Source organism: Mus musculus, chromosome 5 (genome assembly GCF_000001635.26).
Source record: "Mus musculus strain C57BL/6J chromosome 5, GRCm38.p6 C57BL/6J".
NCBI classification, from domain to species: domain Eukaryota; kingdom Metazoa; phylum Chordata; class Mammalia; order Rodentia; family Muridae; genus Mus; species Mus musculus.
In genome coordinates, this window is record NC_000071.6 from 96,064,929 (window position 1) to 96,208,539 (window position 143,611).

The 143,611-nt window shown below is 38.3% G+C and overlaps 2 protein-coding genes across 11 annotated transcripts; one reads left to right on the top strand and one right to left on the bottom strand.

Annotated features, from left to right (window-relative positions):
- Nucleotides 1-5,404: 5,404 nt before the first annotated feature.
- On the bottom strand, nucleotides 5,405-99,270 carry Cnot6l (CCR4-NOT transcription complex, subunit 6-like). Of its 10 annotated transcripts, none has more exons than XM_006534870.4 (12): nucleotides 99,094-99,270; nucleotides 69,083-69,204; nucleotides 66,131-66,317; nucleotides 64,015-64,100; nucleotides 41,288-41,377; nucleotides 33,317-33,385; nucleotides 29,233-29,390; nucleotides 26,656-26,810; nucleotides 21,214-21,365; nucleotides 17,942-18,169; nucleotides 15,005-15,207; nucleotides 5,405-12,464 (listed from the first exon to the last, which is right to left on the bottom strand). In XM_006534870.4, the coding sequence occupies exons 2-12, from the start codon at nucleotides 69,192-69,194 to the stop codon at nucleotides 12,252-12,254; spliced, it is 1,653 nt and encodes a 550-aa protein (XP_006534933.1). In that variant the 5' UTR covers nucleotides 69,195-69,204; nucleotides 99,094-99,270; the 3' UTR covers nucleotides 5,405-12,251. The 10 variants fall into 10 exon arrangements, with proteins under 10 accessions (XP_006534933.1, XP_030110260.1, XP_030110258.1 ...); XM_030254400.1 differs by having other exon boundaries at nucleotides 66,131-66,313; nucleotides 99,094-99,259; XM_030254398.1 differs by lacking the exon at nucleotides 99,094-99,270 and adding an exon at nucleotides 97,009-97,612 and having other exon boundaries at nucleotides 66,131-66,313.
- Nucleotides 96,867-99,018, top strand: Gm52799 (predicted gene, 52799). The gene is made up of 2 exons (XM_030254979.1): nucleotides 96,867-96,963; nucleotides 97,211-99,018. The coding sequence occupies exons 1-2, from the start codon at nucleotides 96,867-96,869 to the stop codon at nucleotides 97,825-97,827; spliced, it is 714 nt and encodes a 237-aa protein (XP_030110839.1). The 3' UTR covers nucleotides 97,828-99,018.
- Nucleotides 99,271-143,611: the final 44,341 nt, after the last annotated feature.

Genomic DNA, 143,611 nt, shown 5'->3' on the forward strand with positions numbered 1-143,611 from the left:
CTTTAGGTTAGGGAAGTTTTCTTCTATGATTTTGTTGATGTTTTCTGGCCATTTGAGCTGGGATTCTTTACCCTCTTCTATTCCTATTATTTTTAGGTTTGATTTTTTTTCATTGTGTCTAAATTTCCTCAGTATTTTGTTAGGAGCTTTTACACTTTGTATTTTCATTGACCGATGTGTCAATGTTTTCTATGGTATCTTCTACATCTGAGATTTTCCCTTTTCTCTCTTGTATTCTGTTGGCGATGCTTGCATCTGTAGCTCCTGATTCTGATCTCTTTCCTAAGTTTTCCATCTCCTGGACTGCCCCCCTTTGTGTTTTATTGTTTCTATTTCCATTTTTAGTTTGTGGATCATTTTGTTCATTTCCTTTACCTGTTTGATTTTATTTCCCTGTATTTTCTTAAGGGGTTTGTTTCCTCTTTAAGGACTTCTGTTTAACTATTTTCCTGTTACTTCTTTAACTGAGTTATTTATATCCTCCTCAAAGTCATCTATTTTCTTCATGAAATGAGATTTTAGGTCAGCATCATGCTTTTCAGGTATGTTGGGGTATCCAGAGTTTGCTGTGGTGAGAGAGATGGGTTCTGATAGTCAACGTGTATTGGCATTTGTTGCTAATGCTCTTGTACTTGGCTCTCACCATCTGGCTATCTCTAGTGTTAGCTGGCCTTGGTGTCTCTACCTGGAGCCTGCCTAATGTGTTTCTGGGTTGCAGCACATCTCTTGGGAGATATATGGTCCTATCTGAAGCAGATCTTCTAGATTTGCAGACCTTAGGGTATTGAGAGAGGCAGATCTGCCCCAGTGGAGGTGCAGACCAGAAGGGATATAGGGTTCTCACACAGAGGGCAGAGGGTCCCATATCCACTGAGCTCTTCAGGGGTCCCAGCTGCTGCAGTTATGTGGGTGTTGTTACCCTGGCTGCTGCAAATCTCCTAGGAGACCTGTAGACTTGTGGCATTGAGGGAGGGGGCACAGGTGCAGACTAGAGTGGGGATTTTTCTTGTTCTTTAGTGCCTCAGGTATCACTTCCAATCACCTCTGGGTCTTCTCTAAGATCAACCCCCATAGAATTCTCCCTCTTGACCACAGCCTCCTCTGGGAAGGTTCTTTCATGGTTCTAGATACATGGTTCTAGGTAAACTCAACTTCTTGGATCTGATAACTCTCTCCCCAATTTCCAGTTTACTGTTTTAAAAATGGTACTATCTTCTAAATGTTACTAATCTGTTTAATGGTCTCCTTATTCACGTTGACTCCATATTAATGTTGCCTCAAAGTGAGCACAACAGTGTGGTGATTTTAATGAGAATGGCCCCCATAGACTTATGTATTTGAATGGCCCACAGTTGGTGGAACTAGTTAAGGAGAACTAGGTGTGGCATCATCAAAGGTGAGCTCTGAGGTTTTAAAAACCCACATCACCTCCCTTTCCCCCCTCTCCCTCTTTCTCCAGCATCATGCCTGCCTACTTGCACCATGCTTTCTGCCATGATGGTTATGTACTTTAACCCTCTGGAACTGTGAGCCCCCAAATTTCTTTTAAAAGTTGCCATGGTCAGTCTTATCCACTACTTGACAACTAAACACAGACTTTGTCTTACATGTCAAGCATTATGGCTTTCTACAGTATGTGTGTGTGTGTGTGTGTGTGTGCGTGTGTATTCCAATTATCAAGAACCTAGTATATGAAACTTCTTTCTCCTTGACAGATGATGAGGCCCCAGAAAACAAAATTTTGAGGTGGAAACTGACATCCAGAAAACTATTATTATAATTCTCAGAATTAAATTTGTGGAGGAAATGATACTGCCATACAAGTCTTAAATGTTTGCACATGGGAGCTTTGAAGCCTTCACAATTTCCCAGTTGATACAAGGGAGCTAAACCTTAACTCCACTTTTTGTCAGGACCTAGTTGTAAGTGACCACCCTCCTTGGTCACGATCTTGAGCAAGACAGCTCTCCCTCCTTCCATCAACTTTCTAAGCTCCCAGAGGAAAGAATAAGTGTTTTCATCTTGAAGGGAATCAAAGACAGTATACTACAGAACTGCCTCAAGCTACTCAGGTCACTTGACTTGTGTACCCTTGGGTATCAAACATAGTATAACAGCATGTCTTATATTAAAGCATTAGACCACTGCAGCTGAAGCATTAGTGCAAGTTCTGCAGAATGCATGACTCAATAATGAGGCCTCTTGACTATAGTTTGCATGTGCTTCACTGTCCTGTTTCCGTCCTTCACCTGTGCCTAAGATCAAAACCGTTTCATCTGGAAGATCATCTAGGTTATTTTGAGAATTGAATGTGAAAAGTGTCTGGTACACTCTAAGTTCTTTAAAAATAGACTGCATTCATATTCACCATTATAAAAAAGTAGGGGATAGCAATATATATACTTTTTAAAACATGGGGTTGTGCTTGATTTCATTAAGAATTTCATCATATACTATTGTAATTGAGTCCATTCCCTTGATTTGCTTCAACAGAAAATTTAAATTCCTATTCACTCAAAATTTAAAAAGTTAAAACTTTTGTATATGTAGGAGTCAACATCTTTAAAAAAAAAAAAAAGCAATCTTTGACCAATGGGGTATAGAACCCATTGTCTATCTTCCACACGATTCCTCAGAAGGGTCCAGGTAGGGTCAAATCTCAGTTGCTTAGAGGTGATTAGTTCAATAATCTGTGACTTTTTTCCTTTCTTTGTTCTGTGACAATTCCCACAGAATTGGTGTGTCAGTACCCACCCTGGTTTCTTAAGATCACAGGCCAAAGCATACTATCTGAAAAGATGATCTCTCAGGTTCTGTTATTTGTAGAGTTAAGCTACTATACTACCAAAAATAGCTTATAAATACTAAAGGCTCAAGATGGCATTCTTGACCTAGATCTCATCAGCCTATCTGGTTTAAGACTGCAGATGACCTCAGTGGTGCTGGGTTTGAAAGGAAGTGGAAAGTTTACTTGGGAAGAAGTAAACCAATAAAGGGCAGTGAAAAACAAAACAAAACAAAAGAAATAACGGGGCTGTCCAGTTTTCAAACTTAATTTCAGACACCTTCAGAAAAAAACTCCAGAGGCTCAGTAGCCAGGTATAAATCAAGGCATATTGTAAAAGTCAGAACTCATAAGAAGTATAAAAGGTATTCCTGTAGGTATTATTTCAGCACAAACATGGAAGATTAGATTCAGAAACCACACATTTAAAAACACCCACAACAAATACTGCCTTCACTTTCAAGGTACTGCAGGAAATTGTAAAATCTAGGATGGGAACATTTTGTTGTGCCAGGTGGAGAAATCTGAATGTCCTAACTGTCCCTAACTCTCAAAGCATCCTCTCTTCCTAGAGAAAAGAAACCACTGCATAGGAAACCTAAGTTCTCACTGGTAGCAGATTACTTGTAATAGTTTTGCTTTTCTTCATCCTCTCTCACCAGAGACCCACAACTATAGCAACATCAACATACAGTTCCAATAAAGGACTGTATTAATAGTATCTACCCCACAAGAAAATAGTTGACTCACCCAAGAAATTATATTTAAAATTGGGCTAAAGTTTTAGGAACCGAAGAAACATGTAGAAGCAGACTACCGTCATCAGTAGACAGTCCAAATAACTGCCTTAACAGAAATGGTGGTAGTCCTTGATGAATCAAGACCAATTGTTTTAACAGAGTATCAGAGTCCATACTGATCCATCTTCTGAGCTGGGCTAACACTGGACAATGAACCCAAACTTTTTAGGGGTAGATTCTCCTTGAATGCTCAGCCTCACACCATCATTTTATTCTTTCTGTTGCCTCAACTACACTGTTCCATTTTCAGCAATACCATCTCCACTTCCTTGTCATCACTACGTGAGACAAGTAAATATGATACTTGCATAAAAATGGGTAGAGCAATGAACACCCAGAGTTATCTTTTGTCTCATGTAGATGACACAAGTCAATTCTCTTTCCTATTTCTCATAGAGCATTTTATTCAATTCCTAAGAGTCCTAGGAAGGTTTGTTGTACTGTTGCCTAAGAGATGAGCTCAAAAATGCCCCACTGCTTTTGCTTCATTTTCCCCAATTCTCCCCAGGTCTCTATTCCTTTCTAAGAACACTTAACACACTGTAACTACTTCACTTAAAGTTTTGTCTTGGTTTGGGTTTTTTAGAGAATTAGTTCAGATGCTGGAAAGATGGCTCAGTTGTTAAAGTGCCTGCTATATAGAAACAAGGGCTGAATCCCCAGCACATTCAACCAATCCAAGAAGATTAGTGCCTCAACTTTACCAATAAGCCTGTTTTGCCAGGGTCGTAAAGTCCACAAGCATGCAGCAAATGACTTCAATGCCTTATCTTAAGAGCTGCTTCTTAATGAGGCAGACACTTTGAAACCTGGACTTCAAGACCCACTTCACAAGTGCTTTTAAAAGACTTCTTAAAGGCTGTCCAACATAATGGCTTCTGGGAAGAACCTTGTGGTCAATCACAGGCTTGTATCAAATCCTTGTATCAAATGCCAAGTAAGTAGGCACTAAGCTCTATAGCCTGGGGAATCGCTAAAGATGCCAGCAATCTGTTCCAAGATAATCTAAAGTGTTCTTTCAAATACTAAACTTGTTATTCCAATTTCTTCTCTGAATGTGAATCATACATCTCAAAAACAGTTTTCAGATTAATATATCCAGAGTTCTTTGAATTTCTAATTATTTCACTGTATGACCTCTCCTTGCCTTCTTTCCCAGATCCTAAGATTACCTTTATACTAACTAAAACATTTGAGTATTTTCTTGTGTCATATACAATATTTGAGAAATTATTTCATGGAGGATAAGGAGTTATCATCTTTAAATTCTCTGGAGCAGCTTGTTCATCAAAGACAAACACTGAATGAATTTATTCTGGGTCTTGGCAGGTCTAACCTATCAAGCTTGTTCAGTACTGTTTGGCTCAGTTTGTCTGATGGCTGTCTTGTAAGTCAGACTAATGGCACTAAGATCTGGCAGCTTCTTCATATTTGTAGCACATTCCCAAAGCTCAGCAGGAGGCTTCTGTTCACCCCTACTCCAGGCCCAAGGGTGAGAAGTTTCATTTTAGCATAAACTCCCACGATTACCAAGAAATCAAGATAAAAATCTGCAAAATGGAACATCACATACCATCTTATACATACTCAAGAGTGATACATGTCCATTAGTTTAGATTTCTTCTGACTAAGCATAACACATAACTTCAAAATGTATTCTATATGAAATTCTTAAGTAATTTTCACAAAACAAGAAAACAAAACATAAAATACTCATGTCGTTTGAATTTGTAGTTGGTTTCTGTAAAGCACCTTGGTTTTCTAGTTTATAAGAGAAGTACCAGCCCATAGCACAAATAATCAAAACCCAAGACCAGTGTGCGGTTGCAAAATGGCCATTTATTGCCTACAGGGAAAGGAAAAGTGGGAGAGAAGGGGAAGAGTACACAGGTGCAAGGAAACAAGCATATATTTAGCCCTATACATCATGTGTGAGCAGTACCCAATCTCCAAAATGGAAAAAAAGTATTTGTCATCTGACATAATAGTTAAGGTTCTTAAGCACCTCCCTTCTGAGCTGCCACAAGATTTAAAAGGCAGGACTGCTTTGTTTAGTCAATGTTCACATTAATGAAAAAGAATACCACCACCCAACTGTGTCGTTTTGCACACACATTTTCTATAGTGTCCACTATGAAAACATCTCAGCTGAGCAGTTCGGTCAAGATCCAGACCTTATCAACTGTGTAATAAATAGAAAAATAAAGCAGCTGGTGATTTTATCAGAGAGAATGAGAATAGAACCATCTTCTCCAGAGATGACAAGAAAGAGTTAAATGTTTAGAATATCACAGAACCAGTCTATCAAACATTAATTAGTAAGCTACAATTACATGGCACTTCATTAAATCACCTAAGAAAAGAAGAAAGGAAAGCTTAAGATTGTAAGTGATTATCAGAACACAAGTTGATTTAGTGCTTGGCTTTTTCTTAGGGGGAAAAATAAATACACAACCTAAAACAGTAGAATCTGCTTAGAACAGTATTAATAGAAATGATCAAGTATTCACGGAGAGAACTACTGAAACATCTTGCTTAGTCTTAGGGTCATGTGCTTTGCTTTTTGTATAGTTAGTTACAAAAACACTATATAGGCCACAGAATGACTCAAGTGTACGCAAAACAATAAATTAATCATCTTAATGCCAGGAAACAAAAATAAATAATCTCTTCCCTAATCAAATGGTTAAAAAGTCCATGGACAATTACTTGGCACTTATATAGTTGAAAACTAGATACGATTTAATCTCTGGTCAATATAATCAAACATCCTGGCCTTTTCAAAGAAAGCAAAAGGGTATATTTTATCTTTAGAAAACAAAAACACAAGGGGGGTGGAGAAAGGGCTACCCCACTTCAGATACAACAGAGTTAATCATTTGTCCTCCTTGAGATACTCAAAGTACTCCTATTGAACCCAACACACCTCAGCTTCTTTTGGATGAAAGTACTGCTTGCATTTGGACAACTAACTTTACAAATGCCCGTAGTGCACTTCTCAGTGCTGCTGGTGTTTAAGAAATCTGCCACTCACAACACTGAACAATTCCAGATCCAGTGTGTAGTAACAGCCATCCAAACCCCTCCTCTCTCAAAGGTCAGCAGAGCACCGCTCAGGAATTACACAGGTAAGGGAATTTACTTTTAGCAAGTTAAGCACAGAGAAAGGACAGTAGTTTCTGAATAAAGAGCAACCCACACACTGCAACACTTACCGCATTAAAGTTGAAACAGTAAGCAGGACACTAAGTCTGTACCATAAGAAGCAGAGCCATTGTTTGGCACACCAGTATTGAGCCTATAGTCTGAGTTCAAGTAACTACACACACAAATTAAACAACGTGGTACACAGAACAATAATAGCTAAGAAAATATGTGAGTCCTCTGAAATCGTGAGCAAGGGTCACCTTCCAGAGGGATGCTACCATGATTTTCCAAGGGACAGATAAACGGAAAACAAACAAATGCAGGGATCCCGCTGAAGAAAATAACCAGGAACACATGTCATCCTGAAAGGTGCATCATGCCACCGCTCCAGGCGTCATGGCTTCTGATGGCACACTTCTAATTTCAGTTCAGTGCTATCTGTTTTATAGGCTGCACCATAAAAGTCAACATTTAATAGGCACGCCCTTAATTCATATCCTTTGAAAATTAGCTTATCTTACTAAATAAAGAGTACTTTCAGTCTGTCCTTTGGATCCAAAAGTAAATCAAATCTAGAATAAATCAAGTTAACCAAACTTATGCCAAAATTACTGGGTTAATAAAACTTCCCCTGGAATCTGCTTCTTCCTCCAGGCCTTTTACCTGAGACGTCGACACGAATGCCTTTGGTCAGAACAAGCATACATGCTCTTCCGTATCCTCTTCCTGAGCAGGCTCCCACCCTTCTGCTTCCCTTCCTAGTTTTCTTTCTGTGGCTCTTGCTCAGAACACATAAGGGTTTTCTTTTATCGTTTTAAGCATTCAGGTGACAATTATGAAAGATGCTCTTGGCACCCTATTCTTAAACTTTGGTAAATAAGCAGGTTAAAGATGTACTATCATTTACTTGTGTTTGAATTTTAAATTTGGGGATCATGGTGCATTTACAGAAATTAAAATCTTCCAGAACAATCATAAGCATAAATGTCCTCTGTCTACAAATTCAAAACTTCAGTTTAAGTTCCTGATTTAGAAAAATAAGTCTAATGTCTCTACCTAATCTATCTACTTCTAATACGCAAAAGTCATACAAATAGGATACAAACCAAATAAAAGTCGGTAAACAAATTTTTAACACATTAGAAAGGTGTTACTTTGGGTTTTATGGGTGGAGAGAAGAAGAAAACCTTACAAACACAACAGCTCACTTTTCAGTCAAAATGTTTGTTACTTAGAACATGTAACAAAGAATTCTTGCTTGCTACAGGACCATTACTGAAATACAATTTGTTTTCTGTGACTGAAGCTACGAACCAGTTAGTATACTTTGCAAAACTATTAAAATATTTCAAAAAACACAAGAATATAAAAGATGAAATTTTAAATCGGTATTAAGCCAACATCAAATTTTACCACTGGGGAATGTAGCCTGTGTTAGAGATGGCGCTCTCTAACCCCTTCCAGGCGCATACCTGACCTACCACTCCTGTGTGCTCCCCTTCCCTTTGCTATTCGCTATTGAGTATACAGGTGGTATTTGCGAGTTTTACTAATTCTTGGAAGTACAATACAGACTTAAAATTTCACCTATTGACAAGACATACTCAGGAGACAGAATTTTTAAACAGCACAATATTGTCCATGTTCTAGGTTTAATTGCCACACCCTCAATTTTAACATAATCTGCCACAGATTCAAGTGATATGAGTCTTGGATTTTAACTTTCTCCCTTCTCAGAGATTTATGACTTTAAGACAAAAAAAGGAGGGGGAGAAGGTAAGTTTCATAATTCTACAAACCATAACACTAAAACATAGTGGCTTTTAAAGTACATTCACACAGGATGCTTATTAGTAAAATTAAATATCTGCTTATGAATACCAGAAATGCAATTTGAAAAGAAAGAGATTAGAACAAGGCAAATGGGGGGGGGGTGCGGGGGGAAGCTGGTCTCAGAGCCCATTGTGCCATACCTGACTTTAACATGTGATATTCAAATGAATGTTCACACGCCTTACATCAAATAAATCAAACAAAAATATTCAGCTATGTAGTACAAAATTTTTTTTACATAAAACATCATAAATCTTGAACAGATTTACTGTATCTGAATTCTAAAAAGTTGCCTATAGAATGGTGCTGGGATTCTGTTCTCTGCTTGCTTTTAGGCAGTGCTGTTGCTTAAAAGTTGACACCAGGCACAATATTGTAAAACAAAGTCAACAAGCAAGGAGCAGTAAGTGATTTGAGCCTTTTCCAGATGTCAGTCCTGAGAATGCTGCAATATTCCCCATCAGAGTGTGTAAAGCTATGAGGATACTGATGCCTGACAGTGGGTGACGGGACATGCACTTGTATTACTTTTATAATGGCAAACAGTGCAGTTTCCCCTTCTTCAAACAACACCATTTTAATAAACTTAACACTCCAGTTCTTAAGACAATTACCAGAAATCATATTGAACATTTAAAAAAATACATAGCACAATCTAAAAATGCCCAAATTTTCTCTTATCAGATAAAATATGCAGCAGCCCAAAGGCATAAAGCTTATTAACTTATTCTGAGAACTAGAAAGTATATGAGTATATATATTTCACTTTTATCGAATATATATCACGTCATTCACCTTGTCCTTTGGGCTTCTCACTGCCAAAGTTCCAAATGGCATGCATTTAACAAGACAATGCTGAGGACAGCAGCATTTCTGATCATCTGAACTGGCAGCTCAAAACAAGATACCACTCCTTTTACAAAGGGAACGAGGGGAAACAGTGTGTTAAATTTGGGCAAGAGGCTAAAGGGAAACCGTGCACATGAAATTTGGGATACCATGCCCTAGGTGTGTGCCACCCAAAACAAAACACAATCACCTACTTCAACAGAGCTACTACCAACATTTACGAAAACCACATTAAAATACACAGGATAATGAATGGTTTGAAAGAGTGCATTTGGAAGCAGAGAGACCCAATTACACACCTTCTTGCAACAGAGTGCCTCGATCATACACAAAATAAACTTAAGCTGTTTACAATGTTTCCCATTTTTTTATTTTCCCCCTCTACATTTAACTATTAAAAAAGATTTGTATTAATAAATGGGCTCCTCTGTGGTTCATATACAATCATAAGTGAACTTTAAATTTCATTTTATACAAACATCTCAAAAATATTGGGAGTGAAGTATGGTAGGAAATATTGCTCACATTGCTAGTTAACATGCATCTATGAAAAAAAGAAGGATGTTCTGTTAGTGCACATACCTCCAGAGAAGAAAGCCCACCCGAAACAGGAGAAAACTAAACAGACAGTAGCTGATTACAGAAAAAGGTAATGTCCACACAGTTAAGTTTTTCATGCTATTCTACTTTCCAGTACTATGCGTCAGGTAATCAATCTTCATGGCTAGATGTTGGATGCTTGAGGTATATAAGAAGGGATACCTGAACACTGAGGAAAATCTGTCATCAAGGGTTTCTTTTGTTTGTTTATTCAGGTACTTTAACATTTTTAAAAGAATATTTTATTTACATCAAACTTTGCTGAACTACAATGACATTCCAATTACAATAGATGACAACGCCTCTGTCACTAGGCACTTTTTAAAGGGAGTTTAGGCTTTACAGAGCTCTTCTGGATGCAATCCTGCGTGATATTACATCACCCCACCACCCTCATCCCACTAAAATTACCCTTCGGGAAATATTCTTTTATATAGCCTGATCAGTAAACTATGGAAGAAATTAGTATAAAATGACCACAGGAAATGTATCATTTAAGACTAATAAAACAGCCTAAGAGGTCAGGTTTGGAAGAGGAGACAATTTGTATATATTTAAAGCTAATTAAATAATTTAAATTTGACTTGTACTTTATATATTAGTGAGACACAAATATAGGTTATTTTCTTTTTAAATTTCATCACATAATGGAAAATTTCTTGTTTATTAAAAATATCACATTTTGATACTAGAAACAGTAAAGTGCATGAAAAGTTTACAATATAAATTTCAGAAAACTCTTATAGCAGCAAAAAAGCAGAATAAAGAAAAACTTAAAAACACAGACACAACCTTTTCCAATGTTACTGTGCCATAATTAACATTTTCTAATTTTGCCAACTAATTTTCTCCCCACAAATGGTGTTTATGCTCTCTGCCTCTTACGTAAGATTCTCAAGTGGCACCTCCTGGCCAACAATAAATGGTGGTGGTGGTGGTGTTTCCCAATACATATAGAGGCATCAAACTTTGGGAATAAAACAGTAGCTTAATTCAAATCTAGACAGTATGGCAACGAAGATTAAAAGCATATGATGGCCATTTGGCAGCTAGAGTCAGAAAAAAGTGATCCAAGGTTTTCAATTATGTCCCCAAATCTGTCCTTTCCTCTAAATCATCTCTACTGTTACCTTAAAATGAAACAAAAAAAACCAAAACAACAAACAAACAGCCATTTTACTTACTTTGGAAAACACGTATAATATTATCTGGCTTGCCCTTTCTGAAACTGACCAGGGGCTTTTCATTCAGCAATTTTCCTTAAGTGTTAAACTGTAGTGGTAAAGATATAGATCATATTTTTCCAGTACAACCGGACAGAAAATAAAAGTTTGGGCACGAAAATGAAAAATACCAGACACTAATTTTGTGGGCATCCTAAAAATACCAAATTTTACTTTCAAGATATATGGCAGTATTATCTGCTATTTCCTTATAAATGAACTTGAGAGATGGGCTTAAAGTTAATACTTCTAAAGAGATTAGGACTAACAGGCAGACAAGAAAAGAAAAAAGAGAAAAGAGAAAGGGAAAAGGAAAAGGAAAAAAGAAGAGAAGAGAAAAGATTCCTCAAACAAAACAACCAGCATTTGGCCAACAAACTGTCACATACTATGCTTGATTTTAAAGCATGTTATGCAATTGTCTTTCATTTCCCGAATTGTCTTGTTATAGCTAGTGGCTATATCAAATTTAATGTACAAATCAAGCAAATTTAAGTGCTTTGATAATGTGCAAATGACTTGAGAGCCAAAAATCAGCTTGTTATGAAAGAAAACAGAAACTCAAAGTTTTTCCTATAAGGCATACCATCATTCAATTGAAAATCTTGTATTTGGAGTTTTTTTTTTTTTTTTAAATCACCTTTTACAAAAATGATTGGCTTATTTGAAAACATTCAAAAGAATGTATTTGTTTTTAGAGAACAACAATGGTGTGGGGTCTCAAATTAGTGATTTATCAATCGTGAATGTTGGTTCCTAATATAATAGGAAAATAAATCCAATTTTAAAGTGTATTAAACTTTTGGATAGAGACAGACAGCAATACTTTGGTTCCAGCCCTAGTGCCAAATGATATCAGTATGCACAAAAATATACAGTCTTATAGCAAACACATAGTGAAAGGAACCTGAAGAAGCAGCGTTAAAGATGGCCATACTTCACTCCTACATACTTTGATTTACAACTGTACAGGTCCATAGCGACAGATCCCCGTCTCTGCGGGGCTGTACTCCACTACCTCCGATTAGGCAAGTGAACACCATTGACAAGAGGCAGGAGTGGAGGGTGGAGTTCAAGTTGTGTTAACAGTGAGAAGTGGTCTGAAGGGATGTGAGGGTGTGGACACCCAGTGATGTTGTTCTCAACCAGCCATTGAGGATCTAAAGGCCCCAGGACACCAAGCACGTTCATATGAGTCTTGGAATAGAAAATGTAGTCAATCACACCCTGGAAAGAGATTAGGGAGAACACAAGGGGAAAGGAAAATATGTTTAAAAAGAGAAAAACTCCATGAAAAGAACAATTTTTTCTTTGGAAAAATCTAAATAAGAAAACCTGTAATTCCCGATACCTGTTACTCTGACTGTAGATTCAACAAGGCTCTAATGTTTGATGGGTTATTATATGAATAAACGTGGCTCAATAAAGAAACACAGCATCTTACTGCATCAAAAAGTTTTACATTTGTACATAAATTATAAAACAAAAATGCTAAACACACAAATGTATGTCTAGGCACCTCTAAAAGACTTTCTTGGTTTAGTAAAGTCTAACATACTATACAGTTAACTGTCTAAATTTATTTACTTCAAAATATTCATTTCTACAAGTTCTGGACTGAAGCAAAATATCCATTAGCAGGAAGAGACATGCACATGCAGACACATACTTGTATTATAACATTTATTCTATTTCCCAGAGCTAGATGATTTAATTTATGGGATTAGTAAATAGCAAAACTAATGTGCCTTCACTAATCCAAGCTGCATAGACTTCACTTAACCTAGTATTTAACTATAGCAAAGAGCCCATACTCAAGCAGAAAGAAGTATTTCTACATGTGAAATTTATTCATTTATTCATTTAATGTAACAAGGCCTTGCTATGTAATCCAGCTAGGCTTGACTTCAAGACCCTCACCCTATCACATGCTGAGATTACAGGTATGTGCTATAACACCTGATGCATTGAAGATATGTTAAAGAAATAGTGATTTTAGACCAGCTCAGAAAATCAAGGCTTAAACTAATATGCCAATTTTTTTTCTAATAGTTTATGGACAAGTTAAAAAGTAAGAATCTAAAAAGTATGGAAAAAGTAATATTTTCTCTTAACCTACTGTATACTAAGACAATAATAACAGCTAGTTACTGAACACGTATTTTGGAGAGCTTTTATTAGTTCTTCTGGGTTATGTTTGCAATATTATATATTATAATTATAAACATAGGATTTAAACTATATATCACTAAGTTAAGTTCAGAAGTATTTCTTTCAACTTCTACAAAATACTAGAGCTGGTGATTTCTAACTTGAACAATACCTTTCGCAACAATGTGAACAAACGTATCACATCAGATCGGACAAGCACATAATCCACAGAAAACACTACCAATCAAGGCTTATTTACCCCAGAGAGCTAGTTAAATGCTTAACTGTGCATCACCATGTATGAGTGACCAAAACAATGCAAGCTATAAGCGGATAGATTTATGTACTAGTAAAACTATATTAACTTCTAAGCAGTTTTTGTCCCATTTCTATTAAAGCTGACTAATATCAAAACACAAATCTTTCTTCCTCCTGTCTTGGTTTCAAAAGAATAAAAAAATGAAAAAAGGAGGCTGGCACGGTGGTTTCAACCTTTAATCCCAGCACACAGGTGGCAAAGGGAGTTAATTTCTATGATTTTGAAGCCAGCCTGGTCTACATAGTCAGTTCCTGGTCAGCCAGGGTTACCCAGAGAAACCCAGTCTCAAAAAATAAAACAGAACAAAAAAGGAAAAAGGTTATTGAAAATGTGAATGAGCCTATTTAATATTTCCCTTTTGTATTATATTATAAATTCTCTAAGCTTTGTATACTAAACAACTTCCTCTATATATGTATTTTTTAGGATAGAACAAGATATACAACTCATTCTGAAAATGACAGAAAGTCAAATAGAGGTAAAGGCAATAGCTACAAGTAGACAAAATGATCAGGAAATAAACAAAAGGGGAGTAACCACAATGAGCCGTTGCCATCAGTTCATCAAGGAACATCTTGTTCTGAACATGAACAGCAGGACTTCCTTTTCTTTTAAAAATTGAAGTGTTCCATGGATGACATGGGAATATACTAATGCAACTACAGAGATAAGACTGACATTAAGTACAATCTCTAACTCTACTCCTACAGGAAACTTGGGAAATCATAAGATAAATAAGATATTCAAAGAAAACTTTTGACAGAATAGTGTATGTTCATTCCAGGGAAGCTTAGCTATATCAGGTGCTAAAATTCTTGCTAAGCACAGGTGGTAATAAACAGGTAAAGACTGATTGAATGTCAACAGTGATACATAGTAAAAAAGTTTTAGAACTATGAGCTATTATCACTATTATCTGAAATGTCAACAAATAAAAGTTTAAAAAAAGAATTTAAATGACATCAATTGTGATCATGAAGCCCAACAAAGTTCCTTGTTTAGTTGTATATTTAAGCCAGACACTAAACTAGTTTGTATTTGTTTGCTTGTTTTTGATTCGATGCTAATTCTTCTTTTATTTCTGTATTTTGCCTGCATGTATGTCTGTGAAACATTTGCTTGCCTGGTCTGGCAGAGGCCAGAGCCCTGCAGACTCTTTAGCCAATCCTACAGACATGTGCCGCCACCACCACCACCACCGGCAGCCCTGAAAACTCTTCATCATCAGGGTTTACTTTTCTATGTGCATGCTTTTATTTGAAATAGTTCAGATGCTAGTCCACAGACTGCTACTTACTTTGAAATCAAAGGTGTAATTGGTATAAGGCATCAAGTTATTTTCATAGGCGCTCTTAAGTTGGAAGCCATGTGTGATTCTCCCTTCTGAGCTTCCATTCTTTCCACTACAGCTGAAGTTCATAAGACACTCATTGTACCTTAGTTCCTTGAAGTCTTTATGGTTGTCAGCTACTCCACCGTTGCTTAAATATTCCACAACACCTAGCAGAATAAAGAACACTACCCTTTAATGTTTACAGCAAAGCTGTATTACTAAATCTTATTCTATAGACACACGATGGTTAGAGTTTGCTTAAATCCTATAAAATTCTTAGCTGGGCTTGGTGGTACATGTTTTTAATCCTAGCACCCAGGAAGCAGAAAGGCAGGCTGTTTTCTCTAAGGTCCAGGACAGCTTGGTCTACACAGGAAACTCCAGGCAAGCCAGGGCTCTGTAAAGAGATCCCGTCTCAAAAACAAAACAAATAAAATAATGGGTTCTTGTTGCTGGTGTTTAAATTCTTAAACACTAGCAATTTCATATAACTTAACATCACTAAAAGGCATTTGCCTACTTCAGAAAAAGTATCAGGATCACTAGGAATACTGTTAACCTTAGTAGTTCTTTAGGTTCAGATGACTTCTAGAATCTAGAGAGCATTCACCAGAAAGGTCTTGACATTAACTGCTTTGGTAATATTACTCTAAACTACTATGTCTTTAGCAGTACTCAAAATAGTCAATCAACAACATAGGAAAATATAAAAAAATAAAAAAACACTTATAATAAAAAATTATTTGCAATAAAAACAGGTTTTTCATCCTCAACAATGCAATGTCCAAGGTTAGCTTAGAAAAATCTTTATTTTCTAATTCTTATCTTACTATTTTATGTAGATGAGTGTTTTAGTTGCAAGTCTGTCTCCACAGGTTAGAAGAGGGTTATCAGGTTCCCTAGTACCTGAATTACTGATTACAGATGGTTGTGAGCCACTATGTGGGTGCTAGGAATCAAACCCCATCCCTCTAGGAAAACAGCCATGATCTTAACCATTGAGCCATCTCTCCAACCCTCATTTATTTTGAGTTAACTAAGTCTCAGTCTGACACCTATGAAAAACATTTTATACCAGAGACCAAAAATATTAGATGTGTATAAAAAGTTGATAGTGGTATCAGCTTCAAGTTTCCACCAAATTAGCAAACAAAACTCTCTCTCCCCTTTTATAATTACTTTGCAATAATGTTAAATTCATCTATTAACAATTAAGGATGACAAAATATGAAGGAAAATGAGTATCAGTGTCGTGAATAACTCAAAAGGAACCACAATTTATCTAGCATTTATGATATGCTAGGCATACAAACAATTTAATGAGACCAATAATACGTTTATCCCCTTATCCATAATGAATAACATGTATAGCTGCTAAGAAATAATCAGGGTCCAACCCTAACAGTGTGATTTGAGCCAATGAGCTATGCTATGGTAACAGTGATATTAATAGCTATCATAAATGGTTTTAGGAAATCATGTGAAATAATACAACAAAAACTTGTACTTTTAGAGAAACTTAAATGATTATTTTTTGTAGAGAATTAAGAAAGAGGGATGTGGGATGAAGAGACAACTCGGTCAGTAAAGTGACTATCATACAAGCATGAGCATGATGCTCATGTCCAAGCCTCGGAACCAGAGAAAAAAAGAGTCAATTATAGTGGAGAGCTCTTGTAATACCAGCACTGGGGGTGTACAGCAGACAATCCCTGGGGCTCATTGGCCAACTAGGTAGGCCTAGCCTACTTGGTGATCCCTAGACTGGCAGGGACCCAATCTGACAAACAAGGAATGACACCTGAGGAACACACAAGGCTGACTTCTATTGAGTGGGTGAGCATACACACATGCACATACCACAATGTATCCGTGCACATACACATGGGATTGGGAGGGGCAAACTGGCCTAGAGATCAAAACCAAGTATTTGCAAAAATCTCATCATTTACTTACTACGAACAGATATTTTCTAAATTCAGTGACTATTTACAATTTCCAAATATGGGTATTTTATATTTGTACTATTGATGGCTAGGAATGCTTGCCTAACATGCAATAAGCTTGGATTTGATTCCTGGTAAGGATTAACAGCTTATTAATAATATGTAATATTTGGAATATGTTTTGCTAATAATACAGACTTACATTCTTTTGTTTTGCATTTGAAATTCAGGATCTAAAATGGAGAACTAAGTTTTACAAAGATGATATCCAGACATAAAGTAGTCCAGTGGTGTGATATACCACCTTGCTAGAACTGTGATCATTCTTCTAAAACTAGTAGTAAGTATATAAAGATCACAGAGAACCTGCCAATATTATTAAGTGAGACAGCTATCTGTGATGAATATTCTCTAAAGAGTGTCCACCTTTGCTTAACTCTGTGCCTCGGGAGGTTAATCTCGCATTGGTGCAAATATTCCCCTACCCCCCATAGCTTCTGCCTGGACTTGATTAATGGGCAGCCCTGGCAGAAGATGGAAAGGTGAGAGCAGAGTGAGAGAGGGCATTCTCTTCCCCCAGCTCCCTTCTTATAATTTGGCAGGCACCGATTGTACCATTCAATTCCAAGCCATCACGTCAATTATTGACCCTCGTCTATAAATACAACACTTCCAAAGTCTGGGGACATCTCATACCATTTTTTCCAGTTAAGAGCAAGAGTAGTAATGGTTAAAGTACAAAAATATTCATTGTTTTGTTTCACTTAATTAAGCCTGAACCCTCCTTTGGAAGCAGTTTCCTTGTTTGTTTGTTTATCAATTAGTTACTGTCTCATCTCTCAAATTCCAACTGGTATGTTCCTTAATTTAGAAGAGCTCTGTAGGAGCTGGATGGTCTTCCAATCAAGACTAAATGTGAAACTGAAAGCAAGGGGAAAAAAGATGTGGTAAATACCTGAATCTGGCAATGAGTTAAGATCTGCACATAGCACCAGCGGGATGGAATTGGGATCTGCAGTTGGGCTGCCAGGCCTACTTGAGGCTTTCTCCAGAATGTTTTTAACCTCTGAGACAAACATCATGGTCTGAATAAGTTTCACATCAGAATACTCTGGGTCCCAATGCATGTGGGCATTTGCCACTATAAGCAGCTGTTTGTCTGCAGCATGAATAGGCTTCATACCTAAATTTAAACAGCATAAAAAAGATGCAGAATGTTATATTCATGTTTCTTTTTTCTAAAAAAGGTACTTTAAAACTTTTCTGAAAAAGATCCATAGCTACTTCATTAATCTTTTCTATATATTTATACTGATTTTCATCTCAAACTTATCTGAGAAGCTAAAGGGTAATCCTGGAAACCATGATACATTAGTTAAGTTATTCATCTCAATCATGTAAACAAATGGTAGCCTATTGAATAAAACTTAAGTCTACTATATATTTCCATTTATAGCCTTGGTAAGCTAAGTTCAGTCTTACATTTTCAAAGAGATCCTATGTGTCCACAGAGCCAAAAATATTTAGTATCTATACCGTTAGACAGTGTTGCTGATTCCTGCTGTACATGGTTAAGGTAGAAATTATTACATGAGATAATCAATATCTGGGTTATAGTACTTTTCATCTGCTGTATTGTTAGTTTAACAAAGAACATTTTTTTGTTTTTGTTGTTTTTTTTGTTTTGTTTTTTGTCTTTTTAATTTTAAGTGCTGTGTGTATGTGGTATCTGAGTATGGGGTTTGTGCATGAGTGTAGTGCCTGCAAAGGCTGAGAAGAGGGCATCTGATCTCATGGAACTTAAGTTAAATGAAAGGTGGTTGGGAGCCATCCAAAGTAGGTGCTAAGAACCAAATTCCAGCATTTCAAATTCTGGGGAAATAATGCACGCTCTTAACTGCTGAGGCATCTCTCCAACATGAAGCAAGCACTTTTAAGTGACTCTTATTTAAATAGCATAATATCTAGTGAGAGATGTTTCCAGGTGAATTAACTAATACTTAATTTCTTGCCACTGCACAACAAATAATTATTCATCTTGCATTTCACAAGCTTAGTAGTAAAGGTCAATAGCAAAAATCACTAACAGAAAATTAAATAAGGAAACAAATGTGTTACACCCAAGTAAATTCCCAAATAAAATTAATTTTATAATGGAAATTGTGGGACTCGATAATGACTCAGCGGTTAAAAGCACTTGCTGCTCTTGAAGAGGACAAGGGTTTTGTTTCCAGCACGCATATCAGACTGCTCACCACTACCTGGTAACTCTACTTCCAAGGGATCCAACACACCTTCAGACTGCCATGGGTAGCAGGCACGCGTGTGTGTGTGTGTGTTTGTGTGTGCGCGCACACATGTGCGTCCATGTAGGCATTAATCTTAAAACAAAAATTAAAAAACTGTGTGCTTCAAAACTCTGGATACTTTCATTTTAGAGTTGATTTTATTATTAATTACTTTGTGTGGACTCAGGCTAGTTTGCCACTTAGGGTTTTTGATACTTAGGTTAATTTGAAAAAGGATAACCAGCTAGATAATTTTAAATTCTTTTTTCCACTAAAACTCTGTTAAAATAAACATTAACATAATATTTTCCAAATGGTGGACATGGTAATAAATCCAATATAAAGTGTGAGAAGTAAACTTAATAAGTATTGGCAGAAAGATGACTGGGGAGGAAAAAAAACTATCTAGTCTCTTAATTTTCATTGTAAGATTAATTTTATTTGGACAGCAAATTTATTTCCTTATTTCATTTTCTTTAGGTTCAAATACTGTTACTCACTTTTGCTACAGACCTTTACTACTAAGCTTATGAAATGCAAGATGGATAAGTATTGTGCAGTAGCAAGAAACTAAGTTCAAGGAAGAAAATCCAATGCCACTTAGCATTTCTAGAATGTAATCAAAAAGTTCTCCTTTTTTAAAGTTCATGTACTTTTGGGCTGTTGAAGTATCAAGTGAACACTCAAAATTAACATTTCTATTGAAATGTACATAAAAATAGTTCAGATTTTTCCAATGAAACACATACAAACTCTAAAGAAAAAGGACCAATTTCTAAGTCTAATATTTAGGTAAAATTATGTTTCCTTCTTATCTTACCAAACTGTAACTTTTTTCCAATGTTGAGAAAATAAATTACCAAAGTAATGTGCTATGTGAAACTGAAGGAATACTTTACAACTTTTTGTATGCTGTCTCCATTTCCTAGAAGTTTAACTGTCACTTCTGTCTATAAATGCATGTTCACTATGTTAAATATTAAAAATGTGTCCCAAAAATCCATTTGCTCTTACCCATTAAATTTTCCTTTTATAAGGAAAGGAACAGGTTTTAGGAAGTAGAAGTATGTATTACATAATTTAGAATTACTCTTCTGCAAATTAAAAAGGGGTGAAACTCCAAAAAAAGATCATTGTAATAAACAGAACAAAACCCACCAGAACAATGTAATGGGAAAAGACCAAAAAAAAAAAAAAAAAAAAAAAATTGAAAAGGCTAAAACAGAAGTAAACACAAAATCTCACATTAAAGATGGACTGTTTAATGATAAACTAAAGAACTGTAAGAAAAAGGAAATCTGATACTATGTGTCATCTGAATAATTTAAACTAGTACTCCAGACAAAGTAGCACAGGAAGAGAAGTGCACCCATGTGGTCTTATCAGCTTGTTCTGCTTGAGACATTAAAACATAATAGTGTTCCAAGGCAGGCAGAAGAGAGGTCAATGAAAGACCTTGATAATGCCAAGTATACAATGAATTTCAGACTCTCTGGGAAGCTATAAATAATCTAAAAACTCTGAAAAGTATCACATAGATAAAAGATATTGTTCTCACCCTGACAAAGACTTGAGATGTAACAAAGAAATTAAAGAAAGCATGCCAACTATTTAACCTTAAAAAATAAAGGGTACACACGTGTGAAGCTCAAACTACAAGAGAGGGCTAAGTATAACTTCTAATTCAGCCTAACCAAGCCATACCCTATTTCAAAGAATTTTCTCAATGAATGGTGTGTTAAAGGGGCAGAAATTACCTGTTAAGTAAAAATGCTGACAAAAACTATAGAATAAATCAAGAATTCACAAGAAATGTGTAATACTTTACATAATTAATGCTATTTTCTTTTCCATCTCCTTAATAGTTCTCAAGATAAAGAAATAATCTTGTAATAATAAGATTGTCTTCCCTTAGGAAATCTATGTAGATGGCACTCACCTGTTCCAAAAAGCTCCTTGTGGACCTCTAACACCACAGCAACGCCAATGTTATCTTTCGTCATTACTCTGTTTAGCATTGCTTCGGATCCATCTGAATTTGCCATTGCTACCTGGTTGAATTCCACTGTATGCTTCTGCACCAATGTAAATCTAAAAGGCACATATATTCAGATAACTTGGGTAGTTATACTGTCAGGCTAACACATTGAAAGTAGAGGGGGCATGAGTATAAACACTATTGATAATCTATAGTCACATCTATAGCTACAGATGCTCACATTATATAATTCTGGCCAGTGAGAAATAAGAAATATGGTTTCTATAAACAATTTATGAAGGCCCATCTAACAAAGGTAAAATATATATCCTCTTCATCCTTTTATGTCTTTTCCCCTACTAGCTTCCTAGTAGGGGAAATTTACTATCTAAAGGACTAATACTAAATGTGAACTAAGCAGAAGGGTACAAGCCAATCTTCTGAGAATGAGGAAGCAGCTGAGCCAGTTCTCTCTAAACTGCTTCTTGTGTGTACAAAACTCATGTACTTAAGCTACTGTTCAGATTTTCCTGACATTTAAAGGTACATACAATCTTAAATGAACAGTTTAAAAGAGAAAGAATAAAGTCTACTTGCCAATTTTTAAATACCATATCAAGGTAACAGTCAAGAAAATACAGGAATATGATCTTTTTCCCAGCTAAAAATGATCACATCCTTGACTAGTTTTTACAGAAAGACTAATTAGGTATAAGTGTTCAGAGAAATAAATTATATTGTAAAAAAAAAAATGGATCTCTGTGATGATGGCAAGTTATAGTAGAATTGTAGAATATAATACAAATTCATCTAATGCTAACATTTAATAACTGTGAACTTGGTCAAGTTGCCTGTACTGGTTGTTCTGTCAGCTTGACACAAGCAAGACTTATCTGAGGAAAAAAAAAAAGCCTCTATCAGACGGCCTCTAGGCAAGTTAATATGAGAAGGCACAGTTCACTCCTGGGCAGGTGGTGCTGGTACAACCAAGTAGACTTGGTAAGCATAGATGGAAAACACCAGTAAGCAGCATTCCTCCATGGCCTCTGCTTCAGTTCCTGCCTCCAGTTTCCTGCCCTGACTTCCCTTAATGATCAAGTAAGTATTACTTCTAAAGTTTAAGATGAATTAAACCTTTCCTCCAAGTTGCTTTTGATCATGGTCTTAGAGTGTTAGAGGCCAAAAGTAAGATACTATTTAACATCAGTTACCCAATTTTATTAACTTTTTAAAATATCTAGAGAACCAAAATAGTTCTTTGGGGTAAGCCAGAGCCCCTGAACTTGAACTTGCAGCTAACTCTCTCTTCCTGCCTTTGATCCTTAGAAATGAGATTAGAACATGCTCTAACAGACATGGCTTAACATACTAATTTTCACTAGACTTTCAAAGACATGTTTTGCTTTCATAACAATCTACCTACCACTTTATAATCATTTCTAGAGCTGAAAATTAAACCACATACAACCCTTCAAAAATTATTAACTATAAAGCTTGCAATGCTGTAATATACCATGCTAGCTAAAATAATATTCTTCCTATCAGCTTCTTATTCCAATTCTGAATGTCTCAGATGTGCTCAGAATACATAAAGTGTAATGTGTCTGGTCACGTGGCCTATTTCAAACCCAGAGTTCTTTAAAAAAAAAGCAGTTTTCACCCTGTTCCCGTAAAGAGGTGGTCCTTAAGCTGAAAAAGCCATCATTGTGAAGACTGAAGTTAAGAGCATTTCAGGTAAAAGTGGGAGGAAATCCCAAAAACAGCAAATAGCTTTCTAAACAAACAAACAAACAAAACCAGATAAATGACAGAGAGAGAGAGAGAGAGAGAGAGAGAGAGAGAGAGAGAGAGAGAGAGAGAGAGAAAATGAATGAGAATATGGCAGAGTATGAAATGGTACTGGAGATAAAATAAACAGGGATTATAAGTAAAGAGCACTTGCTGCAATTTCAAATGGACAGACTTTGGTTCCCAGCATGCATAACAGGCAATGACACAACCAACTGTAACTCTAGCTCCATAGGACCTGACACTCTCCTCTGGTCTCCATGGACACCCACATATACATGACATACACATAAATAAAAATAAAGACATGTGTAGTGGCACATGTCTTTAATCTAGTTCTTGGGAGGCAGAAACAAGTAGATCTAAGTTCAAAGCTAGCCTGGTCTACACAGCCAGTTCCAGGCTAGCCAATGCCACATAGTGAAACTCAGTTTTTAAATAAATAAATAAATAAAAATATTTACATTCTACCAACACTAACTTAAGACAGTCACATCTTCTCCAACTACCATACACAAAATATGTTCCATGTGGCTTCTACTTTCTGTTGCAGAGAGAGCCATACAGGAAATTTTAAAATTCCTCTACTGTACTGGAATTTTTCTTTTACTAGCATGCATTGGTTTATAGTTACTTTCCAGTTATTAATTTTAGCTAGCAATCTTTGGTAATATGTAAAGTGTTAAGTTTGCCTTGTTTTTCAGATTCACCTGATGATTCTATTCTGATTAGTGTACTCTGCTTTGTAAGCAGCATTCCTAAAGCTATTTTATCATATTTAGTTCTGTGGTTTTTTTCTGTATGTTCACCTTTTTGAAAAATTTGAGCAGGAGCTCAAGTGAGTATATAAAGAACATAATCAAGACTGATATGACTACAAAACCAAAACTATAACAACAGCACAAAAAATCATATATTTGAGAAAGATTATGAAGAATCTCTTGTGTAGGAGAACATGTCCAAAATAAGCTTTCAAACAAAGAAGCAACAACTTCTTAACAGTGTGCAGTCTAGAATTAATTTTGGATGAATTCTAGAATGTTGCCATGTGATTGCACTTAAAGCTAGAGAGACAACACTGAGCAGCAACTGTGAATAACTAACACAATAAATCTAAAGGTTACCTCATTCGGGAAAAATGCCTTCAATTTATCATTTATTAGCAATGTTCATAGAAACTTTTCTTTGAAATAATATATTTTAAAACTATGTGATGACAGTGAGGCGTCTAAAGACACCAAGCTGTTGTCCCACCTGTGCTTTACCCTCCCCCTCTCCTCCTCTGCCCCCTCCTCTTCCGTATTCTCTTCCTCTCCTACCCTGTCTAGACAAAAATCCGTCTTTAATGCAGTTCTCTATACACACTACATATAAAAAAAAAATGCATGTATGTGTATTATGTTTACCTACTGTAGATCATATTTGACATAAAAGACAAAGCAAAACTCATTTCTGGCATTAGATCAAAATATAATTTTGCAGTACCTTTAACTAAGAACAAATGATGCTTATGATACCTAAAATAAAAGGTCCTGATGAGACTGCCACATTAAATCTTGGCAGGTTACAGTGTGGCTCAGTGGCAGAGTGCCTGCTTGAAGTCTTAAGTTCAACAATCAGTGACCCCCTCCCATCTTAAAAAGAAATCACTAGAATCTTTTACTGTACTCTAATTCTTTATATGTCTTTAATATATATCCTAGCTTTTACCCCCCCCAAATTACTCCATTCTTTCACCATATGGATAAGTGTTTTGATAAAAATTACTGTCTATACTGATTTAAGAGACTTTGAAAGTGAATATGAAATCAAAATTCCCTTCTAGCTATCATTTTTACTTTGCTACTTTTGTAAACAACATAAAATGTTGTTTCTTACAAGAATAAGCAAGTAAAGGAACTGATGTAAAAGTGCAAACAACTTACTCACGATTATACAGCTGACTAAATACTAGAGCTATGATTTCCTAGCCTTTGTACTATTACCTCTGCCATGAAGAAAGAAGAGAGTAAAAGTGGGGCCCCTGAAGCCTCACCCCAGATGAAGAACTACAGTCAACTAAGGGATTAGAGAGCAGAAGAAACAGTCTTCAAAAGTAGAGTGCTTAGACTGTTAGCAAATGGTTTAATGAAATGTGTCACACTCAAAATTCTTCATTGTTATGCAATCCATGATACTATACTATTTAGGAAAGAAACAGCTAAGAAGGGAAAGAAAAAGAATGCAACAAACTATTTCCTCTGTACTGTAATAATCCAAGAATGAATCTACAGCTATAATGGTTAAAGTGTCCTAGATTGCAGTTGTAACTGCTCTGCAAAATATTAAGCACCTCTAGTAAATTACCAAGGAATTTAAATTTCTCTTTCAAAACAGTGATCAAACAAAGTTCTAATGAGACTAGAACTTATTCGTGCTTAGCAAAGACATGTCACAAAAGAATTCAATATGCATTTAGGAAGTAAATTATTAGTTATATTTAATATTAAACAGTAATATTACTATTAATGAAATATTAATTGAAAATGAAATCACAGAAGGAAATCCATATCATATATTGCCCTTATTAATTATACTTTACATATAACTGATATTTTACTCTATGGAAATTTAAAACTGTTATCTTCAAATCCATCTCAAAATTTCACAGTAATCTGCCAATAACAATATAATAAATATCTTCATTTCTTGTATATTACCTAAGAAAAACAGTATTGCAATTTCTAGCTTTACTCTTTTAGAATCAAACTAAAGACTATTTTCAATGAAAGTCCGGGATGCCAGGAAAGCAAGAGGCTCCCAGGACCCAACGGGGAGGACATTAGCTGAAATGCCCAACAAAGGGGAGAGAGTACCTGTGGAGATCATATCCAGAGGTTAGGCATGACCACCGGTTGAGGCATGAGGCCACCCACCCATCTCAAAAATATTAATCCAGAATTGCTCCTAAGAAAAATGCAGGGCAAAGAGTGGAACAGAGACTGAAGGAAAGGACATCCAGAGACTGTCCCACCTGGAGATCCATTCCATCTGCAGACACCAAACCCAGACACTATTGCTGATGCCAACAAGTGCTTGCTGGCAGGAGCCTGGTATAGTTGTCCCCTATGAGGCTCTGCCAGAGCCTAATCAATACAGATGTGGATGCTTGCAGTGAACATGAGCACTGGGCCCTCAATGAAGGAGAAAGGCGAAGGACTGAAGGAGCTGAAGGGTTTGCAACCCCACAGGAAGAACAACAATATCAACCAACCAGACCCCCTAGAGCTCCCAAGAACTAAACCACCAACCAAAGAGTACACGTGGAGGGATCCATGGCTCCAGCTGTATATGTAGCAGAGGATGGCCTCAACAATTGGAGGGGAGGCCCTTGGTCCTGTGGAGGCTTGATGCCCCAGTGTTGGGGAATGCTAGGGCAATGAGACAGGAGTGGAAGGGTGGGTGGGTGGGGAAGCAACCTCATAAAAGCAGGGGTGGGGGTTATGGAAGGAAAACCAGGAAGGGGGCTAACATTTGAAGTATAAATAAATAAAATAACCAATAAAAATTTTTTCCAAGAAAAAGAAAGTTAAAAGTAATTAAGTGTACATTGCTGTGCTTTCTCTCTTGACTCACTTTTCTGTTTTGAAGAATATTGCACAACCATCCACATGCTTTCTTTCCTGCTCAGACATGATTTTGGCACGTGACTTTGGAGAAAAAAATCCATCATATCCACGATCCTTCAATGCTGGCAGAAAGAGAGTAAAGTATTGCTCTGTTTCCACTTCCTAAGATGAAGGAAAAATTGTTATCTACATGACAGTTCAAATAGTTAAGACATAAAAATATTCTGTAATGAGTAAGAATTGATTACAACAAAGCACTTTATGTAACATATTATCCAGCAATCTTATCACAAGCAATTGTGTTTGACATGTGCAGTATTTTAACCATGAAGGCACAAGAAAGGTAGCATGACTTTCTCATGTTCATTGTACTGGTTAACAACAGGAGTAAGATTATATCTCAGCTTTCCTGTTTCCCAAATTAGGGTTCACTCCAATATAATTAAATAAATCACATATTAAGTGATAGGAAATAGTGAATCTTTCCTGTAAAAAGAAAAGTGATTAAATTATTCTTTTAAATTGTGGTATAAAGAAATGATATCTGAAGAGTGCAAAAGATACTCTTTTAACAATAACAAAAAAATCTAAAATTTCAGATCATAAAATGGTCTCTTAAGTCTCTAGCTGCATATGTATCATTGGGAAGAGAGGCCCCTTGGTCTTGCAAACTTTATATGCCTCAGTATGGGGGAATGCCAGGGCCAAGAAGTGGGAATGGGTAGGTAGGGGAGTAAGGGGGGGGTATGGGGGACTTCTGGGATAGCATTTGAAATGTAAATGAAGAAAATAACCTAATAAAAAATTTTTAATGGTCTCTTAATTTAAATAATTAAGTTAGAAATTTTTCTTTGATCCATAGAATATTTTAAATAAACCTTTCCAAAAAAATGTAGAAGTGATGATATGTGCATATAAAGGTGCTCTCAACAGCATGATTTAAAAAAAAAAAAAAGCTCCAAGTGACTGTTCTACAATTTAAACATTGTAATTCATTTAATTGTATTCATCTGCTGATTTTAAGAGTTTGAGTAACATGAAAAAAATGTATTAAGTGGATAAAGAAAATATGCCAATATTATAATCTCTATTCATTAAAATACTTTTAACTAAATGAAAAGAACAAAAAAGTATATAAAAAATATTTCAGGCCTTTCATATATAGTTCACATTTTCCTTAGTCACACTTTATAATTTTTCAACTTTTGGAGCATACTGTATAATGTACTATGGCTTTTACAAAAGAAAAGTCTCCTTAAATTCAGATTTATCTTTCAAACTACCTTTGACTTAAAAGGCCTGAGCATGGTGCTATGAATACTGAAGAGAAAGCTGGACAGTGAGCCACAGCCAAACTGCATATGCTTCCTCCTCCCAACTCTCAATGTAAGATGCAAAAACAATAAATTACCAAGCTATTCCAGTTTTTAAAAAACTGATTTCCATGTTTCTTTTTCTTTTTTGACATGGGGCCTCAGTACATAGCCATAGCTGGATTGGGGCATACTGTGTAGCCAAAAAAAAAAAAAAAACCCAAAAAACAAAAAGCAAGTCATCAACTTTCTTCCCAGGGAATATGTGTAAGATACTACAATAATTTAAGAAATCCTTAAGAAATGGAAACTATTTGAGGTGATAGACATATGAGCAAGCCATACCACACTGTACACATATATTTAAGTATCATGCTGTATCTAATTAAATAAACATAATTGTCTATTTGAATTTTTTCAAATGAAAATATTTAAGATGCTTTGAAATCAATAAAATTACTAACCAAAAAAAAAAAAAAAAAAAAAAAACCTACTCAAAATTCTGGGCTAATTATTGCCAAATGTTGAAGAGAAATTTCAATTTCCAAAGAATATAAATTTCTTCTTCAGTTAAATTCAACACATGGTGTTTTTAAATAGAAGGGTGAAAAGTCCTCCTCTCCAATTCAATTCTAGGTAAGCAACTTCTACAACTGAGCCCATCTTCTGTGAGTGGTCTACCTCCTGAGAGATTTGAACCCTTAATAAGTATTTAAACAAACTGAAAAGGAATTTTAAAATTATTTTTGAGAAGTCAAACAGATATAAAAATTTTACCAATACAGATCTGTTTTAAAAGGAGAAACATTCAGATAGGTCTAAATTTTAGAAATAGTTCATCAAGTAAAAAAAATTTTATGAATTAACTGGGCAGGGTTTTTTTTAATGATTAAGAAACATCTTTAAGAAATTTTTCTTCTTCTGAACTCAACTCTTAAGTAAAACTTTTATTCCTGAAAGACTAATCTGCAATTTTCTCTTTCAATAATTCCAATAAAATGCTCACAAGGAACTGTTAACATGGATAGGAGGCAAGATTAATTTCAGAAAACAGTAAATGAAAATAAATACACATGTGTCCTCAGTCAGCAATACAGTTACACTATGAAAATCTCTTTCATTTTTACTAAAATTATTGCCCTTTTAAAGGAGAAAAAAATATTCTTTTTCAGTTTTGCTTTGAACATGGGCTTTTTCCCCCCAGAGGTAGCATTTTCTACTATTTTTAGTTCATCTTTAGGTTAAACACAATTTAATTTCTATAGTGTTACCTGAAGACTAATGATATCTGCGTCCCAGTTAACAATTTCTTCCATAATTCCCTTTTTCCTGTATTCCCAGTTTAATGCCCAGGACGGACAATAGCCATATAGCTGCCTGGTAGCATATTTATCACATAACACATTGTAACACATAACCGTGAATGATGCTAAGAAGGGGAGAAAAAAACAGACAAAAGGAGGAAATTAGGCAACTTTTTGTTACTCAGTATCAAGAATATGCATGCATAAGCACATAAAAACAGTTCACATAGGATTATGGCAAAATGCCAGGAGAAGCAAATTATGATAAAGTATTTACTTTTGTTTAACTTGGAATGCAGGATTTCTCAAAAATGTAGTATCTTCTATGACTTTTACATTCACATTTCAAGTTAAAGGCAATTTCACTTACAGTGCTATCTTATGATGAAGTACAATGCACTAATGTTTAACAGTCTAAATTTAACTATCCATATTGAAAATTTTGAAGGAAATTTAATAAATTCAACTTCTGAAACTCAGAGTATTATTTGCATGTGATTTATGGAGAAAGGTTTTTTAAATTTAAACAAATTCAAATTTTAGTTTAATTTAGATTAAAGTGTTCTAATTTCTTTACTTTTTATCAAAAATTTGATAGCTAACATTTTAGGGACCTATTATTATTTCTACTAATCTAAGCCAAAAAAGGGTGACCAAATTTAGCCATAAGAGAATCCTTTCTGCCAATCTAATATTCATTTCTGAAGTAAAGTTATTATTCTGTAAGATTCTGACTTATTAAAAACCACAACTACAAATATAGCAAACTAATAATCCAGATTCCCTCACTACTCTAAATTATGCTCTGAGAGTCAACAACCTTAATACTTGGAAACCCACCACTTCTGGCCCCTAAGTATCTGTGAAACAGAAATTAAAGTTTAACAAAATCCTGAATTGACTCAAATTAGATATTATGTTAAACAAAAATAAGGCCTAAATTTCCTAAAAAATTCTCCATCTTAGGTACCCATTTTAGTCACCATGTAGATGTTTTTCAAAAACTACAACAACAACAAAAAAAAACATTAAATAACAAAGAAACCCTGATATAAAGGATATCCCCATGCTAAGTCAGAGCATTGGGTTTTTGGCATACATATTTTCAAGAAGATAGCACTTAGGTTAATAAACCTGCATGGTTAAAAACCATCAATTTCATAAATTTCTAAGCAACTAAAGTTAAAGTAACTTTGTTGAAGCTGGGTTCACTTTCAATAATAGAAAAGACAGAAAAGTGTTAGATTCATGGCCATTTTGTATACTGAAGTCTACGTTTCAGTTGGAATTATTTATATCCTTTGTATTTACTTTGGAAACGACCCTGAACAATTCATAAGCCACGATTCTGTGAAACTTAGTACCCCAAGTTTAGCGTGTTCTGCCTCTCCAGATTTGAAGAGGAAAAGAAGTTATGTAGATTGTTGTGGTTATTGGTTTTGTTAATATAGAGACTTTTTGATGTAAGATTTTTCTAGAAAAGTCTAGGAGTGAAAATTTCTCCAATAAAAACTAAATTCTGCATTAATGAAATTTTTACAAGTTTTAAAGTGGAAATTAATTAAGCTGCAGATAGAATTTCCAATTTCCATTTCTATCTGGAAGATTTTTCTCTAATTGGGCCTAATTATTGCAGTTAATGATTGTAATAATTTCAGTATACAATCACTCTACACTACCTGAGTTATTACACACATGTCTCTATACAGCAAAAGAAAGGGGCATTTTTCAATATTGACATCTACTCAGTTAGTACAAAACTAAGGAAAATCTTTACTAGGTTCTTCATCACAGTTAACCCTAAGAAAACATTACTTTAGGAATCTCTGACTACGTAATATTTAGCTGTATGTACCTCTTCCTTTTCTTAATAGATATGTGGCTATGTAATAGTAGAAGCCTTATAAGTTATGCTCATTTGTGTTCAAGAAGGGATTAAAGAGCTCAAAATATATGTTCATCTTTAATGTAAAAAGCTAACCTTTACACTGGTTTTCATTTTAATTAGTGTATGTTCACTGAGATTTTTGTACCTAAGATACTTTGTTCATATTAACCCGTCACCTAACTACCCCAGCCCCTGTTGAATGCCCCCCCATCACCTAACTACCCCAGCCCCTGTTGAATGCCCCCCCCATCACCTAACTACCCCAGCCCCTGTTGAATGCCCCCCATCACCTAACTACCCCAGCCCCTGTTGAATGCCCCCCCATCACCTAACTACCCCAGCCCCTGTTGAATGCCCCCCCCATCACCTAACTACCCCAGTCCCTGTTGAATGCCTCCCCATCACCTAACTACCCCAGCCCCTGTTGAATGCCCCCCCATCACCTAACTACCCCAGCCCCTGTTGAATGCCCCCCCATAGGGTTCCCTTCTGCTCTCTTCCCAAATAGTTTCCTCCCCACCTATCTTCATGTCTTAGGTGAATTTTTTTTCATAAATCTAAATTTCAAATACAAAAGACAAAATATTTTTATTTCAGTATCTGGCTTAATTCCACTTAACAGAAGATGGAAATCTAACCAAAGAAGAGCTTTCCATTTCTAAGAAAGATGGAGGAGGGTAGAGTAGAAAGGATATAAACCACACTACAGAAAACCAATCTATCTAATTCAAGGCACTCTAAAAACATGAAGTGTTTCCTTTACTTAAATCATTCAATATGTATCATGCTAAAACAAATGTTATTTGTGGTAATTTTGAAACAATGTCTATTTAACAGGCTGATGTTTTCCTATAGTTGTGATGATATAAAATCATAAGCCTGTGAAAAACACAAAACTGTATCGTGAAGAGTTATTTCTCAGCATCATTAAAATACAAAGAGAAGCATGAAGAAGTCTTACATTCTACCCAATACTGAAATATTTTGTTCTGAATGTTCTAGAACAGTAAAAATAAAAGTAAAAATAAAGCCAAAGGCCAGGTGTGGTGGCACACACTTTCAATATCAGCACTTGGAAGCAGAAGAAGGTAGATTTCTGTGAGACCAGTCTGGTTTACACAACAAGCTCCAGGACAAGCAGACCTAAATAGAGAGACCCTGTCTTTAAAAACAAAATAAGGATGACAACAACAACAAGAACACCCTAACCAAACAAACAAACAACTCAGAAACAGAAAGGTCTATATTGTTCAAAATGTTGATAGTAACTTCTAACCCTTAAAAACCATTAAAGTAGTAGTGTTCAGTAATTGGTCTAATGTATGAAAGTTAAAAATGTTTATTTAATTTTAAAATGAAATTAAGTATCATAAAAATATTTATGGATGTCATTTAAAAGGCACTTAAACAATAATTCACAATTTTGTTAAAGATTTTATTTTATGTATATGCATGAACTCCTGCATATATGTATCTCCAAACAGCCTTATATCCTAGAGAACCAGACTCCCTGGAACTAGGTTACGGATGACTGCTGCCATGTGGGCTCTAGAAACTGAACACAGGTCTTCAAGAGCAAAAAATGCTCTTAACCACTGAGCCATCTCTCTAGCCCCTTTATAACTTATTTTAAGTAGCAGTTCCAAACCTAAAATGTCTTAACATGCAGTTAAAAGTACTACAAAAAGGTAAAACTGTTAACCATCTGCAAAAAGACATAATGGCTTAAATTTCATATATTACTGTTTCAGATATGCCAAGTTATGCCCTTAGAGTTCTGAAATACTCTGAACCATTTCTACAATTAATTCTGCTAACATTTCTACACACTATCTTAAACATTAAGTATCTTGCCAGTCTTCCTCTCAAGGAAGTACCTAGGAAACTTAAAACCTTTCAGAAGCAAGGTTACTATTGCTCATTAGAAGAACCACCTAAGAGCGCTAAAAAGCTGCATCACAAAGAATAACTTTCTAGCCCAGTGCAGCCATGTGTAAGACAAGAGGTGTTTACTTGTATAATAGTTGTTTTAGTCTTGATGTTGTTTTAGTCTATTCTATCAACACTTTTAGGCACATCTATACCCATGGTAGATAAAATGAAAGCCTGTAATCACAAGCTCAAATAAAGCTTTATTTTAAAAGTAAAAGAGAGAAAAGCTACCTGATGGCAGAATTTGGTCTCGTTCTTTTAATGTAATCCATGGCCTCGGAGGAAGCTGCTCTGGATGAACTGAAAGAAAAAAGTTAAAAACAAAATAATCCTCTATATGTATAAAATCAGTGTCATTTAGTTCCTAATACCAAATCAACCTATTTGTGATTTAAGCCCACAAGTAGGCTTAAAAATCCAATCCTGGATTTGAACATAGACTTAAAAACTAAAAGAGTTCAAAAAAAAAAAAAAAAAAGCAGGAATCAGTGGGTAAAAATTCCTGTTACTTCAGCTTGAATGAACTCGACCCACATCCTTGGAACCTATGTAAAACGCCTCATTCTGTTGCATATCCCAGCACTCTTCTAAGATGAGAGAGACGAGAAGAGGCCAGAGAATCAGCTGGAAGCTCCAAGCCAGCCAGCATGGAGTAGAGAGAGCAGTGAGAACAACAGGACACAAAGTGAAAGGAGTCTTCTGAAAGCTGTCCTCTGACCTCACACCTAGCACTTACAAACAATCAGTAAATTCACCTAATTAAATTTCTAAAAAGAGCTATGCAGAGAACATTAAAACTAGTATTAGAAAAGGACATTAAGAAACTCATTAATGCCCCGGAGCTCTTGTCTCTAGCTGCATATGTATCAAAAAATGGCCTAGTCAGCCATCACTGGAAAGAGAGGCCCATTGCACAGGCAAACTTTATATGCCCCAGTACAGGGAAATGCCAGGGCCAAAAAAATGGGAATGGGTGGGTAGGGGAGTGGGGGCGGGGGGGACTTTTGGGATAGCATTGGAAATGTAATTGAGGAAAATACCTAATAAAAAAAAATTATCTCCAGGAAAAAAAAAGAAACTCATTAATGATATTTCCACATGTATGATTTTATGAAAAGTGCCCTAAACTTAAAACATTAAGCAAAATCTTTTGTTTTAATTACATAGGTAGTCATGATTTTTCTTTGTTCCCTTCTACAAAATTAAAGCTATGTAAAAATTTAACATATCTGTAAAGCAAGTATCTTAAAACAGAAAAAGAAAATAAATGTAAATAAAATAAAGGCTTTCATTACCTGATCTTTCATTGTTTTGTGTTATTTGAGATACAATTTCTCTGTGTAGCTCTCATTGTCCTGGAACTCAGACTTAAAAGTAGACCAGGCTCACCTTAAACTCATCTATCTGCCTGCCCCTTTCTCTGCCCCTGCCCCCTGTTAAGTGTTGGGGGATTAAAGGTGTGCATCACCAACTCCCGACTTCTTTCACTGTTTTATAATGTCAACTTCACTCGAGTGGCTAGCTCATTCTCTTCAGAATTGAGGAAACAAAGAAGTTGAGGTACTTCACTGGCAACTTTCTGTAATGTCACATCCCAGAGTTTCCAAAGATCTCCAGACATTTATCCAAATCCTGTCATCACCTTGGATTCCAGGAAAATACAACCTTCCAGAAAACTCCTACCCACAAGATGAAGCAATTATCTATGATGTTGTGCTACATCTGCAGCAGGACCATTCATTCCCTCAGAAGTATCCTATGCCATAAAGTAGTGAGGACTTTTTCAAACCCACCTTGTTCAACCAGAACTGAGACCACTGAAATGATTAAAAAAATAAAAAAGTCAATGACTTTTATAATGAATGAATATATGTTAAAAATAACAATAAAAAACAAAAACAGAAAAAAGTCTTTGAAAATATAAAAATACACTGGGTAGTAGTGACACATGCCTTTAATGCCAATAGCTGGGAGGCAGAGGCACGTAGATCTGTGTGAGTTTAAGGCCAGCCTGGTCTAAAGAGCAAGTTCTAGGAGGACGGCAAGGGCTACACAAAGAAACCCTGTCTCAAAAAACTGAAAAATAAAATAAATTGAGAAATTATTTATGGAATTATAAAAATGTCTAAATTTCTATCATTAATAGTCTAGAACAAAGAATATAAAGCTGAAAAGTTTTCTAAGATATAATGGATAAAAATTTCCATTCAACTAGGAATCAAAGAAAGTAAATAAATTTAAGTCAAATAAATTTGATGAAATTCTAACTAAACTTCTGAGAACTAGAAAAATAACTTCAGAAACATCAAAGACCTAACAGATTACCTATAGGAAAACACCAATTTAAATTACATGGGAAGCCTAAGGAAACACTACATTTTTTAATGGCTACAACAAAAGAACTATCCTTTAGAAATCAAGGAGCTGGCCATGGGTGCATGCATGTAATCCTAGATATTCCAAACTACTGTGTGGCTGAAATTAGTAGAAAGGAGGATCAAGAGGAAATAAAAGTCAGAATGTCATAAAAAGCAAAAAGACTGATCATTAACAGATAGATCTACCTTTAAATAATGGCCAGTGCTAAAGGAAGCTGTCCAAACAAAAAGAAAAATATAAGAGAAGAAAATCTAAAGCATCAAAAAAAAAAAAAAAAAAGATAAAACTAGGAGCATTAACATTACCACTTCACTCCCAGTTCTTATATAGTATTTGATGGTCAAAGGAGAAAATTGTAAAAACTATTATGGTACCAGTAAGAATACCTAAACTTTAGTTAAATTAAAAGTCAAAATAAAATCTTAGTAAGGTGAATAAAAAAATTAATCAAGTATTCTACATACCTTCAATTACAACAATATAGAAAATTAGAAAATAACTTTTCAACAACCAAGAATGGCTACGTTAATATGTGGTAAAGTAGTTTCCAAAATTAAAAAATAAAATAGAACAATAACAATCGTAAACATGTATGTGCCAATCAACAGCTTAAAATAACAGAAGCAGGGGCTGCAGAGAAAGTTCAGCAGTTAAATCATTTAGTACACTAAAATCCAAACAACAGCTCATGACCTTTTCTAACTCTAGTTTCAGGGTATCAGGTGCCCTATTCTAGCCTCCTCAGTCATCAGGAATGCTCATGATACACATATATACATGAAAGCAAAGTTTCATATACACAAAATAAAAATAAATCTTGAGCTGGGCATGATGGCGCACACATTTAATCACAGCACTTGGGAGGCAGAGGCAGGCATATTTCTGAGTTCAAGGCCAGCCTGGTCTACAGAGTGAGTTCCAGGACAGCCAGGGCTACACAGAGAAAGCCTGTCTCAAAAAACCAAAAGAAATCTTGAAAAAAAAAAAAAAAAAAAAACAAAAACAAAAACAAAAAAACATGAGAAGCAAAAGTTGACAGAGAAAAAAAAAAAAAAAAAGCTTGCATAACTACAACACAATTACAACCTGTTCTACAGAGTGAGTTCCAGGACAGCCAGGGCTATATGGAGAAACCCTGTCTCAAAAAAACAAAAGAAAACATAACACACACATATTTATGTTAAAAGAGGCTAGATTTCCATTAATAAGTTAAGTTACTACCTTTAGTTACAAAAAGTAACAAAATATAAACCAAACAGAAGAAAGAAGCACTAAGTTAAAAAGATACAAAAAAAGATTAGGAAAGAATGAAATACACAAAAATGTATCCTTAGCACACATAATTAAACTTCTGAGGTAGATAATAAGAAACAAGTACATTTGCAATTCTAAACAATTAGTAAAACCAAATTATTAAATATACATTAATCACACTAGTACAGTGTCACCAACAAACGTAAACTGGTATAATAGAATGCTGCCATCAACAACTGCAGAGGTCTATTCTTCCGAAGTGCATGCTTAACACCTACAAAAACTAAGAATATGTTGGCTTATAAGGTATTAAATTTTTTAATAAAAAGACTACATTCTCTAACCACAATACAATCAAGCTGAAGAGAAGGTTGTAGGCTTCCATGTAGGTATGGAAATTAAACCTATGTAGGTATGGAAATTAAACCTCTGTCTTCTAGAAAAATCAACCAGTGCTTTAAATGGCTGCATCACTTCTCCAGTTCCTATCACAGCATTGTGAAAAGGATATCTGAAATCAATTAATAAAAAACAAACTACCCATACAGTCAAATATAATCAGATCAAGGGAGAAGTTTTACTGTCTTTAATCTCAAGACTTTTTATACTTCTATCATCAAACCACAATCCATATATATATAGGCACATTTTCCCCCTTTGGAGTCATCTACCGTTTCTGGTCCTTAAAACCTTTTTCTGCATAGATCCAAGAGTCTCAAGGGAAGAAATCTGATAAAGACATCCTTTTCAGGGCTGAGTGCTCCAAAGTCTCTCACTCAACCACATCCCTGAACAGGCCCTATACCCAGAAGTATCTGCTGGCCAACACAGAAAGGATAATTTTTTAATCTTTTTTTAAAAATATTTTATATATTTACATTTCAAATGTTATCCCCTTTCCCGGTTTCCCCTCTGGATCCGATCCCTCCTGCCCCCCTCCACTTCCCCCACCCCCTCTCCCTGCTTCTATAAGGGTGCTGTACCACCCACCCACTCTCACCTCACTGCCCTGGCCTTCCCCAACACTGGGGAATCAAGCCTTCACAGGATCAAGGGCTTCTCCTCCTATTGATGCCAGACAATGCCATCCTTTGCTACATATGCAGCTGGAGCCATGGGTCCCTCCATGTGGACTCTTTGGTTGGTGGTTTAGTCAGATGACAGCAGATGCTGGCAAGGGTGTGTAGAAAGAGGAACACTCCTCCATTGTTGGTGGGATTACAAGCTGGTACAATCACTCTGGAAATCAGTGTGGCCATTCCTCAGAAAATTGGACATAGTACTACCTGAGAACTCAGCTATGCCACTCTTGGGCATATACTCAAAAGATGCTCCAACATATAAGAAGGACATATGCTCCACTATGTTCATAGCAACCTTATTTATAATAGCCAGAAGCTGGAAAGAACCCAGATGTCCTTCAACAGACAAATGCATACAGAAAATGTGGTACTTCATGAAATTCTTAGGCAAATGGGTGGAACTAAAAGGTATCATCCTAAGTGAGGTAACCCAGTCACAAAAGAACATACACGGTATGCACTCACTGATAGGTGGATATTAGCCCAAAAGCTCAGAATACCCAAGATAGAATTCACAGGCCATCTGAAGCTCAAGAAGGAAAACCAAAATGTGGATGTTTCAGTCTTTCTTAGAAGGGGGAACAAAATAATCACAGGAGGTAGAGGGTGGGAGGAACTTGGGAGGAAGAGAGGAAGAAGAGGGAGAAAATGGGGGCCAGGATCAGGTATGAGAGGAGACAGGGATGATATACGGAGGGTCAGAAATTTGAACAGAGGTGTGTAGGTATGGGGGACAGGAACTGGGGATAGCCACAAGCAAGACCCAGATGCCAAGAAAGCAAGAGGCTCTCAGAACCCAACAGGGATGAGATTAGCTGAAATAGCCAACAAAGGGGAGGGAGAACCTGTAGAGGCTCCTGGTTGGGGGATAGGACTACCCACTCATCCCCTAAATTCTTAGCCCAGAGGACTCCTGTCTAAAGGAAATATGGGGACAAAGTGCAGAGCAGAGACTGAAGGAAAGGCCATCCAGAGACTGCCCCACCTGGGAATCCATCCCATATACAGTCACCAAATGCAGACAGTACTTTGGATGCCAACAAGTGCTTGCTGACAGGAGCCTGATATAGCTGTCTCCTGAGAGGCTCTGCCAGAGCCTGACAAATACTGAGGCAGATGCTCGCAGCCAACCATTGGACTTAGCATGGGGTCCCCAATAGAGGAGTTAGAGAAAGGACTGAAGGGTTCCTATGCAACCCTATAGAAAGAATAATATCAACCAACCAGATACCGCAGAGCTCGCAGGGACTAAACCACCAACCAAAGAGTACACATGGAAGGACCCGTGGCTTTATTTTTTTATATTATTTTTTGTTTGTTTGTTTGTTCTCATTGTTTCTGTTTTTGATAGAAAAGACATGTATGTATTTGGGTGGGAAGGATTTGGGAGGAGTTGAGTAAGAAGAAAGAATATGATCCAAATGTACTGTATGAAAATTTTTTAAATAGGAAATATTGTTTCCTTCTGTTTCCATATATTTCAGGCTAGGTTTCAAACGTAATTGAGGACCACTTTAGGCTTCTGATCATCCCCTGTCTACCTCCAAAGTGCTGAGATTTCAAGTACGTGCTGGCACCACATGCAGGTTATGTGGCACTAGAATCAACACAGAGCTCTGTGAATGCTAGGCAGCCTCTTTACTGAGTTACATCAGTTGCTCCACACTTGATTTCTCATGCAGCATTTAAAACCAGCAATGAAACAATAAAATTATCAACAAATGGTTCAGAGTAAAATTTAAAAACATACACATATAGGACTATCATATAACTTTACTCCAACCCAGCACTTAGGAGACAGGAGAAACAAGTGGATTATTTATGTGAGTTTGTGGCCAGTTTGGTCCACATAGTGTGCTCTAGGCCAGCCAAAGCTATAATAAATCTGTTAAATAAATAATTAAATAAATGGGGTTTTTAATTTTTTAAGGGGCCAGGTGTAGAGACAAAGAAGATAGCTCAGTGGGTAAAAAAAAAAGTGCATATTCTACAAGTATGAGGGCCTAAGCTCAAATTTCCAGTATCACATAAAAAGAGGTTGTACCTGCATACACTAGTATGCAGACATATCCCAAGAAGGCTGCTGGCCAGTCAACATTGCTGAAAAAAGCTAATTCTGGTTCAATAATTAACTCTGTCTCCAGGTAATCAATAAGGGGAAAGTATGATAACTCAGCATGTGTGCACATACACAGGCATTCATACCCATACATTCAAGTTCGTGGACCCCACATATACAAAACCAACACACACAACCAAAATATGTATATTTTTAGAAAGACATTACTCAAAAAATGTAAATTAGAATTAATCTCACACTTATACCCATATTTTCAATGCTTAAGTAAGACAATAAGAAGTTATAATATCAAAAAATTTTTAAGTTATTATATACAGAATAGCCTTCTTATGTAAAATAAATTTGTATACGGACTACAACCATTGTAACTCTGGTATTCTTAAAGATCGCTCACAAATGTTCCACATATGTACAATGAGTTGAACTATAGACAAACCTTGATTTATAATGGGATTGTGTTCTAATTAGACCCTCTGGACTAAATCAAGAGAGTATTTAAAACACTTAACCTGAATCATACCTTAGGGTAGCTTATCTAAAGGTCTACAGAATATTTGTTAACTTACAGTTGGAAAAATTATCTTACAGAAAGCCAAATTTATAATAAAGTACTGTTTATCTCATTTAATTTACTGAACACTATACTGAAAGTAAAAACAAAAAGAAAAAAAAACAATAATTGTAGTACAGGTAAACTTTTACATAAAATCTGTACCAAATTCAAGTAACTATTTATCTTAGTGATTAAGACAATCTTGAGTTCATAAGCCTTGGAATTACTAGCCATTTTTATCTCAATGATTATACTACAAAATGTAAAGATCCTGAGACTAGAGAGATGGTTCTATAGTTAAGAGCGCTTGCTACTCTTTCAAAAGATCTGAGTTTAGTTCCTAGCACTTTAAGACAGATTATTTCCACCTACAACTCCAGCTCTAGAGAATCTAACACCCTCTTCTGGCCTCTGACACCTCTACATGTATGGCATATATGAATCCATCTTGTATCTTTAATTCCAACATTCAGAGGAAAGTGATTATCTTGTGAGTTTGAAGCCAGCCAGGTCTACATTATAATGTCCAGAGCACTCCAGGGCTCCAGTAAGACTCTATCTCAGAAGTAGCAAAAGTAGTAGTAAGTAGTAGTAGCAGTAAGTAGTAGTAGCCATAGTTGTAGTAAATTGTAAAAATTCCTACAGGATAGTATAACTAAAACTCTCATCACATCGCTTCATAAACAGAAAGTACTCACACATGGAAAAAAAATCTCATAAATTTCATAATTACTGCCTATTTCATTAATTACTACATAAGCCAGAAATTCCTCTAAGCAGCTGTCTAAGAAGTGTGTGGTGCATCAGCTACTGATAGCATCTGTAGAGTTCAATGCTTCGTCAGTAAGCGTTACCTGCAAGATTGTCAAGCATGAAGTTCAGTAGCTTTCGGGTTCCATCTGGGTCCTGGTATAAGCTCATAATATCCTGTGATAAAGGATTGCCTTAAACAGAAAACAAGAATAAAACATGACAATTGCAATTTCAGGGCATATGTTATAGAACAACATAGTAATTTTGCTGCTTTATCTGTGACACACATCTAAAGAAATTATATGAATATAATAAGAAAATACTTTAAGACAGCCATAAATAGTAACTTCAAAAGAGTTATTTCCAGATTTCAGTGTATGATCCTAAAATCTGCACTTGTCAAAAAGAAATACATACACACATATTCATAAACACATACATAGTAATCATGGTTTATTTAGAAATTACCATATAAACTCTACATTACCCTTTAAAAATAGTTTGCTAACCAAAACATAACAATTCTATTTAAGAAAGAATGAGTGATTCGTATAAAAAGAGGTCTCTGGCCTCTCTTTATTCTCAGAACTGACTGAGAATAAAGTTGCTTGCTGCCAAACCTGATGACCTGAGGTTTATTGCCAGGAACCACATGGTAGGAGAACCAACAACTATATTTTTATCCTGTGACTAAAACGTGCCAACATGAATAGATAAACGTAAAATAAAAACAAATTGTTTTACATAGAGAAGAAGTCTTCTCGGAATATTTATATTAACATTATACACGAAGAAATGCAAATATTTCAAGAGAGAAGAAAATTTGTTGTCAAGATAACACCAAAATGTGAAAGGAAAACTTTGTTCTGACAGTGGTCAAAAATATCTTGAGTATTAAGAAAAGTTATATTAAATAACAAGATACCAATAACAATTTTTTTTGTTTGTTTTTGGGGGTTTTTTGAGACAGGGTTTCTCTGTGTAGCCCTGGATGTCCTAGAACTCATTTTGTAAACCAGGCTGGCCAATAACAAATTTTTATAGGTATATTTCTTAATGTACCTATATGAATGAAGAAAAATTGATTGATGTAACCATGCAACAATTATCTAGCATTCAGATCCAGAAAAGTAAAACTCATCAAAGATCTAGACATGGGAGTTTCCTGGTTGTTAAGAAAAACTCCAACAAATGAGGTAGGCAGGAGATTAGACATACTGAAAAGAAAACTCAGTAAACAGGAAAAACAGATTCAGGAAAATTACCCAAAAAGCATTAACAGATCTTAAAATGTTGAATACTGAATAGGAAAAGACACAAAATTTAAAATAAGAGAATTTATACATTAGAGCTCTCGAAAAAAAATGGTCCAAAATGTAGAAGAACTTCAAGTTACTACTCCTATCCTTATAACCAAAAATAGGTAATCCAAACACTGCTGATTATGTCTCCCACAAGTACTACCACTAAGAAAACTATTTTCTTCAAATCATAATTTTAGTAAGGCTTAACAGATCTAGAGGAGGAAAAGTACTCCACATAGGCCCCTCTAGTTTTTAGTAACAGATGGAAAAATATTCAACTGAGGGTCCCTTAAACCTATGTATCAACTGATAAATCTCTTTTCCCTTCATATTTATAACTACATCAATAGTATACCTTCACAATAACAGAAGATTACTGCTGAAAAAGCCTTTGGCGTCAACCATTGCTTAATGAGTCTTTAGGCAAACACAAAAACAGAAGAGACAAGAGAACGCTATTTATTTGAAGCGGTTCTAGCCTCTCATACAACAAATAAAATAATAAACAACCCTATACCAAAAGACAGGGGGTTGGCCAACCTATAAATAGAAAAAAATTATAAAGTATTGAAAACAAGTTTTAAAAAAATTGGCCTAAAAGAAGGATCACTTGAGATGAGCTGGATATAAGAGATCAGCAAAAGAGCCCAGGAAGGGCATATACCCAAAAGATGCTCCACCATCCCACAGGACACTTGCTCAACTATGTTAGTGGCAGCTTTATTCATAACAACCAGAAACTGGAAACAACCTAAATGTCCTTCAACCGAAGAATGGATTTTTTTTTTTTAATGTGGTTAAATCACACAATGGGACACTACTCAGCTGTTAAAACAAGGAAATCATGAATTTTGTAGGCAAATGGATGAACCTAGAAAATACTTCCTGGGTGAGGTAACCCAAACCCATGCATGGTATTTACTCACTTTTAAGTGGATATTAGCCATAAAATATAGGATTCCCACAGTAAACTCTATAGTCCCAAAGAAGCCAAAGAACAAGGAGGATGGTTTCTTTCTTTCTCAGAAGGAAAAATAAAATATATATCTTTTATATCAGAGGAGGATGGAGGGAGGAAACTGGGAAGGAAAGGGGATGTAGAGGGGAGTAGGGTGTGAGGGAGATCAGATATAGGGAGAGCAGGGGAGAGAAAAGGAAATTTGGCTGGGAGTAGGAGGTGGGGAATCTCTAAGACATGACAGAGACCTGGAATGGGGAAGGCCCCAGGGTGACTATGAGGGCGACTCTAGCTGAGACTCCTAGCAGTCAGAAATATAATCCTAAAGTAGCCACTTTCTGTAGCCAGGCTGGGAGGAGGGATAAGGACAACAAAACCCACCCACAAAACCTTTGACCCAAAATGTGTGCTGCCTACAAGATGTGCAGGGACAAAAACAGAACAGAGACTGAGGGAATGGCCAACCAATGACTGGCCCAAATTGAGACCCATCCCATGGGCAGGAACCAATCCCTGATACTATTAATGATACTCTGTTATGTTTGCAGACAGGAGCTTACCATAACTGTCCTCTGAGAGGCTCCACCCAGCAGCCAATGGAAAGAGATGCAGAGACCCATACACAAACATTAAATGGAGCTTGGGAGTCTCATGAAAGAGTTGGAAGAAAACTGAGGAACTCAAAGATGGCAGGAAGACCAACAGAGTCAACTAACCTGGACCCTTGGGAGCTCCCAGAGACTGAATCACCAACCAAAGAGCAAGCAGGGTCTGGACCTAGGCCCCCTGCATATCATGTAGCATATAAGCAGCTTGGTCTTCATGAGGGTTCTCCAACAACAGCAGCAAGAGCTGTCCCTGAATCCACTGCCTGCCTGCCTATGAATCCTGTTCCCTTGGTTCCACTGTCTTGTCTGGCCTCAGTGGGAGAAGATGCACCAAGTCCTGCAGGGATTTGATGTGGGGGGGGGGGGGAGGGTGTGATGGATACCTAGAGGGGGGCTTCCTCTTCTCAAAGGAGAAGGGGAGAGCAGAATGGGAGGATGATCTGCACGGGGAGTACTGGGAAGAGGGGGACTGATATTGTAATGTCAAGCAAATAAATAAATAAATCTAATGGGAGGATGATCTGCACGGGGAGTACTGGGAAGAGGGGGACTGATATTGTAATGTCAAGCAAATAAATAAATAAATCTAATGGGACGGAGGGAGGGAGGGAAGGAGGGATGGAAGGAGGGAGGGAAGGAGGGAGGGGGAGAGATTGCTTAGGGTGTATGGGGGAGGACACTGGAAGAGGAAGATTAAATAAAAACAAAGTAAAATTGTGTACATATATAGGAAAAGGCTGTAATCAAACCCTTAACTTTGTATACTAATTCAAGGAAAAAACACAATGAGTAAGCTGATACAGGTCACAATATAATCAAAGAAGTTTACAAAAGGATATCACTTAACAAAATACATTGTAGTATAAACTAGACCATGATAACAACAAACAGAAGACCTTAAATAAAAGGATCAAACACATCAAAAGATAAACAAGAATGAGGACATCTTTCAAAAGCTAAAAACAAAAACAAAATATTACCAAGATATGATATAAAATATATTGGAGATTTCAAATCTTATTCTCATTTATCAACAGAAACTATGAATACAACACCAGTCAAAACCAGAAAAACAAACTAACAAAACAAAAAACCTGGCTAAAGTAGAACTGAATAGAAAATTGCTTTAAGAAATGGATAAATTTCTTTTTTGTTTTGTTTTTTCATTTTATTTATTCACTTTACATCCTGCTCACTGCCTTTCCTCCTGGTCACCTCTCTTTCCTCCTCCCACTCTCCTCTGAGAGGGTGGGGGGCTCCTGAGTATCCCCCAACCCTGGCATATCAACTCTTTGCAGTGCTAGTCGCATCCTCTCCCACTGGGGCCAGACAAGGCAGCACAGCTAGAAGAACATATCTCACATACAGGCAATAGCTTTTGGAAAAGCCCCAGCTCCAACTGCTCTATACCCATGACCAAACCGCACATCTGCTACCTATGAGCAGGGAGGTCTAGATCCAGCCAGTATGTGATTTTTGGTTGATAGTTCAGTCTTTGAGACCCCTCATGGGTCCAGGTTAGTTGACTTTTGTAGGTCTTCCTGTGGAATCCTGCCCCCAACTCTTGTGTAAGAGTTCCCAAGCTCCATCCACCTTTGGCTGTGATCTCCGCATTCTTCTGAATCAGCTGCTGGATGCAGCCTCTCAGAGGACAACCATGTTAAACATTCATTCAAGAAAAACAAAATTTAAAAAGTAGTCAAAAGTAGCATAGGAAAGGCCCTTCAAATAAACCTGCAACTCCATAAAAGCAACAACAAAACTAATAAAAATAAAAGTGGTTCTACTATCAACTTAGATCAGTAACATGGCTAAATCTGTGTTGAAGATTCAGGAGAGTGACTGATTAAAATGTAAATGTAGAGACAGAATGTTACAAATCAACAGACACAATTATCCTAGGCTATCTTGATTGCACTTTCATAGTTATTACCAATTCCTGTACTAGACCTAACATGGCTGCAACTTTTAGGATATACTATTTTAAGTAAACTATCAGCTTCCATAAGGCCTAAAGCTAAGAATAAGGTAGCATCTAAAGTCTATGAAGAGAATTCCCACTTATCTGACATTCCTCTTCCAATGAATTGGGTAAATGCATTGATTTAATGGCTTCCTTTTGCTCTATAGCTATAGAAGTTCATCTTGATCTCCTGCACTATCGAACATGCTCGTGGCAATCTGAATGTTCATATTTGTCTCAGAATCAACTATTTCATTCTATCTGGATGCAAGAGTAAGAGCTAGTTATCTGTAAGAGATGACATATGTAATGGTAATTCCTGCCCTAAGATTAAAATGAAGCTGAAAACATTTCATTCCATGCAAATTATGGCCTTTGTAATACTGAAGCATGATGCATTATTTGAGTATTTGTTGGTGTTAAATATGGCAGTGCTCCCATTGCATAAGATTATAAAATATACTATTATGTAGGGTACATAATATGTAATGACAATAAAACTGTTACTTGTTCATGCATTATAGTATACTAGAAATATTATTCCCACAAATTTAAAAAAATTATTGTAAATTACACGCCCTGTTACATCATAGCAACTTCGCCATCTCATATTTACCATATGGATTGAATTGCATCAAGAGATGAGATAGGGTTCCTAGCTTTGCTATTTAGGCTTACATAAATATATTCTAAAATAGTCACACAAAGATAAAGTTCCAAAAAGCGTATTTCTAAGACTATGGTCCTGTCTTTAAGCAATACATTACTCTATTTGCCATCTTGAAAATTTTACCAAAAGACTGCAATACCCAGAGAGGATTCTTTTAAGGGAAAAGACAAATTTGATTAAGAGAAAAGATTTCTGAAGGTTTTACTTGTAATCCACACTATCAGAGCAGCGGAGCTAAAGCTCTTCCTGTTCCATCTGATAAAGACTAGTCACTCTCTGGTCTGCATGGGGTTTGTCTGACTTGTCCATAGCTGAAGGGTTTTTTCTCCACATGCCTGAGTAAGAGGTAACAGAGTGCAGAAAACTACTACTGGCAAGTTTTAGCTATGTGGAAGCCAGTAAGAGGCAAAACAAACAACAGACTGACCAAATGAAAAGCTTGAGAATACAATATCCATAAGGGCTTGACCATCCACATGCAAAGGGTTGAATTATATAGAGAAAAGGCTAAACCACAGCTCAAGTTTCACCTCTGACCTTGAAACTATGCCTAGGCAGGAAACAAAGATAACAGAAGTTGTAAAGTTCCTGCTTAGTAGTGAAAATATGTTCCAAACCGAACCACAAAGCAAGAGGAAAGATTTATCGTTATAGGCATTTAAAGACAATCTCATACAAATCATTAGCTGACTAATACTCTGAGTAAAGATTTTAGTGGCCACAATACAGTATTGCTTCTGAAAATTAACTAAAGCAAGAAGAAAAGTGGCAAATAACACTAACGCATATAACAAAGAACAAGGTAAAAATTTGATTTCTGAATTGTCACCTTTACTTAAAAGTACAATTCTAAGAAACAAACAAGTAAAAACCTATAAAGATTAAAAAAACAAACAAACAAACAAACACTATGAGCAAAACTAAGGGAGGAGATAATGAATTTACAAAGGAAAAAAACCAAACAAACAAAAACCTTGCCCATCAGTTACTTAAAATACCAACAGTCTGATCTTGGGTGGTTCAATTTAACAGCTCTTAAGCTTTAGAACTGTTCAAGAGCAGTATGTATTTAGAAGAAACCATACTTCAATTCTAGTATCTTATCAGGCTACAGAAAATGTAGTAAACTATCTTGTGATGATAGGCAACTATAACAAGTTGCAGGTTCCAGGTAGGCACAAGATCACAGGGATCTTCAGTGTACTCTGTGGCTGATTTTGGTGCAATAAATTCATTTTCCAATTACAAGGGATTTATTAGAATGTAATTCCATCATAATCAGAGAACTACCTGCATATGTAATGAGCTTCAAAAAATTGTCTGAAATTTTTAAAATTTCAAGCATATAATCCCTGATATTAGAAGGCTGATAGGAGGATCACAAAATCAAGGACATCACAAGCCAAACAATGAGAAACTGTCTCAAAAACAAAGATCAAAGAATAGTTTCAAATTAATATTTTAACCACATGAAAAACAGACATATCAAAAACAAACAAACAAAAAAAAATCTATAAAAAGAAGCCAAAGAAAACGAGAAAGATAGAAAACAACAAACAGTACAACTGTCTAGAATGGCTCAACAACAAATCTTGAACAGCTAGGACCAAACGACCAAAGGTGCAGACATGAGAGATTCTAAGTCTGTAAAGAAAGTAACGATGAAAGGCACCTCAGATACATACCATGAAGGGTACACATTATATGAGTCCCAGAAGAACAGAAAAAAAAAGTTAAAGAGTTCGTGGCCAAAACCATCTTAAATAGATGAAAACCATTGGTATACATATCCGTCAACCTTACCAAATTCCAAGTAGGACAAATGCTAAAGTTGAACAACTAAATACATTGTAGAAAAACTATGGGAAATCCAATATAAAGACAATTTTCAAGAGAGGAGGAAAAGTAAAGTACCGTGGACACATCCTCACTTAGCTTACTAGTTGAACGGCACACAAGCAACTGGTCTTGCCATGCAAATAGATTAAAAGTAGGTTTCAACTCTCCACTCCTGCACAGGCCCCATATGGAGATTGTTGGAGCCATAGCCATTTCAGAACTTCACTTCTACTTACTCACAAAGACTTACTCAATAAACATTCTTTTTATTTTACTTTCTATTACTTAACCTCCACTCTTGTACTTACAGTTATGATGATAGTTTTGTCTGATTGCTCAGTCAGGTCTCAGGACTGTTTTTTGTGTTTCTCTACTCAGTTTACTATAAACCACTGTTTACTATATGCTTCAGCCACATCTCAAATACTCCATATTCCTACAAGTTTTCTTCTCTCTCCCCTCCTTAGCCTCTTTGTGCCGTCATAGCTTTAACAACCTCTAAAATCTGTAAACCAGTAAAACCCCCAACTACTTTACCCACTTCAATTTTGTTTTCAAGATTAATATTTAATCCTTATCCTTACCCTCCAAGTCCTTATTTTATTATCTAAAATATGAGAATTCTCTATACCACCCTTGGTTGTTTATCCTCCCACAGATACTAAATTCAAATGAGGTTATTGCTATTAACTGACTAGTCTAACACCTGTAATAACAAGAAGCTGTGGTTGCTTTAGCAGTTAATATCCTATCCAGGGAACAATCCAGAGTTTACAACAGGTACCCTGACCTCCTAGACTGAGGAGCTGAGGTCTTCACTATACACTCAACTCTACCACATACAAGGCCCACATGAACACTGCAAATACTTCAACTGAAAGAATGAAAACTGATAATACATACATAAAACCAAACAAAGTAATACCAGATGCATAATAAAAAGGAAAAAAAACATAACTCTTTTTAAAATCACTGAGGCTACAGTCATGGCATCTAGTTAGATAGTAAGTTGAGATGAAATTCCAGAAATCTAAGTGTGTTAAAATAAATCAAAGAACAAAGTTACTGACCGAGGACACAAACAGCTGAATGAAATAAGCAGGACAAAGCCAGATACAAAAGAATTCTACATGAATTGAAAGAAAGAAAGAAAGAAAGAAAGAAAGAAAGAAAGAAAGAAAGAAAGAAAGAAAGAAAGAAAGGAAGGAAGAAAGGAAGGAAGAAAGAAAAAGAGAAGAGAAGAGAAGAGAAGAGAAGAGAAGAGAAGAGAAGAGAAGAGAAGACAAAATGCTGGATATTAAAAAGCATAGTAAGTCAAGTAAAGTAAAAAGCTCTTAGGTCTCAGCCATTAGCATAGATCAAAGAGACACAATATCTGGGCATGAAAAAAGTAGAACTAGAACAATCAGACAGAGACAAAGCTCTAACAGTAAGAAAGTTACAGTGGAAATAAGGCATAAATAAAATTCTGAAAGGAACAAATTTATCATGGTAGGAATAAAAGAAAAAGAACCTAGTTCTAAAGGCGAAACATGCCTTAAATAATCCTAAGAGAATTCCCCAGATGTAGGAAGAGAGCTTAAGGCAGAGGCTGGGGTTGTGGAATGAACAAGGACAGACAGAGAACACTTAGACCAGTGGGAAGTCTAAGGTGCACGCTGACACTGCTTAAACAGACCAAACCTATGGATAAGGAGCATAGAAAAGTCTGAAGAAAGGCACAGCAAACATTGTTAAAGTGAATCATGATGGAAAGTTTCCTAGAATTAGGGGAGGAGGTGCTATTCAAACACAGGAGGCATTTAGGATACCAAACGGGGTGGGGAAGGAAGAAACAAAGAAAAAAAAAAATCAAAGAAAAGAGAACCTCCCTTGATCATGTGGTAATTAAAACACTAAACATACAAAATAAAGTTTAAAAATAGTAAAAGAGAAGTCCAAGTCATACACAGGCCATCAGAATAAAACAGGTTACTCAATTGAAAATGCAAAAGCCAAGCAAGCCTGTGTAGATGTATTTCAAGTTCTGAAAGACAACTGCCAACCCAGACAGGTATAAAACTAACAGTCATCATTGAAGAAAAAAGTAAAACTTGATGTAATAAAAATGTTTTCAAAAGGCTAAAAAAATTCATGACTACTAAGCTATACAAAAAAAAAAAAAAAAAACTTGAAGGAATCCTTTGGACTGGAGAAAAACAAAATGATCTGTAAGGCCACAGGACATAAATAATACCCTAGAATAATAGGGTAAGCAAGACAGATAGAAGGGGGAAAAAAAACAAATGCTGTGAAATCAACAAAGTAACAGGAATCAATACATACCTTTTAAGATTAACTGTGATTATTAATGGTCTCTGAAACTGCTAGAAAAAAAAGTAGGGAGCACATGTCAAGATATAGGCATCGGTAAGAACTTTCTGAATAGGACTCCAATCACTCAGGAATAATCAACAAACCTGAGGCTCATAAAATTAAATGTAAGAAGTATTTGTATAGCAAATGAAACTGTCAATCAAATGAAGAGCCTCAGAGTGAGAAAATCTTTTCCAGCTATATATTCAACACAGGATTAGTATTTAGAATAAACAAAGAATTAAAGTAGCAAGCATCAAGAAAACAAAAAAAATTTTTTTAACAAAATGGATCATGGAACTAAGCAAAGTTCTAAAAGGAAAAAAATACAAGTGGCTAATAACATTTTTAAAAGTGTTAAAACCACCAAACACAGGGAAGATGTAAATGTAAACTACTTAAAAATTCCATTTTACCTCAGTCAGAATGGCTATGATTAATAAAAACAAATGGTAAAAAATGCTGGCAAAAGTGTGGGGAAAGAGGAATTCTTGTTGGTGGTGGGAATGTAAACTAGTATAGCCACTACAGAAATCAATGAAGTGGTTTCTCAACACCTGAAAAAAGATACATTACTCCTGGGCATATATACCCAAAGGACTCCATATATGCCTACAGAAATATATCCACATCCATATTCATTATTGCCCTATTCACAACAGTTACTTAGTAAATGTCTATCAATTAATGAATGGATAATGAAAATGTGGAACATATACACAATGGAATTTTATTCAGCTGTAAAAACAGAGATGGGGGGAAATTATAGAATTTGGAGGGAAATGGATGGAACTGGAATACTTAGTAAGTGGAATAACCCAGGCCCAGCAAGAAAACCACAATTTACTTCCCCAATATATATCTTAGGTGTGAAGAGCTGTATATCTAAACTGGGGTGTCTTTAGTGGTCAGGAAGCTAGAAAGTGCTCATAAGAGGTAAAAAGAGAAGAGACCTTAAGGGCTTAAGGGATAAAATACACTTAATAAGGTTTAAGTTGGGGACAGGTGAAGGAGTGCTGAGAGGTGGGTTAAGCAAACTAAACTAAGGTTAGATGGAAAGTCCTTATAGAAACCTACTATTTTGTAAGCTAATTAAAAAGTAAAATTCAAAAGAAAAAGTTGAACACAGGTACCCTGCTTGGGTGGACAAAGCTTCTCAGAAGACAAGACTGTTAAAATCTCAGTGGCAGGTATGGGAAAACTCCCTACAAGTTAATAGTGAGATGGTAAGAACCTACTGCTAAATACACAAAACATTTTGTTTGCAGAACAAAGAGAAATCGAGTTGGAAATGGCCTGAAAATATTTTCCCTGGTGGCTGATGTTCAGAGTTCTGGATAGTGCCACTGGAGGAGAAAAAGTCATTAATACTCAACAGAGTATGCAGAATGCTACAATACCTACATGCCAGGAAAGATGTACCCACTCGTATGATAGAAGTATGAATACCATGGAGGTAACCAACTGCTTTCTGAATGGATCAGAAGTCTGCTCTACAGGAGGAAATTCATGCCAGACACAGTAAATCTTAATCAAATGTTACTTATGCTTTGTTAAGCAGACATTCTGTCAACCTACCTTCTAAACCCATATATTAGTGCTGATTGCAGCCTTGGACAAAACAACTCTTCACACAGTGGACAACAGTTTATTATACAGAAACTTTATAACTGGTCAAAGGGTGGAGAAGAAGTGATTATTGAGTGCTAAGCCTTAAATGGGACATATTTATCAATCCTCTGACCCCCAATGCTCAGAAATATAGAATTGGGAGCAGAAAGAGTATAATAGCTGGAAGACAAGAAGGAGTGCTGTGAAATGCTGTCATCAAACACGGCATTGTGGTTGCACTTGTGAACTCAATGTAACTATGGTTACCTACATAAGACCTATACAGATCAAGCCAGCATCAGTCAGCATTCCAAAAAGAGGCCACTAATTGGAACCCAGTGGATCCCCCTCCCAAAAGAAAGGGACAGTACATGAATGTAGGATGAGGACACACTAGGATGGGGTCTAGGGAGAAATGGAGAGGGGAGCTGGGGGCAAATATAATCAACTGTATACATGCATGAAATTGTCAAAGAAATATTATTTTTTAAAATGAAAGTATTGGAGGTGAGAGCTGATGTTCAATGGAAATGGAACCCAGGAGTGCCTAGCTGTATTTATATCAAAATTTGAAATTAAAAAAATTACAAGAAAATGAGATCATTATACAATGATAAAAATATAAAACAATTATAGGGCTGGGCGTGGTGGCGCACGCCTTTAATCCCAGCACTTGGGAGGCAGAGGCAGGCGGATTTCTGAGTTCGAGGCCAGCCTGGTCTACAAAGTGAGTTCCAGGACAGCCAGGGCTATACAGAGAAACCCTGTCTCGAAAAACCAAAAAAAAAAAAAAAAAAAAAACAATTATAAAATACACATGTATCAAACACCAAATTCACTATCTCATGTTCACTAATGACCAGATCTGCCAGAAAGAAAACAGGAAAATGAGAATTGAAGTAAGCTATAGACCAAGTGCACCTAATAGACATTTATAGAATATTTCACTCTACTACAGAATACCATTCTGCTTATCAGCACAGAGGACATTCACCAGAATAGTCCATAATATATTACACTACTAAACATTTCTCAACAAAGTTGAAAAATACAAAATTATGTATTTTCTCTGACCACATGAATTTTTAAAGAACTATAAAAATTATGAATATATAAAGATTAAATAACATGACCCCAAGGCCTTCTAGTTTCAAGAACTTATGTGAAATTTTCACATTTCTTGAAATAAAATGGAAATATGATATCACCAAAACTTAAGTGATACAGAAATAGTACTAAGTACTTATATCAAAAAAGTAAAACCAGTTTACATAAGCAACCTATTGATGAACCAGAAAAAAAAAAAAAAAAGCTCAAACTTAGTAGGTTGAAAGACTAAAGATGAGATTTTATGAGATTTTAAATAAGATTTACAAAACACTTAAAAAATTTAAACAGAATAAATTTTATGTGTACTAAAGAAACAGAAGATCTCAGTAAATGAAAAGATATGAAGAAGGTAGTAGTATTACCAATACCACAGAAACATCAATGGATCATTAGGAATTATTATGAACTACTAAAGGCAAAAAAGAAAGCCAACAAATTGTAAAATCTGCATGAAAAAAACTCCTGAACACATATAACCCATGCATAATAAGCTGACTCAGAGTGAGACTATAATCTCTATCTTTCACCAATCAGAAAAGCAATTCAAAACAATTACTATATGAAAACTATGATAGTATAAGAAAATATAAGGTAATTGCTTTGGCATACTAATACACAAAGACTTTTGTATATGACATCAAAATCACAAATAAAAATAAAACAGAATTACATCTTCATGAAAAGAATTAGTACAATAAAGAGGAAGCCTACAAAATAAGATTTGCAAACTATTCATCCAATAAGAAATTACTACCTAGGCAAAGGTATCAGTTGAGTCAAGGTATTTGAAGCAAGCATGCTAATATCAGCAGACACTATCTCAAAAGAAAAAAGGAGAAAGAAAAATATTCCCAATTGTAGATACAACGTGCAACAAATGGAAAAAATAATAAAGTCAAAATGTGAAGATACAACATAAGAGAAGAAAAACTTAAAAACTGCTTAAAATGATAGGTAATACAGGTACAAATAAATGGACTCAAAATATATCAAGATTACAGTCACTCTTTTTTTTTCCTTTTATTCAATACACAAGAAGTAAAAATTTAGAAAGAGAGAGACTCGACCCCCGGGCTACCTTGCCAGCAGAGTCTTGCCCAACACCCGCAAGGGCCCACACAGGACTCCCCACGGGATCCTAAGACCTCTGGTGAGTGGAAAACAGCGCCTGCCCCAATCCAATCCCGCAGAACCTGAGACTGCGTTACATAGGGAAGCAGGCTACCCGGGCCTGATCTGGTGCACAAGTCCCTTCCGCTCGACTGGAGACTCGACCCCCGGGCTACCTTGCCAGCAGAGTCTTGCCCAACACCCGCAAGGGCCCACACGGGACTCCCCACGGGACCCTAAGACCTCTGGTGAGTGGAACACAGCGCCTGCCCCAATCCAATCCCGCAGAACCTGAGACTGCGGTACATAGGGAAGCAGGCTACCCGGGCCTGATCTGGGGCACAAGTCCCTTCCGCTTGACTCGAGCCCTGGGCTACCTTGCCAGCTGAGTCGCCTGACACCCGCAAGGGCCCACACAGGATTCCACACGTGATCCTAAGACCTCTAGTGAGTGGAACACAACTTCTGCCAGGAGTCTGGTTCGAACACCAGATATCTGGGTACCTGCCTTGCAAGAAGAGAGCTTGCCTGCAGAGAATACTCTGCCCACTGAAACTAAGGAGAGTGCTACCCTCCAGGTCTGCTTATAGAGGCTAACAGAGTCACCTGAAGAACAAGCTCTTAACAGTGACAACTAAAACAGCTAGCTTCAGAGATCACCAGATGGCGAAAGGCAAACGTAAGAATCCTACTAACAGAAATCAAGACCACTCACCATCATCAGAACGCAGCACTCCCACCCCACCTAGTCCTGGGCACCCCAACACAACCGAAAATCTAGACCCAGATTTAAAAACATTTCTCATGATGATGATAGAGGACATCAAGAAGGACTTTCATAAGTCACTTAAAGAATTACAGGAGAGCACTGCTAAAGAGTTACAGGCCCTTAAAGAAAAGCAGGAAAACACAGCCAAACAGGTAGAAATCATTAAAGAAAAACAGGAAAACACATCCAAACAGGTGATGGAAATGAACAAAACCATACTAGAACTAAAAGGGGAAGTAGACACAATAAAGAAAACCCAAAGCGAGGCAACGCTGGAGATAGAAAACCTAGGAAAGAGATCTGGAACCATAGATGCGAGCATCAGCAACAGAATACAAGAAATGGAAGAGAGAATCTCAGGTGCAGAAGATTCCATAGAGAACATCGACACAACAGTCAAAGAAAATACAAAATGCAAAAGGATCCTAACTCAAAACATCCAGGTAATCCAGGACACAATGAGAAGACCAAACCTACGGATAATAGGAATTGATGAGAATGAAGATTTTCAACTTAAAGGGCCAGCTAATATCTTCAACAAAATAATTGAAGAAAACTTCCCAAACATAAAAAAAAGAGATGCCCATGATCATACAAGAAGCCTACAGAACTCCAAATAGACTGGACCAGAAAAGAAATTCCTCCCGACACATAATAATCAGAACAACAAATGCACTAAATAAAGATAGAATATTAAAAGCAGTAAGGGAGAAAGGTCAAGTAACATATAAAGGAAGGCCTATCAGAATTACACCAGACTTTTCACCAGAGAATATGAAAGCCAGAAGAGCCTGGACAGATGTTATACAGACACTAAGAGAACACAAATGCCAGCCCAGGCTACTATACCCGGCCAAACTCTCAATTACCATAGATGGAGAAACCAAAGTATTCCACGACAAAACCAAATTCACACAATATCTTTCCACGAATCCAGCCCTTCAAAGGATAATAACAGAAAAGAAGCAATACAAGGATGGAAATCACGCCCTAGAACAACCAAGAAAGTAATCATTCAACAAACCAAAAAGAAGACAGCCACAAGAACAGAATGCCAACTCTAACATCAAAAATAAAAGGGAGCAACAATTACTTTTCCTTAATATCTCTTAATATCAATGGACTCAATTCCCCAATAAAAAGACATAGACTAACAGACTGGCTACACAAACAGGACCCAACATTCTGCTGCTTACAGGAAACCCATCTCAGGGAAAAAGACAGACACTACCTCAGAATGAAAGGCTGGAAAACAATTTTCCAAGCAAATGGACTGAAGAAACAAGCTGGAGTAGCCATTTTAATATCGGATAAAATCGACTTCCAACCCAAAGTTATCAAAAAAGACAAGGAGGGACACTTCATACTCATCAAAGGTAAAATCCTCCAAGAGGAACTCTCAATTCTGAATATCTACGCACCAAATGCAAGGGCAGCCACATTCATTAGAGACACTTTAGTAAAGCTCAAAGCATACATTGCACCTCACACAATAATAGTGGGAGACTTCAACACACCACTTTCTTCAAAGGACAGATCGTGGAAACAGAAACTAAACAGGGACACAGTGAAACTAACAGAAGTTATGAAACAAATGGACTTGACAGATATCTACAGAACATTTTATCCTAAAACAAAAGGATATACCTTCTTCTCAGCACCTCACGGGACCTTCTCCAAAATTGACCATATAATTGGTCACAAAACAGGCCTCAATAGATACAAAAATATTGAAATTGTCCCATGTATCCTATCAGACCACCATGGCCTAAGACTGATCTTCAATAACAACATAAATAATGGAAAGCCAACATTCACGTGGAAACTGAATAACACTCTTCTCAATGATACCTTGGTCAAGGAAGGAATAAAGAAAGAAATTAAAGACTTTTTAGAGTTTAATGAAAATGAAGCCACAACGTACCCAAACCTATGGGACACAATGAAAGCATTTCTAAGAGGGAAACTCATAGCTCTGAGTGCCTCCAAGAAGAAACGGGAGACAGCACATACTAGCAGCTTGACAACACATCTAAAAGCTCTAGAAAAAAAGGAAGCAAATTCACCCAAGAGGAGTAGACGGCAGGAAATAATCAAACTCAGGGGTGAAATCAACCAAGTGGAAACAAGAAGAACTATTCAAAGAATTAACCAAACCAGGAGTTGGTTCTTTGAGAAAATCAACAAGATAGATAAACCCTTAGCTAGACTCACTAAAGGGCACAGGGACAAAATCCTAATTAACAAAATCAGAAATGAAAAGGGAGACATAACAACAGATCCTGAAGAAATCCAAAACACCATCAGATCCTTCTACAAAAGGCTATACTCAACAAAACTGGAAAACCTGGACGAAATGGACAAATTTCTGGACAGATACCAGGTACCAAAGTTGAATCAGGATCAAGTTGACCATCTAAACAGTCCCATATCACCTAAAGAAATAGAAGCAGTTATTAATAGTCTCCCAACCAAAAAAAGCCCAGGACCAGATGGGTTTAGTGCAGAGTTCTATCAGACCTTCAAAGAAGATCTAATTCCAATTCTGCACAAACTATTTCACAAAATAGAAGTAGAAGGTACTCTACCCAACTCATTTTATGAAGCCACTATTACTCTGATACCTAAACCACAGAAAGATCCAACAAAGATAGAGAACTTCAGACCAATTTCTCTTATGAATATCGATGCAAAAATCCTCAATAAAATTCTCGCTAACCGAATCCAAGAACACATTAAAGCAATCATCCATCCTGACCAAGTAGGTTTTATTCCAGGGATGCAGGGATGGTTTAATATACGAAAATCCATCAATGTAATCCAGTATATAAACAAACTCAAAGACAAAAACCACATGATCATCTCGTTAGATGCAGAAAAAGCATTTGACAAGATCCAACACCCATTCATGATAAAAGTTTTGGAAAGATCAGGAATTCAAGGCCCATACCTAAACATGATAAAAGCAATCTACAGCAAACCAGTAGCCAACATCAAAGTAAATGGAGAGAAGCTGGAAGCAATCCCACTAAAATCAGGGACTAGACAAGGCTGCCCACTTTCTCCCTACCTTTTCAACATAGTACTTGAAGTATTAGCCAGAGCAATTCGACAACAAAAGGAGATCAAGGGGATACAAATTGGAAAAGAGGAAGTCAAAATATCACTTTTTGCAGATGATATGATAGTATATATAAGTGACCCTAAAAATTCTACCAGAGAACTCCTAAACCTGATAAACAGCTTCGGTGAAGTAGCTGGATATAAAATAAACTCAAACAAGTCAATGGCCTTTCTCTATACAAAGAATAAACAGGCTGAGAAAGAAATTAGGGAAACAACACCCTTCTCAATAGTCACAAATAATATAAAATATCTTGGAGTGACTCTAACTAAGGAAGTGAAAGATCTGCATGATAAAAACTTCAAATCTCTGAAGAAAGAAATTAAGGAAGATCTCAGAAGATGGAAAGATCTCCCATGCTCATGGATTGGCAGGATCAACATTGTAAAAATGGCTATCTTGCCAAAAGCAATCTACAGATTCAATGCAATCCCCATCAAAATTCCAACTCAATTCTTCAACGAATTGGAAGGAGCAATTTGCAAATTTGTCTGGAATAACAAAAAACCTAGGATAGCAAAAAGTCTTCTCAAGGATAAAAGAACTTCTGGCGGAATCACCATGCCAGACCTAAAGCTTTACTACAGAGCAATTGTGATAAAAACTGCATGGTACTGGTATAGAGACAGACAAGTAGACCAATGGAATAGAATTGAAGACCCAGAAATGAACCCACACACCTATGGTCACTTGATCTTCGACAAGGGAGCTAAAACCATCCAGTGGAAGAAAGACAGCATTTTCAACAATTGGTGCTGGCACAACTGGTTGTTATCGTGTAGAAGAATGCAAATCGATCCATACTTATCTCCTTGTACTAAGGTCAAATCTAAGTGGATCAAGGAACTTCACATAAAACCAGAGACACTGAAACTTATAGAGGAGAAAGTGGGGAAAAGCCTTGAAGATATGGGCACAGGGGAAAAATTCCTGAACAGAACAGCAATGGCTTGTGCTGTAAGATCGAGAATTGACAAATGGGACCTAATGAAACTCCAAAGTTTCTGCAAGGCAAAAGACACCGTCAATAAGACAAAAAGACCACCAACAGATTGGGAAAGGATCTTTACCTATCCTAAATCAGATAGGGGACTGATATCCAACATATATAAAGAACTCAAGAAGGTGGACTTCAGAAAATCAAATAACCCCATTAAAAAATGGGGTTCAGAACTGAACAAAGAATTCTCACCTGAGGAATACCGAATGGCAGAGAAGCACCTGAAAAAATGTTCAACATCCTTAATCATCAGGGAAATGCAAATCAAAACAACCCTGAGATTCCACCTCACACCAGTCAGAATGGCTAAGATCAAAAATTCAGGTGACAGCAGATGCTGGCGAGGATGTGGAGAAAGAGGAACACTCCTCCATTGTTGGTGGGATTGCAGGCTTGTACAACCACTCTGGAAATCAGTCTGGCAATTCCTCAGAAAACTGGACATAGTACTACCGGAGGATCCAGCAATACCTCTCCTGGGCATATATCCAGAAGATGCCCCAACAGGTAAGAAGGACACATGCTCCACTATGTTCATAGCAGCCTTATTTATAATAGCCAGAAGCTGGAAAGAACCTAGATGCCCCTCAACAGAGGAATGGATACAGAAAATGTGGTACATCTACACAATGGAGTACTACTCAGCTATTAAAAAGAATGAATTTATGAAATTCCTAGCCAAATGGATGGACCTGGAGGGCATCATCCTGAGTGAGGTAACACATTCACAAAGAAACTCACACAATATGTATTCACTGATAAGTGGATATTAGCCCCAAACCTAGGATACCCAAGATATAAGATATAATTTGCTAAACACATGAAACTCAAGAAGAATGAAGACTGAAGTGTGGACACTATGCCCCTCCTTAGATTTGGGAACAAAACACCCATGGAAGGAGTTACAGAGACAAAGTTTGGAGCTGAGATGAAAGGATGGACCATGTAGAGACTGCCATATCCAGGGATCCACCCCATAATCAGCATCCAAACGCTGACACCATTGCATACACTAGCAAGATTTTATTGAAAGGACCCAGATGTAGCTGTCTCTTGTGAGAATATGCCGGGGCCTAGCAAACACAGAAGTGGATGCTCACAGTCAGCTAATGGATGGATCATAGGGCTCCCAATGGAGGAGCTAGAGAAAGTAGCCAAGGAGCTAAAGGGATCTGCAACCCTATAGGTGGAACAACATTATGAACTAACCAGTACCCCGGAGCTCTTGACTCTAGCTGCATATATATCAAAAGATGGCCTAGTCGGCCATCACTGGAAAGAGAGGCCCATTGGACTTGCAAACTTTATATGCCCCAGTACAGGGAAACACCAGGGCCAAAAAGGGGGAGTGGGTGGGCAGGGGAGTGGGGGTGGGTGGATATGGGGGACTTTTGGTATAGCATTGGAAATGTAAATGAGTTAAATACCTAATAAAAAATGGAAAAAAAATAAATAAAAAAAAAAAAAAAAAGGAAAAAAAAAAAATTTAGAAAGAAAAAAGCTGGATGTTGCAGCGCCCTGGTAACTGACCAACTGCAACAATGGACAAGGTAGGAGAATTAAGCTCAAGTTCAGTTTGGCTCCACTTTGTAGAGCTAGAACAGCTTAATAAAACTGAATCATTAACTACTAGAAGTTCTCAGTCATGATGCTGGAGAGATGGCTCGGCTGTTAAGAGCATACATTGCTCTTGCAGAGGACTTAGGTTCAATTCCTAGTACCCTACAAGGCTCACTCACAACCACTCGACTCTAGATGCAAAGGCTTCAGTACCTCCACTGACCTCCATGGGCTTTGCATTCACAAGCAAAAGCACACACATGGGCACATGCAAATACACATAATTTTAAACTTTTTTTAATTCGCAGTAGTTATTTTATTACTATAAATATATCGAGAAAGTATTTTCCAAAAGATTACACACAAGTAATGATAGTTTTACCTATTTTACCAAACTTTCAAAGAACAAATTCACTCAATCATATTACAATTTATATGAAAAATACAGAATTTGCCCAATGGTTTTGTTTTTCCTTTGCTGTTGTTTCATTTATTTATTACTGTTGTTGATACTGTTTTTCTGAAATACAATCTCACTATATAGCCCTGACTGGTCTGCAACTTACTATGTCATGGTACCAGGCTGGCTTGAAACTCACTGAGATAGATCAGCCTGCCTCTGCCTTCCAAGTATTGGGAGATTAAGTGCATAAAACACCATACCCGTAAGTAAAAATAATGAACAGAACAAGTTCAACTTTAGTCTCAAAAATTAAAGAAAAAAATCCTTAAAGTGTGTTTTTGGGAGCCAAGTCCTATGCTTTCTTAGTACACTGCCCTTGTTTAAACCTTTACCTAATTGTTTCTACTAGAAAGTTCCTGTAACTGTTTATGTAGGCAACTAAATAGGTCAAGGCAACTGCAGTGTAACTACCATGTAACTGTTTCCCAAGGAAAACATAACTAGCTTTATGTAGCTTGCTACAGTATTTGCTACTTACTTGAAACATGGTCAGCCTTAGACAAACCTATCAATTACTCAATTGCACTATTTCAGGCACTTGGCATGAAAACAGGCAAACAAAAAAGGAGCTCTTTAGTAGCATAAACTCAACTTGAACTCACAGAGATGTGCCCCCCTCTGCCTCTGAGTGCTGGAATTAAAGGCTTGTGCCAGCGCTCTCTTCACAATTAACAAACACCATCAATCAGAGGGGCTGCTCACTCATACTGTATCTCACGGTGCCATTAGAATACCTCACCCACTTTTCTTTCTCTCATTACATGTAAAATATTTCAGTGTATCCAAAAAATGACTTAGAAATCATTTCAAATTTTATGTTCCTGTGTATATGTATATAAAGCTGTCATTTGTTAAGGGCATTTCATTCCATCAACTACTTAAGAAAAAAAGAAATGTTATAAGGCAGGAAAGGCTCTAGCTCTCCTTTCTAAATTTCCTTGCCCTTCTATAAATAATGTGTTGAAAAGAAAATGGAACTGAATGAAAACAAAGCAGATCCTCACAACAGAGAAAACTGAGTACAGGCTGAACATTCCTACTAAATCTGAGAATTTAGAAATGCAGCTAGAAATGGTGACACATACCTATAATCTTAGCACTTGAGATGTCAACCCTAGCTACATTAAAAAAAAAAAAATAAAGAAAGAAATCTATACTGTTACTGTCAGGCTATGTGTATAGTGTGCAAAAACCATAAATGAATTATACCCTTAAAAAAAAAAAACTTGTTACACATGTATAAATACTAAAAACTCAAAAGAGGGAAAAAAACACTAATTTAAATTTAGAACAGAAATAATAAGAAAAAAACGTTTCCATAGGCAAGAACAAGGCTAAGTTATAGTTGGTGAAGAATAGCTAACAACCAACAGATTAGATATCTTACAAGATGTTTTATAATTTAATTCAAATTGTTACTTGAGTAATTAGCATATAGCTGAGTGTTGTTTTTCTTTAGTCTGACAATCTTGATCATTTGGTCAAAGAAGAAAACTGAATGAGTTTGTGTTAGTAGAAAAGAAAAATGCAACTACAATGAAGACCAGCCAAAGAGTAGTCACTTTGGTTTTCTGTTTTGTTTTTGATGTTGTTGAAGACCAAACCCAGATCCTTGTATGTTAGGCAAGCACTTCACCACTGAGTAAAATGCTCAGCCCTAGAACCACTAGTTTAATACCTAGTTTTATAGACTGTAATAAAATAAAAGACAGTAAAATTTACAAATAATCAGAATACCCCATTCCATTGGTAGTATAGCAGACATCTTTGGGGATGTGGAGGTAACATGAAAAGTCATATAAATATTAACATTTGTTATTTCAGGAATGTTTCTTGGCTCAAAAATTAAGGTCCAGTATTTAATTGCTAATATACCATTAATGGTCTATCAATAAATCAGAAATGTAGAAAACGGCTGTTCTGCAATTAAAATTATTCCTATTTAAAAGAATATATAAATTATGTAAATGTGTACATAAATTACATGAAAATAATTATCCTTATTAAAGACAATTATAATTATAAATAGGTTAGAATCTGAGATTTATAATCTAAGACTATAAAACTGACAAACATTCCATAACTTTTAAATCAAAAACAAGAGTTGCCCCGTTATCCTACCTCTGCCTAGATAACTTTTTTAACTATGTATGATTTAGCATACCATATACAATATAAAATGAAGCTGGAAGTGGTGACTTATATTTGCAATCCCAGCATTTATCTCAACTATTACATTTCCGGCACCTTTAACAAATCCTTCTCACTCTTTCAGTTATACTAAAACCTGTATTCTTTACAAAAATGATCTTTAAAGGCATCATAATACCTCAATATGGAGTTTTAAGTTGTCTTTTTTTTTTTTTTTTTTTTAAGTCACTCACCTGTTAAACCTAGAGTTTGTAGCTGGAAGAGCCGGCCAAGTTCATAAGGCAACACCCGTAAATAATTGTCATTTAAAAGCAATTCCCTGTTTAAAAAAAAAAATTTAAAGATTTGAGTGTAATATAACATGCTTTATTAATGTCTGCATTTGTCATTCTTTGTCTTTCTTCTAACACATGATAAGTGATATTTATATTCAAGACACTTCTTCAAACTAATCCCAAAATGCTATACCCTATTATTAAAGTACTATCATTACTAAATATTTCTATGACTCACTCATTCTGTAGCACAGATTAAATTCAGAGATATGAATTGCACATAATGCAAATCAGAGTGACATGAGTTATTAGTACCCCAAACCTGTAAGACCTTGAACCAAGCTTAATTTACAGAAGAAATTAATTTTTTTTTCAAAACAGGGATTCTCTGTGTAGCTCTCTGATTATCCTGGAACTTGCTCTGCAGATCAGGCTGGTCTTGAAATCATAGAGATCCTCCTGCCTCTGCCTCTTAAGTGCAGTATTAAAAGCATGTGCCATAACCACTTGGCACGAAGAAAGTAAATTCTAAAATAAACTTGAGGACGAACTACAATTTGCAGCCAACTGCCTACATATCTACTATAACTTAGTTGTGTCAACATACGGGAAAAAATAAAAACACAAATTCAAAACAAGACAGTGTATCATAGAAGTTAATGATAATTAAATAGAAAACATAAAAAGTAGGATGGCAAAAGGGTAGGTAAAGACATCTGATGCCAAGCCTAACTAACAACCTAAGCCTGATCATCAAGACCCCCCAGTGGAAGGAGAGAATCAACTCCCACAAAGTTGCCCTCTGACTTCCACATACAGATAGTTGATTTGTGCACACCCACACACATAAACAAACACATAAATGGTATTTTAAAAAAAGAAAGGAAAATATTAAAAGATAAAATGTTCTCTGGAGAACAACCACTAACTAACATACAATATATATCCAAAAGCACAAAACAGATCAGCAAAGACAAACAAAAACAGAAAAGAAAGAGATAAGAAGATCTAGCTGACGGGGTTTGCAGCCCCCTAGGAGGAACAACAATATGAACTAACCAGTAACCCCAGAGATCCCTGGGACTAAACCACCAACCAAAGAAAACCCATGGAGGGACTCATGGCTCCAGCTGCATATGTAGCTGAGGATGGCCTAGTCGGTCATCAATGGGAGGAGAGGCCCTTGATCCTGTCAAGGCTCTATGCTCCAGTGTAGGGGCATGCCAGGACCAGGAAGCAGGAGTGGGTGGGTTGGTGAGCAGGGGGGAAGAGATAGAGGGTTTTCAGAGGGGAAACCAGGAAAGGGGATAACATTTGAAACGTAAATAAAGAAAGTATCTAATAAAAAAAAAGAAAAAAAATCTAAGTTTGTAACTGAAATTTTGAACAGATTATGAAAAAATTAACACCTTCATTAATAAAAGACAAAAAAGAATTCATATAACCAGTTAGGAGGTGGTAAAAGAACAAATAAGTAACATAACCATTATTAATTTTAACCATGGAAAAGCAACTTTTAAAAACCTTATTAGTCAATAGGTAAGATCAAAAAAAAAAAAGCAATTCTTGTTTTGGAAACAGTTAATATGACCTTAAAATGCTTCCTCCTATAGGAATGCTACCACTGTTGTTGTACATGCCTTCTGTCCCCAAACCTGGGAGACAAGAGCCAGCTAGAGTGCCACAGGCAAGACCCTGTTTCGAGAACAAATGTCTTAACTATAAATCCATTTTAATCAAGTCTTTAGGCTTCAATGAGTTGTATTATAAAAATATAAACATACATTTTGTAACAGAAGTTTGTTCCTAAACATTTCATTTATAAGCAAATTATGTTTGACTCCACACTAAGACTTTTAACTTCCTCTATCTTAAGTCTGTTAAAAGAAATTTATAGCAGGAAGCCACAACTCAAAGGAAAAGAAATATTAAATGGCGGCCAACTCATGCACTGTGCTTAACTCCATTTCTGTCTTTTGATCTTCACAGACACAGAAATCCCACCATAAAATAGCATCCCATAAGTTTTTTATTTGATAAATTTGTAATTGTATATAATGAAATGTTTCCTCACCTGAGAGACACCATGTTTCCTAGTTCTGCTGGTAAACTTCTGAGTTTATTGGATGACAGATCCAGGTAAACCAGATTATGAAGCTTGGCAATATCAGGTGGAATGCGAGCAAGGTTATTGTCATTTAGGTGCAGTGCTGTCAAGTGTGTTAATGACCAGAGTGATGTACTTAAGCTCCGCACTCTACCTAAAAGGCAAAATACTAAAACATAAACTCCAGATCCACGACAAAATCGGAATCCCAAGTACTGGTAAGTGCTAGAAAAGGTGGCAAATATACAGAGATATCATCTTATCTTTGACATTTTTAACTTTGTATGCAAAGCTATGCAACCGCTAAATTATCTAGCCTCCTTTAATTTCACCCCACTTTGAACAGTCACACTTTTCACGGGAGGGGGTAGGGGAAGTGGAGGGGGAGGGGGAGGGGAGGGAGAGATTGATTGAGTGAGGCTTACTGGACCTCTCTCAGAGCCAGATCCAAAGGATAAAACTTAAGGGTAAATTGAGCTTTGGTGGTGAAACAGGCTTGAGATTTTAATTTTTTAAAGTCATAACAAAATACTCCTCACACTCAATGAAAATTATAAATATAAGATGTATCTATATCCAGAGCCTGGATTGGTCAACAAAGTTTAAATAAATAATGAATTATTATTTAAAACCAATCTTGGATTAGCCACCAGCAAAGTGTCCCAAAAGAAAACATTTTCCCTAAATTCTGATGTTATAGTTAGAGATTAACAACTGTAGTTTAATATTTTATATTAAATGCAACATTCTCAAGGAAACAGTTTTCACATCAAGGTCTGTAAGCCGCAGGTACACAGCATGTACTAACTCAGAAAACCTATTTCAGAGTTCTAGTTTACCACTTATTAGCAACATAGGTCTGGGCAAACCATTTAGCCTCAGGTTTTATAAAATGGGATGTTATTCTATCTTCTAAGTTGCTAGGTGGAATCTCACGTAACCCTGAATGGCCCCCAACTTGCTATACAGATGAGGATGGTCCTTGAAATTCTGCTCCTCTTGCCTCTACCTACCAAGTGATAGAATTACAGGCATGCACCCCCATGCCAAGTTTATTTGGTGCTGGGAATTAATTCCAAGCCAAAGTTTTGTGAAAACTAGACCAGCACTCTACCAACTGAGGCACATTCCAGGCCTGATTAGAATTATTTGCTATAATGCATAATTTACATAAAGATAATTTTACAAAATTGCATAAAAGCAAAGCAATAGTTTTAAGGTTTATTTTACCTTTAGTTAAGTGTCTATATCCAAGTTGGTGTGGGTATGTGCCCATGAATGCAGGTGCTTTCAGAGGCCTGAACTGCTAAAGAGTCTCTGGAGCTGTAGTTAGAGGTGCTTGAGAGCTACCTGATCTGGGTGCTAGGAACCAACCTTGTATCCTTTAGAAGACCAGTGTTCTTAGTAGTTGAGCCATCTCTCCAAACCCAAGAAGTATTTAATTAAGTATATATAACTTTCATTAAAAAAAAAATTTAGATGAGAGATGGGAATGGAAACTGAAGAACACAAAGTTCCAAAGGAACAATGTTATCTTGTTTATAGAACTAAACTCAATGTTTATTTCTATCCTCTATCCAGGGTTCTTTCTACCAGACTCTTTCCTGCTGTATATAATCAAATACAAAGTGTCAACTAGGATTTTGCATCTTAATAGAAAAACAAAGTATTCAATGATGAGGCTATGGGTAAAAGAGAAACTTCCATTAACTTAAACACACCAATTTCAGTTGGGAGGAATTCTTTTCCTCAAAGGACTTTGGCATTTTAGGTTGATATAAGTAAAGAAGTATACAGGGAATCTGCTAGGTAAAAGCCAAGCATGCTACTAAGCATCCTATACTACACACAAAAACCATCCACCACAAGGAATTGTATCTAGGGGCCAAACTGTCAGTAAGCCGCCAAGGCTGAGAAATCTTAAAACCAACAGGCTGAGATCTGCTCCCATCGGAATGATGAGCATTCAGCAATCTACTCAGTTTCCTTTCAGTTGTATGAATAAGTTAAGTCTTGCTGTTGGTACTACAATGCCAATGGGGGTGGGGTCCTGATCACATTCTACATATAATCTGTTCTGTGGCAATTCATAAAAGAAAAAGTGATCTTCTATTTCTAATAAACTTAATTTTATAATACTATTAGTTGCCAAGTTAATGTGAAGTTCTTATATGAACTCTGCTTAAATTCCCCAACATTAGAGTCTTATATTCCATGGTGTGTTTATTAAAAGTAAGAAGCCAACATTGATATAGTAATAGTAACAAAACTTCAGGCTTTATTCAGAATTTACCTGTTTTTATATCTTTTTGTTCTAGAATTCAAATCAGGCTTTTTAATTAGCATGTCTTAACATTCCTCTGACTTAAGGCACTTTTTGTCGTTGTTTTTAATAATCTTGGTAACTCTGGAAGTACATCAGTTAAGTATTTTATGCAATGTCTTCAGTTTTAGTTTTATGATTTTTTTTTACTTTCAGACAGGGATCCAAATTCTTCAAATCACATTTATTCTAAGCATGCTCTATTCATAGCTTAGCTGGTGTCTGTTATACAGATAGAGTCATCTAGGTTTCCTTCTTTACTAGCACTGAGATAATAAAAGAAGGATAGCAAAGACTTTCATTTGCAAAAAATTACTCTGGAAATGTCAACATAAGACTTACTGTATTATAGAACCTAATTTTACTCAGAAACCAAACTCTGAATATCTTTAAATGTAAATGGCTACCCTTGCTCAAGATAATCTCAACAAGAAAGGAAAATATTTTAAAAGATCTAAAAAGAAGTGCCTCAGGATTCTTATGTATTTCCAATTAGTTCTTCCAGTTAAAACACAACAAAGAGCCTATAAGTACAGCAATACTCTTTACAATTGTAGCTATTATATTCCAGATAAAATGCTTCAGATTCCACTCACCCGAGATCTCTAACTCTGCCCAGTGAGATTTTTTCCCATTGGCTACCTCCTCTGCGGACATGATGGTGTAAATTCTGCGAGGATCTGGAGGATCATATTTTTCCTTTGGCATCCCTATTAGTCTGTGGGGGGAAAAGGATCATTAATTATTACAGTCAGGGCCAGCAAGATGTCTCAGGCAGTTACAGTGCCTGTTGCATAATTTTAATAATCTGAGTTCCAGACCAGGAACCACAGTGAAAGATTAGCAACTCTGCAAAGTTGTCTTTGGACAACCCTTTCCCCAAACACACACAAATACATACATACACACATACACATACATACACACATTCACATACTGCTTTTTATTAAAAATTATTACTATTATTATAGTTATTTGAGGAAATTCATCATTTTGGAGGAAAGGGGAATCAATGTGCGTGTGGAAAATATGAGCAAATAAAAATTAAATTAAAAATAATATAGTATAAAAAAGAAAAAATATGCTAAGTTTTCTTTTTCTCTCCTTTTGCTTAAGACTCTCACAAATATTCACGGGTACCCTATTAGAACTTCATCTGTGAGTCTAGAGCAAGCAGACTTGACATTTCCAGAGCCTCTCACCTGAGAAATGACTTTACATCAAAGGGGTGCCATAGCCTGTTCCAGTCTCCCGCCAGGGAATCTGAGAACCTGGCTGCAGCTGAAGCCCATTCTCAGAAGGTGTATGACTCTCCCTCCTCTGATAAGTGGACTCTGATTCTCTTCAGAGATCCCTCCAGAGTCTCTGTTGTTGGCGTCCTGAACTCATGCAAAGCCTCCACCATGCTGCTGTCCCTCCATCAGTGGATTAAAAACTCTTCTAAGAAATGCCTTGTTCCCACAGTATCTGTCTTGGTGTACTCTTGAACAACGCCCCTAGTTAAGTCATTTTATATTCTCACTGGAAGAAAAACACTACAATATTCTAGGCTTCTGAAGAAACTCATTAACAGATGCCTAAGGGGAAATGCAAATAAGCAACCATAGTAGATTCTTCAGAGAACATTGTGTTGCTCCCCAGTTCCTTCCCCTATGCTTAACAGCACTACTTTCCTAGAAAAGTTGGTCTTACAACTAGTTTCCATTTAATGAAACTTCAACTAGTCTCAGAGAATAGTGTAATTCTAACTCCCATCTGAGTAATAAATATCTCATACCTACAACTAACACCACATGATTTTCCCCCTTGACACTGGCATTAGTTTAGAGAATGCTCAAGATTCATTCTATGTTTGTGGATGAAACAGGATCCTCATTCCTGATGATCATAAACAAAGCAGAACATAGTCCAGATTGTTCCACATAGCCTTCCAACTACAAGAAAAGCGGACCTCATAAGGTAGTCTAGAAAGATAAAAGAAAAGGCAAATTTCTCAATAACTCATACATGCAGTCCCTGCACACAGCAAGCTGAGTTTTGTCTTCTGCTCCATGCCATCAGCACATCCTAACCAGGTAAATGCATAACTTGATTTGCCATAGTCAGTCTTACTGTAACCCTGTGGTACCAGGGTAATTACTGGCACTCCCTTTTACTCTCAAACGTACCTAACTAGGTAAATTACAGAGCCATGCCAACTGAAACAAAGTTCATGCTACTGTTTTCATAATCACAGCACAATCAATGGTGACTACACCAATCATAAAATCACTTCAAATACACTAAATATGAAAAAAAAGCCCTAAAAATAACTTTATTCCAGGGGTCTAGAACTACTGCTTTGATAGCAAACAGAAGATAAAATCCACTTCAGGTCATTCAGATCAAACAGCAAGCAACAAAGTCATGTGTGTCAAATTAAGTATCTACATGTTATCCTTATCGCATATTACATATATAGTTACAGCTGGCATAATGTTTTATTTTGTCAGTAACAGATCTAATCTAGGGACCTGGCACATGCCATGTAAGAGTTCTACTACTAGGCTGCATTCTCAGCATTCTTTGCTCATATTTCTTTGTCCTTTCTCACATGTGCCCTTAAACCAAGTATTCAAATCTGTATCTATTTCTAAGTTAAGAAATAGTATCAGGAGGTCTTAAGCTTGTTGCATATCAAAAAAAAAAAAAAGGTAGTAGTATTCCATCATGTACCAAGAAATCAAAATTTCTCACGTCAGTTTCCCTTTACTTAAAGGAGGGCAAGTTTTCCTTAGTTGTTTATTTATTAACAGTAAAATTCTCCAGTCCCTAAGTTAACTCTTCAAACGTAATCTTATCATACTGTGCTATTTGGAGTTACAATGTTAAAGTAGAAAAACATCCTTCTGGTGAAGACACTGGCCTAGGCAGAGATCCAACATTCCAGTTGTGCCAAGTCAATCACCTGGTCAAGAAACTATACCTACAAAGGCAGGCTCAACTTAAGCTATTCTAAAGAGATAGAGAAGTAGATGGAGTAAATTAAGCTATAAATTAAAATAAACTATACTTTTCCATTCCTGCTCCCCACCACTATAGCTACCATGGGTTTGACTGCTCTAGTTTCCTGAGGCCTGAGGTAGAAAGGTGTAATTGCCATTTTCTTTCCCTGGGATGCTGCCCACAATTTAAATACGATGATACTTTGAATTTCCTTACTCTTTTCCCTAAAGCTCAAACGTAATTTAAATCCCTAAGTGTGATGCTGGTTATGTTTTTTAACTGTGCATACAAGCCAGTCTAGGGTTTAAACACTGAGTGATGAGCAGCTTCCATCCAAAGAAAGAGAAATGGTTTCTTTTAGAAAACATTAACAGCTAATTCTTCATATTTTCTCTTCAAGATGAGGAGGGATTATTTTTAGTGTTGTTTTAGAGAGTTGTTTTACACAAGCTCTTACTATCTCAGACTGGCCTCAATCACATTAGAAGCCTTATGTGCATAATCCACCTGGTAAGCCTTCCAAATGCAGAGACTATAGACATTACCATCATACCTAGCTGCACAGGGGTTTTTCTTTATATTTATTGTTGTTGTTGTTTTGTATATTTTGTTCTTACAGTGGTACACATCAAACCCACAGTGAGATGTTAAGTTGGGTTTCCCAATTTTCCAATTTTTACAATATCTTACATCAATTTCCAAAGGATAATAACATTAGGGCAACCTGGAGGCCCTGAGTATGTAACAAAATAAACTAAAAGCCCCTTAACAACACTGATCTTAAGTATTTAAACCGTATATGACACTAGGAAAAACACTGAAAAAAAAAAAACTAGGAAAAAATGTGGTTCTCTAAATCCTAACTACACAAGTTGCTTTGAATTTCACCTATTTTGTCCTCTACTATACCACCTGTGCAGCCTTTGGACACCCCCTGTAAAAGTTCTGAAATTAGTCATGTATTACTGATTAAGAAAGTGTATTACTACTTCTTAGTTCTTATGTAAGCTATGCTAAAGTAAACAAGTTTGAATCTCTATCACTGTTAGCTAATTAAACAACACTATATAGTACAGATATACACAACAGAGGGGGGGAGAGGGGGGAGAGAAAAGGGAAGAGGGAGAGGGAGGAGAGGGGGAGGAAAATCCGGGGGAGACCAGCCTCAAGTATATGTAAACATCTAAGTCTTATGATATTAAACCATGGCTACCCTCTCACAAGTTGAAATTAATTTGTCTCTGTAGTTCAGCATGATTTTGTTGGAGAGTAATAGAGAATGTTACAAATCACCAAAAGAGTAATTCACAATGAAGACTTCTAACAATACAAATCTAAAATACAAATCATTAAACTCATACTGTTTCTACAGAGATATTAAATGATGACATCAGATAGAAAAGCTAGCAAAAACTATGTGTGTATGATATGTCAGCTTACATTTTAGAGAAATTTCAATGGCTTATAGTACTGCATACATTTCTCAAACAAAGCTGTCCTATAATGGCATCTATTCTCAGTGGTTAAAGAAGGCAAAACACCAAAAACAGTAAAATATCACTTTAACCCCAGTACTTAGAAGGTGGATATAGGAGGATCAGAAGCTCAAGGTCAGCCTGTGCTGCACAGCAAGACTTGTCTCCAAAACAAAGGGAAGTGAAGGGGGGGGGGGGGGACACATACATGAATTATTCTTTGCTTGATTCTCACTCTGATCCTTTCTATCTGACAGTACAAGGTTTCTTTCTGAGAAAATAAGTATATGCTTATCTATTTATCCAAATAAAATATTTGCAGTACACTTTTGAAGTTCTTATTTCCTAACCAATACCTAAATTAACCACTAGTCATTTTTATACCATATATATGTAATATATAAAATAAATTTACACCGTACCTGAAAAAAGCACATTACCAACTATTATCTTTAGACCTGCTGATACTTTTAAAAAGGTACTTAATAAATGACACTGCGGACTAGTGAGATGGCTCAGCAGTTAAGAGCACTGGTTGCTCTTCCTGAGGTCATAAGTTTAAATCCCAGCAACCACATGGTGACTCACGACTATCTGTAATGAGAAAAATAAAAAACCTATGGGCTGGAGTGAGCAGAGGGGTCGGAGCAAGAGGCAGAAGGGAATGAGAGGGAGGAGGTAAATAAATAAATAAATAAATAAATAAATAAATAAACAAACGGCACTGCATATAGTTGGATCAATTAGAGATTGATAGTGATCCACTCCTGAACCAATGGTCTATGGATGGCACTGATCACTGATAAATTTAATAGTGTCTATATAATACAACCATTCAAGTTTTGATGTATCCAGCTATGTGACCACTTTAAACAAAGAAAAAATAGAGGCCTTGTCTAAAAATTAACTAATGAATTGGCTTGATTGGGTTGGGATTGAACATGAACATCCTTAATTCCAACACTCAAGAGGCAGAGGCAGGCAGACCTCTTAGTCTGAGACCAGCTCAAGGCCTGCCCAGGTTTCATGAGACATTGCTTGAGAAAGAAAGAAAAGGAGGAGGAAAAGAAATATTCAGTGACTATCTACTGCTGTCATTCATTGTATCATGTCCTAATGCTTCAATGTCTGATTACTTGAAAACATAGAATATTTTACTTTTAAATAATCCTTTAAATAATGACATTTCTTTTTATTAAATGACATTTCTTCTTAATATTTCCCCTTAATCAAATAGTTGCATTGTTTTATACTATTATTATATTAAAATGAAAACGGCTAAAAAGGAAACCATCTCTTCATAAAGAGTAAAAGCGATTAATAATAGATAACCTATAGAATAGTCAAGGAGGTGAAAAGGATAGAGTTCCCAGAACAGGGATAACAAATATCCTATACTGGGAATGAGACTAAGATAAGTCTCATATCATATACATAACATATACATGTATATTTAACTTAAAGTGATAGCAAATGGTTTTCTATAGTGGCAATGGTATTTATGTCTACAATTTGTATTGACAAAAAATTAGTTAACATCCATAATGGGAATTCTTTGTCTTTAGGAATAACTAAATTCAATGTCTTGTTTTTATTTCATTTATTCTTAGGGCTCTACCTCATATCCCAAGTATACCTAAACAAAAAACATGGGGACAAGGGCAATAAAGACTAAGAAGAGATGTTGTATGGTTTTTCAAAGATATTCCAGAAATTTATGTCAATACAGAGAGATCTGGAGGAAAATTTCGTTTCTGGAAAAGGATGAGATCATGTCATAGTGCTAATGAAAGAAATAAAAAAGAAGAAGAAGAAAAAGAAGAAAAAAAAGAGATGGCTCAAAGAGTAAAAGTATCTATTTGCTAATGAGCCTATGACCCGAGTTCAATCCCTGAGAACCACATGGTAGAAGGAGAGAACTGACTCCTGCTAATACACTGTGGCACACCACTACCCCCATGTATAGTAAGTACATAAATAAATGTACTAGCATCTTAAAAGTAAATTATAAAAAAATCAAGACACAATTCCTTTGGTACATGTTTATAATCTTTCTCTTGTATTTAGGATAATAGAAAATAGCAGTGACAAAAAGCACAAATAGTAAAAAAGAAAGGACACAAGACCTAAAACTATGGCTATTGTATCCATCGGTTCAAATTTAATGAATATTCCTGTCAGATAAGAATCAATTTGAAAAACCAAACCTTATGATTTTTCTACCATCCTAATTAGATCTTAGTCTCCTAACAACCATTATGCTTCACTGTCTCTTGTTTTTTCTAATTATCCTCCAGAAAGTGAATGTTAATAAAATCCTCATAAATCAATTCTCCCAGAATCATGACTTCTTCTGACATTTCCCTTTGTCACTATCACTAAACTGAGAAGTAACTCCATTAATAAAGCATGCCCATGATGCATCTCTGAAGATGTTTTCAAAAGAACTGGATTCATAAGGGACCTGACCTAAGAAATGTTTTGTTCTGCTAATGGATTCAAAAATCTAAACAGATTCCTAAAAGTGTGTGGAAGTGTGAGGGCTGGGATGTATTTGGAGGAAGAAGGTCACAGAAGTCATGTCCGTGGAGCCTTACATATCCCTAGGATGCCTTCCTTCCTTTAACTGCTTCCCGTCAGCTTTATCAGACTACCCTGTCACACTTTTTCTCCACCCTAATGTTCTACCTAAATTCATGGGTTCAAAAGCCATGGCCTGAATTCTTTGAAAACGTCAACTAAATAGTTCCCCCTTAAGTTGTCTGTGGCAAGTGTTTGCTCACAACGACAAGAAAAACAACTACTATACTGGCTTTCTGCCTTCTCCTTCATACGTGTTTTCTAGTATTTCATTATATGTAACACCTCTCACTCCTTCCCATGGGTCTTAAGTAAGCAATTTTCTTGGCTTAATTCATCTATTCACCTTAACAGTATATCATCTTGTAGCTATTTACTGTGTAAAGACTATCCTTGTATTATTCAAATGTTGATTTCTCTGCCTGCATATCTGATAGCAATCCTCATTCTGAGAACCTCCTGCCTCAGTATTGTATAAACATTGCTCCCCAATTATTCTCTGATTTGTCAATAAAAGCTGTTCATCCAATGACTGAGCAGGGGAGGGACTAGGGCTGGACTTCCAGCCAGGCAAAGAGGAAATGAAGAGAGAAAGTGGGGATTCGCCCCAGGGAGAGTTGGGGTGGGGGGCGCCATGAGAAAACACCTGGAGTCCAAAGAGCAAGATCAGTACTAAAATACAAGTATCATTGTTTAAAGAATTGTATTAGAGACCCTTGGTCCTGTGTTCTATACCCCAGTATAGGGGAATGCCAGGGCCAGGAAGCGGGAGTGGGTGGGTTGGTGAGCAGGGGGAGAAGGAAGGGGATAGGGGGTTTTCGGAGGGGAAACGAGGAAAGGGGATAACATTTGAAATGTAAATAAAGAAAATATCTAATAAAAAACTTTTTTAAAAAATTAAGAGTAATACTGCTCAGTTGTTGTGCCCTTAAAGCTTGTTAAATAAATAGAATAGTCTAGTCTCAATTATTTGGGAACTAGCCAGGTAAAAAGAAAACAGCAACATTTATAAATTGCCACTAATACATCATTTAAAAAAAAAAAGCTGATTCTAAAATATATGTAAGAAGAATTTATGGTGTCCCAAACTATTTCTTCTCAAAGACTTTTTCTTTAAAAAAAAAAAATACATTTACATGGGCACTTTTTTTTTAAGACTTATCAGAAGCAAGTTTCCTAGATAGTTTGGTACTAATAATACAACAGAACCAATTCCAAATATATTCACACATATATCACCAACATATTTTCAACAAAGGTGAGAATGTCAATAAAGAATAGAATTTTCAACAAATGCTAAATGAGATACTCATATGCAAAACTAAACCCTAACCCATACCTTTAATCAAATTAAAACTTAAAAGACTATGAACTTAAATGTAAAACCAAACAGTATAAAAATTCTAAAAGAGAGGAAGGAAAGATAACTCAGTGGTTGAGAGAACTGGCTGTTCTTCCAGAGGATAAGGGTTCAAATCAGCACCCACATGGCAGTTCACAATTGTCTGTAATTCCAGTTCCAGGGGATTCACATACATGTCAATACATGGAGGCAGAAAACCAATGTAAATTTAAAAAAAGAAAGAAGTTCTAAAATAAACTTTTTAAGTCCATAATTTAAACAAAAATTTCAAAGAAACAAAATTATCCATACAAGAATACTACTAATAAGCAAATACATTCCATAAACAATTAAAGCATCTACTATTTGAAAAATTAATCATGATATTAGGAAGGTTTTCAAAATATGTATCAGTAAAAAGCATCCAAAAAAAAAAAAACCTTACAAATTACAACAATCTAATATCTTAAAAGGAACTACAAGTATATCTCAGGGTAGAATATATACCTTGGATATGAGTTGGATCTCCTGCACAGACTTTAAATGATTCCTCACTAAAGATACATATAAAACAAATAAGCACATATTCAGAATAAAGTAAATAAACATGTAAGATGTTAAACATTAAGCATCAAGGAACTGTAAATAAGCTGACTGAACATCTATTAGAATGGCTAAATTTTAAAGCTCACGAGTGATGGGGACAAGGCACTGGGATAAATCTGAGTGAAAAGGAATCAGTAGTTGTGGACAGGATGTGGTAGATAAAACAAAAACAAACAAACCTAGATAAAACACAATAGGAAAGAAGAAAGGGCCAACTGTAACACTTATTAAGTAGTTCAATGTAGTATTCTGACGCTCTCTTTGAATTCCAGCCTTCTGATATGCATGAGTTCAAGGCCAGCCTGATCTTCAAGGTTAGTTCTGGGACAGGCAGAGCTACATAGTGAAACCATGTCTAGACAGACAAACGGATGAATTACATACATATTCTCTCTCACACACACACATACTCTCTCTCCCTCCCTCCAGGCTATCTCCTAAAAGAGCTAATTAATAACAAGTTATGCACAGAGAACATCCCACTAGCAGTACAGAAAATCCATCAGCAGTACAGTCTGGAAAATTGGCAAACAATCCTACAGCACCAACGTTTGTTCTTTGGATAATCCTAGAAATGAAACCATCTCTGCTTCTATAAACAAAATGAGACAAACTACATGAGTGACTGTAAAAGGGTCAACATATCATATAGACAAGTCCACTACAGCATAAAACAAAGAAATCAACCTTGTGATGATGGTGAAGCAGGGAGGATAATTTCTCACCAAAATATCTATTCTACTCATATAAACACCTATCAAAAGGTGTCAAGCCAACAAGGTTTGGAAAGAAGGGATGGTAACCTTAAAATAGTTCCTAAAATAAATGGTTAAAATAAACATGAGAACTCACAAAGGCTCTAAGTCAAGAATGTTCCCATGCTATGGCCCAAAGTAAAAACAAAAGCCAGCCACTGAAAGAAGTAATCTGTATATTATCAGAAGAAAATTAATTTATTTGTTCATTTCCTACAAAGGTCCAGGAACCTGACTTCAGTTTCTGTTTTCTTGGCAGGTAGACACTCTACAGAAGCAACAAAACACACAAAATATAATGTTCTTCCAAATTGTAGTCCTGGAGTAGAAATGCCCCCATAAGACCTCATGGAAGGTCACAGAGGAGCAAATGTCTAGTTCTGTGACATAAAAAAGTTTTTGTTCCACTAACTAGACAATACAAAATAGTAACAGTACACACATATAACAATTTAGGAATAACACTAGCTATAAAGTCTTTGTTCTGTTTTTGTTTTTGTTTTTGTTTTTGTTTTTGTTTTTGTTTTAGACAGGGTTTCTCTGTGTAGCCCTGGCTGTCCTGGAACTCACTCTGTAGACCAGGATGGCCTTGAACTCAGAAATCCACCTGCCTCTGCCTCTGCCTCTGCCTCCCAAGTGCTGGGATTAAAGGCAAGCACCACCACTGCCCAGCTACTAGCTATAAAGTCAAAGAATAGTACTCATTAACAATTTTTGAAACTTAATTACATACAATCCATATCCACTATAACTGAGAAAATTCTACATTTTTCTTAAACTTATTTTGAAATTATGTTTTTACAAAAGATATAATAATATAAGATTGTAGAAACATTTCGATAAAACCCGTAACAGAACTGTTTCCCTTGTCCTAAAAATAACCAAAAAACTCAATACTAGCCATGAGAAGCCCTCTCCTAAGTTGTTTGCCAGGGCTGCCTATAAGAGACTCACAAAACTTATAGCCTACTACTGCTGTCCTTGGAAACCCACCAGAAGCAGAAGGTAAGTCCCTCCTGCAGAAGACACTTCAGAAGCAGGGCCCAGAGACCCTGAGCTGGAACTGACCTGAACTCCCACTCCCTGTGGACTAGTTCTCATAAGCATCTACCCAGTTATGATGCCTATGAACCACATCAACAATCTGGTCCTGAAAACCTAGCTAACTACTCCATTCTAGTGAAATTATGGTTACTGGAGGAGAATCCACAATCAATTTACTAAACCAGCACGATCCCTAACAACAATCTATAGACCATTGTCCTTACACCCCCCAAATAAGTATGGTCTTTGTCTCCTCATCAAGGAAACTCCTTGCAGAAAACCACAAATCAGTATGCAGAGTTGAGCAGCTCAGGACCAAAAGATACATCTACAAGACACTCCCACACCTAAGGATCAGTAAACACTGCAGGAAAGCAGGCAAAAAGATTCTAAGAGCCATATAAGGCACTTTAACTATAAGATTGTATCTCCTAGTAACATCAGAAGCTATACTTGATAAGTCTTACCAACATGACTGCCCAAACATGAGCTGAACAAAAAGATACCAACAAACATGTCAAATTGGACCAGAAAGCTCACACAAGTCCTTGACCCTACACAAAGAACTACAGGCAACTGAGTAAAGCGGAGAGCAGGAAGGATGTCTCTCCCCAGGGAAGAGCACACCCATTGATTTTTCCAGTGCCAGTCAGTCCTGAAAACATACCCACAGTGACACTATACAAACCCAACAGGTTATGTTTAGGGATATGTATATATACAATATACATATAGGCATGTAGTAACAATTAAAAAAGAGACCATGAATTTGAAGAACTGGGAAAGGTATATGGGAGTGTTTGAAAAGATGAAAGGAAAGACAGAAATGTTGCCAACTAAATTATAATCTCAAAACTATAAATAAAATTTTAAACTCTTACTGTTTTGGAACTATGACAAATATACACATCTTCCTAGTTCACATTTCTTTACAAAGTATTTTATTACTCTGCACAAAAAAAATTAAAAAAAAATCAATGTAATATAATGAATAATACATATAAATATCAAAAAGGAGCCACTGAGAACTAAATCTGGATTGAGTAATTCTTAATCAGGTTGATGAATAAAATTTTTCTAAATGTATATACATGCGCACATTCTTTATGTATATTACACAGCTTAAATTAGCCCTTATCCTATTAAAATGTGGCTACTGAACAAATGCCTTTTAAAATGACTTAATAACTGAAGATTTGCTATCCTTTTTAATCAGTACTAATCCCAAATGACTTTGAGTTTTGAAAACTGAGCATTACAGTATCTTGAAACTTTGTCTTATCTTCTGGACCAAACTTTAAGTAGGATAAAGAAAGATGGGGTTTATGAATTAGAAAAAGAAAACACGTACTAAATGCCCAGACAACATGAACTCTCATATGTCATTTCACTAAATTTATAAATTATATATCAACTGTCAATTTACAGATAAGGAAATTGAGATACAATAAAAGTTGTGAAACAATCAATATCCCACAGATGATACCTAAATATAATTTCTTTTAAGTCCCCACAGGATGCACTATTCCTGCAATATCCAGTCTGTACATAGAATAAATGTATAGCATGTTCCTATCCATCTCCTTACTTCAAAAACACACACACACACGTATACATGTGTGTGTGTGTGTGTGTGTATTGTTCTTGAACAGAGAACACATCAGATAGAAAACTGGTAAGAACAATGTTCCACTTGATTTTGGTCAAAAGCCTAAAAAGTAGTTAACAGAATTTAAACATAGATTAAGTGTCTGAGATACATATAATACTTGCCTAGCATATCATTTGATCCTTAACTTGGAAAAACAAAATAAATCCAAAACTATGAAATATAAGTTAAGTCCAGCTATAAAATGTAAGCTCCTACTAAGCAATCCCAAGCTTAGTTCTGTACATTACTAGAAAAAAATAGAGAAAAAACAAGTTTTACAGTTTTAATGTAGAGAACTTTTCAGCAAGGCAAAGACCAGTAAAATTAAAAATGAAGGAGGCTTAGTGACAGACACTTTTAATTCCAGTACTCAGGAGACAGAGGTAGACAGATCTCTGAGTTCAAGGCTAGCCTAGTCTACATACAAGGTTTCAAGATAGCCAAGCCTAAATACAGTAAGATCCTGTCTTTAAAAAATAAAGCAAAAAGTTTAACATTAATAAAGCAAAGAGTAAAGTCAAAAGACACCCCAGAAACTGTAACAAAAACTCTCTAAAATATTTATAAGCATCAGTACAATGGGATATTTGTTGTTGCTGTTGTTGTTGTTGTTACTCTAAAACAACAAGTTTTCTTTTTTCAGTTAAAAAGAAAAGTATAAATTCCAATAGGAATATTTAGGGTGAATGTCATGATCAGGCAAGTCACAAAACAATGTAAAAGTATTAAAAGAATACAAAATGAGACAAAAAAATCCTCACTAGCAAAAAGCTAAATATTTTTTAAATATATGACTATTCTCTGAATAGCAATGATTAATAACATGACAAGAGCTTAGAGAAAGAAGCAGCTTTTAAAAAGCTGATGATAAAATTTTTTCAGGAATACTGTGAACAGAAGTCAGGACCTCATGCTTCTTGCTAAGCCAAACATTCTACCACTGAGTTTTGTGTTTTCAGGCCCCAAAACCCACGGTAGTAAAATTTTATGTATTTCTAAAGAGTAATCTGACAAGATTTATCAAAATTATATCCTTATTTGATTCTGCAAGCCCACTTGTAGAAATTTATCCTTTAAAAAAAGCATTCAAGGACTGGTGAGATGGCTCGATGGTTAATAACACTACTCTTCCAGAGGTCCTGAGTTCAATTCCCAGAAATCACATGGTAACTCATGACCATCTATAAAGAGATCCGATGGCCTCTTAACGCATGTAGGTATACATGTAGACAGGGCACTCCCACATTAAAATATATATACATAAATAAATTAGTATTTTTTAAAAAGCATTCAATATGGAAGCTGCAGAGGTGACTGTGTGAAGTACTTGCTGGGAAAGCACGAGGGTCTGAGTTCAGAGCCCCAGAACCCATGTGGGCTCTAGAAGTATGACTGAAGAAGACATCCCAGTATTCTGGCCTACATACACACATAACATGGAGGCTAGAGAGTAGCCTGCAATAGCATGGGTTGTTTTTGAACATTACACGCTACACAGATCACATATATGATCTACTTTCATTAAATGCCTAGAACAGGCATTCCCAGACACAAGTAAACAACCCACACACATACAAAAGTATTCAAAGACATTTATATTTTTTATTTTGTTTTGATAATCATCATAAATTATCAGCTAGCAGGAGATTGAAGAAGCAGTATATCAAAAGATTAAAGTGAAGCCATTAAAAATGACTTATAGAAACATACATCAATTACTTCCAAACTCAGAGTTACTATATAAGCAACTTCACTCTTAAGTATATACTCAAGAAAAATTAAAACATATGTCCCAACTAATTCTATACACTATTACAGCAAAAATATTTAAAATAGTCCAAAAATATACATATGTAAAAAAGCATGTTAACCCCATATTAACCATAACAAAGAATGAGAACCGGGAATGTAGCTCAGTCATAGAAAGACTGCCTAGCATCTACAGAGTCCTGAATTTCATTCCCAGCACTCTATCAACTGGTGTGCTGATACACGGCTGTACTGGCAACACTTACAAAGTGGAGGCAAGAGGATACAGAGTCATACTTTGCTATACATCCTACATAACATCCATGACATGTTGGGAATTAACATGATACAGGAGACACTATCTCAAAAAAAAAATGAATGAAGTATTACCTGTTATCAAATGGCTTATTCTTGAAATATGATGCTAAATGAAAAAGAAGTTGGGCACCAAAGTGTAGATTCAGGTGAGGGGGAGGCACAAGTTAAGGCTAGAGCCTGTGATTTGGGCAACAGAAAAAGAAGGCGGGCTGAGAGTTTTAGAGAGATGGAGGAAGGAGAGGATGAACCCAATCCGCATGGCTTTAAATAGCCACAGGTAGTTATAAACAGGTAGCTATAAATGTCATAGAAGGGATAGAATAATATAGGACAATTTGTCCAATCTAGGTGGGTAGCTTGTATCAATATCAATTGGCTCTGAGTTCATTATGTGGGTGTTTTGTGGATTGAGAATTTCCTAATATAAATCTGACTGATAAATTACAAGCCTCTAAAGTTATGATTTCACTGGGTTATGGAGATTTTTGACTGCTAACCACAAGGGGCAGATGGCTGGGAATGTGAGCAGGTTCCTCAGCAAGTGAACCACTAGCTGGGTGGCCGCCACATGGGGCTAGCCACGACAAGGGGCTAGCCATGGAGGCTAGAGAGTAGCCTGCAATAGCATGGGTTGTTTTTTAATATTACATACTACACAGATCACATGTATGATCTACTTTTATTAAATGCCTAGAACAGGCAGTCCATTAAAAATCCCAAATATTAGCCGGGCGTGGTGGCGCACGCCTTTGATCCCAGCACTTGGGAGGCAGAGGCAGTCAGATTTCTGAGTTCGAGGCCAGCCTGGTCTACAGAGTGGGTTCCAGGACAGCCAGGGCTACACAGAGAAACCCTGTTTCGAAAAAAAAAAAAACAAACACATCCCAAATATGAATCCCAGCACTCAGGAGGCAAATGCAGGCAGTTCTCTGTGAGTTCTAAGCCAGCCAGAGCTACATAGTGAAATCCTGTCTGGGGGAAAAAAAAAATGTTTTAAACAACAAAACAACCAGCAAATAGCTGATAGCTCCCAGCAGAAAGGGGAAATAGAGATAATATTCCATATCAGGTTTTTTTTAAGGACTGATGGATATTCTACACATAGGTGATATAGTCACAATAATGTAGATATGCTAAAATCATTGAGATACACTTTAAAATAGGAATTTAGCACTTAATGTAGCACATAAACATTTGAAAGCATAAAACATACCTCTAGATAAAAAAATTAATGTGATGGTATTCCAATTAAAAACATCATATGTAATATAATTCTTTTATTTATATGAAATGTTTTAATGGTTATATAAAAGCATATTGCCTAGATAATAGTTCTATATACTATACTAATAGTCTTACTATGAAAGAAAATAACCAGGAAATTATCCTCCAGTATCATTTCAAATTTTTCTTTTTAAAAAAAACATGTATTACTTGCAAAAAGATGAAAAGAGTAAAATTACTATCATCTGTAAAGAAAAGTACATAACTAAGACAAAAATACATAAAGTTGAGAGAACCCAGGAGACAATAAGCATAGGTTATTAATCTGTGGCCCATGAATGTCAGGGAATCTGAATTTGTATAGGAAAAATCTGTACCACAGTTTTCACTAAAACACAGTACTTTTTCATACAGACATAGACAATCCACATAGTAGTGATCATAACTATGATTTCTGTCAACAAAAAACAATTTACTGTTCATATCATTATAGTTGTTTTAAAAATCTCATAATATTTACTACTTCATAATTATAGCTGATATTAGACTCACTATATCTTCTTAAATACACTAAGAAAGAAGCATATATACTTTATTACCACATGTATTTTAATAGTTTTGTTTCATTAGGGATTTTTAGAGGGAAGAACTAATTTTGTTTGTTTTTGAAACCAGGTCTCATGTATGGTATCAGAGGGTGTCCTTGAATTTGTGATTCTCTTGCCTCTACCTCTCACGTGCTGGGATTCCAGGCACAGGCCAATACAACCCAGGATCTTGAGATCTACCAAATCAACTAAATACTCAGCCCAACAGGTTCCTTTTAATCCAATTTACTTTCTTTTATTTACCTTCAATTATACAAATAAACCGCAGCCTTCCCTAGGCTATCAGTGGAGTTCTCAAAACCTAGCAAAAGTTAAGAATCTCTGAAGCCCACAGGCCAGGTCATTCAATCAAGAATTAAGGAGAGTCTAAATTCAGGAAACACAAGTCAATCCAGTAGAGAACACACCAACCTATTTCTCTAACACATTTTTAAATGTGTTTATTTATTTATTTACTCATTTATTTTTGTCTTCTGAGGCAAGATTTCACCATGTAGCTCTGGTTGGCCTGAATGAAACTAGGTTTATTAACCAGGCTGGGCTCAAACTCAGACATCTGGATGATCTGGTTCTCAAATGCTGAGGTAAAAAAACATGTGCCACCACTAACAAATTAAGCGGAAGCTTAAGTGTTCTTTGGAAAGTCATTTGGATGGTGTTTTGCTGGGGCAAACATTTCACTGAAGCAGACATGAGAGAGAGGATGTTCTGCTAAAGCAGGCATGTGAAAGGACACCTGATGAAGGATTCTTTGCTAATAACACGCATGTATTAGTCTACCTTACTTTGTGTAGTTAAGCTGCATTTGTTGGAACTCCATAGAGAGAAGAAATGCACCAAAAATATTCTGGTGGTGTGCTGAAGTTTCTTGCTGCTTCCAACTCAGGCTGATTGGCAGTGATGTTAGCTGAGACAGATGCATGTGCAAAAACCCCTTTGAGAACACATGATGTTTGGAGGGATTAAATAGGACTCCACAGACAGTGACAGAGGCTGAGTTTGGCTTGCTGGTATAGCTAGCTGTGCTAAGCTGGGTCTCAAATCTTCACTGATCTTCACTTTCCTAAGAGAGGCACAGCTGAGAGCTTCTGATGTTCCTACTGGTCCCTCCTGCTAACTGAGGCCTGGCTGTCTCTGCTAGCTAGTGCCACCACTGTTGATTTGTGGTGATTCTACTGAACTTGACTGCTGGTCTATCTGTGAGGTGTTTGCCAGTGGACTGAGCTGACGCTGCTGACCTGTGGACTGAACTGCTGATTTCCAGACAACACAGATGGGAGCTGCTCCAAAGAACCTTTCTAAACAGGTCCACTTCTCCCTTATCCTTTCTTTCCCACTACCTCTGGTGGGAAGTGGGCTAAACTGGAGATTAAAGTATTTAAGAACCATCATTAAAAATAGGGTTTGAAAATATTAAAGTTACAAACAAAAAATTCTTAATTTCCTTCTCTGAACTGACTCTTCATCATGTTCTGACTTGGCTCTGAGCTCTCTCCATCATACAAAACAGTTGATAGGTCTTGAAAGTTTTTTTTTTAATCCCAACATAAATCTTATTAGTTGAGAATTTCATAAGTCTTGATCATATCTACCACACCTTTAGAACCTATTTCTTGACTTAACCATTTATATTGTAATTCTAAATGCTAAAAGAAACTCTCTTACCATTCTCATTTCAACTGATTTCTTGTCTACCAGACTATATTTTAACTTAAAATGTCAATTTACTGAAATTTAATTTAATTTCGTATAAGTACTGTAGTTACATCATTTCTACTCTCTCTACTCCAACTCCTCCAATGTCCAACTCCATGTTAAACTGATTTTCTCCCAAATTCAAAACTTATCACTTACATCTGTATGTATGTATCTGGACTCTGCAGGCACACACACACATACACGCACACACACACCCCATTAGGTCCATTTTTTAGTGTTACTCAAATGAACATGTAATTAGGGCTAATCACTCAGAATTGGGTATTAGGATTTCTGACACTTGATAAAACTTAACTCCCCTTCTCGCAGCAGCCACAGATTACCTAAAACTCCTCATATAGGAGTGGGATCTTGTAAGATTAACCCACCCACAATGGCATGTTGAATGGTGTCATTATGCAGGTCTTGTTTAGGTAATCATATTGTTGAGATGTCATGGTTCAGCTTCTGGGTCATGTCCTTGCAGCAGGCAATCTGGTTCTCTGGGCTCTTACCATCTTTCTGACCCCTCATCTATGATTTTCCCTGAGCCTTAAATGTACAGGTTGTATTGCAGATAGACCCAATTGGTGTTAGACACTCACTCACTTGCTGATTTTCATCAGCTGTGGATCTCTGTAGTGGCCTCCACATGCTGCAAAATTAAGCTTCTCTGCTGAAGAACGAAAGGTACACCCCTCAGGCTTGACTAGGCTAGTGATCAGGCTATACAACCCATATAAAGACCTCTTCAAGTGTCCAGGTTATAATATTCTTTTAAAAAATTTCAGAAATCAGGGTGTTCACCTGTCCTGTGCAAGACCAGGTTCAATCCCTAGCACAGCAAAAAGAATGAGTAAACTTTAAACTTTGTTACTAACCTGCTCAAAATCATCCACTTGCTCCCAATGTCTTTAATAGTATAGGTAAAAATGAGATTTCAAAGCTATATAGTATCTACTAGTGTGGTTAACTAATGAATATCCTCTAAAATAAAGCCACATTATAACTTTTAATTTAAATATTAGTAAGAAATCTCAGTTTATGTATTTAAAAATGCTTGCTTTGTTGAAATCTATGTCAATGACTTAAGGACAAAATTAATATTCCTTATTAGGCACATATCCCACTATAATCATGCTTTAATTTTCCCAATTAACTTCATGTTCCTATTCAAGCCATGGAATCTAACCAGAAGTTAAACTGATTTTCTAAACACTTAACATCCACAAGTAGATATTTGTTGATGTAATTACCACTGCTTACAATGGCACTTATTAATTTAATACATATTTCCTAAGTTCTTACTATATACCAAGCATTTCATGTTCCCTATTATGTTTCAAACGTTTGAACCATAAAGATGAAGTATACATCATCTGCACTCTTCAAAATGGCATACTCTTATTAGAAAAGCCAAAACATAAACCAGATAATTATAAGACCCTGTGGCAAATTTTATCAAAGAGGAATGTTAAGGATGTTAAAGGCATACAAGAAAAATCATAAAGCAAAGCCTGGAAGTGTCACATAAGGTTTCCCAGAGTAAGTAACACCTGAGGTGAATTATTAAAGAAGGCAGTGGGGTGGGTCATAAAGCATAAGGTACTATAGGCACATTTAAAGCATTGACAGACTGTAAGTCACTCACTTTGGCTAACCTGGGGAATACGTGAGCATTTTACATATGAAATAAAAGATGCAATGAAATTTATATAAATCTGTCCAGAAATAGTATGTATAAAGGAACGAAGAGGACAATGATGGAAATTGATAGAGAAAGATGTTGCTGTAACCTATTTTCTTGCCTTCCTTTCCTCTCATCATTAAGGGAAAAAAGACCTCTGCTTATTCATCCCTGTAAGTTAAAACCTATTATGTACTCTGTGTGTAGTGACACTAAATGTTTTTGCCAGCTAGCATATTCACTAGTTTGCTGTAACCAAACTTAAATTCCCTCTTAATAAGTAAGCACTCTAGAATCAAACATGCCTCACTGTAATCAGGAAATGTCAAATATAAGTTTACTAATAGTAAGAAGTTGTAATAATAGCAAGCATATACTGAAGTTAAAGCTTTTATTACAGATCTGTTAGGTACTACTGTAAACACTCTATGAGAATTACATCATTAAATCATATTCATCTCTGAGATAAATGCTATTACTATCTCCCTATTACAGATGAAGAAACTGAAACAAATTAAATGAATTTCTGACAGCTACAAAATAGAAGATCTAATTCTTAACCTATTAGAAAATGTGAAACATACTGTCTGTCTCACAGTATTTTCAGAAAGATTAATTCAGATTACATGTATAAGGGCTATGAGCTTGAATTTTGTTAGTCCTTGGTACTCAGAATCTAAAAAGTATTAGTTCCATTCCACAGTAAAGATGTGATCCAATAGAGGAGGAGGAGGAAGGAAGAAGGCAGGCTGAATATTGTAACTCAGTGAAAAGACACACAGAGAGCATGCTTGGCACCCTGGATTCGATCTTGCCTAAATCCATCAAGTGCTAAAATTTCAGGTATACCAGTGTGCTGGTTTGAATCAGAATGGCTCCCATAGGCTAATACACTTGAATGTTTTTGGTTCCTAGTTGAACTGTTTGGGAAGAACTAGGAGGTGTGGCCTTAGAAGAGGTGTGTCACTGGGAGTTGGCTTTGAGGTTTCAAAACCCTCACCATTCCCAGTTAGCTTTCTCTCTCTGCCTCTACCTTGCAAATCAAATGGGTTTTGGCTGGTTGCTTGGTTGGTTGGTTGACCAGAACAGTTTTCTCTGTGTAGCCATGACTGTCCTGGAACTCACTTTGTAGAGTAGGCTAGCCTCAAAAGCAGAGATCCACCTGCCTCTATCTACCACCATGCCGTTTAAGTTGTCTTGGTCATGTGAGAAGGAGTTCTTCACAGCAATTGAAAAGTAAACTTAGACACCCAGCTAGGTAATACATTTCCTGATTAAAAATTTTCAAATCTGAAACAATTTTACCCTATTTCAAGGTTTATTATTATGCTCTGAGTCTGAAATGTCCTCTGCAGGCTCTGTATGAAAGGCTTAGTTAGCAGCTGATGGGCTACAGGAAGATGTCATGAGGACTTTCAACTCATCAGTGGATTAATCTACTAATAGATTCTACTAATAATTTGATGTCATGATTGGGGTGGGAAGTGGTAAAAATTCGGAAATGGGTCCAAGTGGAGGAAGTGTGTCATTGAGGGCATACCTGGAAGGATATGTCTTGTTCCCACCTCATCTCAGCTTCCTAAATACTCTAAAGAACAGCTTTTCTCTGCCTTGCCATGGTCCAAAAATATGGAACCAATCAACTATGGATTGAAACGTTTCAAATCATGAGCTAAAATAAATTTTCTCTCCTTTGTTTCTCTTGGCTATTTTGTCATAGTAACCAAGTGACTAGCAATTTCCATTTTGTACAGAATTCACTATTTTTCAAAAATTTACACTAGATGTTGCATTAAATATGAACCTACAGAATATATACTGTAGGTAATTTTAGGGGTTTTGTTTTGCTTAAGTATAATGAACATTATAATTAGAAAGTAACAGACATGCATGTATGCACAGGCCTCGATTGGCTTTACAATGTCTCCTCTACATCTTCCATCGTTCACTTTAGAATCGGGTATACTAATGGGTACAGAATGGGTCTTCAAGTAGGGTTTTTAATTTTTCAAAATGCAAAACATTAGAAATATTTACCATGAAGAAGTTAACCAAACTACTCAAAAATCTTCCTCAGAGGGAAGGGAGGCAGAGAAAGAGGGGAAAGGAAGGGCGGAGGGAGGAGGAAAGGAAGAAGGAAAAAAACGATAGGAAAGGAATGGGGAGGAGAGGGAAAGGAGAAATTAAATAACTAAGCTAAGCAATACTCAGAGATACATAGTCAAGTTCTTAGGGAAAGGTAAGTAAAGATGAGTCAAAGTTTCACACTGTAAGATTTCTGGGCAATAAAAGAATGAACTATAATTCAACTAAAATTGAAGTTGTCCAGAGATAAAATTCATCTCTAGAAGGTATTAGTGCAGCTAGTAAAACAAAGATGTAGCATTTTTATCATGAAGCACATGATTAAAAATTATAGTGGGGAGGGTAATTTGATGATTTTAGTGTTGTTTCTATATTAAGATTCACATGTATTATTTTAGTGACTTTAAAATTACAAAATAGCAAAAGCAAACAGTAGAACATGCCAAGGTTCACATAAGTAATGATTCTTTAGAGTGTAAATACTAACAGTAAAAGAAATTTTTAAAAATATGCTCTGTGAAATTTAACTCCATAAACTAAAATTTAGAGTTCTGGCTCACAGATCCCAATTGATTTCAAAATACAGGAAATACATTAAACAGCCAGAACCCAGTGAACACAATGACCATCAATTACTGCAGAGTAAAGGACATACCTACCAAATTCACAACACTGTTAAGTGCTCATAAAGTTGCAAACTTTTAAATAGTTGCTAAAATTCACGTGCCATTCAAGTCTTTCACATATTAGAGTTATGGTCCCCATTTTCTTGTATTTCTCTCCACCCTCCCCCTCTCCTTTCCTCCAACTTTTCCCTCAAAGTTTTACGTTGAATATGGAAAGCAATTCTTAAGTATCATAATTCAACTTTCAGATATACTTTTACAAGTATGTAATATCATTTAAAATAATACCCTGAAGCCCTTTGCAGTGAAGTTAAACAATCTGTCCAGGGCTACTTCTCACACTCATTATACTTAAATAGTGCGCTATGAAAAATTCTTGCCATGAAATTTGGGGAAATGTCCCTTTCAGTTCTTAAAAAAAAAAAAAAAAAGTCTGTGAACAATAAGCAGAATACCAAGATCCTAGGAATGGAGGAGTCACAAAGCTTAAGGAGCTGTAAAGAAGACTGCCACACAGAAAATTGCCATGCTAACCAGTGCATTAGGGCACTAAAATTTTGTATTGAATTTATTATCCTATCATTAGCAATAAATACAGAAATTCCTAATATTCCAATCCCTCTTAATTAAAGGTATTTATAATGAGTATTCTGGAAAGGTTACTTAAAGCTCCCTTAGGTAACATTAAATCACAAACCCTAAACAATATTCCATTTTAACTTTATTATAATTTCTTTACTTTAAACAAAAAGAATGAGTATTTCCAGTGTTAAAAATAAACTAACCAGGCTGGAGAGATGGCTCAATGGTTAAATTCCCAGCAACCACATGGTAGCTCACCATCATCTGTAATGGGATCCGATGCCTTCTTCTGGTGTGTCTGAAGACGGGTACAGTGTACTCATATACATAAAATAATCATTAAAAGAAAAGAAGTCAAGATATCAAAGAGTACACATAGAGGGACCCATGGCTCCAGCCACATATGTAGCAGAGGATGGCCTTTGTCTGGCATCAATGGGAAGAGAGGTCGTTGGTCCTGTGAAGGCTCAATGCCCCAGTGTAGAGGATGCCAGGGCGGGAGGCATGGGTGGGTGGGGAACACCCTCATAGAAGCAGGGGGAGGGGATGGGCTAGGGGGGTTCTGAAGGGGAAATCAATCGGGAAAAGGGATATTTGAAATATAAATAAAGAAAATATCCAATTAATAATAATAATAATAATAATAGTAATAATAAAAGTCAAGATATGTCAACACTTAGAATAATTTCCTGCAGAGGCAAACAGCTCTGTGAGCTCAAGACCACCCTGGTCTACAGAGAGTTCCAGGATAGCCAGGACTGTTACACAGAAAAATGTTGCCTCAAAAAACAAACAACCAGACAAACAAAAACAATAATAAAAATAAACTCTCGAAATATTTCACCTTTTTGTTTGCTTGAAGTGGGGGGCTGTTTTTTGTTTGTTTGTTTGTTTGTTTAGGGAGAGGGGTTGTTTGGTTTAGTTTCTGTAACAGAGATTCACTATGTTCTATAGGGCCTCTGCCTCACAAGGGCTGGGAATTATAGGCGTGTGCCAGCAGGCTAAAGAGGATATAGGGAAAGGGGAATCCCTACTTACTGCTGGTGGGACTGTAAACTAGTACAGCTGTTATAGAAATTACCTCAAAAAAATAAAAACAGGACTATCACATGACCCAGCTATATTACTACTAAATCTATAACTCAATAGACTCTATATCCTACAACAGTGATAAACATGCTTATTGGTGCTACATTCCTGATAGCAAGGGAAATGGAATCAGCATAGATGCCATGATAACAAGGAAAATGGAATCAATCTAGATGCCTATAATGAAAATGTAGTATATATATAAAGTGAAATTTTACTCAGCTGTAAAGAAAAGTGAAATCTATAGGAAAAAAGATAGGCCTGAAAAGCATTGTATTAAGTCAAGTGGCCGAATGCAGAAAGACAAACCAATATTCTCTCTTTATATGCAGATCCTAGCTTGTATAGATGTATGTATGTAAGGGGGAATAAATGTGGATAAAGCCTAAAATACTAGAATGGATACCAAGAACAAGTAAAGAGATCATGAGGAGGGAAAAGGGACAGGACGACTAAGAACATATATAACATGAAACCATAAAGTGGGTCAAGATAAAAACAAAGAGGATTAAAGGGTAGGAGAGATGGGGTTAAATCAAAACAAATTTTGTTTGAAACTACCATAGTGATACCTAAAACTTTGTATGTTAGATAAATGAAAGTACATTTGCCTTCTAATAAAGCTGTCCCTACGTGTGTGTGTGTGTGTGTGTGTGCACTACTCCCATTAGATATATTAACAATTCTTTCATTAAAAGTACAGATTTATCGAATTATCTGAAGGGGAACTGGTCACAGGGGAAAGGTTGCAGACGAAGCTGCAGATACAGATCTTGAACCTTAATGGAGCCAGAGTGGAACCAGTGACCCTGCACACACATGCATTCTCGAGTGTCAAATTTTTCAGTGGATATTTATAATAATTTTTTAAAGACTTATTTGTTATTATACATAAGTACACTTGTAGCTGTCTTCACACACACCAGAAGAAGGCATCAGATCTCATTACAAATAGTTGTGAGCTACCATGTGGTTGCTGAAATTTGAACTCACAACCTTCGGAAGAGCAGTCAGTGCTCTTACCTGCTGAGCCATCTCCGAAGCCTGGATGTTTATATATTAAAACTTTCACCGAATATTTTGAAACTTTAGAAAATCTCACTTTTAACTTACAAATTTTAGAAAATACTAAGATTATTGATTAAGACAAAGATAAGATCTAACTAGGAAAACTGAGCGTTTGAAGATTCATTTTCTTACTTTGTATTATATGTTTATATATCTATATGTGGTTGATGTGCACTGAATGTAGGTACCCTCTGAAGCCAGAAGAGGGTGTGAGATCCCCTACAGCTGTCAGTCACTTGTGAGCTGCACAACATGGGTACTAGGAACCCAACTCTGGTCCTCTGAAAGAGTACAATGTTCCTTTCATTGCTCAGCTACCTCTCCAACCCCCCAAACTAGTATTTTTAAGGGACTTAATGAAATCATTCACACATTCTCACTACTGTCTTTATCCTCATTCCCTAAAACATAAAACAAGCAAGCAAGTAAGCAAACAAACCTCTTAAATTAGAACCAAGTGAAATGCAAATGCCTCTAATTGCCATAAGGGGGCTAAGGCGAGAGGATTGTAAGTTTTTGGTAAACCTGCTCTACAAGACAAGACTCTCAAAAACAAACACTTAATTTTAAAAAGTATAATTCTTCTAACCTTTCCACTGGTTTTACTTTACACCCCTCACCATTATGGTTTTCCAAAAACATAAATTTAAATTTAAAAAAATTAAAACTCAATAAATAGCACATTTACTACCCACTCTATACAAAATAGAAACAGCAGATTATTACAGGATGGTAGAAAAACTCAGAAAGATGCTCCCAAAGGTTTTATTTACAAGAATCTGTCAACCTGAACTAAAAGAATTATGTAACAGTTTTGTAACATTTATTGTTTGTGGCTGTATATAAAATCTACTTCTTTCATCTATTCTGATGTTTGATTGTAATCAACTTACAGAACTTAGGATCCTCTCCCAGGGACTATGTTTTTAAATTCATTAAAAAGTAATGAAACTAAAACTAATCAAAAATAATAAATATAGCAAGTTTGGCTATTTTCTATAAACTAACATGCAAGGCTACATTGACAATTTTACGTCTAGAAAAAAAAAAAGGACATCTCATATGCTTACACAGACTTTATGTATATTAAAGGCCTCTGAAATACTTTTTCTCCTCATTGCTGGGACCCAAACCCAGGGCCCACATATTTGTACACAAAGCTACATCCCCAGCTGTATTTTCTCGACCCCCTAACTCACAATTAAGCAATATTGCTACAGGTAATTAATGAGTATTTGTACTTAAAAACTTTTCGATACTTATAATCAGAGCAGTAGCAGGCAGTAGTAAAAGATCGCATCTACTATATGCCAAACATGTTTTCTCAATGGCCTCTCACAACCTTACTGAAAGAGTATCATCTTCCTGATACAAGAAAACAGATACACAAATCCTAGACATCAAGAGAACATGACAATAAGTATTAATGACATGGCCATGGTTCTAACTAGTCTGTAAAAGTTAAGACCCTTTTCCTATTAAACTCCACACTTCGGCTGTTCCTCGAGTAATGTTGATAGAAACAGCTTTTTACTTCTCCTCTCCCCACCCCCACCCTCCCATTGAAGAACATACTGTTTCTCTGTGAGCCTAGGTTCAGAAAAGAGCAATCTCTGGTCATTACAGTGACCACGACCTAAAAGCTTCAAATGATACAGTATTGTGTGACTCCACCCACAGTCAAGGTCTAGCTGTGTGGTCTAACTAGACCCAAATATAAAAAGTGAGGTTAGTCGGCAACTAAAATACCGTTTACATACAGTTCTGAAATGCCCTATTCACTCAGTGGCAGATTTACCTTTATTTCCGCTTTTTGTTTTGAGATAGCTTTCCAGGAGCACACAATAAATTGACCATAGAGGCTGATGATCTAGGTTTGGGAGACTTAAGGAAAAACACGTTTGGTTGCACATGACTATCTCCATGGAGAATTAAGATAACGAGAATCAGTAAGATAGCATCTAAAACTGCTGTAGCGTGCCTTCACTGTGTACAAACAGCTCAGCTAAACTCCTGAACACAATCCGCCTAAACAGTCTAAGCTAAATAAGCCGCCGGTAGGGTTAAGATGACAGCTCCGGGAACTTCCTCTTCCTCACTGACCTCCTCAGTTCTGTGTCCACGCCTTTCCCTCTAGGAGGCAGGATATAAGCCATTTCAAATTCACAAAATTGATCCAATCCCACCAACACCACAGGCCAACAAGGCCAGTTTCCCTTTCTTCCTCTCTGCCTTTCCAGAGTGATTTCCAGGGAAGTGAAAAATCTAACCAACGATAAAGTATCCGCTGCAACAACTGCAACAACAAAGAACGTATTTACTCAAGCCTCTGCTCGCACAGCCTTAAAGGACGGACGGAAAGAGGAGATCCGAACCCCACGAATTCCGAGATTTCCTGTTTTGATTCACTTTCCCTCGGGTTCCCCACGCCAGCCTGGGAAGGCCTGCAGTTAGAACGCCAAAATATGCCTTCCTCTCCCCTTGGGAGACGCGGAGGCGGCACAGGCGACCACGATCCGCGTGTCCCGCCCCCGACCCTCACCTGGCCAGGCCCGGGGCAGCGCCCGGGGCCCGCGCGAGGACGGAGTCCCAGGAGCGTCTGGGGAGGCCACCGGGCGCGAAGACGGTTAGGCCGCGCTGCAGGCCGGCGCGCTTCCTGCCGCGGCCCCGGCCTCGGGAACCGCGGCCCGAGCCCCCGCTGCCCGCCGCCCGCCGCCGTGGGGGCCGCACTGCCTCCCGCGTCCACGGCGTGGGTTCCCGCCGAGCCGTTCTCACCTGTGAGGCTCTGAGCCCCGGCCTCGAAGCGGAAGGACCTCGACGCTCTGGGGTCCCCGACTCCGTCCCCCTCCCCACACGCACACGGCCTGGAACCCGCGCCCCCTGAGGCGACGCGGGCCGGCTCCCGCCGCCCGACACACACACACGCAGACACACACACACGCGACACACACGCACACCCACTCGCCGCGGGGCCGCCTCCCGCCCGCCAAAGTCCCAACTCACACACCCACACACGTTCGTCCCTCGCCCACCTCACTTCCCCGGGGAGACGCGCTCCCCCTCGCTCCACTCCCGGTCCGACTCCGAGGCACGGAAACACTCTACCTCATTCTCCTCCGCGGGCCCTGAACGAGCACCAGCAGCCATTTCCCCGCGGCTGGGGAAACACACACACACAAACACGCGCGCGCGCACCAGGGCCCCACAGATGCTCCCCTCCAGACCTCAGACGCAAACACAAACACCCACGCCCGCCCGCTCACCCCGAGGGGCCGCGGCGGCGGCGGGAGGCCGGGCCCCGGAAGGCGAGCGCGCAGGGCCGGGAGTCGAGGCCCGCGCCCCCTCCTCACCTGCATTCAGCGCGCCAGGGTCCGGACGGCGGCGACGGCGGCGGCGGCGGGGCGGCTGCTGCTGGGGCTGCGGCGGCGGGGGAGGCGGCGGCGGCGGTGGCGGCGGGGCTGAGGGCAGTAAAGACATGCAGGCAGCCCGCCGGGGGGAGAGGCACCGGCCGGAGGGGACGCGGGGCGGGCGGGCCGGGCCGGGCCGCCTGAGGAACCACCGAGGCGGCGGAGGGCGGCCGAAGGGAGCGCAGAGCAGACGGATCGGGGGGCGGGGAGGGGGGACGCGGGCCGCGCCGCGCAGGACCGGGGCGACCGGGGCGCGTAGGAGAGGGCCCGCGGTCGCCGGAGACGCCGCTGCGAAAGCCTCGCGGAGCCCGCCCTTGGCCTTGGCCTCCTGGCGCTGAGGCTGCCGCCGCCGCGGGGGTCGATGCCGAGCCGGGTCGCTGCCGAGGCCGGGGCCGAGGAGAGAGAAAAAGAGAGGGAGAAGAGAGAGAGAGAGACGCGAGCTTTCGATGCCTTCGCTCTAATTCACACACGCTCACAACCCCGAGGGCCGGGGAGAGAAGTCCAGGCGCTATCGCTTTAGAGATTAATAACAAGGTGCAGAGAGTGCGAGGAGGAGGAGGAGGAGAGTTGATTGACGTGGAGGGGCTGGCGGGAGTCAGTCACTCCCCGGCGCCGAGGGGTGGGGTGAGGGGAAGGGGGCGGGGCCCCGGCGCGCCGCGCTTCGGGAGTTGCGCGTGCGCGCGGGACGGCCAAGCGCCTGGCTCGCTTCTTACCGTCGCCCTCGCTGGTGTTTTGGGAAAAAAAAAAAAACTGCTTTATTAGATTGAGTGGAGGGTAGAAGCCGAGAAGACTCGTACGATTAGCAGAACCTAGGTGCTGATGCTGGGGATGGGGAAGGGACACGCGGGTGCTTGCACTGTTTCCTGACGCTGGCCCACGCAGGCCCACAGCAGAGCTCAGGGCATTCTGGGTGGTTAATTAAGGAGACCTCAGGTGAGGTGGAACGACCCAAGGAAATGTTTTCTGACGTCCTCAGTGGGTTTCTTGACTTCTTCTTCTTCTTTTTAAAAACAGCATGTGTAAATTGCATGGCGGGAGGTGGGTTTAAAAGCCTATGACGCTCTGCGATAACCCCGTCCTATTTTTAATCCTCTCTCGCGATAAAATTGTATTTGGCAGTTTGCGGCGGTTACGGAGTGAAAACATTTAAGTGTAAACTGGAAATATTATTGGTTACCGTGTGAATGGAGCTTGCTATTTTAAGTCCGGAGGATTTTACTTGTGCCACCTGAAGCTTCTTCCAACAAAGCTAGAAGCAAATTGCATGTGCTCTGCAAGGCAGAGTGCTGCCTTGGATTTTGCACTTTTCCGTCTCTCCCGGCGCATGGCTCTGTGCTGGGTATTTACCGACGCCGGTCCAGAGTCGATTCAATATGTTTTATTCTCAAATATATGTTGTTTTCAGCACTCTTAAGGCACCGTGTTGGTTGCCTTTTTCTCAGGCCTTGTTATTGAATGTTTAAAGCCTTTATCTTTTGAGAGAAGAAGGGGGTGCAATTATAAATGCAAATTATTTATGGAGAACTGAACTGCATTTTCTTCTTGTTACCAGGAAGTGTGAATGAGTGAAAAAGCCCCTCTGGGTCAAAAAAAAAAAAAAAAAAAAAAAAAAAACCTACCAGCTACCTTTTTTCCATCCTGGTTCAGTTTCTATTTCCTACTAGCAACTTCTCCCCCCCCCCTCCTCCCCACCCCCATACACACACACACACACACACCAACAGCAACACTTTATGTAAGAGGTGTTAAGATGGCCTTAATCATGCAAGAAGTCTATTCAATCCCAACTGGTTTAGTCCAACCTGACAAGATACTAATAGTAATTAGTAATCTTTGGCTTTGTAAACAACAAAGCCAAACAACAAAGCCAACAAGTTACCCCAGGAGGCCAGAATAGTGAACCTGCCTGTATAGCACCTGACTAAGTAAATTTCTTGACACATACTCCCAAAATAGAAAGACTAGCAAATGTTGCAAAGGGGGAAAATAAAGACTTCAGAATTTAAGTCAGATAAGTGTGATACTTACATGTCTCACATGTCTCCAAATGCCTGTAGGTAGCTTTCTAGGTCCTGCACAGTAAGCACACATACATGCCAGTTGTGTTGTGTTCTTTCCCAGCACGGGAAAGACAGTCAAGCCGCTACAGTCCTCACGCCTGTGGACTGCACAGTGCTTGCAGAGGAAGCTGACACATAAACAGGAAGTTCTCAGAGAAGGAGCCAAAAATGAAAGGTGACACAAATCAGATGAACAATGCCTAGAAGGACAGATGGAAATCGCTGGCGGTTTTTTTTACCTCAGCCATCTGATACTCCCCACCATCTACTGCCTAATAACAGGAAGACAGAGAGCAGCTGCAGATAGAAAGAGTACTGACAAATGATGAGGCTTGCTGGTCTTGAGGCCCAGATTTACAGGGTCAGTGTTCACTGCTGGTGTCTTAAGTTTTAAGTAGTAAATGTTTCCCAGTCATTGAAGACAGGGGAGGGGTAATTAGAACATTTAGAATAAGGAATGTGGATGTTTATAAAAAAGCTCAATAGGGTGGGGGTGGGGGGTGTTCTGTAGAGATGCTCAGTGGTTAAGAGCTAAGTGGCTAAGTGGCTGTTCTTTCAGAGGCTCTGTTTAATACCCAGCTCACAACCATCCCTAACTTCAGTTCTAGGAGATCTAATATCCTTTCCTGACTTCTCTGGGCACCAGTTTGTATCTCCTTGATGACTACTCATCTTTATCTGGATGGATACACTAACTTTCTAGAATTGATCATTACAACAATGTACACATTTAGAGAAATATGTTCTGTAAATAAGTACAACTATACATCAGTGGGTTGAAGAGAAACTTATCCTTTTAAAGAGGTGACTTGGAGCTGCAGACACAGGGCTCAGTCATTAAGAATCCTGCCTACACTTGTTCCTGCCACCCACAGCAGGCATCTCACAAATGCCTGTCACTCAAGCTCCAGGAGATTCAACACCCTCTTCTGGCCCCCAAGGGTACCCACACACACATGGCAAGCATACACAGAACCAAACACATAAATAAATAAAAATAAATCTTAAAAAAATATTAGTAAGATCGTTCAATGCATTTTATCCCATCTCATGAATATGAACAACTATAACTTGGTCTGGAATGTAGTTCATTGGCTTATCATTCTGTAGTACACACAATGCCCTAGTTTTGATCCCCAGCACCATAAATACATGAGCCAAAAACTTTAACTCTGAAATAGTGTCCTTGATGATAGTTCAGCCAGTAAAGTGCTCGAATTGCAAGAAAGAAGGCTCGAGTTTGATCCTGCAGAACCCACAAAAAAAGCTGAGTGTGGGGACACATCCTCATAGAGCCAAGAGTAACTGGAAGGTAGGCAGATCCCTGGGACTCACTGGCCAGCCGACTTAGCCTCCTTGGTGAGTTCCTGGGGCAGTAACATACCCTATCTCAAAAATAAGCGCAAAACAAGCAAAAAAGGCGAAACAAAGCAGCTAGAACCTCAGAAACAACAGCTAAAGTGTCCTGGTGGCCCCACACACATATCACACATGTGCTCATGGCCACTCATATACAAACATAGCACATAAATGTACACAGATACACATTGAGATCATCTGTATTGGTTTTACTTTCCAGGTCTCCCTATAGGACCTCTAAACTACATTTCTATTACCTGACATATTCTACATCTCACTGAACTACATTTTCTATGCTCTTGTCCTCGATATCACCCCCTCTCCTTTCTCTATTTATATATTTTTTGTTGTTTTGTTTTTATTGCGGGTTTTATGTTTGTTTGCATGTGTTCATTTCCTGCCAGTATCAACTTGCACGTGTCTGTGGTGCACCTGTATATGTGTATTTGGAAGTTAAAGTACAACCTCAACATCAGGTGTCAGTCATTCCTCAATAGCTATGCACCTAATCTGTTTGATTGTTTTTGAAGGTTTGGCTTCTAGGTATTTTCTCGTTAATGGTTGGTTGGTTGGCTAGTTGTTTGGTTGGTTAGTTGGTTGGATTTTTTTGAACTGTACCTCACCAAGTAGGCTAAGCTAACAGACAAGCAAGCCCAAGAGATACACCTATCTATCCCTCTCAAGTGCTGGGATAACAAAAATGCACTACCACAGCTGACATACTTTTTCTTTCATTAAAAATAGAGTTCTTTACCAATACAATATATCCTGGTTATGGTTTCCCCTTTCTCCCCGAACTCCTCCCAGTTCGTCCTCAGACACTGACACTTTTAACATGGGTTCTGGGTGGTTGTTTTGAAATAGAATCTAGTGACCCCAGGCTGGCCTTGAACTTACTATGTAGTAAAGATGAGCTTGAGCTTCTGATCATCCTGCTTCCCAATGCATTGATTACAGGACTGGACTCTCAGGCCTGATTTTATGTGGTGCTAACCACATAGTCAAACCAAGCAAGGATTTGGTGCATGCTAAGCAAGCACTCTGCCAACCAGGCTATTCTTCAAGCCACTGGGGTTTGTTGTTGTTTGCTTGTTTGTTTGTGAGCCAAGGTCTCACATTATGGTGCATGGTGGCCTTCTGTGCAGCTCAGGCTAACCTGGAACTTGTGGCAATTCTCCTACCCCACCCTCCCAAGGATTCAGATTACAACCATGCACCATACTGAGCTGCTTCTTATTTTATTACTTGAAGGTGCCAACTGCCATCGGTACAACATCCAAGATTGGTGACTTAATGCTTCTTCTCCTGGCCTTTCCACTCTTTCCATTGCCCTTGCCCTTGTTCCTGTCTCCAGATTGGCTGTGGATTTCACCAAAAATTAAACAACTGTCTTGGTGTGTTAGTTACTTTGCTTGTTGCTTTGACAAAATATCTGACAAGCAGCAATTAAGGGAGGAGGAGGAGGAGTGTATTCTGGCTTACAGTTCAAGGGGATACAGTCCATCAAGGCAGCAGGAACAGGAAGCAGTCAGTCACAAAGCATCCACAGCCAGGAAGCAGGAAGTGAAGGGAGTAGGCCTGAGCTTCCCACAGTGATCCACTTCCTCCAGCGAAGCTCCACCCCTTAAAGGCCCCACGACCTTCTCAAATGGCACCACCAGCAGGGCACAAAGTATTCAAACACATGAGCCTAAGGGACATTTCACATTCAAACTACAACTCCTGATAGATGAATATGTTTCACATGTTATTATTGTATCATATGATATGTTACCCACCATAAAACAGTAAGCAGAGTTCTTCATAGTCCTTATCCGTTTTCTTTATGAACTATCTATTTCAAGCCCTGGATTACTTTGTATCTGAATCCTGCTCCTCAATCCCATCAATATCATTACCACTCCTTCTAGTACTTCCTTAGAGTCCACAAATCTCCTAGCTGGACCACCATTACTAACAAAATAAACATCTCATGCCTCAGTTTATCAGTCTGGGAGGTGGCTGACATGCTATCCAATCAATAAAATCGATTACTGTACCCTGCAGGTCTTTATAGGATTTTCAAAGCCTTGCTTCAGCACCTATACTATAGCACACAGGTGCAAGCAAGCACATGAGACCTAGACTAGCTAGCTGGACATGATGATGCACCCTTTAATCACAGAACCCAGAGACAAATGTATCTCTGTGAGCTCCAGGCCAGTTGGGGCTACATAGTTAAACTCTGTCTAAAACAAATTAATTAAAAAACTAAACTAGTAAGCTAGACTGCTCCTTATATCTGTCGTCTATATTGCCATCTGTTTTCCCGGTAATTTCCATTCTCTATGGTGTTCCTTCTCTTGAGGAAGATATTTCCTCAAGATATTTCCTACCCCAAGCGGGGAGCAGACGCAGGGCAGCAATCATGCCCAACTCTGGTATAGAAAGTATGGTTAAATCGACCATTATATTTTTTTATAGGGAGAAGGTATAGAAAGAATATCTTGTGCATTGTATGGATGTATCACCTGTCAATTAAAAAGCCTACGGCCTATGGCTTAGGCAAGAAATAGAAGGTGGGACATCTGGGAGGCAGAGAGAATTCTGGGATAGAGCCAGGCACAGGAAGAACCACTCAGGAAGATGTGAGGAGGCAGATTCACGATACCCAAGCACAGGTAACAAGCCACATGGCAGAATGTAGGTTAAAATAAATGGGTTATCTAAGCTATAATCTAATCAGAGTAGAGCCTAGCTATATGGGCAAGGTATTTGTAAATATATTTTGAGTCAATCTTTTTACTGGGAGTGTGGGGCGGGAAGGAAGCTCTGACCTAACTTCTTCAAGAAGGTCCCAAGAAGATTAACTGCTGCAAAATACATTGGGAAGTCACCAAACAGAAGCACAATAAGGCACTACCATTGTCATCACCACCATGGATTGAATCATAGTCTATAAACAAAGCAGACAGCCCATTTATAACAATAAATTAAGTAAGAGGCTCTCTGTATATATGATCTATCAAAGCACAGTCCCCATTTGCCATTTGGCCAACTATCTCTATATAATATGTGGATGAACAACCATGGGGCAGTATCCTTTAATTACTTAGGTGTGTATATATTTGCCTGACATCCCTTACTGTGATCTCTATCCCTAGCAGATAATAAAATCTGAAATTCCTTATCTATGAATGTTGGACCAGTGGTAGCCCTCCTCCAATCATATCATCAGTATCTTTGGTTTGTTTCTTATTTTTCAAGACAAGGTCTCACTATGTAGCTTGGGCTGTTCTGGGACTCACCATGTAGATCAGCCCAGGCTAGCCACAAACTCAGGATCCTCCTGCCTCGGTCTTCCAACCGCCAGTTACAGATGTGGTACCACATCTAGCCCATGCTGTCTTCATTTACTAGGAATTATCTGATAGTAAAATAAATCAGAAATAACTTTCTTTCTCTCGCTCTCACATTAAAAGGTCTGCTAGTGGCCAATTCCAGGACAGTTCTGAATAATAGGACCATGTTATCTTTAAAGTGTGACTTCCTCTCCTGTTTCATAGGCTAGTACTTCTGTCAGGGCCCACCACACATAGTTATGCAATTTATGACAATTTATGCTCAGGATGGAAGAAGAATTCCACATCTAAGGGGTTGCTTGTACTTCAGAGGAAGAACTTCTAACTCATATACAAGGATGGGGCCTTCTTCTGCTCAAAGACAGGAAAAGATACTTATGGAGGTTGGAATTCTAACTATCGAATTTATTTTCTTGACAATGCAAAAGTTTTTTTCCCCTGTAAGCACTTTCCTGAAAGGTCTGCCTAAAATATTTGCTTAGATTTCATTAGCCATAAACGTAATGAAAGGTCATTAAATACCTGAAAAGTGAGCTGAGAAACGGTTTCTGGTAAACACGTAAGTAAACCTCCAGGTAGCATAGGCGGGATCCACAACGCTGAATGGCTCAGGGTCCGGAGAAATAGAGGGAAGATGGCATATCTGATTTTATAACCAAAACTTTTTTTTAAGATTTATTTTATATATAAGTACACTGTAGCTGTCTTCAGACACACCACAAGAAGTATCAGATCCCATTTCAGATGGTTGTGAGCCACCATGTGGTGACTGGGAATCGAACCCAGGACCTCTGGAAAAGCAGTCCATGCCCTTAACCGCTGAGCCACCTCTCCAGCCCCATAACCAAAACTTTTAATGCTAGCAAAGCAAGCATCCTATTTAGACTATTTATACTATTTAGCATAAGCTCATCTAAATGAAAGTAAGGCCTTTTCAAGAAAACATTCATAGTCTGTTTTCAGGCACTCATAATTCGTTCCTCCCTTTTCTCTGTTGTTTCTTGATCTCTCTGAAAGGTCAGTGGAGTTTGTTTTGGGTATCCTCAAGAACATCTATATTGAAATTGGGATGTCAAATAGATGGATTCCCTTACTCCGTAAATTGAAAAAAAAAGAAAAAGAAAAACCATTTCGTCTTAAGAGTAAGAACCTTTTCTTGTTCCAGATACCATTGGACTTTTAGGAGCATGTGCATTTTATGCTCATAAATCTGTTTCCTAGCCTGTAAATAGTACAGGGCGCCCCACTGCCTTTCAAGGATGCTTATAACCTGGATTTCTACATTTGCAAACTTAGCACATTTCTCTGTCACTCTCCTTAGGTCTTCTCCAAACTTGTCACACATACCCCAGCTCTCCCAGTCTTTTGTTGTTGTTGTTGTTGTTGTTGTTGTTGTTGTTGTTGACATTGTTGGCATTGTTCTACGCTTCCATTATTTGACCTTCCATTTGTACCGTCTCAAAAGAGTTATTTCAATCATCTGTCCCTAGGGATTCCTACAGCCTTCTTGATGCTCTCACAACCCTGCATATCCTCATCCCTATTGGAAAGCCCACGGCACAGAGGAACGGTACTCTGACATGTAAACTAGATGTAGTGAAACCCAATGACTGTAGAGAAGGATATAGTCAAATACCGATTTTTTTTTTTTTGCTCTGCTACTTATTATATGATCTTGGGGAAATTGCTTCTCTTCATCTGAAACTCTACACTTTCAGAGTAACAGCATTTTCCTTTCTGTGTTGAGAAGGCTGAACTAGCTACACCGCGATGCTGAGGGCTCTGTAGGGGATCCTTCCTATGAGAATGAGGAAAGCTGGCTTAGCTGATCTATCCTGTCATGTATAAGAAGTTGAAAGAGCAGAGTTTGTCAAGAGACAGCTGCAGGAAGGAGAAACAATGGTGAGCCTTATCTACATGATGAGCCGTGCTTCCTTCAGATATAAAAATGGTCTCCAAAGCTTTGTTTCCCAACCCTTCTCCAATCTAGGATCCCATAGTGCATCTTGTTAATATGGCTCTTAAGTCTGACTTTATCTGACAGTCCCTGTTTTATAATCCTGACTTATTGAAGGAACCAGTCATGCCAATTGAAGTAATATCCCAAACAACGCTGAAATTCTGGTTTGGCTGATTAGACAAACATATTGGCATTAGTTTTGATCCATTGTCTCCTCTGTTTTCTGGAAACAATATGTTATAGTTAAGGATTAACTGGATTAAAATTAAACATTTTTTGTTATAATACATCATAGGTGTGTTCTGTACTTCATGTTTATCCAATTAAATAGTTCAGAATCTGGCTTAGCACACTAAATAAACTTAATCCTAGATGGGATGGTGATGCTCCACTCCCACCCCCAGAAATCAACCTCAGTGACTTATGCATGCAAGGGTAAAGTGTAGGATTCAGTATTGGTTTGCCCTCAGGAACTTTATGTGTTATGAAAGAAGTCTTGACCCGGGTGGTGACAACTTATTGGTAGACCATATGCTTAACGTAGTCAAAGTCCTGGGTTCGATCCCCACCAGCAGCAAAGAAGGAAGTGGTGGGAGGACCAGAGAAAGGAAAGGAGGGAGGACAGAACCAGGTGCTAATACACTCAGGTCAAATGAATCAGGAAATCTTCCAACGGCTGATCTTTACAGTGATCTTAATCAAAGGACTATGCTCTTCCCGTGTATGGATAATCTTGTCATTGTGTTCTTTCAGAGCTGTATTCCACTTCTTTGTTTAGCCTGTCTCTATTGCTGGCCTATTCCCCCAAAAAGATCCAGGAAAGAACAATATTTCTAATATCACAAAGTTTCTTTCTTTCATAAGATTTCTTTATTTATTTTATGTATACAAGTACACTGTAGCTGTCTTCAGCCACACCAGAAGAGGGCATCAGATCCCATTCCAGATGGTTGTGAGCCACCATGTGGTTGCTGGGAATTGAACCCAGAAACTCTGGAAGAGCAGTCAGTGCTTCTAATCGCTGAGCCATCTCTCCAGCCCCTATCACAAATTTTCCAGTGCCTTGTTGCTACTCTTCTATATGTACTAACACATTCTTTCTATATCTACATTTGCGGTTCCAAAGCTCAGTATTTGAACTGAATGAACCAAGCACATGTGTTTCTCACTTTTATTCAAGGTAGCGGATTTTTTGCTATGAAGAGGGAGCCTGTATTTTACTTTAGTTCTAAAATGACTCATGCTCCTCACACATTCTAATTTGTGTTCTCTGGTTGACCTTTTCGGTTCCTCCTTTTTAATCAAGATGAAGTTACAAGTCTGAATATCTTCATATGACATGAGTTAGGAGGATCATTACACAAAACCCTTTCCCCTTTGCATGTTACATTGCCGGGAAAAAGAAAAACAGTGGGAACTGTCATTTGAAGACAAAAACTTCTGAAATACCCCACATTACCTTAATTAGTCAGCTCCCACACCTGCTGTGCTAACCATCATTTTCCCAGAGATTCTCAGTGTGTAGGGAGAGGGGAGATTATGTGCAAAAATAATCCTGACATGCTATCAACTGCATTGTTTTACTCTCCAAAACCAATAATACTCCAGTTAAATAATATTAAGAAGTCTTGGGTCTATGACTTTAGCTTAGTGACATAGTATTTGCCCAAAATGCATGACGCCCTAGGTTTGATCCTAAGAACTACACACACACACACACACACACACACACACACACACACACAGTGTTTTAGTTAAGTTTTACTAAAACAACATGCTTTGTTTTGTTTACCCTGGTGTTTTCCCCTAATATATTGTCCTGGCTAATTTCCATTGTCATCGAGACTGAATCCTGATTGACCTATGTATCACGCATCTAGGAGTGTCTTCGATCTATGGAAGACATAACCTGAGTATAGTAAGCACTACTTCATAGGCTGGGATCCTGGACTGAATAAAATGAGAAGGGGAAAGCCAATCAAACACCCACATTCCTTTTTTCTTCCTCAGTGGTTTGCTTAGCTGTGAGTTTCTGCAGTGCCTTCCCCCCAACGCCTCAAGAACTCTCAAACTGTGAGCCAAATTATCCCCTTCTTCCTTCCTCAAGTTGCTTTTTCTGGTTAGGTATTTAACAACAGCAACTGGAAAAGTAGTTAGCATGCATACTGAACATAGATAACTATTAACACCCTATGTCCTGTCATACTGATGCTTATTGGCACATTGCTAGGAAGCACAATGTCAACTTACGCTCAGCAATGGTTTTTTGTTTGATTTTTGTTTTTGTTTTGTTGTTGTTTACTTGATTACTTAGGATGGTTATAAGTTTATTTATAGATTTTTTTCCTTTATTTAAAATAGATTTTCATACAATATGTCCTGATTACGGTTTACCCTCCTCTTCTTCCTCCTCTTCCTCCTCCTCCTCCGAGTTCCTCCCCACCTCCCCTCCCAACTGGGTAGCCCTTTAGAGTCACATGTTATTGTAATAGTATGAATCAGGAATGTCACCTACAAGCCCATGTTTTGAGCAGTGTGTCCCCCATCTTGTAGCACAGCACAATTTTGAAGGCTGCTGAGTCATTAGAAGGTGAACCCCAGCTGAGAGAATTAGGCCAATAGGGGTGAGTCTTTTGAAGGTTATACTTGCTCAGATCTAGGACCTCTACCTCCTGGTCTACCATGATGTGAACCCATGCCTCCATCCCCACGACCTGAGCTTCTCTTTCTCTTCTACTATAAATGGACTGGAATCTTTCAGAAAGCACAAACCAAAATAAATCTTTTCTCCCTTGTTTATGTGGTCAAGGTAACAGTGATTCAAAAGTAACTAATCTCCAGTATAAGTCTCTGGGTTTCCACATTGGGGGACTACTAGAAGCGAATGGTTGCCGGGTAGGGTGGTAGGGTAAGGCAGTAGAAGGGTGGGACCGTGGTGTGAGTCACTTTCTTCAATGGTGCAGCCTCTGAAAAGTTTATCCATTCTTCAGTAAGTGACCACACACACACACACACACACACACACACACACACACACACACCAAGGCATGAAACCAGGAGTGGGGCTTGAGAAGAAGTGTTTCAGTGGGAGGAGAGAGATGAGAGAAGGTAATAATGGAAGGTGGAAAGTAGTAAAATTCATCATATACATCATATATGAAAATCAAATAGACCAGGGTAGCAGCAGCCATCCTCCAGACAGGGCAATTGTTCCAGAGTCAATACTGTGGGCCACAATTCTAAAGCCTTCTTGCCCACCAATGCTGGACTTCCTCCAAGCTATGAGACAAGCAAAGAGGAGTACAGGCTGACTGAGCTGGGGGAACCCAACAACTCAGCTGCTGTGAGGACCACCGTGATCAACATGCCCAGAGAGGTATCGGTGCCTGACCATGTGGCCTGGTCCCTGTTCAATACACTCTTCTTCAACGCCTGCTGCCTGGGCTTCATTGCCTATGCCTACTCTGTGGAGACCAGGGACAGAAAGACGGTGGGCAATGTGATTGGAGCCTAGGCCTACGCCTCCACTACCAAGTGCCTAAATATCAGCTCCCTGATCTTCAGCATCCTTATGGTCATTATCTGCATCATTATTTTCTCTACCACCTCTGTGGTAGTCTTTCAATCGTTTTCACAAAGAATGCCACATTCTGGATTCTAGCTGCCCTGTGTTCCACGGTCCACATCTGGCCCTCCCACTAGGTTGAAGCCTTAACCCTTTACCCTTTGTGTATGTAAATGTTACCTTCACATATCTGTCCACAGTGGATTCAATAAAGTGCACGTGGTGGCAAAAAAAAAAAATCAAATAATTTAAAAGAAAGAAAGAAAACTGGTGGGGGCAGGATAAATGGGTTGGCCAAGATTAGAACATAAATTTTGTTTCCCATCTGACTCCTGGAAATCCAAACACTACACTGCCATCATTCTGTGCTTGGAGTGAAGAACATGAATTAAAATACTGCAGGAGAAGAGAGAAGAGGGCTCTTTAGTGAAATTACTAGCTCTCTCTTTTTTATAGTCTGTAAGATATTATCAATGGAGTGGGGTTTTTTTGTGTTTTTTTTGTTTTGTTTTTGTTGTGTGTCTGTTTATGCATTTCTGTGTGTGCGTGACAATGAACCATAGCTGATACTGTGAAATTTATTTTTTCCACTCATTGTTACAGTGTTCATGTAATGTAATGCCATTATGTATAGTGCTCAATTCTTTCAGGTCCAACGTTCTCATTTAACAGCAAATATTTTGTAATCTTTCTTTATTATCCTGACCTGTTCTGACCTGGTACACATGAATAACATGTTTTATGTACACAAATGATTTCTTTAAAAATAATATAATGCCTTAGTTATAAGCTATAGGGTAATTAAAAGCAAAGTAATTTATCATTAAATACTATATTGCAGTGCTCAGACTTGACTACAATGGATGCCAAAATAAAGACGTTAGAAGCTTGTATCTACATGTAGCTTTAATGTGAATGCCATGACTATAACAGCAGACCAACAGATATATAGGTGTGGTAGGTCATAAAAATGACATGATATTTCTAAAATGGTGAATTACTCTTGGGAAAATTCCAAGCAAAACAATTATATATTTTTTTAAATTACATAATAGCTGCATATCTTCTTTTAAAATGTATTAATCTTCTTCCTCAAAAGTCCCAAGTACTTTATGAGTGAAATAGAGTTTACTCTAGGTTCAGACCATTGTAAACATGCTTTTCCTGTTTGTCCAGAGGGGATTTTTCCTCAGGGCTGAGTATTGACCCCACGGCCTCAGATATTCTAGGTAAGGGATCTAACACTAAGCTATAGCACCTGCCTTCATGGGTGACTTTGGATGGCAAGGACTTGTCACTTTTCATAGTGACATTTCAAAGTCTTATATGATGCATCCTGCCATGTACAGGGCTTTCCTGAGAATTTTTGTATCTTCACCTATCTCAAGTATTATTTCCTGATCAGGAGAGAGATGGGCCTGCCTAAAAAGAAAGCTACCTTAGCACTTCTCAGTGCTCTCCTCATAAGTAAGGATATGCCAGTTACAAGCTGTAATTACAGAAAGTATTTTAAAGCTCACCTAATAACATTCCTGTTGTTTAATATGACATTAGAAGTTACCAACTAATTAGATAGTTACCCGGTTCAACACCATTTTCTTAAATCATGGAACCATAACAACAGACCCTGTTTACTTTTAATAAATTCTGTTTGAATTTATAAAAGTGCAGTCATTGGCTCTTTTTTAAAAAGTAATTTGTAAAATATTATCAAAAAAGTATAGTTTTTTTTCATGTCCGTCTGTACATCTGTGTGTGTGTGTGTGTGTGTGTGTTTGACCTTTATCAGCACCATATAAGGTAAGTATTATTATTATTCCCCCCTTAAAGATGTCAAGTAACTTTCCTCGGGGGACCCAGCATCCAAACCAGGTGATTTTGCTGTTAGAATTCATATGCTTAGCCACTACAGCATATTGCCAAATATAGTCTTAGAGTGGCCAGGCTCCTTGGTTCATACTCTGTTTACCTTCTGATCAAACTTCTCGCCTTTTCCTCCGTGAACGCCTTTCCTTTTTGATCTCTGTAGAACAATTCACATCGGTTAGTGCGGGAGGTTGCTCCCCGCCCCTTCTTCCTCCAGCCTTTTAAGTGCTCTGTGCTGTATTTGGATCTGCTACAATTGGTTTTAATTAATGTCCCTACCCTAAGGCTATCTCTGAATAAATGACTCAATATAACCGAGCAAATTCAATTTTTGCAGGAGCTTGGGAATTTTAAACCTGCACCAACATGCCGAGAGAGTACACGGTTTCATATTCATCCTCTCCTCGTCCTCGTCAGTTGTTTGCTTTTTAAGACATGAGAACCCTGCCTCTCAAAATATTTTTCCCTCATTCTGAGTGACTTCATTATTAGAGTCAGTCCCACTCCACCACCATCACCGTGTGTGTGTGACTAGAACGGAAGCAATCGGAGGGACAGGGAATATATACTGCTTTATTTCTTCTATAATGCCTTGTAATGCTTGTACATAACAAACTCGTAGTGACTACCGACGGATTTACATGACGGTGGGTTCAATGGTTCAGTGTAATTGGCACAAAATTTTAAACCATGTTAAAGTGAACAGTCTTCACTATGGTTTGGACCTATAAAGTTCTCCAAAGGCTCGTGTGTAAAAAGCTTGACTCCAGTTTACTCCCACTTAAGGTCTGCTATACAGTTTAAGAGGTGGGGCATATAAAAAGCAGGCCACGGGGCGCATGCTCTCAAAGGGGATGTGGGAGGAGGGAAGTTCACGGGTAGAATGCCTGCTTAGCTTGTGTGAAGTCCTGACTCCAGCAATCACCAGCACAAAGTTCCGATACAAATACAAAAACCAAATAAGCAAGATCAACCAAACAACATACAGAAGAGGAAGAGTGTGTGGGAGGAACATTAGGAGGAGGGAGAGGACGGCAGGGGCTGTGGGACACTAGTCTCTTCCTCTTTCCCTCCTTTAAGTTTAGGCTATGAGTAAGCACGTTTGTTCCGCCACGTGTTCCTGCGATAGTATGCTGTCACAGGCCCAGACCAACAGGGACAACTGACCATGAACTGAAGCTTTCGAGGTCATTGGCTCTTTCTAAGCTAGTTTCTAAGCGTGGACCAGCAGTGGAAGATGACTAGGGGGCTCACTTACATCTCAGAGTTTTCATTCCAACCCTACAGAAAGGAGCAAACTAAGCTCTACTTTATGGAGCTATACGGATTCGATGAGGTGGTGTTTGTAAGCATTCCTGGGATCACACCGACACGACGCACAGGAGGCACTTCAGAAGGCAGAAGAGTTGAGTTTCTTTCCTGGTATCCTTTCCTCGTAACCCTCTGTCTTCTGTGGTGCAGCTGTGGTTTAAATGTGGCTTGTCCTTCCCAGCCTCCAACTCATGCCAAGTTGATCCTCAAATGTTTTATGGTAATGTTTTTAAGATGGTGAAAACTTGATCTGACTATGGTGTTTAGAGGTGGAACATTCAGAAAGTGAGTAGGTCATATTTGGCTATTAGAGTGGAGCCCTTTTAATTGAACCCTGATGTTATAAGGAGTAGAGAATGTACTTGAATTTGCGCGAGCGCGCACGCGCGCGCGCACACACACACACACACACACACACACACACACACACACACTCAAATGAGAAAGACAGAGACAACCCTAACATTTATCAGACAGACCCTGCTCAAAACTTTTAGGACTTCTAACTTCCTGAACTGTGAGCTAAAACATTTAATAAAATTGCCCTACTTTAGGTATTTCGTTTTAACGACAAAAGGTTGACTAACACGTTTTCAATCAAAGAGTGGGGGGGGGGGGGACTCAGTTTTGAAGCTATGGACATACATTTTTTTCCTGGACTATATGAATATGGAATATGAAGGGGCTCCCAGAGATAATCAACTCCTTTTAGGTTTTTATAATTGTTATTTTTGGAACATATACAGCTCATTTATCTAATGAGAAGTGAAAGAAGAAATTAAAGAATTATGCTTCGGGCTAGTGAGATGGCTCAGCGGTTAAGAGCACTGACTGCTCTTCTGGGGGTCATGAGTTTAAATCCCAGCAACCACATGATGGCTCACAACCATCCATAATGAGAAACAAATAAAAAAACCCATTGGCCAGAGCGAGTGGGGCTGGAGCAAGAGGGAGAAGGGAAGGGGGAAAAAGAGAGTTATGCTTCATGGTAGAGAGCTAATTCCCACGCCTTCTATTACTGTGCATACGTGTACATGTCTTCGAAGGGATGTTCAGATCATTGTGTTCTGATGCAATTAACATCAAGTATCTGCAACCAGCAAGTAGAGTTTCGTCTGAAGAACTGTATTTTTCTTGTGGATCGTTTCCAAGGAAAAAGAGTCTCCAGACACTTTACTAAAGAAACACTTTACTGAGTGAACCCAAACCAATAGGGCATGATCTGATACCCAAACATCATGGAATCCAAATGCTTGGGAATATACCATTAAATAGTTGTTGTTGAAGATGATTCCCCTCCCGTGATGCTCATCCCCACCCACCCCCACCTGCAGTAATTACAAAAGGCACAAGAGCTTTAGAGCTAGCCCAGCCCCCTCTCTGCCTGTAGCATCTGGAGAGTAGTCCTATATCTCACCTGGCAACAGTGGGGCTGGCCTTGATGGTGAAGGCACAGGTGAACCAACCTAAGGGTGTGAGAACTGAGAGAGCTGACCCAGCTCCTCACAGGCTGTCCCACTTGGAAGAGTGGGCCCCATGCCTTGACTAGGCAGCACAGTGGAGCTGGCTCTGGAGGTATGGGTGTGGGTGAGCCTGCCCTGAAGTCATGAGAGCAGGAGAGCTGACCCTGCCTTCTGCCTGTGGCAGCTTTGGGCGGCCTAGCCAGAGCTGTGCTGGAGAGCTCACTTTGGTGTTGAGGATAAGGGAGAGTCAGTGTGCTGAGCAGCTAAGTTACCACCCAGGTCCAGATCCAGGGCTCTGAGTTGTCCCACCCCAAAATACATCATCTATGAACTGGTGGAGCATGTGAAAGGACTGGTCCTGCTGATCCAAAGCTGCAGGATCCCCATGACACAGGGCAATAACAGGATAACCAGAAGGAGTCCCGGTGAAGATGCAATACTGATGATGTCATAGAAGCAGAGACCTGGGACCAGACCAATGGCTCATTGCAATGAACATTTGCAAGTGAAGATCTGTGGACAGAGGGGTATACTGTGTGACATGCCACAGCTTCCACGATGGGATGGTTTTCTATGGTGTGTGTGTGTGTGTGTGTGTGTGTGTGTGTTTTCTTGGGGGGTGGGCAGTGCAAGAGTGAAGGGTAGATGTGAGGGGTCAGGATGATGACCTGGACCGGGGTGCATGATATAAAACTCACAAAGAATCGATAAAAAGGTTTTAAACACTTAAGAGCAAAAGATGACGCCCCTCATCCACAATATGATCTTAAACAGGAAACAGGAAGTCAAAAAGTAAGGATACAGATAAAGTCTGTATTTTCTTTTTTTTTAATTTTACTTTTTATATAGTTTCTTTTTTTTAAGAATTATTTATTTATTATATGTAAGTACACTGTAGCTCTCTTCAGACACACCAGAAGAGGGCATCTGATTCCATTACAGACGGTTGTGAGTCACCATGTGATTGCTGGGATTTGAACTCAGGACCTCGGGGAGAGCAGTCAGTGCTCTTAACCGCTGAGCCATCTCTCCAGCCCCCTGTTTGTATTTCCCTCCCTTTATATTCCCCACCTGTAACCGTATTCTGGAGTGGTACGTGAGCTCTGCAAAATTGGATAACTTCAACACAGACTCTGGAAATTCATGTTACTATTTACACTGAGGGAAAGGGGGTGGTGGTGGAGATCTCAACATGAAACCCAGTATAGCCCAGGTTGGCCTTGAACTTATGACCTTACTGTTTCATGCAAGCCAGAATTACAGGTATGAGCCAGTACACACCACACTCAGAGAATCATTTGTTTGTTTATGTTTTCGAGTCTCGTTGTATTGCTCAAACCGGCCTCACATTCCTGGGCTCCAGCAACCCTCTTGGCTCAAACTTTTTTTTTTTTTTCCATTTTTTATTAGGTATTTCGCTCATTTACATTTGCAATGCTATACCAAAAGTCCCCCATAGCCACCCACCCCCTCTCCCCTACCCACCCACTCCCCTTTTATGGCCCTGGCGTTCCCCTGTACTGGGGCATATAAAGTTTGCGTGTCCAATGGGCCTCTCTTTCCAGTGATGGCCGACTAGGCCATCTTTTGATGCATATGCAGCTAGAGTCAAGAGCTCCGGGGTACTGGTTAGCTCATAATGTTGTTCCACCTATAGGGTTGCAGATCCCTTTAGCTTCTTTGGTACTTTCTCTAGCTCCTTCATTGGGGGCCATGTGATCCATCCAATAGCCGACTGTGAGCATCCACTTCTATGTTTGCTAGGCCCAGGCATACTCTGACAAGAGACAGCTATATCAGGGTCCTTTCAGCATAATCTTGCTAGTGTATGCAATGGTGTCAGCATTTGGAAGCTGATTATGGGATGGATCCCCGGATATGCTAGTGTCTACATGGTCCATCCTTTTATCTCAGCTCCAAACTTTGTCTCTGTAACTCCTTCCAAGGGTGTTTTGTTCCCACTTCTAAGGAGGGGCATAGTGTTCACACTTCAGTCTTCATTTTTCTTGAGTTTCATGTGTTTAAGAAATTGTATCTTATATCTTGGGTATCTTAGGTTTTGGGCTAATATCCACTTATCAGTGAGTACATATTGTGTGAGTTCCTTTGTGAATGTGTTACCTCACTCAGGATGATGCCCTCCAGGTCCATCCATTTGGCTAGGAATTTCATAAATTCATTCTTTTTAATAGCTGAGTAGTACTCCATTGTGTAGATGTACCACATTTTCTGTATCCATTCCTCTGTTGAGGGGCATCTGGGTTCCTTCCAGCTTCTGGCTATTATAAATAAGGCTGCTATGAACATAGTGGAGCATGTGTCCTTCTTACCAGTTGGGGCATCTTCTGGATATATGCCCAGGAGAGGTATTGCTGGATCCTCCGGTAGTACTATATCCAGTTTTCTGAGGAACCGCCAGACTGATTTCCATAGTGGTTGTACAAGCCTGCAATCCCACCAACAATGGAGGAGTGTTCCTCTTTCTCCACATCCACGCCAGCATCTGCTGTCACCTGAATTTTTGATCCTAGCCATTCTGACTGGTGTGAGGTGGAATCTCAGGGTTGTTTTGATTTGCATTTCCCTGATGATTAAGGATGTTGAGCATTTTTTCAGGTGCTTCTCTGCCATTCGGTATTCCTCAGGTGAGAATTCTTTGTTCAGTTCTGAGCCCCATTTTTTAATGGGGTTATTTGATTTTCTGAAGTCCACCTTCTTGAGTTCTTTATATATGTTGGATATTAGTCCCCTATCTGATTTAGGATAGGTAAAGATCCTTTCCCAATCTGTTGGTGGTCTTTTTGTCTTATTGACGGTGTCTTTTGCCTTGCAGAAACTTTGGAGTTTCATTAGGTCCCATTTGTCAATTCTCGATCTTACAGAGCAAGCCATTGCTGTTCTGTTCAGGAATTTTTCCCCTGTACCCATATCTTCAAGGCTTTTCCCCACTTTCTCCTCTATAAGTTTCAGTGTCTCTGGTTTTATGTGAAGTTCCTTGATCCACTTAGATTTGACCTTAGTACAAGGAGATAAGTATGGATCGATTCGCATTCTTCTACATGATAACAACCAGTTGTGCCAGCACCAATTGTTGAAAATGCTGTCTTTCTTCCACTGGATGGTTTTAGCTCCCTTGTCGAAGATCAAGTGACCATAGGTGTGTGGGTTCATTTCTGGGTCTTCAATTCTATTCCATTGGTCTACTTGTCTGTCTCTATACCAGTACCATGCAGTTTTTATCACAATTGCCCTGTAGTAAAGCTTTAGGTCAGGCATGGTGATTCCACCAGAGGTTCTTTTATCCTTGAGAAGAGTTTTTGCTATCCTAGGTTTTTTGTTATTCCAGATGAATTTGCAAATTGCTCCTTCTAATTCGTTGAAGAATTGAGTTGGAATTTTGATGGGGATTGCATTGAATCTGTAGATTGCTTTTGGCAAGATAGCCATTTTTACAATGTTGATCCTGCCAATCCATGAGCATGGGAGATCTTTCCATCTTCTGAGATCTTCTTTAATTTCTTTCTTCAGAGACGTGAAGTTCTTATCATACAGATCTTTTACTTCCTTAGTTAGAGTCACGCCGAGATATTTTATATTATTTGTGACTATTGAGAAGGGTGTTGTTTCCCTAATTTCTTTCTCAGCCTGTTTATTCTTTGTGTAGAGAAAGGCCATTGACTTGTTTGAGTTGATTTTATATCCAGCTACTTCACCGAAGCTGTTTATCAGGTTTAGGAGTTCTCTGGTAGAATTTTTAGGGTCACTTATATATACTATCATATCATCTGCAAAAAGTGATATTTTGACTTCCTCTTTTCCAATTTGTATCCCCTTGATCTCCTTTTGTTGTCGAATTGCTCTGGCTAATACTTCAAGTACTATGTTGAAAAGGTAGGGAGAAAGTGGGCAACCTTGTCTAGTCCCTGATTTTAGTGGGATTGCTTCCAGCTTCTCTCCATTTACTTTGATGTTGGCTACTGGTTTGCTGTAGATTGCTTTTATTATGTTTAGGTATGGGCCTTGAATTCCTGATCTTTCCAAAACTTTTATCATGAATGGGTGTTGGATCTTGTCAAATGCTTTTTCTGCATCTAACGAGATGATCATGTGGTTTTTGTCTTTGAGTTTGTTTAACTTTTAAGTAGTTAGTAGTTAGAGGCAGCCTCTCACTATGTGGCCTAGGCCGGTCTCAAATTCCTGAGCTCAAGCAATCCTCCTGCTTCAGCACAAGCGCTGCCATCACAAGGACTTACCCACTCACTGTCTCAGTATCTTGTCCTGTTGCTGGGATAAAATGCCCTGACAAAAACAGTTCAAAGGAGGCAGGGCTTGTGCCTCTGGACTCCAATTCATTGGGCAGGGAAGTCAAGGGCGAGGGCTTCTGCAGTCTGGATGCAGAGCACAATGACTGATGGCAGCTGTTCAGCATCCATTCTCCAGTTAAACAGCCTGGAATCCCATCCAGGAGGCCTGCTGCTCACAGTGGGTGGGTCTTCCTATTTCAGTTAGTGCAATACTTCTCCATAGGCATTTCCAGAGGCCTGTGTCCCAGAGGATCTACACCCTGTCATGCTGACAGTTAACACTAAGCATCATCCACCTCCCCTCCCCACGCCCTATTGCCCATCCCACTACTACCCCACCTACCCCACCCCCTAATACCCTATCTCCCTAATACCCAACCTCCTATTGCCCATCCCACTACTACCCCACCCCCTACTACCCCAAATCCCTAATACCCCACCCCGTATTGCCCACCTTTTACTACCCCACCCCCCCTAATACCGCATCTCCCTAATACCCTACCTCCCACCCCTGTCTGTAGTAAACTATTTTAGCTGTAATTTGGGAAAACAGGAGAAAGTCATTTATCCATAATGCCTGGTTCAGAATTTCTTTTTCTCCTGTATGTTTGTCCCAACATCATCTCATTTAGAGACCTTAATAGGAAGGAAAGCAGGGGGAAATGACATGCCTGTGTGGTACAGCTGTGTCCGAAATGTCAGGAAATTCTAATGCCATACTTGGAATGCATGAGTTTTATAAAGGAGAACAGATTTGTTGCTATGCCCTCAGAGCCTTCCTAGCTCAGGATGCTCTGGAAGAGTGTGTGGGGTGAATAAAAGAGCCAGTGTGTAATTATAAAGCTTTGCCTCTCGTCTATTTGTTGTATGAACTTCAGCACAGGTCACTTTTATTCGTGTTCAACTCAACACCCACAGAGTACTTCTGAGATAAGAACAGAGCTAGCAGCTAGGAGGACACAAAGATTACTAAGATGTGGCAGCTGGCTTGAGGGAGCCAAATGACTAGTTGACACAGAAATAGACACAGACACAGACAAAGACACAGGCACAGGCACAGGCACAGGCACAGGCACAGGCACAGGCACAGGCACAGGCACAGGCACAGGCACAGGCACAGGCACAGGCACAGGCTCAGGCACAGGCACAGGCACAGGCTCAGGCACAGGCACAGGCACAGGCACAGGCACAGGCACAGGCACAGGCACAGGCACAGGCACAGACACAGGCTCAGGCACAGGCATAAACAACTCTTTCCTATGTCACCTCAGGGTAGTTTGGGCTGTTGCCTTTCTTTTCCTCTGAAGCATTGTTCAGATTTTCTCTCCCTTAAGAACACTTGTGCTTTTGGTGCCTGGTCTTCCCTGCCCGACTCTCTCCCTTGACACTCTTCTTATAGGCTTTTTTATCAACTCTTCTTATTACAGCGATGGCTCTTTTCTCTCCCTTTGAAATAAGCTTTGAGAACATACTTCTTGGCAAGAGAAGAATCTTCCTGGGAGATTTCTCTTTGATTATCTTTTTTTTTTTTCCCATTTTCTTTCAAGTTGGCTAGTCTTAACTTTTGGTAAAATAATCTTTCAGAGCTTTACATTTTCCCTAGAAGACATTTTTCTTTTCTCTTTCTCTTTCTCTTTCTCTCTTCTCCCTTCTTCTTCTTCTTCCTCCTCCTCCTCCTTCCTCCCCTCCTCCTCTTCTCCCCTAGCCTCTTTCCATGTATGCTGTTAGGTATTGAGCCCAGGTTATCCCACATGCCAAGCCTAAGCTTTACCATTGAACTATATTCCTAACCAGCTCCCTTAAGATATTAATAGTAAACCATTTATAAATGAAGACAAAAGTCTGTCCCTAATGTGTTGGTGTATTTTTGCTCTGAAACATACTACACAAACTGGATAAAATTACTAAGGATAGAGATATGCGTATATCTTATAGGCAATATACATAGAATTTTCTCATTAAAACCACAGGGACAATAGTTACTTCAGATCTGAACTATATAGCAAAAGTTCAATAAAATGAATTAAAACAAAAAGGGAAATGCTATTCTAAATTCCCCCAGTTATCATGTTATAAAAATAAATGAAATAATACTTTGAATTTTAACAGATATTTTATTACTATATTTCTGATTTTTGTCTGCTGGTTTACAATTTTGAAATGCTTTTATGTTTAATCAGCTCATTTGATATTCATAACAATATTGCATCATGACCTTATCTATTATTTTTAGTAGAAAATGTAGAGGTGGCTGGAAGGGGGGGCTGAGTAGTGCAGTGTGCAACTGGCAAGTGTGAGTCCCTGGGTTCAAGCTGCAGTGCCCCTCCCCAGTGAATAGAGGTACCAATAAGGTCTCTAAGTCATAAAAGCTCTTTGTATGTGGCAGCTTTGGTTCCAAATTCAAGCTTTCTGACTTTTAGAGCATAAGCTTTCTGTTTTCTCATGTGGTATGTTATTCCACCAACTCATTTATATTTACATTTAAATATGCTTTTAACTGGGAGTGGTGACACATGTCTAAAGTCTCATCATTTGGGGAGCCAAGACAGCAAGATTTCAATGAGTTCAAAGGCAGCCTCAGCTTCACACTGAGTTCCAGGCATATAATTAGACACAAGCTAAGACCGAGGAACAGCAGAGTAAGATAAAGTAGAAAGGTACTTATTTGAAATATTTGAACCACAATTTCTACTATAGAGATACTTTTCACTAAACCTTTGTATAGAAAATTAATTATTATTTCTATGATAACCAAGAGGCCTAAACTTTTCATCTGATAGAACTCAAACCTTACTATTACTGCAGACCATGCTACATGAAGCACAGGAATTAGAGAAAACTGAAAAGTGACATCTATATCTAAATAATGGTATTAGATCCAAAGGCATTAGCTTCAAGGGCTGGATTAGTGAGCATTAAATTGTCTTCACCAGTGCCAATACCAAAATAAAAGCTTAAAGGGTAAAGGGAATATACCAGTAATGTACACACACACACACACACACACACACACACACACACACACATACACACTGTACCCAGGTCCCTGCACATGCTAGGCAAGTACTCCACCACTACAATACACACCACTACAATACATACCTAAAATCTTTAAGCTTTTTAATTTTGAGTCAAAGTATCTGGGTAGGATCTTCCTGCCTCAGCCTCCAAAGTACCTGGGATTAAGGGCTGTGCCACCATTCCTGGCTGACCTGATTCTGTATTCTCAGTCAAGGTATTGTGGAATAAGACATTTGTCTCAATAGAATAACATATGAGGTCAGTTTGGCAATTTTCTTTCTCTCCCCTCCCTCCCTCCCTCCCTCCCTCTCTCCCTCCCTCTCTCCATTCCTTCCGTGGTGTCTGTATTGGTGGAGATTAAACCCATGACCTCACACACGTCTCTCCCACTGAGCTTCCATCCCCTTCCTCACAATTTCCTTGAACTCTAAGTGAATTTGAAGCATTACTTTTCAAACTGAAATATTAGATGGAAATTACAAAGCACAAGTGAAATAGAAATGAAAGACTCATGGTGCATCATTTCCGGAAGTCTTCAGTAGCTATATACACGTCTATGTTGCAGATGGCTGATGCTCAGATGCATCTTGCTGCCTTGCTGTGTTGATAAACTGCAAACCATCTAAAGGCAAAGAAAAATATAAACATCTCTTCTTTACTATAACTTTCACATAAGAGCAGACTCGAGCCAAAAATATTTGTAGTGAAAATTCATTATTTGTTTGTCTTGTTTACTTAGGCAGGGTCTCACTATTTACCATAGTCTGCCATAAACTCATAGCCCTGTGCCTCAGTTTCACGAGTGCTTGGATTATTGGCATGCACCACCATGCCTGTTTCATTTTTTTTTTTGCATGTGCATGTGTGAGAGCATGTTTGCATGTGTATGGTCACATGTGTACAAATGGAAGCCCACAGTTTGCGCAGCTGTGTGCACATACCAGTGTTCTATGTATGTGCAGGCATGAGTGCACATAGAGGTCTGACATTGACAGGGGTGTTTTCCTGGACTATTTTCCACTTTATTTATTGAGGTGCAATCTCTCAAATTGAACCTATAGCTTACCCTCAGCACTTGGTTAGTTCAGCTAGGCAGCTTGCTCCAGAGATCCTGTCTCTGCCTCCTGAGTGCGGGAATAATGAGTGGTCACCACATCTCCCAAGCTTCCTTGTGAGTTCTGGGACTTCCCTGCTCTTCTACATTGTATTTTAAGATACTTGCATGATGTTCATTTTTGTATCTTAGGTGCTTGTGAACTGTTTGTCCTTCCAAGAGTATGAAATTGTCAAAATCAGGTTTAAAAAGTCAGCAAGTCTCTTCAGATGCAGATCCAGGGCCTAAAGAGACAGCTTAATGGTTCAGAACTGTTGCTACTCTTCCAGAGGACCCGAGTTAGATCCCTGGCATCCAAGTGACATGGCTTATGAGCACCTGGTACTCCAGCTTCAGGGGATCCAATGCCTCTAACTTCCATAGGCACCTGCACCTAAAGTTAAAAACAATGTTTTTTTTCAAAGATATGGATTAAAATTCCAATGTGCTCCTATTTCCATCAAATTGTATTTCTACAGCATCAATTTGCAGAGTGGTGCGGTCGTTCAGACAGACATGTCAGTCTCCCTTTACAGAACAGGTTGTAATGTCCAAGATGCTTAAGCAATGCAGCAGGCTCTTCTTGTGCTCCCAGAATTCTGAGCTATTACTGTTCTCTTTCTGGTAGTTAGAAAGTCCTTTGAGAGAAAAACCTCTTAGGAGTAGTTTTCATGGAGAATTTAGGATGTTTTTCTCAGAAAGGAGAGTAAATTGTTCATCTTACTTTTGATGCTTCTTGTACATCACTCTATTTTTCTGCTCTCGGGAGTAATTTCTTGGAAGCCACAAAAGATTATTAAGCATCTAATCATACTACCTTTAATATATTTCTCTTTTAAAGTTTTGGTTTTTTTTTCTTGGAGAGATTATACTTGTTCCTAGAAATGTTCTTCCTAGATATGATCTCTCCTGGACACAGACCCATGGGGTCTTGGTTAATTGTCTCTGCCTAAACAGCTGTCTGATTTTGGAAAAGTCCTCTAGCTCTCAGCCTAAAATGGAAAGTTTAACTTTAGTATCCTCTCACTGTATTTGTTCTTAGTATAAAGTAACGTAGAGAGAAACTGTTATAAGCAATGCCTGCCAATAAAAAAGCCTGTGGCCAATGAACTGAGATAAGAAGTAAGAGGTAGGACACAGGCAGGAAGAGGATAGATGTCCCACCTCCTACTTTCTGCCTCAGTTCATTGGATATAGGCTTTTTTTATTGATAGGCACTGCTTATAAGAGAGTCTCTCTAATCAAATATCCAAAGCAATCACCAATGAAATAAGTATTAGCATTTATTAATATAATGATGTGATAGTTTCTCACATTAGGAGACTGGCTGGGAATGGGGACATGCTGAATATCTTACTGCTGGAAAGATATAATGTGGTATCATGAATTTCAAATCTAGGAATTATTAACAGGTTGATACAACGCACTACCAAGAGTAGTGGCCAAGCTTCACCTGTCTTGAAGTTTCCAACTCTTCTCTTATGGATGTACATACTAGTATGGTAGAGAAGCACAACAGATTACAGATCATTTAGAAAAGGCAGAAACTGGTATTAATCTTTGATTAGCTTAAGGTTCTCTGCTGTGTCCTTGTCTGGCTCCAGGGTTTGACATAATTAGGGTGGTAAAAACACACACAGACGCACAAAAGCTGGGGTCTGGTAGTCTAGAATTTCTGATGGAGAAGCTGCAGCACTTGAAATCTCTGCATGTTTGTTCTAACAGGGAGGCAGAGTTATTGATACAGCTAAACAGGAAGATTGGGTTAATATGCACAGCTGAACAGGGAGTCTGGTACAACTAATCTCAGTAGGAGCATGCTCTGTTGTGGAGCAGTCTTTAAACATGGGTGTGTATGGTAGGGAAGTGCACTTGTTCTGCATACACTATCAACATCTGCCTTCAGACCAGAGGAAGGCTTTGCTGTCCTACTGAGCCCCTGTCAAACAATGCTCACTCGGGACTTCATTAGCTCACCACAGTTCTCCTGGGCTCTCATCAACTGCAGAAGAGATGGACTGTCACAATTAGGAGGACTTTGGAAAATTGCACTTTCTTGGGTCATTTACTGTAATTTAGTGCATGGAGGGGGAAAGTCTGGACATATAAGCACAGCAACAGGGTTGTTTCTGTGGGGAGGGAAGTTACTGGGAGAAAAGAATATCCATTCTTCATTGGGGTTTTTAGTGTGACTTTTGTCATGCTCTCTCTAAAATTCAAAATTGGAAATAAGCTTGTTACCCAGAAAATTTGGACAATGGAGGTGATTCTCAGACTGAAGAAAGTTCTCTGGGGCCCTAGGAATGTAGCTCAGAGGTAGAGCCCGTGCTCAGCATAAGCAAGACCCCGGGTTCCATTTCTAGTGACACAGAAAAAAATTCCCCATTTTCTAAAGTTGTTCTCCCAACTTGATTTATGTTTATAAGCATTGGGGAGAAAATCATCTTCATTTTTCTTCTTCATTGGTACATCCAAAGAAGTGTGTCTAATTTTTTAAGTGAGAAACTATGTTTGTATGCATTGTAGATGACCAATAAATACTTGTTGGGTGGATGAATCAATCTGACTTCTTCTATTTGAAAACCACAATAAAACCTAAGAGATAAGGGTTTAAGTCATGGTCCAAGGTTTCCCCACTTAGTTAAAAAAAAAAAATCCCTTACTTATTGTCTTAGGGTTTTTACCGATGTGAGGAAACACCATGACCAAAGCAACTTGAGGAAGAAAAGATTTATTTGGCTTACATATCACAGTCCATCAAGGGAAACCAAGGCAGGAACTAAAACAGGGCAGGATCCTGGAGGCAGGAGCATGATACAGAGGCCATGGACGAGTGCTGCTTACTGGCTTCCTCCTCCTGACTTGCTCAGCCTACTTTTTACAGAACTCAGGACCACAAGCTCAGGGATGGCACCACTCACAATGGATTGGGCCCTCCCTCATCAATCAATAATTAAGAAAATGCACTACAGGCCTATAGGCTTACCCACAGCCCGATCTTATGAAGACATTTTCACAACTGAGCCTCTCCTCTTTCTAATGACTCTAGCTTTTATCAAGTTGACAGAAAACTAGCCAGCACACTTATATTCAAGAACCATTTTATATAAAAAATAATTAGACAAATAAGTTAAATAGAGTATTTCAGTTTCTAAAGAAATGATTAAATATGGGATTTTATGTTGACAAATTCTGGGCCTTATCCTAGGCAAATACTCTACTAGAGTGATACACCAACCTGATAAAGCTCTTTGATATTATTTAATTAGCTATTTTTCATAACATCTCTGGTGCGAGCATCTGAATTCAAAGAGGATAATTCAGTGAATGTATGGATGAATAAATGCTTTGTTTAAGATCCCAATGGCAAGGAAAGACAAAGATAGGTTTAAGATCCACTGAATACATCTCCCCAGGCTTCTTTCTGGTTCCCTGAGCTCCACCCTGTTGTTTTTTCAGAACAAAAAGACAGCCCACAAATCCTTATCTTCCTCAAATCTTTTTTCCCTGAAACAATAAATAACAAGTTTGTTTCTGGTAACAATTTGGCAAGAAATGATGACAAGAATAAGTCAAATAAATGCCTGCTTCTGAGTCCAATGTGGTCGCGCACACTTAGGATGCAGTTTAGAAGGATTGCCATGAGTTCAAGGCCAGCCTGGTTGCCTGGTCAACATAGTGAGTCCCGGGGCCAGCCAGAGCTACACAGCCTTCTTCCCAAAGGGGGTGTGTATGCATACTGAAGGTGTGGGTTAGTATCTTAGTTTACAGCTGTCTATAGTAAATATCTTGATTGCTGTGAACATGGCTTCATAGACCTTAAATGTACAAATTGACATTTATTTTCTAATGCCAAGAGAAAATGTCACCCTCACCCTGTTCTGTATGGGGAAAGAGCAAGAGAGGAAAACAGAGAGAGAGAGAGAGAGATTGGAAAGATTGAGAAAGAGAAAATAAAGTTTAAGTGGAGCTGGAATACTCAGGTACAGCTTAAATAATTTATTGAATTTCACTTTTTTAAATTGATGCTTATTTTGAAGAAAAAAAAAACCACAAAAATTAAGTTTTGGGCAATTTGCCAAAGTTTGGCTTGTTTTCTTTGTCTTATTCCAAGTTTGTTGCTCTCCCTGGCTGTTTGTTTGCTTTTCTTCTTCGTTTTGTTTCTGTGGTTAGAATTAAGCTCGTTGCTATGGGAGAAACTTGTTGCTTGAGCTGAAACGAGCCCCCACGCTCACCCCAACACACAGTTTATGTGATGATCACTTGAACCCTTATTGTGTTTATTTGGCTTTAGATATTTACTCTCTTTGTGGTTTGAAAGGCAGTTTTCCTTCACATAAATTGGGTACCTACATGACAAACTGTTCTCAAAACCACAAGTTTCTTTTGTAGTCTATAATTGTTAGAGCACAATCTCCTCATAATGCTTACCACTTATGCCTGGCACCTCCCCTGGTATATGCAACCCATAGAGCAGCTAGGCTGACATCAATGCTGAATTATAGCTTTGGACTAAAAGGCACAAAATCTCTCTTTTTTCATAGTTGTGTGTAGTACACCAATATTCTTTGAATCTTTTCTTTTCTATTCTTAACTCTAATTCTTGGTTTTATTTAGATCTTTATACAAGTATTTGCTGGCATTGGGTTTCAATAAAAAAAAAACCCACTGATAAATGCATACTATTATTATGACTTTGATTCCATACAAAGCCACGAATATGTTTGAGGCATTACAAACATGCATTTGTGATATTCTTTTACTCCGTGGAACAAATTCTTCTGGATAACATAATACAGAGCCAAGATTCGATGGACTGAGAGTAAATCTAAGTAATGAAAAGCTTACTCTTCGGGCTTACACACGTTCTTAAAATGTTGAAAATCTGGGGAGATAGCTCAATTGGTGATGTACTTATCATGCAAGGGTGAAAGCCTGCAACCCATATACTAAAGTGCCACGTGTATGGAGCACCCCTGTAATTCTGCATTTGGGGAGGTAAAGATGGGCAAATGCCCTGGGTCTCTGGCTAGCAAGCTAAGCTTAGTCAGGGAGTTCCAGGCAAGGAGAGACCCTGTCCCCAAAACAAAGTGGGGGCTGAAAAGATGACTCACCAGCAACGGCAAAAGTTTCTTGTAAGCAAAATATTCTTTTTTTTTTTTCCTTCTGCGTCTCACACCATGTCCACTGAGTAGATACTAGATGAATGCCTGGTGATTTCAGAGGCAGTATAATAGAAATATGGGAGGCTATAACAGGAGCCAAACGTTGTGTTTACATGTCACCTCTTAGACTTAGACTGAAGCTGTGATGCTTTGAGCAAAACACATTTAACTCATTTATCTCCTTATTCAGAAGATGAATATGAAACTACAGCACTCATGTCACAGTTTATATACATATGTGGCATCTGTATGTAGAAGGGCTAGAACGGCTTCAGACACATGTAAGATCAGGACACCAGTTACATATTATTTTCATCATACTTTTAAGTCCTAGTCAAGTGACATGGTACATGCTTTGAATCCCAGCACTTGGAAAACAGAGGCAGGAGGATATCTGTGAGTTCAAGGCTAGCCTGCTCTAGCAAGTTTCAAGGTAGCCAGGGATATGCAGTGAGATCCTGCAATAAATATATTTACAAATCCTGTTTCTGTTTCTTGTCAATTATCTGTGTCTGTATCTTCATTTCCCCTTCAGTGTTTCTTCTGACTCAATTCCCTCTCTCTCACCTGGATTGGATAAAATAATTTTATCACAAAAATAAAATGCTGCTGCCTTTTCAAGTCAAGGTACATGAACTAGTGAGATGCTGCCATGCCCAGCAACCTGAGTTCAAATCACCTACAAGGTGAAAGGAGAAAACAGATTTCCATATGTCCTTTGACCTTCACACATACACCATGCAATACAAAAAAGTCTAAGTTAAGTTACTTTAGGCTAGGGAGATAGCAAAATACATGCAAATCACTCAACAACAACAACAACAATCACTCAGCAAAATACATGCACACACATTTTTAAAAGCTAAGATCCTGGCTGAGCAGTAGGTGATGACCCACACCTTTAATCCCAGCACTCAGGAGGTAGATCTCCAAGTTTGAGGGCAGCCTGGTCTACAGAGAGAGTTCCATGACAGCCAGGGGTAACACAGAGGAAACCCTGTCTCTCCTTGTTTCTTTGTGACAGAGTAGCACAAAAAGGCCTGGACCTTGCTATGCAGTTCCTCCTGCCCAACCATAGTGCTTGCTTATCTCCATCTCTTTCTATGATCCATCTTAAATTAATTTTTTTAAAGTGTGAGGTACATGTAAGAGTTTATTTCCAATACTGTAGGTGTGCAATTATCCTAGCACTATTTGCTGAAAGGTCATAATTTTAATATCAAATTCTGTATTTTATGCTACAAGAAGTCACAGCTTCTTTCTAGCCTGAGTCAATGTTATATATGCTTCTCTTGATTAAAGAAAACTTACTTAGTTCAGTTAGAAGCCATGGCTTTGCAAATGAATGGCTTGTACAGTTGAGGAGACAGGAAGATGTCTGAGGGATGCACTTCACTAAGCCTTCCTTTCCACGTGGCATGTTGATTGATGCTGTGGACTGTTACCTTTTCCTCATACAACACACTCATGATGTATTGTATGTTGTAAAACATACAATACATACGTACAATACATCCACTCTTAGATTCAAAACCAGGCTGCAAACCACAAATTCAAAGTGTTTCTACCTAACTTCTTAATGCTTTAATTCCCTCTTCTATAAAATGAGAGCAGCAACAGTGTTCATCTGATAAGATAATTAAAAATTGAGCTAACTTATGTCAAGCACTTGGAGCCTTTGTCTGGCATCTAGTAGGCAAAATAAACATTTGCACTAAAATAGACCATGTGCTTGTGAAGCAACATGAAGATGATTTCACACAGATAGCTAGTATTTTTTGCAGGGGCTGTGAGGCAGGGATGGGAGTTTCAAGAGATGGAGCCTTTCAAATATTAGGCAAGTGCTCTATCAGTTATGACCTCGGTTGTTTTCTTATCCAAAATCCGGCAGCAACGGTGGTGACGTAGCTTGGCTACATCTGTATCATGGCTTTCCAAAGTGCTCAAATTAGTTTTTATATTTAAAAAATATTTTTGTGCACATACTTCAGCAATAACCATAAACAAATTTTCAATAAAAATAAACTCTCCCACATGAAACTGCGGTTGGAGAAATGATGGGACAGACTAGAGAGAGATTGCAGATACATTTCCATAGTGTTGAATGCATCCATGAGACGGAGTGTGGCTAATTGATTTAAGTGAAATATTTTTTCTTTCTTCTTTTAACTCAGTGGAGACTCAAATGTGGCTAAGTCTAAATGGGTATTGTCTTAAAAAAACTTAGCACTTTTGAAACAAAGAAGGCTTCCCCAATGGCAAATCCAGTTAGAAATTTCCACAGTATGGTATCAATTTCATAAATTAAGCAAGATATTGCATTATATTTCCTTATATATAGTATTGAATTGTTTAAATGTATTAGATGAAAATAGGTTTGAGACTGCCATACCCAGCAATCCATCCCATAATCAGCCTCCAAATGCTGACACCATTGCATACACCAGCAAGATTTTGCTGAAAGGACCCTGATATAGCTGTCTCTTGTGAGGCTATGCCGGGGCCTGGCAAACACTGAAGTGGATGCTCATAGTCAACTATTGGATGGAACACAGGGGCCCCAATGGAGGAGCTAGAGAAAGTACCTAAGGAGCTAAAGGGGTGGAACAACAATATGAACTAACCAGTACCCCCCAGAACTCGTGTCTCTAGCTGCATATGTATCAGAAGATGGCCAAGTCGGCCATCATTGGGAAGAGAAGCCCCTTGGTCTTGCAAACTTTATATGCCTCAGTACGGGGGAATGCCAGGGCCAAGAAGTGGGAGTGGGTGGGTAGGGGAGTGGGAGAGGGGGAAGGGTCTGAGGGACGTTTGGGATAGCATTTGAAATGTAAATGAAGAAAATACCTAATCAAAAAGATAAATTAAAAAGAAAGAATGCTAAAAAAATAAGTTTCAGGAAGAAGAGGAGGAGGAGGAAGAGGAGGAGGAGGAGGAGGAGGAGGAGAAATTACGTTTCAAACAAAAATCCTGAACCACAGACAAAAGATGTATCAACTGGAACTGCATTGTATTCGACAGAATATAAAACTAACTCAAAATGCATCAAACACTGTAGGATTCAAATAACTCATTCCATTAAAAAGCATGATGCTAGTGAGTTCTGTGAAATTTTCTAAAACCTTTACCTGAAGCAGTTTGAATAGGAAAATTGAGAAAAGGATTTCATTGACATACCAAAGTTATGCCCTAGTTACAACAGAATGAAGTTGCATAAATACAATTGAACATATATAATGTTTAGATGCTAGTACCCTTAAAATTGCTTAAATTATAAAAAGTGGACCTTACCTCTCTCATTTGTTCCAGAAGATCCTTACAAGTGATGATTTCAAAGCTTTGATTCATTGGTTTGGCCTAATGCAGTGACCATTACGAGGTTTATTTTGAAATAATGGGCCTATTTCTTATTAACCTATTTCTAAAAGGAGCTGGGTGAGAGGTGGCAAAGCTAAGTGTCTGCTGAGTACAGGCAGATGCTATGCGTGAGTGGAGACTGTGGAGAAGCACTGCAGTAAAGGAGAAACATGGTGCTCCAGGAGCTAGGGCCTCATTCAAAACTGCAACATTCACCTCATCCCAGCACATTCTGAGACTGTCTAAATTAGGTTCAGCATGGCCAGGTCTCCTGGCTGTTTATTATGTAAAGACTACAAATCAACATCTTCCAGTTAATTGCTCATCAGGTCTATTAATTACTTTAGAAACTACCTTATCAGAAAAGCATACTAATGAATTTGTGTGATTCCTAGTTCTTTTTAAAGATGAGTGTTATTTGTTTAGGCATGTTTTAATAGTCATTTATTTGCTAGATAACTATAACAAAGACCCTTTTTTTTTCAACTCATGCTAATGGAGAAAATTAAAGGTTAGATTGTAATATCCTCTGGGGTTCTTCTGTGAGTCTTGTGCTCCTAAACCTCGGTTGATGTACTTGCCACTTGAAAACTAATTTGGGGCAAATAAAAGTTGGTAGAAGTCAGATCTAGATTTATCCAAGGCATAGCATCATACAGGGAAGAGAGGAGCTAGAATCGCCTGCTCCAAACCAACCCCCTCAGGGAACAAAAGTACAAGAAAGAATGCTTCAAGGGAGGAGGATGAGATAGAGAGAGCACTGGACAGGAAGACCATGTTCTGAATAGGTTCTTCATCACTGTGAGAATCTTTGTCAAATGATTAGATTCAGAGGCTATTAGACCAGAAGAGCTCTGACCTAAGGGATGTTTACAAAACTGGAACAGACTATTGGAAGATGGTGGAATTGCAGAAGGTTGCTCTTAATCATCAAAAGCAGTTGACTGGCAGCCTGTCCTTAAAGGACACACCTTGTCCTGGTCCCTTCCTGTCTTTGTTCTGCTTCTTGGCTGCCAGGAGTTGAGCAGTTTTGATCTGCTGTACCCTCTGTCCCTGCTCCCCTAGATCGGGACCTCAGAGCCTTTCAGGAAAATAAATCCTTGTGCCCCCCCCCGCCTCCCCCCCCCCCAGTTGCTTTTCTCCAGGATTTGGTCCAAAGAAAAAGCTAATACAGTTGTCTCAGGCAGGGGAAGCAAACAATTCTGTTAAGTACATCCCAAGGGGGCAGCGCTTGCCTCTGATACAATGTGTGTTTGGGGGGTGCTGGTGGGCATAAAGAGCAGTTTTGTTAGAAGTTCTCAGAATATTTTTCTTGACACATACTATGATAGAGGGAAATGAAGCATGAGCCAAGGCTGCTCCCTATATCTATCTGAAAGGTCTTTAGCAAAGACCTACACAGAATGGACCACTGGAGGCAGCAGGTTCTTAATGCAAGGCACAGACGTCAACGTATATTTAAGAAGTCATGTCCATTTTAACAGGATCTCAAAAAGTTTAACTTCTCTCTGATATCTATTTTGAATTAAAGAAATTATTAGTAGTAGCATAGGGTTTAGTTGTTTTTTTTCCCCAAATATAAATAATTCCATTTGTTTATCCTATCCCTCAACTTAAATCCAATTTAGCGGTCCTTTGGCCAGTGACCCAGTAGGAAAATTCAAAGAATTTAACTCAACCGGGTTTAATAGGATAGAATATTTACAGAGGTGTGAGAAGGATTAAGGACGGTAACAAAGAATGTTGAAATTAATATTGAAACTGAATACTGACTCCACGTGTGGGAGCTCCAGTGACACATAGGTCACAAGATCAAGAGCCGTATTATGTCACCGGAATTAAGTGAGTGCTGTGGCTGAACGCATGTGGGCATCTCCATGGCTAACCAGACCGGAAGGAGCTGCAGAACAACCCGGCTTCTCTCTCTTCCTGCACTGTGTTTATCCCTCTGGTACCCTCTATGGACAAGCTCAACGAGAACTCATCCGTCAAGCAATTCTAGGCTCTTCACGTGAAAGGATGTCGTCATGGGTACCACGCAGGGTAGAAAGGGTGAAGACTGGATGCTGTTGGGATGCAAGGCAATACTCTTTGGATTTTATTCGCGCAGGTTGCTTCCGTTGCTTTCCTTTTATACTAGGAAATGAATCAAGGACACCATCTGTACTACACGTGCACTTTACTATTGAGCTGTATCCCAGTCCTACAGTGCTCCTTAAAAGGAGACCTGACTAGTAATTCACTGGAATATGGAAAAAATGGGAAAGCCTATTAGAAAAAAATGAATAAAGATAATGATATTTATTACATTTACAACTGTCTATAAGGACAGAGACACAAAAGACAAATTGTCACTTTGACCTACTAAATTATCTGAAAGAGGTAGCATAAATGGCAAAGGAGAGTTATTCCGTGAATATAGTCTAGTCAGAGTTTACAATGAACCTCATAATATCTTCTTGTAGCTTATGAGAATTACTTAATTCTAGCCAGGTTGGGTGGCTTGGCCCTCTAATCCTAGCATTTGGGAGGCTGATGGGGATTAACGTAAATTAGAGGCCAGTCTGGACTAAGTTCCAGGCCAGCCTGTACTACACAGTGAACCCCCGTCTGGAAAAGTGAGAAGCAAACATCACGTTTAATTCTCATGCATCAAAGGCTAGGAAAACAGTCAACAGCTGTGGATGACTTGATGCGATTTAACGTGGCAGGAAAGGTTTTCACGGTTAACTCAGTTAATAATTAGTTAAGGGATGGGGTACCACCTGTCATTTTAATTCCTAACCTAAAATTAAAATCTCCTATAAAAAAGATACAGTGAGACAAGCTGCTTATCCTAATAGAAGAAAATCTAGGAAAAGGAAACAGAGAATAAAGCCTGCCAAATATCACATGATTGTAATAATTGTACCTGCTTATATTACCAGATGGCTATACCTATGCTGCTGATGTTTTCTAAACTGTTCCCCTGCCTTTGCGACCCCACAGTAATTATTGACTCCATATTCCACACCTTCAAAGGCTCTTTATTAGTTCCTGATGCCTGTTCTTCAAGTTGTCCTTGCATGGCAACGGTCTTTCTGTTTTTCTCCAAGTCATGCATCTTGTTACCTTCTAAAGGGCCATGGAGATTTTCAGTGCTGGGATTAATGGTGTGCACCACCACGCTAGCCCTACACATATTTGTATTGTTTCTTCTTCCTGAGTTCTGACATTGGTCCTTGGAAGGCACTGGGTAGAGCAGAGCCCTGAGCTACACGCTCAGAGTCCCCTTCCCTTTTCTACAGTTCCTATGCCTTTCAAGTGCTCTCACTCACCTCAAGACCCACTGCTCCTCACCAGAGCCATGCAAAGACCCCTGGAGGATGCCAGGATGTCATTTGTGTGTCTATATCTGATTCTCAGGATGTGTAAGGCTTGTATTTAGCAGTGTGCTCCTATTGTTTAACCACTGATTCCTGAAGCCACTGTGTGCTATTTACGTGGTAAGCTGTGGCAACACTGAAAACTCCCTATTTGTATTACCAATCATAAAGGTATTGGGCCTTTACCTGTGGCAGAGTCTTGAGAAACAAGGCCTCTTGTTCTCTCTAGTCCACGGTATGTAGTCTGCTAGTGTATTTTTAGGGAGCTGTATTTGGATGTTAAAGAGTCACTCATTTTTTATCTGTACTGTTGCAAACTAAGAAGTTATGTAACTTAGGGCATAAAACATCATTAAAGTCTTTTCAAAAATTATATTCTATCTATATACCTATCCCAGTCATGATTATTTTCATGTGGCCACTGAATATTATTTTTGTTTTCTAGATAAACCTAGTTTTTCTGGGAGCTTAGGATGCTGAATATTTCCTATTCCTGATCATGTGTATAACCCCTTGGTCCTTGCTTTGCTAGGGCTTGCTCTGTCTTCCAGGAAAGATAGAAAAGTACCTTTTTAAAACATTTAGCAAGCTTACAGTCATTCAGAATAGTCACTGAATTTGAGAACTGCAGTGGAAAAATCATGTTACAAAAATACTGCCATCTCTGTTTTCTGATGGAGAAATCAAAGCATTGCGTAGAGGCATGCCTTTTTAGTTGATCATGTAAGGAAAGCTTAGCTTTTCTTTGATTGTTGAATCTTTCTACTCCGTTTTTCTTGTGATCATTAGTTTTCATTGTCCAACTTGACCAGACTTAGAGTCACCTAGGAGACACACCTCTGAGCATTTCTTTGAGGGAGTTTTCCAGAGAAAACTAAGGAGAAATGGCTCACCTCAACTGTGAGTATTACCATTCCATGGACTGGGGTCCTAGACTAAATTAAAAAGTTTGAAAAGGGAAAACCCAGCTGGGCACTAGTATCCCCCTTCTCTGCTTCCTCATAGACACCACAGACCAGATTTACGCAACTGCCATTTCTTCTGTTGATGGTGGACTGCATTCCTCTGAACTGGGAATCAAAATAAACCACCTTCCCTTAAGTGGCTTCTGCTCAGGTTTGTGATCACTGCAATGAGAAAACTAATTACTAGACCCTCTTTCTCCCTTTGCCTTCTACCATTACGCAGTCTTTATCATGTAGTAACCAGGGTGTGGTTATCACACAGTTCGTGACTGTGGTAAACACCTAAGATAACAACTTCAGGGAAGAGAGACTTGTTTTGGCTCATAGTTTCAGGAAGTCAACGTGAGGTTGGCCTCATAATTCTGGATCTAGAGAGAGAATTCCATGGAAAAGGGTGTGGTGAAAGAAGAGATGCTTATCTTTTGACAACTAGGATACAAAAGAGGAAGACAGGGATTGGCCTTTAAAGACTCATTGCCCGTGACCTACTTCTTTGAACCATGTCCCATCTCCCACTATTTTTGATTATGCTATCAAAGCTTAAATCCATCAATGGATTAACCTATTAATTAGGTCAGAGTTCCTATGACCTAGTCATCACCCAATTACTTAACCCACAAATAGGACAGCAAGCCTTCAGCACATAAGGATTTCCATACCTAAGTTATACCATGGGGGTAAAAATGCTAACCCAGTAGCAGCAACAGAAAAATCAGAGGAACGAATAAAACAGTTGTGACAAAAATGTGATACTACTGTGCTCAGGTGAGGCTAAAATATTTGAACTCAATGTTCTGATATAAATAACAACAACAACAACAACAGGCAGGGTCCTGCTTTGCTTTCCATTGCCATGATAAAATACTGACCAAAATCACCATGGAAAAGAAAAGGTTTACTTCATCTTACATGTCTAGGTTCAGGACAGAGGGAAGTTAGGGCAGGATTCCAAAGAAGGAAGCTAGAGAAAGGAACTGAGCCAGAGACCATGGAGAAAGGCTGCTTACTGAGTTATTCCCCATGGCGTGCTCAGTGGCCTTTTTATGCCACCCATGACCACTTGCCCACTGTGGGCAGTCATGGTAGCACAAGCCTATAATCCTAGCACTTGGGATCCCCGAGACAGAAAAATGTAGAGTTCAAAGTCAGCCTGGCGAACATAGGAAGACTCAGTCATTAAAACAACAACAACAAACATGATTATAATATATTTCCCAAGTTCCACTAAAAACCTCAGATTAATTTCCAAAGCAGTGCAAGAAGCGATGCCCAGAGACTGGGAAGGTTTTATTAACCCCCAATGCTAGAATTTGGTGAGGGATTCAACCTCAAAATAACCTAAAAGTTAAAAGGAAAAGCAAGGTCTAGACCTTGTATAAGGACAGAATGGCAGGTTTACAAAAGAGTAACGTCGCAGGGAACAGAAGGGAGGGGCATCACCTTCTTCCAGCCACTACTGTCTCCTCGCCCGCCCGCTCGGTGAGTTCCCAGCACTGTGGTAAAAAGAAGATGTCTTTCTGAGGATTGCTTTGTTGGCACTGTTGTTTTTCTTGTTGTATACAGCTTCTTTTACACGCATGTCTCCGCATTTTAGATGAATGTTTGAAACAACTTTTACTCCTTCAAGTACTTCTCATGTGTTTGAGATAGTTCACTCTAATTAGTGTTTTGCTGCTGTCTGTGACTTAACATACTTAGCTTTGAAGATCAAAACACAGTGTGCTCATGACTTGCTTGCTTTCTCCCCCACACACTGATGTTATCTGGTCATTCTCTCATTTAAACTATCAGCAACAAACATATTGACTCACGGGTGTAAACCCCAGAGTTTGGGGGCAGCAGTGAAGTGGAGGTGGAAAGTTCAAAGGTTAGATACACTGGCTCTGATGTCAGGGTCTACTAACAACTTGTCATCCTGGGCAAGAAATTAACATCTCGGGGCCTTATTTCTTCCTCTGTAAAAGGAGATTACCCATAATGCTTTATGTATAGCGCTTAGTACAGAGACCCTTGTGACATATATGTATGATACAACACACAGTAAGGATGTGAGCCGGGAGCCAGTCATTGTAGATTCGAGTCCTAACTTAACTAGCTAGACCAGTTACTTAACTGGTGACTCCTCCCCTCATCTGTAAAGTGAGAATAATTGCAGTGCCCATCCCAGAAGGGTGTTGTGAGGTTTTAAGGAGTTAAATGATGTAACTCACTTGGAACAGTGGCTGTAATGCAGTAAGTATTCAGTAAGAGCCAGCTATAACAATGATTCCTATTATTTGAGAGTTGTGCTGGTCGATAGAGTAGGCACAGATAAATATTTGAAATGTAGTCTGTGCTTCAAGTGAAAATTACATTCAAGTGACAAGCACATACTTCCAATGACTTAGTATAAAAACGTATGCAAAATATCACAATTTTTATGTTGAATATGTTACACTTATGGGCGTATTTGGTTAAGTTATTAAAATCAGCTTTCTTTTTTTAATATGCATTTATTTGCGTGGGTGCGTGTGTGTGCATGGGCACACACACACACACACACACACGTGCCATGGTCCCTGTTGACATGATATATGTTGCCATGGTCCACAAGGGGACAATGTCCAGGAGTCAGCTCTCTCCTTCAGTGCTTGGGTTTCAGAGATTAAACGCAGGCTATCAAGCTTGGCAGCAAGTTCTTTCACCCACTCACCCTGTGTTTCTCTATACTCTTTAAATGTAATTACTAGAAAACGTATATAATACACATATGACATGTATTATATTTGTGTTGGTAGTGCTATTTTATTTTATATACAGATTTATTTGTTTATTATATAGAAATACACTGTAGCTATCTTCAGACACACCAGAAGAGGGCGTCAGATCCCATTACAGATGGTTGTGAGCCACCATGTGGTTGCTGGGAATTGAACTCAGGACCTCTGGAAGAGCTGTCGGTGCTCTTAAGCCTTGAGCCATCGCTCCAACCCTATTTTAGTGCTATTTTAGAATATGAAAATAGGGAAGCAAAAAGTTCATCAAAAAGCTTCCATCTAGTTTAATTCAAAATTCAAGATATCTGTGGCAACTTCTCATCATAAATGAAGAAATGCTGAAGAAAAACAAGTGGTAAGCGACACCGTTAGAACTGTAGCAGAAGTTAATGCAATTTTAGGTGGCAACAATATTTCCTAAAATCAGTATCATTGCCTTGGGGTGTTTTGTTCGGTTTGTGACAGGCAGACTGGAGTCCTTGGTAAGACCCCAGGAAAGTGAGACTTTCTTGCTGCCCCCTCCCCGTACAGGAAGGAAAAACTGGATAACTAGAGTTAGGAGAGTATCAGCCAAACGAAGGGCAGATTTAAAAGATGGTACATACATGTCCTCATGTTCCAGAAAGTTCTGAGGGTGGAAATAAAACTGACCAAAAACATGCCAAAAGGCTTAAGTTATGGGGAGTTCAGATTTAGTATCTGCAAGAGCCCTTATCTAACAATTAGAACTGACTGCAATATATATCAAAAGATGGCCTAGTCGGCCATCACTGGAAAGAGAGGCCCATTGGACTTGCAAACTTTATATGCCCCAGTACAGGGGAATACCAGGGCCAAAAAGGGGGAGTGGGTGGGCAGGGGAGTGGGGGTGGGTGGATATGGGGGACTTTTGGTATAGCATTGGAAATGTAAATGAGTTAAATACCTAATAAAAAATGGAAAAAAAAAAAAAAAGAACTGACTGCAAATGTGACAAACTACATCTCAGAAGTCTTACCTTTTCCACCAGAATTCATCTGAGCTTTGCAGTGAATGAAGTAGCTGGAAGATAACCAAAGCTTTTCAAATTCTGAGCTGACAAGGTTAGAGTTTGTTACTAATTCTGGAGTAGAGCTGTCAATTCACACAGTTTTTACTAGAAAAGCAAGATTCCTACAGAGGTGGGTGTGTGAATGTGCTGCCTTCTCTCTCTTCTTTATTTTCTTTCTCTCTCTCTCTCTCTCTCTCTCTCTCTCTCCTTCCTTCCTTCCTTCCTTCCTTCCTTCCTTCCTTCCTTCTTTCTTTCTTTCTTTCTTTCTTTCTTTCTTTCTTTCTCTTTTCTCTCTCTTTCTCCTTCCTTTCTTCCTTCCTTCCTTCCTTCCTTCCTCCCTCCGTCCCTCCCTCCCTCCCTCCCTCCCTTCCTCCCTCTCTTTCTCTCTCTCTCTCTTTCTTTCTTTTGTAATAAATGAAAGGTTAGAGTAACTATACTCTGTAGCTCAGGCTGGCCCAGAATTCCCTGCCCGGCCCAGACTGGCCTTCAAGCTTCAACCCTTGCCTTGCCTCCACCACCTAAGTGCCAGGGTTACAGACATGTGCCTTTGTACCCTGCGGACTCCTACAGGTTTTCTACTTTTCTTATTTTTAGAAAATATAAAAAATTCACGGATACTATTTTGAGCGGATAAAGAGTTACTGTAGAAGCACACAGGCTAGACAAAGGCTCTCACAAGAATGGAGGGGAAGAACAGGGACCCAGCATCTTGATAGGCACTGTAATAGGAGCTGAGGCACCTGAGATAATCTTCCTGGCCTGGGGTCCCTTTCCTCCACCCATTATCAGTCTCTGCTTTTCCCCCACCATTCCCACACCATCTTTATTCTTGCAAGTGACTGATTCATGTAACTCACTCTTTGCTTCTAGGTCCCTGACAGGTTCCATTTGCCTTTCAAGGTTTCCCTTGCTCTGAATCTCCCTGGTGGCTTTACCAGCTTAAATCCGCCCACCTAAACATTTCAGTCTGTCTCTTTCAATTTCAGCATCAAGAGAGGAAAGATTGGTTCAGGGCTTTTGTCCTTGTTGTTTGTTTTCTTTGAGCCAAATTATGATCAGGCATGAACAGTCATTCCTTGTGTCAAATGGTACCTTAATTTCTATTCCCTTCCTATAGAAGAATGTCTGAGGCTGTGCGACTTATAAAAAATAGGGCTTTATCTGACTCAGTTCTGAAGAAGCCTAGGAAGTTCAAGAACATGGAAATGGCATCTGCTTGGCTTCTCTTGAGGGCTTCGTGGCCATAAACCAACTGGGAACCTGAAGAAAAGGAAAAGGGAAGACCAGGCACATGTAAGAGACAGAAGGGCTAATCTCCTGACACACTTAACCCTCCCCAGAAGGAAAACTTCAACCCACTGTGAGGACTCTACTCTCTTAAATATCCAAACATCACCACTAGGCCCTACCTCCCAGCATTGCTTCATTGAAGAATTCAGCCTCAACACGAATTAAAAGAAGTTTCAAATAACTGGGTCTGGAAAGTTTTATCTAAGTGAGAGAGGAAATTTAGACCAGAAACAGATGTAGGTGGGTAGGACAGGAAGGTTTCTCTCTCCACTGAAGATGGAAGCCATGAAGTACAGACTCAGAAATGCAGGACTCTACTTAAGCTTATTCCTTATTAGGCGAGTCTATGCAAAACAATATGTTTTAGAATTAATGATAGTGATGTAGATTTTGTCCCAGCATTTGGGAGGCTGTGGCGGGAACACTTCTGCCAGTCTGGGCAATGTAGTAAGTTTCAGGCCTGCCTGATGTGCAGTGTAGAAACCCTTTCTCAAAAACACAAAGACAAACAAGCAAATAAACTGAAAGAAATACCGATTTTGTTATTTGCTGTATTCTGGGACCTTTGTACTTTAAGTAGAACCTATGGGCTAGCCACATTGTCCGTTCCTAGAAATCAGCCTCTCTGATCTTGTTAAAGATTTATCTATTAACCTATGTTTTAATCAGATTTCCTGGTGACTTAATCAGATTTTCCGGTGACTTTAGTATTCATACATCTTGAGAAGTGTGGGCCAAGAAAGAATTGGTTTGGTTTAGAGGTCTTTAAAAGCTTTTTTTACTAGGAAACTTTAAATAGCATAGTATAGCCATATGAGAACCAAGTTAAAAATTATCAAGGGTTTGTTGACCTGGTTGACTTTAAGATTAACAGCTTGAAACTAATTATTGTGAGAGAATTTACAGCATGAAAATGTGCAAGTGTTACAAATTCATTTCCTTTGTACTGTAGAACCAGTTGTTAAGCTTTTCTTAGCCTAGCACTGCACAGTTCTGAATCCCCTAGTTCAATCTGTAATTAAGCCAGACTCCTAGAGAACCAAAGAAGCTCCTGCCTCTGAGAGACAAGATAATATGAGTTCTACTATGTCACTCACGGAACTTCCAACTTTTATACTGAAATGCTATCATTCTGGGTAGTAAAAACGTTAACCATAACCTGATTCTGAAATGGCCATAATATGGGAAGGCAACACGAGCATTGGTAATACTTAAAATCAAGGTTGGCAGGCAAGCATTGGAAACTATGTCCACTGGCAGCAGACTTTTGATGCTGAAACCTAGAAGTGTCAGAGTAAAGTTAGAGAAGATAACAGGAGTTCAATTATCCATGGGAGGATTTTATATTTTTATACAGAATAATCACTCCTCCCCATGTTAATGTTAAACATGTGTAAATGTTTCTTAGGGAGTTTTTGTATGTGTGGTCCCTAGGTCATTATATCAGTATCACCCCAGAACCTACTGTAAATGCAAATGCTCAGGCTCCTACTCCATACTTAATGGATCAGAGGATCTTGGGGTGGAGAGCAGCCAGTCTGAGTTCGATGAGGCCTTCTTAATAATTCTTACACAGAAGTGAAAGAGAAAAGAATTAGATTTCCTTACTTTTTCTTATTTTTTTTCTTTCAACTCTAACCTCAAACAGGAGGAAGTAGCTTTTCTTCAAGTACAAATTTCCCAATGAACTGGGAAATGCTTGAAGAAGTCTGAAGATGTGGATCAAAACAACTGCAGGCTTAAGCACATATTTAAATATTTTTCCCCCAGGGAAACTAGCCAAGTAGGGAGGCTACTGGCATTTTGCCAGGACTGCTGGAGTGGCTAAGCCTTCCTAGAAATCAACTGGCAAACCTTGTATTTTAAGATGAACGACATAGACAAGAGACTGAAAATACTAATAAAAGCACTATCCTAGCATGTGTGGGAACAAGGATATTATGCATGGTTTTAATAAGCAGATGCTTCATTTTTTTTTATTCTGACTAAGAATTTTATCTGGTTCTTTAATAACAACATTTAGTATTCGTTCAGGGTTGACTCTGTGACAGACACTCTAGTACAGTTCTCAGAAAATTATCTCATTGTTAGCCCCATGTCACAAATAAGGGAACAGGGCCCAGAGGGTTATAGCTACTTGCTCCATTTTGCACACACTCAGGATTGGAATTCAGAGGCAGGAAGTTTGACTCCAGAATATTCCCCACTTAACCAAAATGGCTTTCTTTAACAAGGAGGGATTCTTATGTATCAAACATTCAGAGATTTGGTATATGTTATCTTTTCCTTACTGTGACCAAAATAACTAGCAGAAATGTCTTAAAACAAGAAGGATTTAGTTTGACTTATAGTTTTACAAGATTCAGCTCATCATAGCTGGGGAAACACATAGCAGAGTGGCTTGTGCCATGACCAAAAGCAAGCAGCAAGAAGCCAGCACTCAGCTGCCAGCTGCCTTTCTCTCATGTCCCCTTTGTTCTGTCAGAGCTCACAGGGCTCACAGCCCACAGGACAGTGCTACCCACATTCAGGATGGGTTTCCCCCACTAATTAATTCTCTCTAGAAATAATATCATTACCGAAATACCCAGAGGTATTCCTCAATCTCCTACATAATTCTAAATCCAGTCACGATGATAATGAAGTCATGATCATTATAATGGAGTGCCTATTTCAGAGTATCTTTTAATTTATAGTTTTTCTAAAGTCTTAAGCTAATGAATATCATCTATCTATCTGCAAATATCTGAACTCTGGATCTTACTGGTTGAATGCCATCAGATTCTGGTGACCAAAGCAGGCAATAAGGTACATTGAACTTATACAGGACATTGTTTTAATAATAATACTGTTGTAAGCTTATTACATTTTGTGAGTTCTGACTGGATGGTTGTGTTCTCATGGTAGGCATTTTCAGGTGAGGACCAACTGACTCCAGCTGTGGAGATGAATCTAAGAGCCAGCAACAGGAGAATTTGTGTATATTCTTAGACGGAGTTAACTTTAAGTATCATGAGGTGACTGCCAGTTTTCCAGCTCCCTCTTATCTATGCATCTAAGCACAAGGTTTGGTACTTAGTAGTTGCTCAGGTATGTGTGAAAAGAGCATAGAAGGAAAAGAGGACAAGCAGAAACAAAGTTATCAAAGTAGAGTCAAGTTCTAAGGTTTTCTTTACTTTTTTTTAAACAGTCGCAGAGCTTTTGAAGTAACTGCTTACATGTTAACAAGAACAGTCTATAAGTAACAATCTTATTCATTTAGATGGCTACTAGGT

What these genes read in the sequence shown, in the direction of transcription:
- Gm52799 (XM_030254979.1), top strand. Translation starts at nt 96,867, where the DNA reads ATGCTCCCCTCCAGACCTCAGACGCAAACACAAACACCCACGCCCGCC. An exon ending in GGGAGGCCGGGCCCCGGAAG is followed by an intron (nt 96,964 to 97,210) that starts GCGAGCGCGCAG and finishes GGGCCGCCTGAG; the next exon opens with GAACCACCGAGGCGGCGGAG.
- Cnot6l (NM_178854.4), bottom strand. An exon ending in GGCAGAGTTAGAGATCTCGG is followed by an intron (nt 66,318 to 69,082) that starts GTGAGTGGAATC and finishes TTTGCCTTTTAG; the next exon opens with GTAGAGTGCGGAGCTTAAGT. An exon ending in TAACTCATTGCCAGATTCAG is followed by an intron (nt 15,208 to 17,941) that starts GTATTTACCACA and finishes TTATTCTGCTAG; the next exon opens with GTGTTGTGGAATATTTAAGC.